The sequence below is a fragment of the Pholcus phalangioides genome, unplaced genomic scaffold (genome assembly GCF_987345545.1).
Source record: "Pholcus phalangioides strain wild (caught in Gottingen) unplaced genomic scaffold, Ppha-v1.0 ptg000008l_1, whole genome shotgun sequence".
NCBI lineage: Eukaryota > Metazoa > Arthropoda > Arachnida > Araneae > Pholcidae > Pholcus > Pholcus phalangioides.
In genome coordinates this window covers 4,118,629-4,262,807 of record NW_028301601.1, presented here as the reverse complement: position 1 = coordinate 4,262,807, position 144,179 = coordinate 4,118,629, and the positions used below count along the sequence as shown (strand labels likewise).

The window sequence follows — 144,179 nt, the reverse complement described above, 5'->3', positions numbered from 1 at the left end:
ATGGTAGGGTGCTCGCCAATTTTTGTCATTCAAATATGATTGATGTTCACGCACCGCAATCACTTACACATTACCTCTACAACCTACTGAATGAATGAATGAACGCCAGGGTCTCTGCCACCGGACTTATCCCGTTGCCGAGATCTCTTCCAGCCCAGCTTCGTGGCAGAGTCTGGAACAAAGTGAGTGTGTACACCTAACAGTCTGTAGCTAGTGTTGTGTATGATATTTCAGTGCTGCCATCTATACTTCAAATTGTGAGTGAAGTGTAATGATTGAATATTTGTTACGTTGTAGGCCTGTTGCTCTCTGTGGCAGAAACTTTTTAACGGGGAGATCGGCTCGCATTCACGCCTTGAAGTTGGGAACCACTGTGGGGTTCGAACCCGGATCCTCGCATCGCGAGTCCGTCACTATAACCACTCGACCACCACAGCGGCATTACCCCTACAACCATAGGCGTACGCAGAATTTTCTCGAGGGGGGGGGGGGTGTTTTCCGAATTTTTTTTCCTTCTGAGGGGGGTTTTACTTTCTTTACCTGCAAAATAACACTATAATCTTGGCTCAAAAGGAGGGGATTAGAACCCCCATGCGCGTACGCCAATGCCTACAACATTCAGCATAGGCCAGACGTACCCGACTTTAGCTTGACAAAAACCTACTACACAGAAACCTACTGACTGTGAGGAGATCCACGAGATTATTAAAAGGCCCCCCCGAGTATGATAATATCACAAACATGGCTTTGAAGATACTTCCATCTAATATTATCACCACATTGGCAAACAGCTTTAATGGTATGTTAAAAATTTGTCATTTCCCTTCTCTCTATCTGGAAACATGCCATTATTAAAGTCATTCCAAAAACTAGGGAGATAAGTCTATTTGTGTGTGCGAATGATTTTCGCCCGATCAGCTTGCTCCCGGGATTGTCCAAGATTTTTTGAACGAGTCTTTAAGGCGAGATTATCTTTGCATCTCGAGGATAACAGCTTTATCCGAGATGAACAACATGCCTTTCGTAGCCGACATTCTTATGTAACACAACTGGTCCCGTGTTGTAGAATATATACAAGATGCTTTCATCCACAAGGACCATGTAGCATGTTTTGATTCAGACATATATATAGAAGGCCTTCGATAAGGTTAAGCACTCAACACTCATTGCCATTATGATACTTAGGAGGTTTCCGTACCACTTTATACATATGGTTCACAGCTACCTCGGAGATAGGACATTTCAGGTCCGTATCGAAAACGCCCTCTCTACTCGACGGTCCGAAGGGTCGAGATCTGGTGTCAGCTACATGCAGTGGTCTTAAATTAGAGCAAATGTAACTTTATATGCTTTGCAAGAAGGCAACTCCCGCCGAACACCACTATCACAGTGGGGGCACACAATATTACGACCCAAGTCCCAGGCCGGCATTACAATATAAAAGTTTGATAAAAGTACTTTTATACGAGTTGAAAAATGTAACCAATAAGAGCATTGATAACATTCTAGTTAATGCAATCGATCACCTCATTGGTTGTACTTTTCGAGTTTTATGAATGAACTTTTATGAAACTTTTATAGTCTAATCCCAGCTTTAGACAAAATATCTTGGTGTCATTTTGGATAAAAAGCTCACATTCATGAGGTGAAAGTTCGAGCCGCTAAGGCTGCAGGACGTCTAAACAGAGTCTGTTATACACGCTCTGCACTTAGCCTCAAAAACAAAACCATTATTTACAAATCAGTCATTAGACCAATTATGTGCACCATGCTTTCCGGCAGCGAAACCCTATGTTATCAAACAATTACACACGCGCACACACACGCACGCGCACACACACGCACACACACACACACACACACAAGTGCAACAAAATAAAATACTTCGGCGATATACCGTGGCACAATGGTATATCAGAAATCTTGACATAATGAAGGATTTGAACATCGAAACACCATACATGACTATTTAGTCAAACTATGCAGAGGATATTTCGATAGGGCTGAAACATCAGAACACATAAGAGACATCTCTTACGACTTATCCTGCGGGAGAGATGTTGAGGTTTCTTCGACTGATATGAGTCAGTGAATTGATTTAGTTTTGTAAAAATGTAAATAGTTCTAATTCTCTCTTCAATGATTGGAGGCATAGAGTTACATATATACTGAACGCTTACCCATATTTATCGTATTTAATCTTGTACCCACATGCAATCATAAATATCGTATTTAATTACGCAATTCATTAGAATGACCATATAGATATACTCTGTTGTAATCATTAGGTGCAGGATTCCACACTTATTTGTCAATCATTTGCTTAGATAATTGACAGTTGGATTTTTGTAATTCCATATGAAATGCGTTCTTGAATTTTAATACTTCACCTTCTTCGGACACATAGCTCTAAAACTATCACATACAGACAGACATGACCGTTGACCGTCCAGAAAGACCATCTTGCGCTGTTTACCAAAGGGATGGACGGTCTCGGAGAGACTATCACATACAAACAGTTTCTTAACTTCTCCACCTCATCCAACTCGTTCGGAGCAGCATCGAACAGGGAAGCTTATGGGAGTCTTAAAGACTCGGTACGCCCTGGGAAAATGTATCTACCTCAGTCAGTCAGTCATGGTATATAAGTATGGTCTTATTAATAAAATATAATAAAATACCGTAGTATAAGGTCGGATGTGTAGTCTATATCTACACGACCTGATTTTCTTACAGAGAAACGAGGGTAATAGCAATTGAAATTACACTGCAGCTACTTAACCGTACATGCACCTCATCCACAGTCATCCGCGGAATTTATAACCAATTGATAAATGCTGGAATGTATGGCCACTAAGTTATATTGTGAAAGTTGTGCTTGTTTTGTGTTCTTACTTTTGCTACCATGCTGTCTGATATACAGGGTGGGCAAAAAGTCCGCGTAAAAACTTTAAAAATTCATAAAAACCAGAAAAATAACCGAAATAAAAATCTATTTGCAGGGTTAGCATCACCAGGTCACGGGAACTTTTTCCTGGACAGGAAAAAAAAAAAACCCCCAAAAACAGTCGATAGGTGGTGCTGACGTACACAAGTCAAAGAAAAGATACGCAAATAACAAACAAGATGCCTCCAAATCGTTTATTACAGTAGCATGTGTGTTCCAGACCACCACCACAGATGATAAGTCATTGCAGGCTATTCAGTAATCCAGCAACGGCAGAGTGCAGCAGATCCATGAGCACTGATGGCACCATACTGGTCCCTGCAGCTGATTCGGAGCGCTAACGCTTCCATTTCGGCTGCAACACGCGGCGAACGTGCTTTCTTTAAACATGGTCGTCCGGCTCTCTTACACGATCCTCCAGCGTTCCAGTTTCCTCAAACAGCTGAACAAGCTTTATGAGGCCTGTCGCTGTTAAAGGCCCTTTTCCAGTCCTCACATTCTTCTGAGCTCGGAATTTGCGCAAGGCAATGGTCGCTGATTCCTACGTGGTTGACGTAAAACAACTTTATCAACAAAGCTGTATCCTTCGCACTCAGCATCCTTGTGCGCATGTACACGGTTTACAACGGTAGATGGTTTTGGATTATGACAGCACCTCCTAGAGATAGAAGGTCTCCGCACGCTGCTTGTGACGTCAGTAAGTAGTCCATTTTCCCTCAGCATATTCCGGGGAAAATTTCCCTGCTCGTGCCAGTATCATCGTTGTGCGGAAAAGAAATGATCGCGCTCAGAATGGGCGATTTCTGTGCCCCACATCCAATCATTATGCGGTATTTGTGAGCCAATAAGGGAGATTTTACGCCAAAATGAGAAGAAACGAAATAGGATGCTGTTTTTCAAAATGTGGCAAACTTGCCAGGTAGTCTGAATGACGTTTATGGCAAACAGTGAAGAGGTCTTCTATCTCTAGGAGGTGCTGATTAGGAGCGCAAGTTCTTATAGCCATGCATTTGCATATTTTCACCGAAGTCGCTCGTACCAGTGCCATCTAGCGACTGTTTTTGAGTTAATTTTTCCCTGTCTTAAAAAAATTCCAAACCTAGTGATGCTAACCCTGCAAACCGTTTTTCTTTCGGTTATTTTTTCCGTTTTTATTCATTTTGAAAGTTTCTACGGACTTTATTCCCGCCCTGTGGTAAGACTTTTTAAAGTGGGAGATCAACCCGCATTCACGCGTCGAAGGTGGAAACCACAGAAAACCAACTTCAGCCGACACCACTGTGGCAACGTTGAGGTACGAACCCGGCACCTCACTATGCGAGTCCGTCACTATGACCACTCGGCCACCGCAGCGGCTCGTCACTTCACTACTACTACTAAACCAGGCTTGCACCTCGTCCATATTCCTCTGCGGATCCTCTTACGAATTGGTACATGTTGGAATGTGCGTGTACGTATCGTGAACCTTCCGTGAAGTTTGTTTCTGTGTAATGCTTGACGTCACGAGCTTAGCGGTTAGGCCTTCCGCTGTAGGTTTATCAGTTTATGATTGTATGCGGATCGGTTTATCGTCTGCTAAATGCGCACGTGTCTGTGTGTTAATTTGACAAACGTTGTGTTGTTTAAAAGGTGAAATTTACGCAAGTGTATGGCGACGAAAGAAAAAATAAATTTGTAAAACATGATTATTAGGTTCATAATGTGTAAAATTATAACATAGTTTGGTAATTAATAGGCTTATTCTTAACCCCTCCCTGTTATCCGACATCTTCGCATATCCGACGTTCTGTCGGCCCGTTTATGTCGGATAAGCGGGACTCTACTGTATGTAAGTAAGGATCGGAAACTACGGTGGGTGTGTGCGCGGGGGGGGAGCCACCACGGGCGGCAAACTTTGGGAGGGATAATGTTCTCAAATGATTTGTTTCAGTTCAATTTTACTTTGATCTACGATATAATATTTCATTAGGCACAACATAAGGGGTCATTCAAATATTACGTCAGCATCGATGGGGGGGGGGGGGTTCGGATTTGTGGACTTCTGATGAAAGGGGGGGAGGGGGGTTTGAAGAATGCTTACGTCATCAACCACCCTTTTTGAAGATATGAAATGTTCTAAGCTGCTGACAAGGTGGAAGGGGGGGGGGTCAGTGTTTTGCTGACTTTTTCTGACAATGGGGGAGGGGTCAAAAATGGCTAAAAATCTGCTTACGTAATACTTGAATGGCCCCTGAGCAGTAAAAAACAAACGAAATTCAAAAATTACATGAAGTGTTCACACTTTATTACAAAACTATCTGCATTTTAAAGTTGCGGGGCAGCAAAATTCAGTTTCCACCCCCCCCCTCCCCCTTTCCCTTTTGAAAAGAAATACCCTAGTTTCGGTCCTGTAGAAGTGGTCGACTGATGTTGGTTATCCGTGGTTTTACAACTCTGACATGCGAATACTAAAAGTTTCTAACAGCTGGCTGATGCGAAGATATATTTTGGAAAGACAGAAAATTCAACCGTGTGCCCCTGCGGGGAATCGAACCCACGTCCTTTCACTTTCCGGGTCGCTGCCTGCCGGGTGGCATTGCCAGCAATTGTGAGCTTTTTCCCGAGTTAGGTCCGACCGTCCATGTACGGTCCCGTTCAGCACACGAGCTTCAAGGAAAGATTGAGAAATTCGTTGCATCTCTGTAGTCTAGTGGTCTAGGGCGTGGGTTCGATTCCTCGCAGGGGCGGTTGAATTTTCTCTCTTTCCAAAAAATATATTTTCGCATCAGCTAGCTGTTAGAAACCTTAGGATAGCGGAAAGTGGCGTCATCTTCGGATATGCGAATACTAGCTGGTCTTTCATTTGAAAAGGTCTTCCCGCAGAGAGCAGGCCGACCTACAATATGATACTTATATCACGGGCCGTAATTAGAGTAATTAGACATCAGGGTACAAAATTTATGAGACGGGAAAATTTTAAGCGGGAACAAAAAAAAAAACGCTATAAAATTATCGAATTGTGAAGTGTTAGGGGCGTCATGCGGTTAAATTTTTATTTTAATGAAATTTAATTTCCTGCAGATGAATTTTTCCCGCTTCTATGGATTTCCTTGTAGATTATTTTTCCTTCAATGAATTTTCCGGTTTTTGAATTTTTCGTCCAACGAATTTCTCTCTCAACAAATTTTTTGCTGCCGACTAATTTTTTCTTTAATGAATTTCCTTGTTGGTGAATTTTAATGTCGGTAAATTTTTTATTTCAGTGCATTTTCATTTAGCAAAAAAATTTTTCTTTTAATAAATTTTCCTGTCAGTAAACTTTTGTTTCTGTCGGTGAATTTTTATTTCAATAAATGTTCCAGCTGATGAATTCTTCCTTCGGTGAATTTTCCGGTCAGTGAATTTTTACTTCAATGAATTTTCCTGTCAGTGAATTTTTACTTCAATGAATTTTCCTGTCAGTGAATTTTTACTGCAATGAATATTCCGGTCAGTGAATTTTTAATTCAATAAATTTTCCGGTCAATGAATTTTTACTTCAATGAATTTTCCTGTCAGTGAATTTTTACTTCAATGAATTTTCCTGTCAGTGAATTTTTACTTCAATGAATTTTCCGGTCAGTAAATTTTTACTGCAATGAATATTCCGGTCAGTGAATTTTTAATTCAATAAATTTTCCGGTCAATGAATTTTTACTTCAATGAATTTTCCTGTCAGTGAATTTTTACTTCAATGAATTTTCCTGTCAGTGAATTTTTACTTCAATGAATTTTCCGGTCAGTAAATTTTTACTGCAATGAATATTCCGGTCAGTGAATTTTTAATTCAATAAATTTTCCGGTCAATGAATTTTTACTTCAATGAATTTTCCTGTCAGTGAATTTTTACTTCAATGAATTTTCCTGTCAGTGAATTTTTACTTCAATGAATTTTCCGGTCAGTAAATTTTTACTGCAATGAATATTCCGGTCAGTGAATTTTTAATTCAATAAATTTTCCGGTCAATGAATTTTTACTTCAATGAATTTTCCTGTCAGTGAATTTTTACTTCAATGAATATTCCGGCCAGTGAATTTTTAATTAAATAAATTTTCCGGTCAATGAATTTTTACTTCAATGAATTTTTACTTCAATGAATTTTCCGGTCAGTGAATTTTCCGGTCAGTGAATTTTCCGGTCAGTGAATTTTCCTTTCAATGAATTTTCCTGTCAGTGAATTTTTAATTAAATAAATTTTCCGGTCAATGAATTTTTACTTCAATGAATTTTCCGGTCAGTGAATTTTCCGGTCAGTGAATTTTCCGGTCAGTGAATTTTCCTTTCAATGAATTTTCCTGTCAGTGAATTTTTACTTCAATGAATTTTCCTTTCAATGAATTTTCCTGTCAGTGAATTTTTACTTCAATGAAAGTTCCGGTCAGTAAATTTTTACTGCAATGAATTTTCCTTTCAATAAATTTTTCTCTGAATTAATTTTCCTATCGGTCTTATTTCATGGACCACGAGTTGAGAAATATCGTCATAATCATTTTATAATAACGGTATCTACGAGAATAACGAAATCATCCAGGTTCGTATAAGATACTTAGAAGAATCCAGAGAGAAACTTTCAAATTATAAGTGATCGACACGGAGATTCCCGCGGTTTGGGAAGACTCGAGGAAAAATTTCGAAAATTTCCCCAGGCCGGTAAAAACTTCACTCCCGACTGCAATTCTCGTACCATATCAGCAGAGTCCATCAAGAATCTATATGATGGGTCCCGTGCGATCCCGGGACGCAACAAAAAGTCGCGTTCTTCCTCCGCGTTAAAACTAACCCAACGCCAACCGAAGCGGAAAGTAGACTGATTACAACGGCATTTGCCAACAACCTTTGAGTACAGAGTGCTCCAAAAAAATATAAGAAAGAAAGGAAAAAAAAATATTGTCTGAAAACACACGTAAGAGAGGAAAAATAAAATGGGGGGAAAAGCCATCTCTCTCTCGATCCGAAAACAGAGAAGCTTTTGTATGTGTTTGTTCCAAGATGGATTCGACTTGTAACAGTAGTAGCTTTGACAGACGGAAAGTGAATTAACTGTTGCTGGTGCATAAAGGGACGCTAATGGTAAGATAGCGTTGCTGCTTCATCATTTAGCACTAGCTGCTAATAGACTTGTATATAAGATTCTGAGCGTGATATACGTTTACGAGATGAAGAGTCCGCGATGATGTATTACGACTGTTATATTATTACTCGAGCACTGTCTCGGTGATTATGAGAAGTCATCATCGCCGTCATCCTTCTGGTTTGATTATAAAAATGGATTATATGACGCTGATGTGACTCGTATAATTTTTTTTTTAATATTATTATTATTATTAACCCTTTAAGTGTCGCAGCAGAAATGACAAATCCCCTCTTCAAAATGCCATGTTTTTTATGTTGAAGTAGGTTTTCAGCAGTTGAAAACCAAGAGGTATGGGGCCGTTCAAGTATTACGTCAGTAAATTTTTAGCCATTTTTGACCCCCTTTGTCAGCAAAACTCGGACTCCTCCTCCCCCCCCCCCCGTCAGCAAAATTTCGTCACCGCTGCCCCAACCTCCTAACGCATATTGGGGGATCAGAAACGTATGCGGGGGGGGGGGGGGAAGAAGGGCTCGTGCGTAAGAACTCAAAATTTTTCTTTAAGAAATTCATTGCGGCACACCCTTCAAGGCATATATGGTAAATCTTTGACCCGCAGACCAGATGTGGCCCTGAAGGTTATCTGATGTGGCTTGCCATCTCAAACCCAATTTTGTAAAAATGAACTATGCGGCATATTTAAAGATCGCTTAAATGACCTGTGCCACAATTCCAGAGCATTTAAGTGGCCCGTGGCACATTTTCAGATCATTTAAGTAACCAGCAACACAGTTCCAGAGCACTTAAACCGATCCGTGGCACATTTAGAGATCCCTTGAGTGACATGTGGCACAATTTTAGAGCACTCAAACGCCTCCCCCCCCCAGTGCGGTTCTATATCACTCACGTTACCCGCGGAACATTCCCAGATTACTACTGATCCCCGGCATAATTACGGATCACTTGAGTGATGCGTTGCACAGTTCCGGAGCACTTAAGCGGCCCGGAAACATTTCCACAGCACTTGAAGGATCCGTGAAACATTTAGAGATCGCTGAAGTGGCTCTATATGGGATTTATCATTAGGGAGAATGTTAGTTCAGGTGCTCACAAACTAGCGAAAGGTTTTTCTCGTTTTTTAGGCGCACAAAGATGCCATTAAAAATATTTCATATTTTCATAAAAGGTGGTTGATGACATAAGCATCAACTAAACCCCCCCCCCTCCCCTTGTCATCAAAAGTCAGCAAATCCGAACCCCCCCCCCAATCGATGCTTACGTAATAGTTGAATGATCCCTAATGGGGGGGGGGGAGGAGTGTTTCATTCTGAAATCAACTTCAGAAATTATCTGGTCATGTCAATGCTGCAATAAAAGGCTTTTAAGCACGCGAGATATTTCGTGAATGTCGCTTAAAGGGTTAAGAAAACAATTTTGATTTTTTTTTTTTTTAAGAATGAAACTTTTTCGTTGAAACATACGCTGAGTGGTCCTCTGAGTATTATGCTGAACTCTAATCGTAAGGGTTCAGCGCTACAAACCCCGTCAGCAGCACTATAGTAGTAGTAGGATGAAGTTAGTTTTCTATGGTTCCCAACTTCAAGGCATGAATTCGATCCGATCTTCCATTCGAAAAGTCTCTACTCAGGGAGCAGGCGGACCTTGAACACGATACTTGAGTCACGTAACATGAAAATTCAGGCACCATTTTCATCTCAAAATACGGAGACAAATGGCAGAATCGGTATAGCTACAGAGCTAATTTAGTGATCTCTAAATGTTTCACGGATCCTTCAAGTGCTCAGGAAATGTGCCCCGTATCACTCATGTGATCCGTAATTACGCCACGGATCACTTAAGTAATCTGGGAATGCTCCGCGGGTAACTTGAGTGATGTAGAACCACACTGGGGGGCCGCTTAAGTGCTCTTAAACAGTGCGACATGTCACTCAAGGGATCTCTAAATGTGCCACGGATCGTTTAAGTGTTCTGGAACTGTGTCGCGGGTTACTTGAACGCTCTGAAATTGTGGCACGGGTCATTTAAGCTATCTGTAAATGTGCGGCCCAGTTCATTTTTGCAAAATTGGGTTTGAGGGAGCAAGTCAAATCAGATGACCTTCGGGGCCACATTTGTCCGCGGGTCAAGGGTTTATCATATATGGCTTAAAGGGTGGGTCTCAATGAATTTCTTAAAGAGAAATTTTGAGTTTTTACCTTTCAAATAGCATTGAAATTAACAGAAACATATTATAATAATATGTAAAGGTATTTTCATTCGAAATTTTAATTTATTTTTTCGTTTGGGGAGGGAGAGGCGCACGAGCCTCTTATGCCTCCTCCCTCCCGCGTACGTTTCTGATCCCACCAACATGCGTTAGGAGGTGGGAACAGTGCTGACGAAATTTTGCTGACAAGGAAGATGAAAAATTGCTAAAAATTTGCTGGCATAATACTTTAACGGTCCCTTATAGGTGACTGTGGTGTCACAGTGTGGTTTTTTTCTTCTAATAGGGCTGCGAATAAATGGAATAGCTTACCTCCGGAGTTCGTGAATTCTAACAAAATTGACAAGTTTGGAAAGAAATACGATAGACATTGAGTGCTATCGTAGTGGGTTGGTAAGATGCCGAGTTGAAGATGGGAAGAGGTGAGGGGCCATGAGTTCAAACCTACCCGCCTGCAGAAAAATACACTTTTATTTCTTCTTCTGAAAGGGCTCCATCTATCGTCCAAAATTTGAAGTATTTAAATATATCACATTCACGATATAGATCTATTTATCTCTGACTATGCCTTTTTTAGCCATAACGATATCGTGGCCCGATATAGATCTATATTAAAAACTGAAATTTTGCGATATAGATCTATATCTTTGTGCTACTTGGGGTGGACTCCCGTTTTCAACGAATTCAAATTGCCGCTGTGGTGGTCGAGTGGTTATAGTGACGGACTCGCGATGCGAGGATCCAGGTTCGAACCCCACAGTGGTGGTCGGCTGAAGTTGGTTTTCTGTGGTTCCCATCTTCAAGGCGCAAATGCGAGCCGATCTCCCCGTTAAAAAGTCTCGCCACAGAGAGCAACAGTCCTACAACGATAAATCATTCAATCATAACACTTCGCTCATAGTTAGAAAAACTGGTGGCAGATGGCAGCACTACGCATTACAGAGAAACAAAAAAAACCTTCACGTCAGGTTTCACTACACGTACACGCACATTCCCGCATGTACCGATTCGTTGGGGGCTCCGCGGGGGGGGGGGGGGGTGTAGCAGTAGTAGGTAGGGCCTCCAAAAAATAGCTCGGGAATCCGTGATGTTCTTAAGTCAGCCACCTCGTTGGGCAATTTGCCTGTTGTGGCGTTGTATTTGTATTTGTATAAATCGAGGAGCTATCCATGCGTAGAATAAGACAACCATAATCTCCCTCTTTTGTAATGGGCAGGGTATTATTAAGTTGTTGTTTTTTTGGTGATGTACGCTTTTATATCAGTTTGCTGCATTTTGGTTATATTTGGCATCCACATTTTTTATGGGTATAATTTTTTCAGCCACATTGTTGAGCAATTTTCCTCTTATGGCCTTTGTATTTACATTTCTCTTTCTCACAAATTTAATACCCCTAAATTAATTGTTTATCTTTAATTAATACCGATTACACTGAGCAGGTCTGGGTTCGAATTCCGGTTCGGGCATGGATGTCTACTAACACTAACAAATTCCCTGGACGGATCATGCTGATCCCTTGGGAGTACGTGAAGTTCTTTATTATTATTATCTTTAGGTGTTAATTGTTTATAATTTTCAATTAATTGCATACAGTGTATCTTGTAAGTGCAAATGCGGACTTTGTCTCATCAACCGTCCGTCGTAGAGGTATAGTTTCAATTTTAAAAAGTGCTCAAAAATTACCCTGTACCAGTTTTGAGAATGAAAATACAGTGTGTTACAAAATAAGAATAAAAAAATCTAAATTATTATACGCCCCCCCCCCCCCCCCCGTCCTCTAGCGTCCAATTAGAAAGTTGTTGTCCTATCTTTCCTGAAGCCAACAAGGAAAATTCAAGTTTCCAAGCGCAATATTCGCTGATATATTCCATTTCCAAAATCGGCGAAAAGTTGGGAAAGGACAGCATAAACGAGGAAAAGGAGCAGCATTGCGTGTCCGTTAGTTTTTGCTGTTGTTTCATAACTTTCTCCGACTTTTGGATTCAAATATCTTAGCGAATATGCACTTGGAAACGTGATTTTTTTTTTTTTTTTTTTGCTTCAGGCGAGACAGGGCAGCAACTTTCTGATCGGAAGTTAGAGGTAGAAGACAGGGAGGCTCATATAATAACTTTGATTTTTATTTTATTTTGTAACGCACTGTATTTTCACTCGTAAAACTGGTAAAGGGTAGTTTTTGAAGGCTTTTTTTTTTGAGCATTTCTCAAATAATAGTTTCATTTTCATTTAATAGAGTTCGACGACGGATTGTTGATGAGATAAATAAATACGTAGATAAACAAATTTGTAGTTAAACAAATATATAGATAAACAAAGATGTAGGTAAACAAATATGTATTTAGATAAACAAATGTGTAGATAAATAAATAATTAAATAAATATATATATATATATATATAGATCAACAAAGATGTAGGTAAACAAATATATATTTAGATAAACAAATGTGTAGATAAATAAATAAATATATATATATATATATATACAGATAGATAGATAGATAAACAAAGATGTATGTAAACAAATATGCATTTAGATAAACAAAGATGTAGATAAACAAAGATGTAGGTAAACAAATATGTATTTAGATAAACAAATGTGTAGATAAATAAATAATTAAATAAATATATATATATATATATAGATCAACAAAGATGTAGGTAAACAAATATATATTTAGATAAACAAATGTGTAGATAAATAAATAAATATATATATATATATATATACAGATAGATAGATAGATAAGCAAAGATGTATGTAAACAAATATGCATTTAGATAAACAAAGATGTAGATAAACAAAGATGTAGGTAAACAAATATGTATTTAGATAAACAAATGTGTAGATAAATAAATATGTAGATTAATAAATATGTAAATAAATAAATAAATATATAATAGATCCATGTATTAATCCATTAATGCGTGTCTAAAAAATCCCGCATACAAACATACACAATTTAAAACCATTTCCTATTATGATTCCCAAATGGGGCTGCAACTGAGGCCCGACGAACCCTTGCGCATGAGGCATGGTATATTTTTTCAAAGACATTTACCGAGAATGGTATCACTGGTATATGTGATGGGACCATAACCATAAAAAAATGGTACAAAAACACCTGCCATCTCGGCCATGAAAAATGGGACAAATATTTAGCTTTCAAGTGCCGCTAAAATGTCAGGATGTTTGAGGGGACAAATAATAATAATAAAAAAAATGGCTTTATAGTATTAATTTTCCGTATTCGCGTGAAAAAACCATAAGCATTCCCCCCTCCCCCCCACCGAAAAAAAAGGGCACGGGGCACTTTATAACGCCAACAATCAACATCCTATACTGTACACGGAAGGAGATATGGCGCTCTCTCTCTTGTACAAAAAAAAAAAAATTGTATGGGGTGAAGGGAGGGGCCCCTTGTAATGGAACCTTCGGGCCCCCCTCTCCAAACTCTTCTGAGTTCCAGGCCCCCGTAAGAACAGAGGAGAAGCCGACAAGGACCAATTAAAAAGACTACTTGGCTTTGATGATTGCCGCTGTATGAGCGGGGTTTATAATATTCGAGTAGACAGTCTCGGGTCGTCACTCTGATGACCCGTTCTGTGCAGTGACCCTGGACATATGAACATCTCTGTACGGCCCTTTAAAAAAAGGGACTCTTTCTGTTTATGGTTTTTTTAACCGCGTACCATGGTAATACGTGTAATATGACTAATATGACTTATTTGCTCGGGAATAATTTTCTTTTTCTTTTGTGGTAAATGATGATGGATTCGTGCACGAGTCGGTGGAAAACACAAAAAATTTACGGTCTCTCTCAGTCACGGTTATTCCAGTATCCGTCCAGAAGTACTGGCCCGGTGAGGTCCGCCCTTACGCGTTCTCCGGTGCGAAAATAAAACGAGACCGGAGCTATACATTTCGGGGCCTCTTAGCCCCGATTTTACGTATTCACTGGGAGCCGCAAGGCCACTCTCTCACTCTTACCAGACCCGGCCCGGTGAGAAAATAATAGCGGGGGCCCTTAACCCCGATTTTGTATTGTATATTCTGTGAGAAAGGGGGGATCGGCACATTCAAAAATTCATACATTGTCACAAAATATTCAGGAATGCGAAAATTTTCTGTACAAAAAATATAGGCTGAATTAAACTTGAATTTTAAAAAATTTAGTGAATACTTTTCTTACGCAAATTTTTTTAATTGATGTAAGAAATAATTTCAAAACCAATTAAAATTGGAAATTAATGAAAAAAAAAAAACTTCTGAGAAATATCGTAGATTCAGAATCGATGAATCGAAAATGAGGAAAATAATTAACAGAAATAATACCCCAGCACCGGTGAAAATTCAGAATAAATGGAAGATATAATTTCAGACCCCGTATAATGAAAATTCAGAATAAGCCGAAAGAAATACTTACAAAATTGATGAAAATCATGATTTCGGGAATGGATAAAAATTCAGAATTGATAAAAATTCAGAAATACAGAATTGGGGCCGTTCAAGTATTACGTAAGGACCATTTTAGCCATTTTTGACCCCCCCCCCCCTCCCCTTGTCAGCAAAAGTAAGCAAAACTCTGACCCGCTCCCCCCTCCGGTCAGCAAAATTTCGTCAGCCCTGCTTCCTACCTCCTAACATATATTGGTGGGATCAGAAACGTACGCGGGAGGAGGGGGCATAGGAGGCTCGCGTGCGTCTCCCCCCCCCCCCCCACGAAAAAAAAAATTTTTTTAACGTAAAATTTTTTTTTTTAAACTAAAATTTCGAAAGTAATACCTTTATATGTTATTATAATCGATTTCTGTTAATTTCAATGCTATTTGAAGGGTAAGAACTCAAAATTTCTCTTTAAAAAATTCATTCTGACCACCCTTATACATGGTAAACTCTTGACCCGCGGACCAAATGTGGTCCTGAAGGTTATGTGATGTGGCTTGCCCCTCAAACCTAGTTTTTTTAAATGAACCAAGTGGCACATTTACAAATCGCTTAAATGACCAGTGGCACAATTCCAGAGCATTTAAAAGTGGCCCGTGGCACATTCAAAGATCGCTCAAGTAATCCGCGACACAGTTCCAGAACACTTCAACTATCCGCGGCACATTTAGAGGTCCCTTGAGGGACATGTGGCACAATTTTAGAGCACTTAAGCGGTTCCCCGGTGCGGTTCTACATACATCACTCAAGTTTTACCCGCGGAACATACCCAGATTACTACTGATCCTCGGCTTAGGATGATGCGTTGCTCAGTTCCAGAGCACTTAAGCGGCCCTGAAACATTTCCAGAGCACTTGAAGGATCCGTGAAACATTTCCAGAGCACTTGAAGGATCCGTGAAACATTTCCAGAGCACTTGAAGGATCCGTGAAACATTTCCAGAGCACTTGAAGGATCCGTGAAACATTTAGAGATCGCTGAAGAGGCTCTATATGGGATTTATCATTAGGAACAATGTTAGTTCAAGTGCCCAATAACTATCGAAAGATTTTTCTCGTATTTGTCTCCCCCCTTTGTCATCATAAGTCAGCAAATCGGAAATCCCCCATCGATGCTGACGTAATACTTGAATGACCCTTAATGCATAATACCCAAGCGTCGTCCATGACATGATGAATCGTACTAAATTCACCATATTTGCCGGTTATTATGTATAATCGCCAATTCGTATTGGTAAGTAGGATAAATCGGTCTCATTTCCGTGATGTGAGTCAGAATCTGAATCAGATATAATGAACTCTGATTTAGCGAATTTTTCCGAACATCGACGAAGTAACTCCCATAATTAGCTCATATTTGACGAATTCTGAAACCTGACCTCGATATAACAAACTCCTATTTGACAAATTTTACGATTTACGTGCAATAAATCTTTTTTCCCAACGTTAGGTATAAATGCAAGAAACAGACGAACATTCCGTAGATGTAATCAGCTCTAATCTCAACAATTTCTTGAGAAAACGTTATCAGCATGGAAACAAAAGTGGCGAAAAATTCGTCGTTGTATCCGAGGTGGTTGCATTTTATCGATGCTATAAGCAATGTTCATCAACATTATTCTTTATGGGAATGAGTACGAAGCGTCAATTATAGGCATTACAGCCGAAGTCGTAATGACCGAGTTTGACCGCATGTGCGGTTAAGTATTACGGTAAAATCCTCTTAACGGACACTACACTGATGGAGTCATCCCTCTTTTACGGCCAAATAATATTTTCCCCCGGTTTAATAAAAGTATGCCATTGAAACCCTTAATAAACGGTCACCAATTTTTTACGGACGAATTTTTTTTTTTCGTCCTACAGGTGACCGCAAAAGAGAGGTTTCGCTGTACTTAATTATCTCATTAATTGCACTGGTAAAAAAATTAATACTTTCTAAATCTCTTAAGCTAAGCAAACGGGTGGCTTTACTTAATGGGCGGCTTTCCTTGGTCACTTCGGTTATAACTGGAGAAACTGCGAGACACCCAGACTGACGCAAAAATCAACGTAAGCACTTCAGCTCCCCCCCCCCCCCTCTGTGGGAGGGGAAACCAGGTATTTCAGGTAAAACCAGAATTTATTGATATGCCAAAGATACAGTTCAAACGGTACTAGTGTCCTCTTGTCGAAGCAGTCGATTGACGGTATATTAATAACTCATGTGGTCAATCCTATCTCCATCCCGATGAAAATTTTACGGGAGCCACAGAAAACAAACTTCACCACCACTGTGGTGACGGTAGAGTTCGAACCCGGGTTCTCGCATTCGACCACCACAGTGGTTTAGTGTACATACCTACATTTGACTGCAGTAGTCTTGAATGAAACGGTTTCCGCTCAGCTCTGTGAACCCTTAGCCCACCACCTCAAAACCCGGCACCATTGGCACAGTGACTCGAAACAACGAGCCAGTGATACCATTGCCACGACGATGTTGAGTGTAAGTGGCTGAGCAACTGACCTCCAAATGCAGAGAGGACGAACGCAAAGGGTTCGCTCACTCAAACTGCCGGGGGCCACGATGCCCGGTACCTCTCTGGTCCACAGAGCTAAGCCAAACTAACAGGGGAGAAAGAACAACGAACCACAAAGACATCAAACGAGGACATTGGGAACCCTTCCCAGAGCTACCTAACCGTGTCAATGCCCACGACCCGAAGCCCTAAAAACTGTGATTCTTACCTAATTCTAGATTAGGCCTCATACAGAGGCCTTCCTTCCTTCGAGGCTAGACGCAAACGCGTCTTACCAGATTGGAATCTCCAACACGAATGATTTTCAACACGCGTTTCAACACTTACAAAATGTATTTTTAAGCATGCCATTGCTCAATAATGAGCGAGGAAGTAATTAATTTGTTGAAACACATTGTTGTTAACAATGGTAAGAGCGAATCGGCCAGCGCAGCGGTGCGCAAAACGGGGGTTTCGTCAATGAACTGGAGGGGTCGTGAGAGATTCTCCAAAATAAAAACTTCCAAATAAGAAATTCATTTTTATTTAAAAATGTGTCAAAACTAAAGAATGCCTTTATTCAGCTGAGCTAATTACCCTGTATCGTACAATGCAATTTTTTTCAAATTCTACTTGTACAATAACCAACATATCGACTTCGTCATGCCAGAATGTGCAATGTCCTTGCAAAAAAAAAGAACGTGAGAAATGACATTTTGAATGGTTACTATACCCATGTTACTCTATGGAAGCTATTTTCCAGAATTGAAGAAAATTCAGAAATCTAGAATTGAAGAAAATTTAGAAATCTAGAATTGAAGAAAATTCAGAAATCTAGAATTGAAGAAAATTTAGAAATCTAGAATTGAAGAAAATTCAGAAATCTAGAATTGAAGAAAATTTAGAAATCTAGAATTGAAGAAAATTCAGAAATCTAGAATTGAAGAAAATTCAGAAATCCAGAATTTTGAAGAAAATTCTAAATTTCAGAGCTGATGAAGATTCTGAATTGAAGAAAATTCAAATTTCCAAAAGTGATGAAGATTCTGAATTGAAGAAAATTCAAATTTCCAAAAGTGATGAAGATTCTGAATTGAAGAAAATTCAAATTTCCAAAAGTGATGAAGATTCTGAATTGAAGAAAATTCAAAATTCCAAAAGTGATGAAGATTCTGAATTGAAGAAAATTCAAATTTCCAAAAGTGATGAAGATTCTGAATTGAAGAAAATTCAAATTTCCAAAAGTGATGAAGATTCTGAATTGAAAAAAATTCAAATTTCCAAAAGTGATGAAGATTCTGAATTGAAAAAAATTCAAATTTCCAAAAGTGATGAAGATTCTGAATTGAAGAAAATTCAAATTTCCAAAAGTGATGAAGATTCTGAATTGAAGAAAATTCAAATTTCCAAAAGTGATGAAGATTCTGAATTCTTTTTCGCGTCGGTTTTTAATGGAGATAATGATATTCGATATACGGGTGTTGCATGGGGTAATAAAACGCTCAACGATATTCAAGTGGAAGACGTGGAGGTCCTAAATCTTCTAAGAAATGTATGTGCAAGCAAAGCACCAGGACCAGATGATATCTATCCCAGGGTTCTCAGGGAAGGTGCTAATGAATTGTTGGGGCCAGTCGCACAGATATACAGGAGTAGTGTTGCTGAGGGTATCGTCCCGAGAGATTGGAAACTGGCTAACGTTGTTCCGATATTTAAGAAGGGTAGTAGAGAAGTGGTGTCTAATTATCGTCCAGTGAGTTTGACGAGCTCCCTCTCGAAAATTTTGGAAATTATCATCAAAAGGCAGTTTGTGAAGTGGATAGACGAGAATAATGTATTGTCGGATAATCAGCATGGGTTCAGGAAGGGGAAGTCATGTGTAACTAACCTCCTTTGCTTCTATGATTACGTGACTAAGGCTTTGGGTAAGAGCAAAAATGTCGACGTTGTTTACCTTGATTTCCAGAAGGCATTCGATCGGGTCCAACATGGCAAACTCTTGAAGCGTTTACACGAGATTGGAATAGGGGGCAACTTGCTGAATTGGATAGAATCGTGGTTAAGAGATAGGTCGCAACGAGTTATGGTGAACGGGGAATTCTCTGGTTGGACAGACGTCACAAGTGGAGTTCCTCAGGGAAGTGTCCTTGGCCCCATACTTTTTTCACTTTTTATCGACAAACTCGATCAGGGTATCGATGGAATTACTAGCAAATTCGCAGATGATGTGAAGCTAATGGGGGTAATCGGAAATGAAAGCGATAGGGAGTTGCTCCAGACCAACTTAAACAAGATTGCAGCATGGGCAAATGAATGGAGCATGACGTTTAGCGTAGATAAGTGCATGGTCGCTCATTTTGGTTCGAACAACCCACGGTTCTCTTACGAGTTGAATGGTGTCACTATCCCGGATGCAACTAGAGTCACCGATTTGGGAATTCTCATTGACGAGCGACTTAAGTTTTCTGAACATTGTTCAGCGGTTGTCAAAAAATCGAATAGAATGCTTGGTCTCATTTTCAAAAAGGTCTCTTCGCGTTCTCCTAAAGTCATTCTTCCGCTTTTTCGAGGCTTAGTTCGTCCTGGACTGGAGTATGCTGTAAGGTTTTGGAGACCATACCTACAGAGGGACATAGACTTGGTTGAAGGGGTGCAGAGAAGAGCTACGCGTGTCCTTATTGGCACACAGGGCTTGAGTTATGAAGAAAGACTTCATTTTTTGAATATGTTTACATTGGATGAACGCAGGTGTCGAGGAGATATGATCGAAGTGTTCAAAATTTTCAATGGGATGGATAGGATGGACCATGAACTTTTAGTACACCGCCAATCGACTGCTTTTACAAGGGGACACCAGTATCGATTGGTGAGGGACAATGCAAGGTTATGGTGTCGCAGGGAATTTTTCTCCAATAGGGTTGTTAATAAATGGAATAGCTTACCCCCGGAGGTAGTAAATTGTAACACAATTGACACGTTTAAAAAGAAATACGATAAGCATGTTGGGGTAAATCGAGAAGTTATCCATTCTTAGAATAAGACAACCATAAGTATTCTTTATGGGCATTGTATAATATTTTATCATGTGTATATATTGTTTGTAATTTGTGTTAATTGCATTTTTAATTGGGTTGCTGTATTTTTGAAACATATGACAACCATATTTTTATGGGCATCTTTTTATCAGCCACCTCGTTGGGCATTTTGCCTGTTGTGGCGTTGTATTTGTATTTGTATTTGAATTGAAGAAAATTCAAATTTCCAAAAGTGATGAAGATTCGGAATTGAAGAAAATTCAAATTTCCAAAAGTGATGAAGATTCTGAATTGAAGAAAATTCAAATTTCCAAAAGTGATGAAGATTCTGAATTGAAGAAAATTCAAATTTCCAAAAGTGATGAAGATTCTGAATTGAAGAAAATTCAAATTTCCAAAAGTGATGAAGATTCTGAATTGAAGTAGCTTCGGAATCGATGAAAATTCAGAATATATAGAATAAATGAAAGAAATACTTCTAGAATTGACGAAAATTTCTGAAGAAAAATGAAAGAAACTATTGGGAACGAGCCGCAACACAAACGAAATGTGATCTGGAAATGTACTATGGACCCCTTAATTGCTCTGGAACTGTGCCGTGAATCACTCAAGTGACCTGGAAACATACCGCTTTGTTCATTTCTACAAAATTAAGTATGAGGTCGCGAGGCCACACAAGGGCCATATTTGGCCCGCGGGTTGAGCATTATGTCCTAGAATATAGAAACCAATCCAGAAGGCCTTATATGCGAGCTTTGATTCAAGGAATGCCTATGATGTGGCTCAAAGGTATCTCACAACATGTAGATCGCTTGAAGCGTTCCTTAGATTAGGATTGTGATTTGAGCTTTGAGACGGTGTGAGATTTGGCTTTGAGATATGAGATCGAAAACTTCAAGAGCTTCTCGTGGCAGGGCCCACGGAACCAAAGAAATGTGATATTCTGGGGGGGCCCCCAAATAGATGAAAATATCTATCACTTTTATGTACATCGATGGAGTGGGGGGGGGGGCGTTTCGGATTTGCTGACTTATGTTGACGGGGGTGGGATGGAATGATGTTTGTGTAATCAACCAACCTTTGGGGTCATTCAAGTATTACGTAAGCAGATTTTCAGCCACTTTTGACCCCCCCTTCCCCCCCCCCCCGTCAGCAAAATTTCGTCAGCAGCTTAGAATATTTCATATCTTCAAAAAGGGGTGGTTGATGACGTAAGCAACCTTCAAACCCCCCTCCCCCTTTGTCATCAAAAGTCAGCAAATCCCCCTCGATGCTGGCGTAATACTTTAATGACCCCTTTATAAAAATATGAAATATTCTCCGTGACATCTTCACTGGGAATACCGAAAATGAGAAAATTTGCCCAAGTTTGTGGGCACGTCCTGTCTCACTTATGGGGGAAGGAGGAGGGGTGGGGAGGTGCACAGCTGAATGGTTTCGTTTCCCCCTCAGCGCGTCACATGCGTTGTTTTTGAATGATTTGCTGGACAACCCGTAAGAGGAAACATGCTCTTCAACCGGGGGGGGGGGGGGTTTCACCGAGGCTGTGCATGGTATCTGGGGAATTGTCTGCTTTCACCCTTCCGCCTGTGCTAATGATACAGTGAATGGCGAATCTCCCCTCCCCCCCACCTGTACCGTCTATGCTCCTACATGATGCGAACGAGAAAACAACCTACGATGATTTCCGGGACAAGCAAAGAAACTATAGTGTGACTGCGGAAAGATATCCTCTGATGGCCTCCATCACGAAAAGGGAGAGTTCATTCTCCAGAAGAAGAAATAGGGGGTGGGGACTCCAACAGTAACCCTTGAGGATGTTTATTCCCCCCCCCCCCATTTCTCCCTACTGAAGGATGAACCCTCTCTGTTCGTCATGATGGGCATACAAGGTCAGAGGCTATCTTTCCGTGGTCACACTTTACTACTCGTGAAAACAATTATCTTGTAAGATAGAAAGCTGTGACCGCAACTGGTTTGAGCGCAGGGTGGGATATTAAAAAAGAAGCAAACGTTTGGTGTAATTATTTACTATTCCCCAGAAATACCTGATCACGTGTGGTGTGGGCCCATCTTGCACTCGGAAGATAACTGTCAATCATTGGCTAGCCAAGACCAGATAAATTCACAATAATTCCATTTGTCCCACCGATAGCTAAATTAAAAGGAGTTGAACCAAATTACTCAAATGGACTGTTTTTTAAGCAAAACTGGTTAAAGGTAACACCTTTGGAATTCAGACAAATCACGATGAAGAAGACGAATGTGCTCAATGTTCGGTACTTCGCACCAACTAAAAACGGCAGTCTATACCAGTGGTTCTCAACCTTGGCAAGCCCGCGGCCCGGTTTCATTCATTTTTGTGAGTGGAAGGCCCGGTCAAACACGGGACCAACGGAAAATGAATGAGGAGAAAGGAAACCGCTGATCACTCGCGGCTCGGTATAAATGATGTCAGGGCCCAGTACCCGGCCGCGGTCCGGCGGTTGAGAAGCACTGGTCTATACCATTCGTTTAATTGACGCTTAACTTAAACCAGTAATTAATATACCTAAAACACAAAAGCTAAAAGTGTTCGGTCTGTAATCATGTGAAAAATAATCCCCGTGCACACATAGCACAGCTCACTACAGCAATATCAGACGTTGGTGATCAGACCAAACCTCCCCCAGATCAGTGGTTCTCAACCTTTGGAAGACCGTGGTCCGGTCGATTTCTTTTATGTGAGTAGAAGGCCAGGTAATACGTTGGGGGGAGCAAGAACTTACGAAATTTTGCTGACGGAGAAGGCAGGTCAAAATGGCAAAAAAAAAATCAGTTGAAGTAATACTTGAATGGCCCCGTACTCCTAGAAATCTTTAAAGCCCATTATCACGGGGCCTCCGATGCACTTGAGAGGTCGAGGCCGGGTGAGATTTGAGGCAAGACATCCTGACCTGATTGCACGGATCAGGAAACACTTTTTAGGGCTAAAACGCGGTCGTCCAAGTTATTATTACCCTTTACATTCTTCATGAACTGCCTTATGCTACTAGGCCCTATTGTATAGGGACCAGAGTCTGGACAACGGTGCCAAGTCAAGATCCAGATTTCAACAGTACAGGCTTCGTTTCATCGTGGAAGACTGCATCATCATCAGTGTCCCGTGGATCATCTTAACACATGGACTTCATAAATACCCGGTGCATTATTAGATGCTATTTTAGGCCCTATAGATGCATTGGGTTCTAATGAATATCCAATCGCATCGGCTACTTGTACCTTTGAAAGATGTGAAAATTAGAGCGGGGGGGGGGGCTGGTGCTCCAGCCTTGCAAGGAGTAGTGATGTCTTAACGGATGAGCCCATATATCCAGGGATGACCCGCGCGTGCATCAAATTCATAGAAGGGCATCATCAAGGTACGAGGCCCGACGTGATTCTCGAGTCGGCACCAAATTCCCGTTTAAACTGCTCCTTCTACACTGCACGGGTGCAACGAAATACGTGCTTGCCCCTGTATCCCTAAGCACCAGACAATTTCACCATGGGAAATACCCTGTGCTATACTACGTATCTCTACGGACACGCACAGCTTCCTCAAAAAGTTTTAAGCATATGGTAGTTTCTGGGCTCTAAAAACATTATTTTGATGTAAACATATAAAGTTCATTTTAGACTCCATTAACTTAAAAGAAAAATTATTTCAAAGTAACTTATCAATTTTTTTTATAATTAACAATAAGATAATTTCTAAAACGCTACTAAAGGTATTTGCTTAGAGCCGAGTTTTTTGATAAATAATAGAGATTACAATTATTGTCAGTAGATGGGGTAACACTTCATCAATTTCTTCAATTTTGTATAAAAACAAATTTATTTTATAGCCAGTTTTATTATCCTTCGAGATCGAAATGTCCGGCTAATAGATTAAAATGAATGATAATAATTAATTGCAATAAAAACCAATTAATAATAATGAATAAAACTGAAAACGCAGATTTGAACAACTACCTCCTTTTGTAAGACTATTGATAGGACTTTTGACTTTCAAGGACGTATTATTACGTCCAAACACCAGTGGAATAAATTCAAGCAAGTTCTCCGTGTTTTCTTTCCTCTCTCTCTTCAACATCGCGAAGCTTTACAGCAACCCTATTATCTAAGGAAGTTGCTTTTTCTTTCCCCTCCTTTCTTTGTAATGTATCTTTCTACTATATACGTGTAAGAGAGCGGAAGAGAACGCTAAAAAGAAACTCTTATCTACCTTATTTTCGTGCTCCCAACTCCAACTTATTCTCATTAAGGATTCCCGTTTGAAGTTATTTCCTACTTACAATGCTTTTCCTATGGCGGTTTTTTAAAAACAACTTTATCTGAATGAAAATATCACAAAAATTCAATTGTTTTAATTACATGTTAAACTTTGTGATATAAAAAACGATTACAGGAGAAAAAAAAATACCCACCACCCATTTAGTATAACTCTTTTTATAGCTCATTTATTATTTTTATAAAACTACGTTGCTGTATAACTTAAGAAACTGTAATTGGCATAACTTTACTTGTTTCAATCTCAAGTAGTCGTATGTCATTCCTTTCAATTTAACAGGAAAAAAATGGAACTCAAACCATATTCAAGGTGGCCTTGCCGTCGTTCGGTTTGCTGATTGGTTTCTATGTCTAATGAAAGCAGATAGTGCATTGAGACTTACTTGCTATATGATTCACCCAACCAGCCAGACCATAACTAGGATATTTGAATTATTTTGCCGCCTGAGTCAAACGTGATTTCGCTGCCTCCCACCACTTCAAAAATCGACAATTTCATAGAGGTATTTTTGTTCCCACCTAAAATTTGCTGCCCCCCTAAATTTTTCCGTTGGGATAGTTGAAACTTCTGCCCCCCCCCCCCCCCCTCTATTTCTGGCCCTGCAACCGGCAAATATTTAGAGGTTTGTTAACTGATATTGTACATGTTTCCTATTAACAGGTTTTCAGCATCTTGAGTAATTACAATGCAGTTTTCTTACATTGCAAGAACAATGCTGTGGATATTAGAAGAAAAAAAAATCTTAATGGGTATGTGTGGCCACATTTCAAACAATTTAAATCCGTTTATTTGAGACTCGCGGTGTCTGCCGATTTCTTAGAAAAGTCCAACAAATTCTCACGCAAGTGATCACTTTGAAATGTTCATCACCGGCTCAAATGCGTCTCTTCGTTAAAGTCAACCTAAGTTAACCTATGTCTACCCAAAGTTTATGGTTTTTGCGTTGGAAAAACAAGTTCAGCGTCGCGTCTTCTCAATCTGCGAAAATTATGCGGATTCGATAGTTGGAAAAGTTGTCCAAAGATTTGGAATTCTCGAGTCGAAGCGAAAATGTCAAATAATTGAAATTGTGCGTCACATAAATGAAATAATGTGAATGAAAGACATGCAACTGAGAGACTTACAAACGGATTCTCACTGAGGCAAGGATCCCCTTGAGCACAAGTGCATAAATGTAGAGTCATTTACACACCTTCCTAAAGTTTCACTCACAAGAAACAGTGTTTACATTAAATTGATAAAGTTAAACTACTTGAGAGCAAACATATGTCCATTTTTTGTATTTTCGAAATATTTCATCTCAAACTCTTGTTTTATGTGTGTACAGGGTGAGCAAAAAGGCCGTAGCAACTTTAAAAATAAATAAAAATCGGAAAAACAACCGAAATTAAAAACGGTTTGCGAGGCTAGCATCGCTAGGTTACGGGAAAAATAACTCAAAAATAGCTGTTAGGTGGCGCTGGTAAGAGCGACTTCGGTGGAAATACGTAAATGATACGCTTATGAGAACTTGCACTCCTAATCCACAACCAATTAGTTCATCGTTGTAAACCGTGTATGTGGACCTGCTGCACTCTGCCGTTGCTGGATTTGTGACTCGCCTGCAATGTGTTATCCCCGGTGTAGGTGATCATGTGGAACACATACTGCTGCAATAAACGATTTGGAGGCATTCTGTTCGTTATTTGCGTATCTTTTCTTTGATTTGTGTACGTCAGCGCCACCTATTGGCTGTTTTGTGAGTTATTTTTTTTCCTGTTAAAAAAAATTCTAAAACCTAACCCTGCAAACCGTTTTTTATTTCTGTTTTTTTCCGGTTTTTATGAATTTTTAAAAACAAAGGTTGAGAACCACTGATCTAGAGCAGTGTTTTTCTCAACCGCTGGGTCCCTGTACCGGTCAAACCGGGCCGTGAATGGTTCACCGTTTCATTTTTGCCCATTTATTTTCTATTAATTTTGTGTATGACCGGGACCACTTATCTAGAGCGTGTACAAACTGTGAATGACCAAAACAGTGATCTAGAGTGCGTGCAAGCATGTGAATGACCAAAAGAATGACCTATACCGTGTGTACGTGTGTAAATGATCCAAATAGTGGCCCATGAAGCAAGGAACCAGGTCAGTGAGCAAACAAAGAGTGATCTAGAGCAGTGGTTCCCAACAGTGGAAAGCCCGCGGCCCAGTTTAATTTATTTTTGTAAGTGGAAAGCTCAGTCAAACACACGAATAATGGAAAATGAATGGGGGGGGGGAAGAAACGGACAGCCACTCGCCGTCCGGTATGAATGATGTCAAGGCCCGGTACTTGGGCCTCGGAACGGCGGTTGAGAAACACTGATCTAGGGCTTGCGCAAGTATGAGTGACCAAAAACAGTGTGCAAGCATGCGAGTGACCAAAAAAATGTGCAAGAATGTGTCACTAAAGCAGCGTGCAAGCACGTGAATAACAAAAGAGTGACTTGAAGAGTGTGTGAGCCAGGGCCGTCTTAAGAGCATCGTGGGGCCTCCCGGACCAAGTGATTTTCCTGAGGCCCTACATTGCAAAATCTTAAAAAATTCAACTGCTTCTCATTTTCCTGAGGCCCCTCTTCTCTGGGGGCCCCCATGGGCCGCGCCCGGGTAGGCCCATCACTGGTGTGAGCATGGGAATGAACAAAACTGTGATTTAGAGACACGGGTGTACTTGCGGTATTGGGGGAGACCAAGCGGGTTATAGCACAGGATGGCGAATTCGAGGAAAAAGTAGCCAAGAAAATTAGATAAGAATGGGATTAGAAGGGCGGCGAAATTCGTGTAGCCCACAGGCGGCAAAGCAATAAATGTGCCTCTGCCTTATTATTATGACAGTCCTTCCATCAGATCTGGATGAGACACGTGATTTGGAGCTAAGGGTGCGAACATGGTGCACACTGGTATCCTATTCTCCAAGTCCGCGTCATTAAGGATTGGTTAATAGTAGGCTGACCATATTTCCTCGAGAGAAATACGGGACATTGCGTTTCCAAATACGGGCCATCGCCAATTATCGCCAAAAACAACGCCAAAACCAAACAAAGTTGCCAAATATTGTTGAAATTACGGAAAAATCCCAATGGCGGGAAATGATGCAAATTGCAGTGGATTACAATGTATTCCACGAAAGACAAACGTTCAATCAAATGTGGGAGATTAATATTCTCATATATAGTTGTAATTATCGTAAAATAATTTATGAGTTGGAAAATAATGTCAATCTTTGACTTCAATAAAGAATAAAAATTCAAGTTGGCTTCGTGTAAAATACGGGAAAAACCGGGACACTTTTGCCAAAAAGTCGGGACGGCCAAAAAAACAGAAAATACCGGGACTGTCCCGGGAAATACGGGACGTATGCTCACCCTAGTTAATAGACATGAAATCAAAGTTATTAACCAATCCGTCGCGACGCGGATCTGCAGAATCTGAAACCAACGTGCACTATGTTCACACCCTTACAATGCAACCGCGTACGACATTTTTTCTGCCATTCAATTAATTTTAAAACACTTCGATTTGCAGTCTCGCTTCATTTCCTCGAACTGGTGATTTTACAGTAATTTTAGTTTTAAATGGCAACTTTTTTTTCTTTCTTTTTTTTGGCATCGATTTCGACGATATTTAGCAATGTCCCGTATTTGGGATTTCAATTCCCCCATATTTTTTTTCACATAAAAATATGGTCAGCCTATTGCTTTAATAAACTCTATAATACTGTATAATACTATCTTGTGCTGCCATCTCTTAGGTATTTATTCAACTTCAAACAATTTCAAACGCCTACGTAAATTTTTTTCCCTTTTTTTCGCCGATTACAGTACTTCATTTTAGTTTTCTTTAAATAGCAAGGTCCTCAATTTTCTAGACGTCAATGATACCGTCTGAAACCATGTACAGTTGAATCCCGCTTTAACGAATATAGCGAAAATCCCGTTTTAACGAACACTACTCCAATCCCCCCTAGATAAACTTACATAGGAACACAATGCAAAAAAACTGGAATTCCTTTATGAGGAAATTCCGTTGTAACGAAGTGATTTCTCCGGTCTCTTGGAGTTCGTTATAACGGGATTCGACTGTGTAACTAACGGCACCATGTCAAATCTCGAGTTGATTCTATGGCCTACCTAAGACCTTTGGGTCCACAATGGTCGGGATGACAGGGCCCCGGCCCGGGATGATTCTCGTTACTTTCTGTGTTTTTAATGTGGGGTATAAATTCTCTAATGTTGAAGTCGCCGCCCTCCAGCTTGGGAGGGCAGCGAAATATCCACCACAGGACCCTGCCGCGGGATGTGGGGGTCATGAGGACAGGCTTTTGTTATCATCTTCAGGAACTTCGTATGTTCAAAATGTTTGTGGATCATCATGACTCAAGGACTTGACCCGTTGACCGGGGGCTCTGTAAAATATATGGCGAATTGTTACATTCATCACGCATCGTATTATGTTACTACGGCCTACTGGGCAGAGCCCTAAAGTTTAGCGTTGGATTCAAGAGTTTGGGGAAAAGATGCCGAAGTCAAGATTCAGCCTTTAGCAGTAGGGGCCTCCATTCATCTCTGGGAAATCTGCATGTTTAATGTCCTGTGGATCATCTTGACGCATGGGCTCACCCAGGGGCAGAGCTGCACTCAGAGTACTAACTTTCAAGCAGCTTTGCTCGGGTGGCTCTATAAAAAAAATCGGGTGCATAAATAATTCTATTTAGGCCCTATAGATACTATGTTTTATAAATTGCATGGAGACCTAATGTGTGTAGTGTGAATATCCGATCACAACTGTGACATGTACTTTCAAAAGATATGAAAACTGGAGCAGGCTGGCGAGACTTGGCCTTGCAGGAAGGCCCCTGTCTTAACGGATGAGCCCATTCAGGTATGTGCTTATGAATCATAAGTTAGCAAGTTATGAATCATTGTTCATTCCTCCTAGGCATCATAAGTTATGATGCCTAGGAGGAACTCATTGTTATGAATTTCCTCATGAATTTCTCCATTTCCCTGCAAGGGAACCGAATTAATGTTGTTTCAGCTATTTTCTCGTATGTCATCATGAGTTGCTTGCATCACCACATAAGCTCTAGAAGTACTAGCGCCAAGATTCACTGGGGGGGGTTCTTCAGTGTCTTAAGTTCTCTTATTTAACTGTTTACATGATAATGTACTAGAAATTTCTGTGTTAATTAATTTTTGTTGTTGTTGTATCTCTGTTTTGTTTGTGATATCTGTGTTATTATTTTTAGTTTCAGTATAAGTGTATGTTTCCAGGGGGCTAGACACTGATGATATCTGGTGGGGGGCTTCTAGGCCAATCCCTCTAATTGTGTGGAATAGTTGTCTGTCTCCTTTTCAGAGCTATTCATGCTCGCTCCCTCTGATGATGTTGTGTTATCACTGCTACTTGTGATTTGTGTGTGCTCGACTGTATTTGATTTCTTGACTCCGAAAAAGTTTCTTGTTGAGTTTTAGATATTTTTAATGCCTATTAGCGCAGGCATTGAAAAGGCTGTCAAAGCCATGAGTTGTTGGCGCGAAGCACGTTTTTTAGAATTATCCTATTCTCTCGTGATTTCTCCCCTGGATTCTTCTTAATATACTGAATCAATACCGATTACAAACAAAAAGATTGTAATCTTTTCTGGTAGTTTCTTCGAAACCGCGGCCATTCAGCGAAATTCACGCCTTCAGTCTGGAAAGATTAATCCATCAAACCCCCCACGTAAGTTTCTGATTCGAATCATTTGGTGTCCATTGACGTTCCATTGTGGTATCCTCACAAGCGGATTGAGCAATCTTATAAATTCGTCAATTTTGTTCAATCATGTCAACTCAAAACCGACGTCCGTCAACTACTTCAGTGGCACCGCCGCCTCCTCCGCCACCGACGACGACGACGACGATGGCACCACGTTCGAACTATTTCGTCCGCTCGGAGGAGAATTGCGAGGGGCGTGCCTGCAGACCCCAGAGTGTTCGAGGACCGGCAGCCGAGAAGCCCGCTCAAGACCGTCGGGTTTCATCCGCGACAGCCAGACTAGTAGCATCCAATAACGAATCAGAAGAGACTGTTCAGAATAACAATTCCAGGATGAGTTTCACTCTCAGGAATTTCGAAGGTGCGAGTCCATTGCCGTATGGGCCGATCAACGGGAACAGGTCACCAGCCCGCGGTGGAGCCCCACTTCATAAGTCAGTCGACCCCGTCGTCGACAACAGATACGTAGACAGCGTCGGGGACTTCTACTGCAGCGCCAACGAGTCACCGTACAGCAGATCGGCCAGCGGCAGTCCGGTGCAACCTGTGGATAATACGGACTCTGACAACCCTGATAGCATGGTCGCGAATCCTGCCGTTTCATCGTCCGGCGAAAAAGGTGATCCTGGTGCCGTAAAATATATGCTTTCGCAGAGTACTCTGAGGTGTCTCAGTCCAGTGCCGTCGGTTATCGACTCCTGTACGAGTTTGTCGTCGATAAAGAGTTTCCCGCCATACCAAACGCTTCCCAACGCACGCCTGGATGATATACGCGATTGTCTCAGTCAGCACGTCACGAAGCGATTCAGGAGTGTCCTCAAAGGATGCAAGAACTTTGATCCAAAATCGACCGGGAAGATGACGCACACTCAGCTGAAGAACCTATTGAGGACCTTCTGCCTGCCAATGACGGGAGCCCAGTACAAGCAGCTCACCGGACATTTGCCGAGGGATGAGAGGGGGAAAGTGAACTACCTCAATTTTTTCCGATCTTTCTCAAACACCCCCCTCCAGATCGATGAAGACGAGCCCATCAGGGATTTCGGGGATACGGAGAACATGGACGAACTAACTCTCCGGCTTCACAATCAGATCCACCCGAGCCTGCACGACGTGGTTAGGTCTTTCTGGCTGTTTGACTACAACAAGGACGGTAAGGTCAATGTCCCGGAGTTTAGGAGGGTCATCGAAAACTACTGTTTCGAAATGAACGAGAAGCAGTTCGAGGAGTTGCGCAAGAGGTACGACACCGATAGAACCGGGCTACTGGATTACGAGGAGTTCCTGAAGAAGATCGGTATACACTCCGACAGAATAAAAGCTATGCTACCGAAAATGGCCGAGAACAAGATGCTGCTATGGGAGGAGCCGTGCCCGAAGTTCAAGAACAGCCGGCCGAACTACAGAAACAGCCGTAAGCAGGCCATACTGAATAAGATGGAGGACCCTTCGATACAAGGCCTTCCCATACAGGACGTGAAGGACTTTTTCCTGTACAAGCTCAGCAATTGCGGAGCTATAATTGAAAAAGCTATGAGTATGATAGACCATCTCGGCACCGGTCAGATTAACGTGAACGACCTGCACAATGTGCTGAACTGCTACGCGATGCCGATGACGTCAAGCCTGTTCCACACCCTGCTGTCGAAACTGAGGGTCGAGGTGACGCCGATATTGCGGTCGGTAGACATCAAGCAATTCCTCGATAAGTTCTGCAGACCCGACGCGAGGCTGAGGCAGAATCAGAGAACGACAATACCCCAGGTATGCAAGAGGTTCATCGACGAGGTCCTCAACACCGTCGACAATCCGAGGAGCACCATAGAACGCTGCTTGTTGGACATGGGTAAGAAGTATCAGGACTGCATGACCAGGAACGACTTCAGGAGGTTGCTGACGAAGTTTCTGAGGGGTCGGGCAAGAGACGAGGTTGTGAGAGAAATCATGGCGTACCTCGATCCCGAACACGAGAACAAGATACAGTGCGGGAAGTTCTTGTCGCTCTTCGCGGTGGATAAATACGAGTCCGGGACGATTCGAGATGGAGGATGTTACAGAGTAAACTCGGAGGACTTGGGACTTGTATCCGAATCTCTAAAAGATCGGTACAAAAACCTAATGGGAGACAAACTCATGTCGAAACTCAAGTATCACATCAACAAGAACTCCAGAACCATAGACCACGCTCTGATAGTTTGCGACCCCAACAGCTGCCACCTGATACACCCGCAGCAGATGAAGATCATCCTCGACAACTTCTGCTTCCCGCTGACGCTCGAGCAGTTCGACTACTTGTCAAACATGTTCGAGTACTATGGCGACAGGATCGACTACACCAAATTCATGAAGAACTTCGAAAGGCACTTCGACGAGAAGACTTCTAAATGGTGCGAATCCATTGACAAGATCAACCGTCACAAGACTGCTAGTGTGCCCTTGGAAGAGCTCGAGGAAATGCTCGCAGATGCCATCAGGACGAAACGCATTAAGATGGAGAGGGACTTCAGGGCCTTGGACCCTTGCAAGTGCGGCTTCGTCTACGAGGGTGACACCAGGGATGTGCTGTGCAAGTACGTCATGAGGTTCACCGACGAACAGTTCAAGTACCTGTGGGACCGATTTCCGCTCAACGAGCACAACTGCCTCCTGTACAACGAGCTGATCGAACGTTACAGCGGCGATAGCGGAAGCTACTACTACCAACACCAGCCGAGGAGCGTCGAAAAGCCGGAAGAGAGCACAGTCGAAGAACCCCAGGACCAGAACACGCAGCAGACTCTGACATTCAAGAAAGTCAGAGAGCCGGGTGAAATAATAAAAGACAGGATCGAAAAACTTGAGAAAGCGGCAAAAATCCGAGTCGACGACAGAGTCGTTCCCAAGTCCCAGCAGGGAAAGTTCCGACCCAAGGAGAACCCCATGGACCTGGAAATCGCCGTGGAAGAGTTCCCGCACCTCTGGAAGCCGTTCACCGTCATCAAAAACGCCCTGAATAAGAGCCGCTCCAAAATGAGCCAAGAACTGCGGCGATACGACCTCGGGCACGACGGGCACATCCACTTCGCGACCCTTAAGCGGGTCATGGAAATGTGCGGCATACATCTGTCCGACGAAGACCAGTACTTTCTGCAAGAGTTCTTCAACGTAGACGGAAATTCCGGTATGATCAATTACCACGACTTCATGCGCATGTTCATGTGGTACGGATGACGGTCGTGCGGTCGTTGACATGAAGCACGACTTTGAAGGGGGGGCAAAAAGAACCAAACAACACACACCTCGCCAATTCATCTGTTCAATTGAAATAAATTTGATTTTTGTATGAATTCCATTCTCGGTGTCACCGTGTTTTCCAGCCTAATAAGTTAATTCGTAAGTACCACGGTGTTCGTAATTGTGAAGCCGAAATATTTTTCTTGGGCAGTGTTTCCCAAAGTGGGCAATATCGCCCCCTGATGGGCAATGGAGTGATTCAGTGGGACAACTGACGTAATACTTGAATGACCCCTTATGCCCGTAGCTTCTATTGTCCCACTGGATCACTCCAAATTTTAATTTCGGATTTGCTGAATTTTGATGACAAGGGGGAGGGGGGGGGGGTTTGAAGGTTGCTTACGTCAGCAACCACCCTTTTTGAAGATATGAAATATTCTAAGCTGCTGACGAAGTTTTGCTGACGAGGGGGGGAGGGGGGGGGGGGTCAGTGTTTTGCTGACTTTTGCTGACAAGGGGGGGGGGGTTTGGAAATGGCTAAAAATCTGCTTACGTAATACTTGAATGGCCCCTACGGGTTCACTGGGTGCTACGGGTGATAAAAGAAAAATGTTTTTGAAGAAGGGGGCGATAGAACACACACACAAAACGTTTGGGAAACTATGATCTAACTATCGCATATACCAGGGCCGGAACTAAAGGGGGGCGGGGGAGAAGCAACTGTGTGTCCCGGGCGGAAAAATTCACGTGGCGACAGTTTTAGGTCGGAACAAAGAGCACCATTGTGAAATCATCGAATTTATCAAATTTTAAAGTTGTAGGGGTGCCAAAGTCGTGTTTGCTTTGGGCGGCAGAAATCCTAGTTACAGCTCTGGCATATACTCACACCAATATCTGCCAATGTATGTGTGTTGAAACTATCAAACGTCTGAGCAGTGTTTTTCAAAGTGTGCGTCGCGAATCATAGGGGCGTTGTCACCCTTCGTCAGGGGCGTCGGGTGAGCTGGAGATATTCATTTGAATGCTTATTTATACAAGCACAAACACATGGCCAAAATAGTCAAAACGGCCAACGAGGTGGCTGAAAAAAAAGATGCCCATAACCAAGATGGATATCATATGCGTCTAAAATACAGCAACACAAAAATAAAATAAGAATGCCAATTATGCTTTTCGAAGCATTTTTTTAATAAGTGAAAATAATCACTATTAGCCCATATTTCAGGTAGGAGCCGCAAATGATCCATGAACTTGGCAAGGGAGCCGCAGGTGACAAAAGTTTGAGAACCACTGATCTAGCGCATAGGTATAGGTCCTCCTGTAGCACTGTGGAGTCTAACTCTACACTGTACACTTCTTTTTATTACGAGTTACAAAAATAAAATGTAATACAATATACAAATACAAACATAAATTACACAAAGACACTAAATACACACATACATTACATGCACTATGTAGCCCCAAGGGACGGGAAGGTCCTTCCAGCGGGCTGTATATTTTTATTATCATATTTGCGTGTGTGTGCGCGTGGGTGCGTGCTATATATTTTTCAGCATTCCCGTATTACTCGTCAATGCCGTGTAAAGGGTTAAGCAGTGGCCTATTTACTGCGGGAGTGGGGGGGGGGGGGGTTAGCGAGCTATAGCCCAGGGCGGAAAGTTCAGATGGGGCGGCCAAATTTGAGGAATGAGTGGGTAAGAAAAATTAGTGGAATGGGAAAAGGTCGGCAAAATTTGTATAATCCTCAATAAATCCTCTTCTGCCCAGAGCGAGGGACCAGACCAGTCAGTGACATAGAGTGTGTGCTCGCTTGTAAAGGGCTAAAAGAATGACCTGGAGCAGTAGTTCTCAACCTTTGAAAGCACGCGGCCCGGTTGATTACTTTTTTGTGAGTGGGAGGCCCGATCACATCACACACACGACTAATAGGAAATAAAGACGGAAAAATGAAACGGTGAATCACTCACGGCCCGGTTTGACTGATATCAGGGCCCAGTATCGGGCCGCGGCCCGGCGGTCGAGAGACACTGACCTAGAGCACGTGTAAATAATCAGAACAGTGACCTAGAGCGTGTGGAAGTATGTGAGCAATTAAAAACAGCGTGCAAGCGTGTGAGTAACCGAATGAGTGATTGTGTGGGTGGCCGTATGAATAACCGGTCGAGTAAGTTAGTAAACGTATGAGTAACCGAGTGAGTGACCGTGTAAGTGAGGAGTGAGGGAGTGATTGAATGCGTGAGCAAATAACATTATTTGGCCGAGTGAGTGACTGTAGTAATAACCGGGTAAACAAGTGAGTGACTGTATGAGTAACCGGGTGAATAAGTGAGTGACTGTATGAATAACCGGGTGAGCAAGTTAACAAACGTATGAGCAGGACCGTCTTGAGAGTATCATGGGCCCCCGGGCCAATTGATTTTTCTGAGGCCCTACCAAACAAACTTCTCGAAAACTTCAACCAGATCTCCTTTTTGCGAGGCCCCTCTTCGCTTGAGATCCCCGGGCCGTGCCGGAGTGGGCCCATGCCTTAAGACGGCACTGCGTATGAATGACCGAGTGAATAACCATATGCATAACAGAGTGGATGACCGTGTGGGTTATCAAGGGAGCGAGCGAATAACTTTGAGTGATCGAGTGAGTAAATGTATGAATAGCTGATTGAGTGGCAGTAGAAAGGAGTGATCAAGAGAGTGAGCGACCACCTTTATGAGTGACCTTATGAGTAAGTAACCAAGTGAGTGAAATAAACCCCACAGTTAATTGAATAACAGTAAAACCAGATTTAACGGATTTTTTACTGAAGTCTCTACGTACAATGTACGGTCAGCGCTGTTTTTTAACGCATCGGCCCACCCGGGAATAGTCCCGGGGCCTCAGGGTCAGGGGGCATGACAGTGAGATCAGATTTTCGAGATTAGCATTGGTTAGTGGGTATTTCTAGACAAGTGAGGGGGGGGGTGGGGGACATGATGCACTTGAGACGGACCTGCACACAGGGTTGATTATAATCTCGATCCTCATTTAACAATTTGTTCGATTTAATGCCCGATTAAATCGAAAATCCGAAAATTAAAAGTCCGATCTGGTCACTAAGCCAATGATTTACGGGAAATTCACCGTTTTATCCGTTTTTGAAACATTCCGTCGATATTTGGCGACTGGTGATCAACAACGTGGAAGCTCGTTTCAAACCAATGGACAGAGTTGCCAGATTGGCGGTTTTTTGCCAAATTGAACTAGTTTGAAAAAGTTTCGGCGGGAAATTTTTAGCTTTGGCCGATCGGCGGTTTTTGCCAATAGTGTGTTGTTCGTGATGAATTTCTCTCCTTTCTTTGAGAGCAAAGCGTAGTCGGAGATAGACTTGGAACTCTTGGGGGGGGGGGGGGCACGATGATGATGATGATGATGATGTCAATTCGTATATGCATATATACATTAGATCAGTCGACTTCTCCTTTGATGCTGGATTGCCCCCCCCCCCCCGTCGCCGCCCATGGAGCAAATAATTTTTTCTTTTCCGTCACTTCAAACCGCCACCCCCTCCATTTCCTATAATGTTTTCCTCCTGACAAGGGGGACGGGACCTGTGAATGGAACCATGCCCCTGAGGCTGACAGTACTCCAGCCCGGGCTCCCAAGACAATTTCTGATTTTTTTTTTCAGACTACATAAATTCATTATAGAGAGGCCCGTGATTAATCTGATCTAGGTATTGCCGTCATAACGCATGGGGCCAACCCTAGCACGGCCTGGAGGCCCCGAGTTTTAGAAGGGGGTTCTCGTGATAATAAGAGACATTTCTATCCTAGTAGGGGGGCCCTCAGAAACATCTCTTTGCCCATGACGCTCTTAGGACGGCTCTGGGTCCCCATCAAAGATTCCAAACTAGGGCCCACAGGTGGAGATACGGGAGGGGGGGGGGGCGTCAAAGGTGAACCCAATTGATTTAATGTATATGCGTACATATGAACTGACATCATCATCACCATGCCCCTTCAAAGACTTTCAAGTCTATAGTCCAGCTATGCTAGGGGCCCTACTGCAAGAAGGGCTAAAAGAAAAATTATTAGCCACTGCCTTCGTAGGCTATATTATTGTTAAACTGTAGCTCGTGTGTTGATTCCCAGATGGCAGCATAAGTTAAAATATATTTTGAGCTACTTTTTGGCTACTTTCGAGGATGATTTTGGCTGGGAATTTGTTAAGGATATGGCAACTCTGCCAGTGGGAGGGAATTTGCAATCTTTTCAACCGAATAGTTGTTCAATTCCGGTTCTTGAGTTCGACGTTATCCGATCGCCTCTGGACGGCATGGAACACCCGTGAAGTCCCGTTTCTCTTTGATTTCGAGTGAGTTTATCCGTGATGACATCTATATCATGATGACTGTGATTTCATGCCCAAGACGATGCAGTCGATTGATCACCGCGGCGATCTTCCTGTCGGCCGGGATCGTACAACTGATCGCTGGACTAGTGTTCCTGAGATCCGATCACGTCTCGCTTCTGTCTGTGCCAGATTTCTGGACATCCATTTCGGTACGTGATTGCTGTCTCCTAGTTAATTAACAACAATGTTTGTGTCGTCGACGATGTACAGCAATGTTTCCCAAACTGGACAATATCGCTCCCTGGAGGGCAACTGAATGATCCAAGGAGGACGGTAGAAGCTATGGATTTAGTATAGGATCCTATGGGTTGGCATGAATTGGGTGGTGATGAGAACAAAAAAAATGTTGAAGGGAGCGCAGGGCCGTCTTAAGAGTATCGTGGGCCCCCGGGTCAATCGATTTTTCAGAGGCCTTACTAAACAAATTCTCGAAAATTTCAACCAGATCTAATTTTTGTGGGGCCCCCTCTTCGCTTGAGGCCCACGGGCCGTGCCCGGGTGGGGTCCATGCCTTAAGACGGCACTGAGGGAGCGATGGGACAAAAAGTCTGGGGAACTGGCGTATAGAGTCAAGCCGAAACACTGAAGCCACCTGCTTGCAAATGTAACATGTAATTTAGACCTGTATGCGAGTGCTCTTTCAGTAAGTGCAGCTTTTGCAACAATATGGCGTCTGCGAGTTGTCCAAATTCGCAGGAGGGATAGTGCGCGGCTTATCGCAAATAAATTCAGGGGAATTTGATCGCGACTATTCATTCACACACATGCTGCTGAAATTCAGTGGCGGCAGCACGGGACGCCGCTGTAGAAAAGATTTCAAATCCGAAGGACCAAATTGAAATGGCAATAAAAGCTTTGTCGATCGGAAATACGTAACCATGGGGCACCAAATACAAGTTCAAAGCGGGCAGAGATCCCCCCCCCCTCCCCGTTCTTTTTATCCTGGACTACTCTACTGGAGGAGGGGGTACAGAGAGACTCAAGTCGAAGAGGTTCAGTGAAAGAGAAGTCATCAATTGTTGGGGGGAGAGGGGCCCAGAAAGCTGTGAAAAATAATTTAGATGAATTGTTACTAAGCTGTTTCAAATTTAATAGTACGACCCCCTCCCCCTAGAACATCATTCTGCCCTGGAGCCCATAATGTTAAGACGGCCCTGCATGTAATCGGGTTTAGACTAGGGCTCATTGAAGTTTAGCCCAGGAGTCCGGAGACCGACCTTACTTGTTAAATTTTTGTTTACTATGAATTTCGTGAAAAAATGCGCAGAAATCGTCTCGTTCCTGGATAAGACGGGGACAATATATACACATGATACAATGCCCATAAAGAATACTTATGGTTGTCTTATTCTAAGTATGGACAGAGATTTACACCAACATGTTTATCGCATTTCTTTTTAAACGTGTCAATTGTGTTACAATATACTACCTCCGGGGGTAAGCTATTCCATTTATTAACAACCCTATTAGAGAAAAATTCCCTGCGACACCATAGCCTTGCATTGTCCCTCACCAATCGATACTGGTGTCCCATTGTAAAAGCACTCGATTGGCGGTGTACTAAAAGTTCATGGTCCATCCTATCCATCCCATTGAAAATTTTGAACACTTCGATCATATCTCCCCGACACCTTCGTTCATCCAATGTAAACATATTCAAAAAATGAAGTCTCTCTTCATAACTCAAGCCCTGTGTGCCAATAAGGACACGCGTAGCTCTTCTCTGCACCCCTTCAACCAAGTCTATGTCCCTCTGTAGGTATGGTCTCCAAAACCTTACAGCATACTCCAGTCCAGGACGAACTAATCCTCGAAAAAGCGGAAGAATGACTTTAGGAGAACGCGAAGAGACCTTTTTGAAAATGAGACCAAGCATTCTATTCGCTTTTTTGACCACCGCTGAACAATGTTCAGAAAACCTAAGTCGCTCGTCAATGAGAATTCCCAAATCGGTGACCCTAGTTGCATCCGGGATAGTGACACCAGGATGCCTAAGATGTGTTTCTTCCCTTGTTTTATTATTTATTACACTATGAATTTACTATAAAACGTCACGTGAAAATCTTAGTGGAGGGAGACTGAAAACCTTGCCCTTCTAGCCCCTCAATAGCAGGGCGCAGTAGCCCAGGTCGATAAGATACTCGCCTAAAGTGCCAATGGATGTTTAGAGGTGTCACGAGTTCGATATTCGGTTCGTCCTTGTCAGAAAACTTTCCTGACACAGGGATACAACAGAAACGGCGACATGACCGCAGAAAAATATTGCTACTACAAGGAGTCTCCCCCCCCCCCCCCCATCGAGGGGTTAGCGCGCCAACCTCTCGATGACTATAAAAACAAGCCTGCCGTTCGGAATCGGCAATAAATTGTAGGTCCCGGTCTGATTAGCACTGGTGTGCAGAAAATGACCGTCGTGCGACAAAAATCGAATGATCCCTCAATAGCATGTTGTTGGGGGGGGGGGCCCTACCTACCTACCTACCTACCTACCTATTTCCTCACGAGTACATAAACCAAAGTTGAAAAACACTAGTTTGAAAAATTGAAATAAAACAATCTAATCTTCATAAATGTGGAACACAAATTTGGATAAGGGGTCACTCAAGTATTACCTCAGCATCGATGGGGTGAGTGGGGGGTTTCCCCGATTTGCTCACTTTTGATGACAAGGGAGGGGGTAGTTTGGATGATTCTTACGTCATCAGCCAACGTTTATAAAACAACGAGAAAAACCTTTCGATATTTTGTGGGCTCCTGAACTAACATTCTCTCTAATGATAAATTCCCTACAGAGTCACTTTAGTGATATCTAAATGTTTCGCGGATCATTCAAGTAATCTGGAAATGTGTCGCGGGTAACTTGAGTGATGTAGAACCGCAACTGGGGCCCGCTTAAGTGCTCTGAAACTGTCACATTTCACTCAAAGAATCTCTGAATGTGCCACGGATCGCTTAAGTGCTCTGGAACTGCTTCGCGGGGTCACTTAAGTGATCTGTGAATGTGCAACGGGCCTACCTGAGTAATCTGAAAATGTGCTACGGGCCGCTTAAATGCTCTGGAATCGTGCCAGGGGTCGCTTAAGCGATCTGTAAAAATGTGCCGCTTAGTTCATTTTTACAAAATTAGGTTTCAGGGGGCAGGCCACATCACATGACCCCCAGACTAACATTTGGTCCGCGGGCCAAGGGTTCAGCATATACGGCTTAGAGGGTGGGTCGAAATTAATTTCTTAGAGTTCATAGCCTTCATTGAAATTAATATAAATTGATTATAATAAGGAAATAGTTCCTCCATGCCTCCCTCATATGTTTCTGATCCCACCAATATGCGTTATGGGGGGGGGGGGGGCGCGCAGAGCTAATTTTGTTGACCATGGGGGGGGGGGTGGTCAGTAATGGATAGAAATTTGCTGACGTAATACTTGAACGGGCCCTAATTTCTAAGTTTTTGCCAAATTTTAACTGAATTACGTTCGAATCTTATCTTCAACAAAATTGGTGGTGTTTTATTTTCTTTGATTCTTAGAATATAGGTGTTGGCTGCTTGATAGGACTGTTGGCGAGCGTATGGAAGCATGATCGGAGGAGCAGGACCGTCAATACAGCACGGGTAAGTGTTTAACAATGCACCTACTTCAAATATATACAGGGTGTTCCCGTAATAAGTTAACATTTTGAAAATTGAATTGGAAAATTGCAATGTGGTTTACAAAAATTCACGAAAGGGGACTTTTTTTGGGGGGGGGGGGTGCAGGAAAAATTTTAGTTTAAATTTTTATCGATAGAAGGCGCTGAACAAAAGCAAATCACTGGAAGAATGCAAATCAGTCCTATAAAATGCAGGTTGTACCATTAACAGCTCATTTCTGAATTTTCCTGTTAGACACTTGATGAATTTTTCATTGTGATGTGGACATTAGATTGAATAAAGCAATATTGGTGAAGTTGTTTTACCTCAGCCACGAATTCGCTTCACGAACGTTTCGAACACAGAAGAGACTGGAGAAAGTTCAGGTCCAAACACTGGCGATTTGCTTCCGTGAAGCGGCCTCAATCGACAAAAATTTGAGCTAGATCTTTTCCGTATAAAAAAAATGTACCAATTCCTTCAATATTCATGAATTTTTTAAACTATTTAAGAATTTATGCGACACTTGTAAAGAAAGGGGTCTTCAACCTTTCTCGTGTCGCGAGCACTATCTGTGTCAGTCATCAAACGAAGAGCACTCCCTTACGGTAACTTTGGTATAAGTAGCCTATGCCTCAAATCTGGATAATTGTAATCCTTGGATGAAATTTTCACAGGATGGTTAATTGATCAAAAGTGCTCTCGAGCACGACATCTTACACTAGCATTGAGCACTCTTAACGCTTCCGGGAGAACCATGGTGCTCGCGAGCAACAGGTTGAAGATGACTGCTGTCAAAGTACTGATCTGTGGGATGATGTGTGAAATGTTATGGGTTCATTCAGGCCCGTAGATAGAAATTTCGTTCGTGGGGGGGGGGGGGGCGATAGAACAATAGATTTAGCCATCTTTCCCTCTTTTCGGACATTTTTTCACATTTCGGGGAGGAGGGGAAACCGGACCCCCAAAGTCCCCCCCCCCCTCCCCCGTTACGGCCTTGGGTTCATAGCACCCATATGGGAAGAGGGCCCAGACAGCTTATTCCGGTTCAAGATACAAATTTGGTTTTTTTCTTTTTCCTCAAATCTTCCATGGAGGGAAGTGCAGGTGCGGATTCTGGACGTTGTGTAGGTTCGTCGGATTCTCCCGTATTTTACGGGACAGACTGAATTCTCCTATATTTATTCGGCTCTTGGGAAGGGTGACAGCCCCCGGAACAGGACGTTTGGACGCCGGCTGTTTGGAGCCCCGTCTCGTGACTGCTGCCAATCAGCCGGATCATTAAATATTCTTCATAACATCTTATTTATTTAACCCAGTGTTTCCCGAAGTGGGCAATATCACCCCGTGGTGGACGACAGAATTGTCCAGGGGGGTCAATAGAAGCTACAGGTATAACGTAGGATCCTACGGGTGCGCTTGAGTTGGGGGGGGGGGGGAGAGATGAGATAAAAAAAAATTCTGAAGAAGGTGGGGGGGGGCATGGAACATAGTTTAGGAAACTATGATTTAACCTTTATTTTCACACACGTCAATATCTTGCATTATTACATATCATAATTGTATCATTAAGTTATTGCATAAAGGTAGAACTGCTGCTTCGAAACGGCGGCGTCCAATCAGCCGATGTCCGAATGGCACGGGTCCAAGTGTCCGTCCAAACGTAATGTACCGGACAGCCCCCATCACACTCTTCTGCATCTGGTCCTGGAGGACGACTCGTGAAAAATCCAGGCCTGGTGATCAATCGAAAATCTCGTGACCATGATATGGAGGGCCTTGGATCGATCAAAAATCCCTTTTTTAACCCTTCCAGCGGCAATCCCGAGATATCTCGTCAAACCTGATCTGCTTTATTTCAGTTATTCCGAAATATCTCGTCTTCTAAAAACGCGTTGAAGTTGTTTTTGCTGCAAGATATGTTTTCCATTTACCCCCCCCCCCCCCAACTGCAATCAATTAACTGCCAGTGGGTGGAGTCGGCTCTTGGTCAAGGTTAGATAAGAGAAGGAGAAAGAAAAAGATGTGGGTTTTCCCTCTTTCTTTCAGCACAGTAAGGAAATATACGCTCAGTATAAGTAATAAAAAAATATTTTTTTCCCAAAAAGTATCCTTTCCTAGAAAGCCACACACTTCATGGCAGGTGTTTTTGTATCAGTCGGGGAAATTAAAGCGATGGGGGAGTAAATTTTCTTGTTCGTGGGAGGAGCCAGGGCCTCAAATTGGGGGAGCAGGCGGATCTGATGCCCCGGGCCCCAAACCAGAAGGAGCGCCGAATTCACCCTTTAACTGCTTCCTCTACATGCAAGGGGCGCCGAAATTTTGGCTTGCCCTGGGGGGACAAAGTATCTAGTTTCGGCCCTGAGAGGAGCAATTATCAGTTCGAAATCGAGAAAAATAATTCTTCTAGAAAATGGGTCGCAATTTCAAATGTGGCGGTTATAATGTGGATCAAGAAAATTTTAAAAACCGCTTAAAGGATTAAAAAACAAGGGTCATTTCTCTAGATGTTCATTTTCTTTTTACTGTTGCAGCGTCACCTGGTGAGAGCGCTGTACATCACGTCACTGATGGTCAACGTGACGACGTCGGTCATCTTGATACTCGGAGAAGGTAACGCTTTGCTGTCCGTACTGGAAGTCGAGGAATCGGATCTCGGCCCGGAGTTAACACTAGCCAGTGAAATACTAGCCTACGGTGAGCATTTGTCTAAGATTTGAGCGAATACGAATCTTCCTGTGCATTATTTCATTTATTTTGGCAACCACATGCTTGAGAAATTCAATAATCTGGGTTTCATTATTTCAACTTAAAAATTGGTTTTTCTGACTAAAGTGGCATCCTCTAAAGCCGAGGTCACAACCGTGTCCAGCCTGGTCCAATACGTTACGGGGTTGGTCATGGATGAGTAGCGGGGGGGGGGGGTCACCACAAAGTGCCGCCTTCTTTCCTTTCACATCTCCCAATCCTTCTGGCCACAGTCGCATCATGGAGCATGGAGTGTGCTGGAAGCGTACATTCGCCAAGGAACATCGGGCCTGGCTGAACCATTGTGTAACTAGCTTTAAGCTAGGGGGCCACACTCATGTCGACTCTGACCAAATAGTCATTCGCAAATATTTTCCTCCTGATACAAAGAAGCAGCCGTGGCACAGGCTGGCTGCACACTGGTCCAGCTTGGTGCAATATTCCTTTGGTGAATATTTGCTTCCGTAACACTCTCTCCGTGTTGTGGCTGTTGGCGTTCTTCGTTATATGGTGTGGCCAAGCGGATTGAAAGATCGGGAAGGAAGGCGGCACACCTTTGACTTCGGTTAGAAGCTGGAAGGTACTGGTCGTTCTGTTCAACCAGTCTTCCAGCTTCCAAATGGTGGAGTGGCCACACTGCTTGCCCATGAGCAATCTTGAAACGTATTGGGCCAGCCTTGATACGAGGGTGGCCCTGGCTCAACGGGTGCTTCCGAATCAATCAGAGGCCCTGAATTATTCAATATTTTTATTCCCTGCTTTATTTTTTTGTGTTGATGCAAATTAAATAACAGCACGGAATCTGACATGTATTTCATCCCATTAATAGCATACGCAGCGTCTATCATATCGCCGATTGTTTGCTCAGTCGTGTCATTTGTATGCTTGCTGTTCAGTTGCTGCCCTGAACCGTCTGCCTCTGATAAGAGACTGATCAAGAAGAGATTCAGAAAGGTATTTGCATTAAAAATGTCACCTAAAACTAAAAGTATGTTCGTATTTGATTTAACACTGAATTTCGTACTGATCGACTCTTCACTCTTGTGATGAAAAATGTGATTAGTACTTTCAGAACACAGCAGAGTTGCCCATAGAACCTGGAACGGATTTGTCCATCCGAGCATGACACAGGGAAGCCTCATTTCCATACGAAGCCTCCATGATGAGATTTGTTTTCATGATCTTCCCGAGTGAATAATCAAATATTCAAACGTCTGCTTCAATCTAAGTATGGGTTCTCAGAGAACATCACTTTGCCCGGAGACCCATGTTGTTCACTCAGATTGACTGGATGCTAAGTCCCGGCATGGACGGGACTGTGTAGGAACCTCACAAGGTGGAAGTTTACAGCCATGCCCCGGGTAGGCGCGGATCCAGGGTGATATTGCAGTACGGACGATGCATGACTAAATTCAACTCAATGCGTAGAAAGGGTATCGCTCCTGGATGAGGGTTGGGGCCCCTGGCCATGACGGGAGGGAGGCACGAGAAGAAAGTATTTTGCAAGGGAGGGGTCATAGAATAGAAAAGGTTGAGAGACACTGACTGGTATAAACGACTGGATTCAATGCAGAGCGTTTTTGATTATTTGAGAGATACAACGCACAATTTCCTGCGGGCAAACTTCTACAGGGCTCTGCGAGGAAACCGCGGTCTCCGGTCACAATCCAGGAGAGTGCACTAGACTAGTAGAAACAAATTACCTTTTAGATGAGATACTAGACATAAGAAAAACGTACTAAGGTTGTTTTTCTTATGTCTATCACCAATGTTCTTCAAATTGTTTACAGCTGTGGAGGATCGGTGAAAGTACTTGAACAGTTTTGCGGGCCTGCAGAAATTGGAAAAATAATTTGCTAAGAGGCAAAAAATACATACAGTCGAAATTGGTTAATTCGAAGTCCAAAAACGCATTGAAAAAAAGTTATAGGATCAGTTTAGGATCGTCCTAAATTTGAATTATCCAATTAATCCACCTGTGATTTATTGATCAACACTCACATTGGATAATGTATATCGATGATTAGAATTTTGTGATGGATTACGAAACTGTTTCCCAATTTTTAATAATTTATGATTATAATAATTGATCTCTCAACTGCTACATTATTCCACTGTTCTGGAATCGGCATCACTGCAGAGTTGCTTGAGCATGTTCAAATCCTCATTCGCGGAAACAGTTCATGATGTATCCGTTATGAAACCTTTTGCCAAATTTTGCTTTCCTACGCTATCAAGGAAATACACCTTCACTAACGTATTACAACATGTACATTCCGATACTTTCCATACTCTTAGGCAGATGCGTACGCACGGAGGTGAGGGTGTATAGGGAGCCGGTGCACCCACTCAAGCCGCCAAAATTTAGGAAAAGATATTTCGGTAAAAAAAATTATAAAATATCGAAAGAAAATACCCTTTATATGCTATGGAAAAATCTGCTATAACAGCCAAGTTCTGTTAATTTGAATGCTTTTTTTGAAGAGCGGTAATTTAAAATTTCTTGGAGAAGAAAATTCTCGTGCTTCCCAAGACTTTTGTGCTACGCATTATTGCTTCGCTCCAGCTGAACAATGTTAAAACGGGCATTAAATTACCAAAAATAAAGTAAAAACAGAATTTTCAAACTTTTATTAGTCTTTAAAAATTTTGTTTGATAATTTGATCTAGAAAAGCAATGTCTGGCCTTTTGTAGAATTTTTTCCAAACTAAATTTGCTGATGCAAAAAACGCGATTTTTTTTTTTCTCTCTCTCCAACTCCAAATTATCCAAAAAATTCGAAAAAGTTCGAATTAAAGAAGATATTTTAACATTAGATGCGGCATAAAACCCATGGGAGTTGGTAAAAATTTCGAATTATCCACAACTCGGATGAGTCAAGTTCTACTGTAAATAGGAGAAACAATTCGAGGACAGGCGAGAAACGAATAAACAGGAGAAATTTTTGGGCCGACAAAAATGGGAGAAATGATTTGCGGACCGGTAAAGGATGAATAAACACAAATAATATTTATGGGCAGACAAAAACAATTTGAAATAATTTGCGGACCGGTAAAAAATAAATGGTAGAAATTATTGGCAGATCTGAAAACCGCTGAGACAAATAAAAAGCAATATATCGATTCTAATAAATCTAAAATTATGCATTAATTGGCTTAATTAGCTGAAGAAAATTATTCTGAACATAGAATTTATGCTGCCATCTATTAGCGGAAAATGCTACTGTGAAGTTATTTGTTGATTGTACCATTAAGAGATGGCAGCAGTTGTATTGTATCCGATCACAATGATAAAATTAAAGCGCCAAATTCAACTTGAGAAAGTAAGCCACAGCCCATGGCCCCCACGTCCTAGAGCAGGGCCCCTAGGCTGGGATCTTTTGCGGGGCCCCAACCACATTTTCACGGGCCCCTTTATGATGAATTTATACCGTGAAAAAGCAAAAAAATGGTGAAAATCGTCCCGGGCCCCAGGGCTGGAGCCTTGTCGGCCCGCCCCTTGTGGGGGCCATGCCACAGCCACTACATAAAATTTTATATTTATTAGACAGCACATTAGCTATAATTTGTTCCTAATTCTGTCTCAGCCGTAAGCATATCTGATAGTACTATCTAATGCAGCGGTTCTCAACCGGGGCTCCGTGCGCACTTCCCAGGGGCTCCACGGCCACTCGATAATAATAAAATAAATAAATTTGATAAACAAACAGAGACCTAAAGGGTGCCGCCATATAAATAATATACTAAAAAGGGCTCCTCGAGTTAAACAGGACTCCGCGAGTCAGAAAAGGTTGAGAACCGCTGATCTAATGAATCTAAAATTATGTAGTGCAAGGGGACAAACTGAAGTTTCCGAAGCCTGCAGGGCCCCCAACTCGTGCAGTTCAATGGTATCTTAATTGGAAGAGCCAATGGGCCCCCCTCCCCGACTTAAATAGGGATAAAAATAATTGAAAACTTTTATTTATTCTGAAATTATTTCTCTTATTGATTATCAATTTTGTTTAGTTCTGATAAAAAGTAACGTAAATAAAATGCTTAGTAAATAATTCACTATTTTTAAAATTATTAGTTAAATAATTTTTTTTCACCAATTATCAAAAAGTTTTTTGGTTATTTAGTGATTAAAACTAATTGAGACTAATTTTAATCTGAAATCACTTTAAATGAAATCTTGAAATTATTTTTCTTCGCAATATATTGTATGCCCGTACTGAGTTGGCCTCTGACCTTGACGAGCGAAGAGACAGTTCATTTTCCAAGGAGGGGGAAGGGGAGAGAAAAACTCGTTAAAAAATGGCGCAAACGCCGCCAACGGGAAATGCCAACCTGCTCCTCTTTTCTGCTACCTCTTTACCGAAAGAAGATAAATGGGATCGCCCATTGTGACGTTTTCTGACGTGGCCAACTCAGCGTGGGTGAACAATACCTTGAAATTATTTCTTTCAATAATTTTAACGATTGTGAAATACTTTTTCGGAAATTGTTTCTCTCATTGATTTGATAGTTATATTTTCACTAACGTGAAATAATTTTAAAACTTTTGAAAAGAAATTATTATTTTCAGTAATTCTGAATTTTCATTAATTCTGTAATTATTTCTTTCATTAATTGTGAGTTTTCATCAATTTGTTCCGAAATTGTTTCATTTTTTTATAAATTATTTCTTGCATTTCTAGAATTATTTGTTTCTTTTAGAATTATTTGTTTCATTTCTTTTAGAATTTCTTTCATTTTTTCTAGAATTTCTTTCATTTTTTCTAGAATTTCTTTCATTTTTTCTAGAATTTCTTTCATTTATTACTTTCATTTATTCTATGATTTCTTTGATCGCTTCCGGAAATTATTTCTTAGCTAAAACAGAAATGAATCAAATCTTAACTAAAGAAAATCAATCATTGCCGCTGTGGTGGTCGAGTGATTATAGTGACGGACTCGCGATGCGAGGATCCGGGTTCGAACCCCACAGTGGTGGTCGGCTGAAGTTGGTTTTCTGTGGCTCCCAACTTCAAGGCGCAAATGCGAGCCGATCTCCCCGTTAAAAAGTCTCGCCACAGAGGGCAACAGTCCTACAACGATAAATCATTCAATCATAACGCTTCACTCATAGTTAGAATGGCAGATGGCAGCACTACACATAACAAGCATTACAGAGAAACAAAAACTTCACGTCAGGTTTCACTACACGTACACGCACATTTCCGCATGTACCGATTCGTTGGGGGTTCCGCGGGGGGGGGGTTACATGTGTGGTGTAGCAGTAGTAGGTAGGGACTCCAAAAAATGGCTCGTGGATCCATGATGTTCTTAAGTCAGCCACCTCGTTGGGCAATTTGCCTGTTGTGGCGTTGTATTTGTATAAAACACCCACAAGTGATGCTGCCATCTGTTGCAAACTAAAATTGCTGTGAAGTTATTTATTTGCCTCTATCATTAACAGATAGCAGTACTGTATCTGATCATAATGTTTAAATTGAAGCGCCAAATTCAATTAAAGAAGCAGCTAAACCAGCCACTGGCATGTCCACGATATTTTTGCACTTTTTAAATTTTTTGGCAATGGGAAATTGAAAAAATTAAATGAATACTGATTGCATTGAGCACTTATGAAAGAATATGCTTGAACCTCTTGAAAAATAAAAGGGTTTTTTTTATCTTCCTAACCTTCATACACAGGATTTTTTCCGATGCGTTTCATTTTTCCGTTTTTTTACTGAAAAAACCCTATTCCCCACCTCCACATCTGGCAATAGGGCCCTCCTGTCAGATTTTTCACGCGCGCCTCAATAGTGAATTTCTTGTGGGAAAAGAAATAACAGTCGTCCCAGGGCCCCTAAGACGGAGCCTTGTCGGCCCCGCCATTGTGAGGAAGGGGGGGGGGCATAACGTCAGTGTTCTTTAGCGATTCAGGAATTATATACAGAAAATTATATCGTAAAATTTATATCATCGGAAATTGTTATTTTTGACGAAATATAAACGAGAGAAAAATTAAAACTTAAGAAAAAAATTTATATTTTGAAAGAAATTGTGCGTATGATTTTGGTGCTGTTCAAAACGTTTACTTTCGACATTCGAACACAACCGCTTTTTCAAAAGAACTTTGTTTTACTATTTTGATGGCTTTTTTTCCAATTTTAGGGCATTTTTAAAAGTATTTTTTTTTAGGGCAACAACATAAGGGCCTTGGTTGTAGGTATGCACGTGTTGCGTTGGCGTAGGCAAAGTGGCAGGGGGGGGGGGAAATTGGGGTTCTAACAGGAAAGCCGAGATTATAGTGATATTTTTCATAAAAAAACGTAAAACCCCCCTCTAAAGGGAAAAAAAAATTGGACCTCCCATCAGTGCCGTCTTAACGCACGGGCCCACCCGGGCACGGCCCGGGGGCCTCAGGAGAAGAGAGGCCTGACAAAAATGAGATCCGGTTGAAATTTTCTAGGATTTAACAGGTAGGGCCTCCGAAAAACTACTTGGCCCGGGGGGCCCATGATACTCTTAAGACGGCCCTGCCTCCTATATCTCCCGAGAAAATTCGGCATATGCCTATGACTCAATGTATTTTTATAATCTCTAAGCTAAGAAATAGATCAATTTTGAGTCTTTTGATATTAGCATTCAAAATAATATCTTCAAATATGAGGATTTTTCATCTGCTTTTCATGTTTTTATGTTGCAGTTTCAGTGGTAATAACGAAGTTTAAGGTTCCTAAAACCTACACCCAATTCAAATGTAAACACAAAAGATAATCGAAAATTATAGAAAGTTCGAACGATAATTGTAATTATCAGTCTCGAGTTGGCTTTCAATCAATCCAATGAAAAATTAACTGAAGTACGTGATCGTGGAAGTTACCTCGTAAGCAAATGCAAAATTTCTTATTTTAAAATGTTCAAATGAAGCAAGCCAATAAATATATTAATGACACTAATCGAAAAGATAATTCTTAAAATAATCCTTTACAACGGGCAGTACAGCGATTACAAGCTGTCGTAATCAACAGGGTAGCAAAGCGGGTGTACTCCAGTGTCAACCTTTCAGACACGGTGGGCCAAATTCGTGTGATTTAGTGACATCGTAATAGAAGGGGCCAATGGGGGCCCGAGTTACGGATCAGAAATTATTAAAGATTTTTAGTCATTCTGAAATAATTTTTCATTACCAGTTTTGATTTGTTCTGAAATTTTTTTCACAAATTCTAAAAAGAGTTTGATTAATTACTGTGATATTAATTAAATTAATAAATCCCTGAGATTAATTTTAACCTGGAATCACTTTAAATGATTCTTTAGTTGTTTATTCCGATAATTCTGAAATTATTTTCCTTCTCAAATGTATCTTGAAATCCTTTCTTTTAAGAATTATTCAAGTATTCTTTTAAGAATTATTCAAGTATTCTTTTATTATTATTAAATAATTTCGTAAATTTCTGATATAGAAATTATTTCTCATTGATACAAATAACTCTGCGAGAGATATGTTGAAGACCCCCCCCCCCCCTTCTGATCATAGATCCCTGGGATAATATACACACAAATCACATTTGCACTCTATTTTCCAGCTCCCGCGTGGCTACCACCGTGAAGGTTTGCTGTCAGAGTCCCAGGTTCAAACTCTATATCCAAGGGAGGATATAGGCGCAATGCAAGCCGATCCGCCCGTTAAAAAGTTTCGCCACAGAGAGCAACAGGCCTACAAATAGTAAAAGCATTCAGTCATTACACTTCACTTCTGAAATATAGATGGCACTCAGACTCAATTTCTTGCTTTTTTTTTTCCGATTAGAAACCTGGGAATGCGGAAACTTACAGCTGGGTCTACACACCAGAGATTGGCAGATCGACTAAATCCTTCGAGAGGAAATCGCTCTTCCGATCCTCATGCGGAGGATACAGCAATCGATCATCAATGACACTTTCGAGTAGCTTCAGTGGTTTCGCATCTGGTTTAGGAAGTCCCGTCCCGAAAATACATGGATATTCGAATCGTTCCAAGATTGGCACGATACGAGCTATCGACGATAGAAAACAGCCGATGACTCCTCCTCCTCCACCGCCGCCACAAACCTCACCAACCGATACCGATGGTTCATTCGACGAGAGTGGATCGACGCCACCGATCGCGCAGCTGGTTCCGATCCATTTAGGGATGAGATCCTCAAAGCGACCATTATCAGGTACGCAGCAGTTACTTTCATTACAGTTATCGCAGATGACGTGAAGCTAATCGGGGTATTCGGGAATCCAAAAGATAGGGAGATTCTCCAGACGAACTTGAATATGATTGCAGCATGGGCTAATGAATGGGAGCATGACCATTAGTATTATTATGGTATGGTTATATTATTATTAGTATGGCCGCTGTGGTGGTCGAGTGGTTATAGTGACGGACTCGCGACCGGGTTCGAACCCCACAGTGATGGTCAGCTGAAGTTGGTTTTCTGTGGTTCCAACTTCAAGGCGCAAATGCGAGCCGATCTCCCCGTTAAAAAGTCTCGCCACAGAGAGCAACAGTCCTACAACGATAAATCATTCAATCATAACACTTCACTCATAGTTTGAAAAACTGGTGGCAGATGGCAGCACTACACATAACAAGCATTACAGAGAAACAAAAAAAACTTCGTCAGGTTTCACTACACGTACACGCACATTCCAGCATTTACCGATTCGTTGGGGGTTCCGCGGGGGGGGGGGTGCATGTGTGGTGTAGCAGTAGTAGGTAGGGCCTCCAAAAAATGGCTCGGGGATCCTGATGTTCTTAAGTCAGCCACCTCGTTGGGCAATTTGCCTGTTGTGACGTTGTATTTGTATTAATAAGTGCATGGTCGCTCATTTTGGTTTAAACAACCCACGCTTCACTGAAAAGTTGAATGGTATTACTAGCCCGGATGGAACTAGTCACAGATTTTGGATTCTCATTGACGAGCGGCTTAGGTTTTCTGAACATTGTTCAGCGGTGGTAAAAAAAACGAATTGGATGCTCGGTTTTATTTTCAAAAAGGTCTCTTCGCGTTCTCCTAAAGTCATTTTACCCCTTTTTTGAGGCTTAGTTCGTCCTGAACTGGAGCATGCTGTAAGGTTTTGGTGACCATACCTACACAGGAACATAGACTTCGTTGAACGGGTGCAGAGAAGAGCTACATGTGTTCGTTCTTGTTTGCGCACGGGGGTGAAGACAGACATAATTTTTTTAAGATGTTTATATTGGAGGAACGAGGAACGCAGGTGTCGGGGGATGTGATCAAAGAGTTCAAAATTTTCAACGGGATGGATATGATGGACCATGATTTATTAATACACCGTCAATCGACTGCTGTGACAAGGGGGCACTAGTATCGATTCGTAAGGAACAATTCTAGGTAATAGTGTCGAAGGGAATTTTTCTCTAATAGGGTTGTTAATAAATGGAACAGCTTACCCCCGGAGGTAGTAAATTGTAACACAATTGATACGTTTAAAAATAAATACGATAAAAATGTTGGGGTAAATCGAGAAGCTATCCATTCTTAGAATAAGACAATCATAAGTATTCTTTATAGGCATTGTGTGATATTTATCACGTGTATATATTTTTTATAATTTTTATTAATTGCATTTTTAATTGCTGTATTTTTGAAATATATGACATCAATATCTTTTTCCGAGTCACCTCGTTGAGCATTTCGCTTCTTGTGACGTTGTATTTGTATAATAAAAATATCTTACAATATTGTTATCAAAGTAATCTTTAGAAGAATGACAGTACTGGTGACTTGTGAATTTTATTACTCATAAACTTAAATATCCATGTGTCTAAAAAGCTTAGGCTGCCGCCCGGTGCATCGCACCCCTTTCACCCTTGCACAAGCCGCAGAGTCCACTCTACACGATAAGCATCTTAGGCCACGTGAAACTCTAGTCTACTTAGGAGCTAATATTTTAGTCCTCATCTGACGTCTAGGAACTGGATGCAGGTTTTTTAAATGCTGCCCCTCTTGAGCAAACCAGGAATCACCAGCAAGTGCTTTGATGGTGCCTGAGTAGCGTCATAATAAGATGCTCGTCTACTTCCGCGAAAATATCCGTCAGGTCCGCGGGTTCGATCCTGGCGAAAGAACGTAGCAAGTTCTTTCCCGACGAACCTGAGGTAACCACCGATAGATGGTGCCTTCGTTTCCGACACGACTCTATCGTTAGTAAATTTCTGTATGGTGATATGATTGGGGTTGGTGTGTGATACAGTAGCAGCCAGTGCTTTGTTCTCGGTGGCTCAACTCGGCTTGTTTCAAAGTGTTGATCAAATAATTCTCGTCTCAGGTCTCACAGGCTTCATTAAACCTAATATAAATAGGCTTATGTTAACTCTGCTTGCTTTCTTTTTCCTTTGCGTATTCAACGCCGTATTTAGTTCGGCACTTTGAACAGATAATCCTTGTCATAAGCCTGCATAAGTAGGGTCACAGAACGAAGGAGATACTGGAGGAATTGGCTTTTTGTTCTTCAACAATTACCAATTGTAACGGTAATTTGCACCACTGATGTCACTGTTTTGTGCTTTCATGTCTGGGGCTCTGGGTGCCGGAGATGGACACAAATTTCACTCTGGTCTTTGATTGATCGATCGCTTAGCATCACTTGGAAGGGGTGCCGAAATGAATGTTTGCGTCGTGTCTGAGTATCTTTTCTTATTGCAACCCGGATTTAGGAAATCCCTTCAGTTCCAAATTCTTCGCCGCTGTGAGGTCGTGTGAGCTTCGTGTTGGACTCTCGTCCTGAGGATCGAAGTTCGAACCCCGTTGACGGTGCAGTGGTGGTCGGCTGAAGCTGATTTTCTGCGGTTTTCCAGCTTCGAGGTGCGAATGCGAGCCGTCTCCCATTTGAAAAAGTCCCTCCGCAGACAGCAGGCAGGCCTACAACACGATACTGACAAAACATGAAAATTCAAGCATTTCCATCTTTACTTCAGAAAATGGAAGACAGATAGTAACATGAACACGAAACAAGTGCAACTCGACAACATTAATACGTTAGGGCCAAGCATACACTCAGTCTGAGTGACTCGGAACACATATTCCGACGTGCCGATTCGTTAGAAATTCCGTAGAGGAATGTGTACGAGGTGCATGTTCGGTTAAGTAGTAGTTACAAATTCTTCAGCCCATTCTGTTTCTTTGACTAACTTTAGTGGCAACGTGCATCGTCTCTTACTTTCTCAGAGGAAGGAAATCTCACTAACATTATATAGAGCTATATAGTTCTTGCTGATGGTGCACATAATGAAATGTTTGAATATCGTTTTTCCCAGTGAGTTTGAATTTGCAGTGTAATCATTTCATCTCTACCAGTTTCAGCTATCCCGGTCGAAGTTCCCATCGCTCCAGAAAGAGATTGGTCGAACCGCTCTTGGACGGCATCACCGAGTGTCCCATCTGACTGCACCGACCCATCGACCAAACCAAAAACAGTTACGAATTTTAGGAATACCTCCTGCGATTCTAGCGGCGAAGACGACGCGTCACCGAAATCATCGCATGATGTGATAGTCATCTGCTCGCCCCCTAAGAGCAAGCGAATGTTAAGGAAGGAATGCAAACAGGTAAATTAAGATTATTCCTCAAAGTCAAACTCGAGTACTATTGATCAGTATTCTTCTCTAAGTGGCTAACTCCACTCATTCCTCATTTCCAGATGGACAGTAGACGCAGTCATCTGAAGAGACCGGATCTCACTCGACTTAAACTCATGGAATCCATCAACGAGTGCCCTGTCGATTACAGTGATGATGACGACAGTCTTTGTCGGATTTCTCCGACCGCCTCGTCGGGTTACGGGTCTACTCTCGACCATGCGATCAACTGTTCGAGTTTTTATGCTGAACGTGAAGCCACATCGATGGATGAAATACACTGTGGCAAAGGGCGACCATCAAGCGTCGATTTGAACGAAGAGCGAACTATACAGGACAGATTGAACGCGTTCAGGGAAGCATAAGAGCCAAAACCTTAGCTTCACTGTTCTACGTCCATGTATATGGGAGAACACCATAATGCAAACGTCATGACATACGTAACTAAAAACCCAAACATGAGATGCATATTTCATCCATCCCCATGAACTTTGATTGGAAGACCTTCTATAACCGCAGACCGGTCAATGTGCGGAGCGTACAGAAGGCGTCCTATCGATTCAGAAATCTGTTCCTCATAGGAATAAGTGATTGTCGCTAGTCTTTTTATTACTTTGAGCTGAATCCATGCAGATATTCGGCTCCCAAGTGATAAATTTCTATAATGTGTCCTAGTCCCCCATTTTGACCGCCGGACCATTGGAAGAACTTGCACTTGCTGAACAACTGCAATTTTTGTCATTTTTATTAATTTATGTTTTGATAACCCTCGATTGTACATTAATTTTGATTAAAATTGTAAATATTTTTAAATCTTTGGTAATTAATAAAAAATATACGAGTATGAAAGGCAGTGTTGGTTAAAAAAGAATTTTATTAAACTTTGATGAAACAAACAAAAAAAAACATGATTACATGTCCCAGATACATGTCTGATATTCTTCGGAAAATATAAAGTCCTCCGCGCACTTTTTGATAAGCGGTACAAAATTAACGCAATGGATGAAAAGATTCTTGCAGCGGGGATGAGGGAATTTGAGGTCTGGCTTTGGACAAGTGAACCATCGCGAGACGTCTCTGGAATCTGGTATGACGCATTCGGGACTCATTGTTGGTTCCTCGGTGGTGCTCGTCGTCGTGGTGGTGGTATCCGCCTTGGTTGAGATGGTTATCTTGCCGTCTTTCCCGCCTGGAGTGAAGATGAATGTCGAGTAGTCTTCTTTCTGAGTGGTTATCGCCTCCCCAGTAGAAACTTTTGGTTTTGTCGTGGTCTCTTCTGCAGTGGACACCTCTGGTTCCGTGGTGGTCTCTTCTGCAGTGGACACCTCTGCTTCCGTCGTTGTCTCTTCTGCAGTGGACACCTCTGGTTCCGTCGTTGAGACTTCTGCAGTGGACACCTCTGGTTCCGTCGTTGAGACTTCTGCAGTGGACACCTCTGGTTCCGTGGTGGTCTCTTCTGCAGTGGACACCTCTGGTTCCGTGGTGGTCTCTTCTGCAGTGGACACCTCTGCTTCCGTCGTTGTCTCTTCTGCAGTGGACACCTCTGGTTCCGTCGTTGAGACTTCTGCAGTGGACACCTCTGGTTCCGTCGTTGAGACTTCTGCAGTGGACACCTCTGGTTCCGTCGTTGAGACTTCTGCAGTGGACACCTCTGGTTCCGCCGTTGAGACTTCTGCAGTGGACACTTCTGGTTCCGTCGTGGTCTCTCCTGCAGTGGTCACCTCTGCTTCCGTCGTGGTCGCTTCTGCAGTGGACACCTCTGGTTCCGTCGTTGAGACTTCTGCAGTGGACGTCTCTGGTTCCGTCGTTGAGACTTCTGCAGTGGACGTCTCTGGTTCCGTCGTTGAGACTTCTGCAGTGGACGTCTCTGGTTCCGTCGTTGAGACTTCTGCAGTGGACACCTCTGGTTCTGTCGTTGAGACTTCTGCAGTGGACACTTCTGGTTCCGTCGTGGTCTCTCCTGCAGTGGACACCTCTGGTTCCGTCGTTGAGACTTCTGCAGTGGACACTTCTGGTTCCGTGGTGGTCTCTCCTGCAGTGGTCACCTCTGCTTCCGTCGTGGTCTCTCCTGCAGTGGTCACCTCTGCTTCCGTCGTTGAGACTTCTGCAGTGGACACCTCTGGTTCCGTCGTGGTATCTTCTGCAGTGGAGACTTCCGGTTTCGTCGTGGTCTCTTCTGCAGTAGACACTTCTTGTTCCGTCGTTGTCTCTTCTGCAGTAGACACCTCTGGTTCCGTCGTGGTCTCTTCTGCAGTGGAAACTTCCGGTTTGTTTTCTGTGGTTATCTCACGAGTGGAAATATCTGGGTCATTCTCTGTCGTTATCTTATCACGATCAGTTGAACTTCTTACTGGTAATATAGTTGTGAGTTTTCCTGGCTGAGTATAATCGGTATATGCCGTTGTTGACTTTGTTTTTGGTCTCCGTAAAGTTGTTTTAAATGTGGTTGGTGTTCGTGCTGATTTGGTCGTCAACATACCTGCAAAATAAGTTATCTTAATGATACGAATATGGTATTTTTTTCCACTGTATTCAAACAATAGGCATCTGTCTGAATCTCGAACCCAATTCAAAACCTTTACCTAATTTCACCTAGATAATAAACTAATCCTCCAATACGGAACAAATTAGCCTATTTCACTGGTTTTCAATTTAGAATTGTCCGTTAGTTCGGATATCCTCTAAATCGAAGGTACTAACCACTGTAGGATATCCAAATCTTCGAAGGACAAGTTTAAATGACATGGTGAAAAGATAGATTCTTTATGAATATCGAAATAAAACCTTTCGCCTCACTTACCATAAGGGTTGTCACGATGTCCGCAATCGACGAAATGTCTATTTCTGCATGTCTTGGCTCTGGTGTCAAACAGATAAAGATGTGGACATTTCTTTTCGGTGTGCCCACCGAATACGCAGAGATAGAACTTGGAACAGTCTCCGGGATGAGGGTAAGCTCCGTATGGATATGGACACTTGAATTTGTGTGTGTTTCCTGAAAATTAATATTAGGAAAGGGTATTACGTTTCTCTAACCAACCACGGATTGATAGATATATATAGCGTCCCTTAAATTCGTAAATAGCTAAAAAATTCATTTTAAAAATGAATTTACATATGAATTAAAAATAGAATTTACTTAAGTGAGAAAAATTGGTATTTATATATTATACTGAACGGAAGACCTGAATTAATATTCTGATAGAGTTTATACCTGGAGCGTATTTTCGATTGACATTCTAGGTTCATACGCTGACGATGTTATATTAATTTCAATCGACAGGAAGCCCTTGAAGGCACTAACGGCCGCATTCACCAACACAGTTTAAACTACAATCGGAGGTTAAACTATTAGCGATCGACACGGATTGGTTAAAATCCTCAATTTAACCAATCCTTTCACCTGCTATTGCAGTTTAAATTGCGTCGGTGATATAATACGGCCGTAAGTAATCTTCAGGAGCTGATCACAAATGTCGAAAGATGGAATGCAATGCCAAAATGAATGTGAACAAATGTGTGATGATATGGCCCACAAACCGAGATATGGGATCATTCGCCCATTGTTAACGTATGGTGCCCCAGCTTGGGCTTCCGCATCCAAGAGCAACGTGTACAAATTGCAATGATTCCAGAATCGCGTCCTCAGACGCTTCACTGGAGAAACCGCGAGACACCCAGGCTCTGTCGCGAGAACCAACGTAATCACTTCGGCCCACGGGGAGACCAGGGCATCTCCTGCAAAACCAAAATTTATTGGAACGTCAAAGATTACATACAGTGCATCATAATTAAAATTATGTAAATCGGAGAACCAAATCAATCAAGTTTAAGTCAAAACGCTACGGGCACTGATAATTGTTTATTATCGGTGGCCGTTTTCACCGGGACGCTTCACTCTCTGGAGCACCAAAATTCTTCAGCCTCACCGATCTGCACAAAGATTTGAAGAAGGCTTGATAAAGAAAACGTTCTCACTTCAATGGGGAAACCGGTCGTAAGTATGCGCCAAAGTGGACGGGGTTAGAACTACTATAAGACGCACTGCGCATGCGCATCTGCTGATTTAAAAACAAAATGTGGATCCTCCATTACTTTTTTTACCCATTCCACGTGCTCTTGTTGGTGCTTTTGTTTCGTCTCATTTCCACTTAAATTTTACCGTTTTTTTTAACGAATTTGTCAAAAGACCCTTACCAGGGTCAATTTTTTTTTCTTTTCTCATCGATTTCTCTGTTCTCTAGCTTTTATTATTTTCCTTTTCATATACCGTATATACTCGTGTATAAGCCGAGTTTTTTTGTGGAAAAATTCGTTCCCCAAGTGGGGGGGACGGCTTATACTCGGGTCAGTTTTTGATGAGAAAATATCGACCCCCGCAATCAGTAGTCATTTCTGTAGCATTATTGGTATAGGATATGTTCAAACCCCACAGAACTGATAATGTCTAAGCCGAGGCAAAGAAATCGAAAACATCATTGGCTGGTGGTGTCTAACGTTGATTGTACAGCCTTTAGATTCCTTTAGGCCATCAACAAGCCTCTCAAAGACTATTTGAGGAATTTGTGGATAAAATGGATGAGTTCCAATGATAAAGAAACTACAAAGAGTGGTGCCTTGAAGAAACCTTACATTGATTTAGGGAGCCATCTAGAGGCGTAGTGTTTCCGCCGTAATTATCATCCGATCCTTCAAAAAGTGTTACATCAGCAATGCGATGGACGGAACTGAAGATATCCTCTTTGAAAGTGACAATGGCAATGACAGCCCAGATGAAGATAAAAACGAAGATGCCGTAACCCCTATGATGATCTGATGGATTACCATGCAGTGCCGTCTTAACGCATGGGCTCAACCGGGCATGGCCCGTGTGCCTTAAGAAAAGAGGGGCCTCAGAAAAACAAGAAGTATTTGAATTTTTTGGGAATTTTCCATGTAGGACCTCAGAAAAATCACTTGGCCCGGGGCCCCCATGATGCTCTTAAGACGGCCCTGTTACCATGACCTTGGAGACTTGAAAGAAACGGATTAAAAAGTTTGAATCATTTTCTATTGTAAATTTCCGCAAGCTATTCATTTTTTACATGAAAATATAGTAATTTTTTCTCTAAAATGCAAGGAATTTTTTGGGGTCGGCTTATACACGGGTTTTCAATTTATTGCTGTTTTGGTGGTCCTGAAGTGTGGGGGTCGGCTTATATACGAGTCGGCTTATATACGAGTCGGCTTATACACGAGTATATACGGTATTTGTTTTTTCTCCCATATTTCATCGTACTTCGAAATGTCGAATCGCTGCAGCTTCCTAGGATGCGAGAGGAATTCGAAGTCCGAAGGAGTTCATACGTTTCGCTTTCCGAAAGACAAGATCAGGTTGGTAATGAATTTATTCTGTTTTACAATTCTGTTAATCAGAGACGTATGCAGGGTCTTTGGGAGGAGGGGCGGGGTCAAATGTGCGGAAAATGCCTAAAAAAAAAGGTGGAACCTGGATCCCAGTACCCCGGTTATTGGCAAGATCGATGTACTTTTTGAGTGAAAGTGGGTCCCTCTCGAAAAAATTAAAGTACTGTTCCCTGCCTCCATTCACTGGTAACCCTGCGAATCAAATAATTCATTTTTAAAAACATGTTCAAACCAAAGGTTCATTGAAAAAAGGATCAATTTATCAGCTTATAACTAGAGTCATTTAATTTTGTCTACTACTAGGTAACACGTGAATAAAATGTTTAGTATGTAGTAGCCTTTTAGCTGACCAGGGTCTCAAAGCACACAGCGATATTAATGTTCAGTTAAAATAATCTGTCTTAAATCTTATAAGACTTAGATCCCCCACTCATGCTGGTAGATACACTCAGGGGCAGTCTTAGGGCGGTGCAATTGCACGAGGCGTCAAATGATAAGGGGCGTCGAAACATATTAGGTATACATTGCTAGAAAAATATCTTAAATACTTATTTAAAAAAATAATTGTATAAAATATACACGAAAAATGATCAAGACGAAAAAAAAATTGAAGGTTTGAGTGTATATAATACAGTCGAATATAGCGAAAATCTCGTTTTAACGAACACTTTTCTGACCCCCAAATAAGTTTACATAGGAACAATGCTAGGTAACCTAGAATTGCTTTATAACGAAATTTCGTTTTAACGAAGTGATTCTTTCTGTCTCTTGGCGTTTGTAATAACAGGATTCGACTGTATAACGAACTGCTATTTTCGAAAAGAGAATGCATGGGCAGTGCACCTATACATGAACAGTACATAGCGATTTTGTTCGTTTTTTCAAGGATTTATAGACAGGATAGGACGCTTATTGTCTCACGCACATTGTTTCTTGTGATTTTTTCTGTTTTAACTAAGATGCATTTTCCATTACATTGAACATTTTCTTTCATTTTGTTTATAGATGCCGAGCATGTGTAGATGCCTGTAGAAATTCGAAATTAGTTGGGGTTCCTGAAGCGAAGCTGAATACAAACGCCCGTGTTTGTGACCATCATTTCCAAGAATGGTGCTTCATGAATATCAGCCAGAAAGATCGTTTGGTCCAATGCCATTCCAAATGCTCCTAAGCCTCCTCGTAATGTCCACCCAGACACGTATGTATCTGATGACTGTGATAAGGGTACAATACATCCAGTAACCATGGTCAGCAACCATCGAGGTGTGCTTTCTGGGTCTACGCTTACACCTTCCTTTACTCTCTTCAAGCGCTTTGGTGTAGTTCATTGTATTCCCACATCAAGAAACTAACTCGAAACTACTTTGAAAAACAAGAAATGTCGCGTCACCAATATCCTGAGAAAGATATTCAATTACGATGCTCGTGAGTTTCTGAGGAAACATCCAATTCTTAAAAACATACTCCATACAAACTGTGTTTCCGAATTTTGAAAAATGTGTGCGTGCTTGTGGACATATATGCATATTTATATTTTTTATATAGTTATTCAAACACTCAATTATATTCAAACACTCAATTATATTCAAACACTCAATTATATTCAAACACTCAATTATATTCAAACACTCAATTATATTCAAACACTCAATTATATTCAAACACTCAATTAGTTCATCTTCCAAGACAATGTTTAAGACAGTCTCACGTATGAAGACATCGTATATGTGACTAACTGGTGGATAAGACAATTTTCGTAACAAAATGTGTTATTTTATTTTTTCCTTCAAATATTATCATTTTATGCCATACTAGCCATAATACCCGGCGCTGCCCGGGTTTTCTTCAATGAGGCTTCTCTGGATCACGTGATATCTCCCTCTCTTTTTCTTGAGGGACATACAAACCGTGTCCAAGTTAACCAATATGGCGACCTGCGCGAAATAAACAAATATAGATTTACACAGAAACGTAGAAATGAATATATATTTTTCTTTTTTTAAGGGGTGCTAGGTATTTCGATCCTCCCCCCCCCCCCCTGAACTTCAAGTTATCCATCTGTCTGTTCCAGCTTCCAAAAATCGTTAGTTAAAGCTGTGGAATTTTTTCGATGCACTTTTCACGGGCTCATAACTAATTTTAAAATATCCTAACCCACATGAATTTATGCAAATAAATATCAAAAGAGACAATATGGAGACATTAATTTTCATACTTGAGAAGATATAAATGAAGTCAATGATATTGCTCGAATATCCAACTCAAAAGTATAGGTTTGGCTAATTACTTCATATTTAATCTCCTGGGCTTCGTATATCTCTAAGCGAACTGAATATTTCAAAAATCGAGAATTCAATACAATTTTTAAAATTATTGATGTGACAGAAAATCCCACTAATTTCCGCATTTCTACAGTAAAATCGACAATTTTAGCACTGATTTCTATGAGGATCACCCTTTTCCTGACTCTCAAAGCGATGCTGATGATGATTATGACGGCTATTCAAAAAGCCTCATTACTGAGAGTATATTGAAAAAGTGGCAAACCATTATAAAGGCATAAACTATTATACATATACTAACAGGATTAAAGAAGTGACAAACCGTTGTAAAGGCATATACACGTCTGAAACGCATTGCTAGGGAACCACGGTAACCAAAGTAAACGTTCCGAAAGTGATTGTTGAGGCCCAAAAACCATTGTTGCCGGACAGTTTTTTGCCCATTTGGGGCATTTGCCTTGGGTTGACGAAATTTTAAAGTAGCATATCGTTCAAGTCAGGTCCCATTTGGTATATATGCAAAATTTGGCGACGATCGATCTAAAATTGTAGATTTGTATAGAGAACATATACACACACACAGACACACACAGAAAATCAATTTTATATATATAGATTTTATGTGACTGTAATATTGTGTTACTCCAAGAAAGAAGGGGAATGGGGCTTTTTGCGCTCGGGGTCTCTTATTATATTTAGAATTTTCTCTTATTACAGTATGTTAGACATAATTATATAAGTACGATTATGCACATGCAGAGCAGCATCGAACAGGGGAGCTTATGGAAGCTAATAGAGCTCGGTATGACTTGAGAAAATACATCTACTTCACTCAGTGAGTCTCTTAGAGATAAGTTGCTCACGTATAGCAGTATGTAGCAGGAAAGCCTAAAGAGGTAATAAGTTCGGCACTACCTGGGATAATGTTTCAGTCTCAGAGTCAAGTCCTAAGAAAGGTTTAGACACTCTAAACTGCTAAGAATGTTTTCACGTAATCGCTGACTATAACTCACCGTTTTTGCAATCCACTTTGTGCTCGGGTTGGCATTTCCCTTTATGGGCGTCAAAGAGTTTCTTCTTCTCACATTGTCTGTGCCTTGGAACCCAGAAGTGGCATTCGTAGTATTTACTGCAGTCTTTCGGATCGGCATGCTTTCCATTGCTCTTCTTGCATACGGGATAAGCGTTCGGGTATCTTATATTATATTCTTCCGCTGAAAAGAACATTTTCAAAGACAATGACGTGTATATACGAATCATTCCATGTTTGAGCGGAAGTAGGTTTGTGAACCAGAAAAAATCCTTTGGTTCTTATACTTACGTTTTGAATTAGGTTGTTCTACTCGATATATTTCGAAATCGGTCAGTTCCATAGAAGTATCTTGAGGTTCAGTTGCATTTACACTGATCAAGGCCATCAGAGCCACGAGCACTAAAGAATCAAAAGGTTAAAATGCTTGTAACTAAACATACAAACGAAAGAAAGCATTAAAAATATAAACAATGTATATGTCAGGGGGTGGCCAACTTCTTTCTGTTCGAGGGCCAACATAACAGTCAGCTGCAGCGTTTCGGGTCGCATTAGACGAATGACTCCCGAGTATAAGCCACAAATGACACGGAAAAATCGCAGGTTTGTCTCCGCCATTAAGTAGTTTGGTGAACACGGGAGATTCGATTTTGTAGGGGAAGGGGGGGGGGCGCCTGGGCTTTGTATTCCTTCACAAACTGACAGTTAAAGGTAACTGTGTCCGCAACGGGCAATTGCGTGATGGTACTAAAATAATATTGACCAAGTAGACTACTGTATATGTGAAAGAACGCAGGCGTACTATTACCTAGTTCTTTTGTACGTCCATAAAATTACAAGAACCAGTTTTCTAATACATGTTTCATTACGTGAGCTACCTCCTTTAACCAGAATTTCGGTAGTTTGGTTTGGGGAGTTGGTGTAGTATCAATTAGTTATTCATGAACTGAATTCTGAACTTTAAAAAATAGAATTTTAATCATACATCAAATATTTTCAACCGGTATGCCATGTGAGAATTGTAGGTGTGTTGTAAAAAATTTTAAGGAAATATCAGATTAGTTTTTAGAAGAAATCTGAAGCCCCAGATATTGGTTATGAGTATTTACACTTGATATAATATTTCGGGATTATGCGAGAATTTTTTTTTAATTGGGTGCATGTGTGTAAATAGCTAATTGAAATCAAATTCATTGACATGAAGAAAATGTTGATGGGGGCTGAAAATCACAAACAAACCTACAAACAATACAAATGTAATTCAATCATAACACATCACTCACTCCACTTCTGAAATATAGATGGCGGCACTGAAATATCAAACACAACACTACATACGCATTCAGACTGTGTTAGGTACACACACAGTTACACTTCCGGCACAACTCACTAGGCAGTAAAAATTGCCCATAGATGGTGTAGACCTGAGTTGTGCTCGGTTTGAAAGAAAAAGAAAAGTAAAACCTCTCGAGATAAGTCGTCATCTCATGTTATCCAAATATTATGACGGCAAAAGCGGAGTGGCGACTTAACCGAGGTATCGTCAGTTTAATGTGCAATGCGGTGAAAAAATCGTATAAATTTCAAAGTAATATAACATTTTTAAAATGGATCGCAAAAATTTATGGATTGCAAAAGAAAAAAAATAGACATTTTTACCTTTTTTGAGCTCTTATTACTTAACTTATTATGGTAAAATAAACGGGTACATTTTCATTTATACTCGTAATTTTTAATTTATAGACTAATCCCACTTTTCACTTGAAGGGGCCTTGGGTAGGGAAAAGCATACATTAGAAGACCAACTTTGGAAAAAAAATGTCTGGTTTCTCAACAAAGATATTTTGTTTAAATTTGAAGCCCTAAATCAGCGGGGGGGGGATGCAGGAATCCGGTCTAGCTCGAGCAGTTTCCCCTAACGTATCAAAAACTTTTGAGTCGGCCCCAACTAACTTTCGTTCTTTAAACTGTTTCGTTTTTGGTACATAAGGCTTTTATTGTGACTTTTATGCATATGGCAATGCTGTTAACAAACCTTTTTTTTTTAAAGAAAACCATAAAATTAATCTGTTCTACTCTGTCAAACTTTTTCATAGTGACGTGTTAATTGAAATTTGCGACGAGTAAACGAGGGTTTAATAACATTGCCGTGTATGAAAGCTAGACGGGCCTGGAGAAAACGACGACTTGACGAGGTTTTACTGTATTTGAGTGGTTGCTCGTTCACCGTCTTGGTACATATCGGTTTTCCTCGCCAAGTTGTTCCTGCTGTGTTCTACCTAGACACGGCAAGCCTAAATTTTAGGACGCCAAAATAGTGCTGTGGATCGATTTACAGGGCCGCAACTAGATTCTTGGTCAGCCGGAGCCAGGACACATTTTAGCGTCCCCTTGCAATGTTAAAGGGGGAGTTCAAAGTGAAATGTCCACCCTCTCCTCGCCCGGGGCACCAGACCCCGCTAGATCCCCTCTAGTTGCGGCCCTGTCGATTAATCAATTATAATGTCAGTATCAATATAATCATACATTCTAATATTATCATACATTCTACACTGCTCAAAACAATTAGGGGATCACATGGTTTTAACAAAATTACGCAAAGATGTGTACCGATAAGTAACATAAAATGAATCATCCATAATATAAAGCCTTGCAGGAAACAGAAGAAGAAAACTTCATATGCAAATCAAAGTTCATGACGTCAAAAACCAGAAAAAGGAGATAAGGGCAGAAATCGGGATGTTGCAGAAACGTCTGTTTTACTGCCGTAACTGTGAAATTCGATTGCGCAGTATTTTTTTTTGAGACAAGGTGACTTGAGGATGTCTCAACAACGTGATTTACGGGAATCCATGGCATGGCGTGTTATAGGCAGACTGGAATCCGGGCAAACACAACGTAGTGTCGCGGACGCTGTTGGAGTCGCCAGAAGTGTTGTTGCAAGGCTGTGGAATCGATTCCAAGAAACAGGAAATGTTAGACGTCGACCAGGGCAAGGTCGGCCACGCGCCACTACAGCAACTGATGACCGGTATGTACGGTCAACAGCCCGTCGAAACAGAACAGAGAATGCTACGCAGCTGCAAAGACGGTTGCTCTTGGCAACAGGACGAAGGGTGTCCAGCGAAACAGTACGTAATCGGCTTCATGAGGAAGGGCTCTATGCACGTAGGCCAATGCTGAACATCGAGATTGGGAGCAACATGATTGGAGCCAAGTGCTGTTTACAGACGAGTCCCGATTCAGTGTGGAGTGTGACACCCGACGTGTTCTGCTATGGAGGGACAGGGGCACTCGAAATAACCCCGCATTCGTTCGTGAAAGGTCACAATACAGACGAGCTGGTTGGATGGTATGGGGTGGAATCAGCATAGGCGGACGTGCGGACCTGCATATCATTCGGAATGGCACTTTGACGGCCCGAAGGTATGCAGACGAGATACTGCGACCTCATGTCATCCCTTACGCTGGAGCCATTGGAGATTCCTTTGTTTTCCAGGATGATAATGCCCGACCGCATAGAGCTCGTCTGGTGGAGAACATGCTTGAAGCTGAAACAATACAGCGTATGGAATGGCCAGCGTGCTCTCCTGACCTGCATGTTCCAAACATGCTCGGACGACGCATTGCTGCGCGACCAAGGCCGCCTGTTACTGTCCGAGACTTGCAGATTGCACTTCTTGAGGAGTGGAACAGTATTCCCCAAAGTCTGATCGATAACCTCATCGCATCCATGGCAAACAGGTGTGCAGCAGTCTTAGCTGTTCGAGGAGACCACACGCCCTATTAAAACTCATGCATCATGTCTAAACAATACTTTTTTTTATCGTTTACATGTAACCAAATTGTTGCCCTAAATCATCTTTTCATGTTTTTTCCATATTTTCAAAGAATTAAAGCTTAATTCCAAATTTTTTTACGTCTTTTTTCTGTATTGCGCATTGATACGCGTATACTATCCATTGTATGCCAATACGTGGCTGTCTCGCACGGTTTTCTTCACTTTTTTGCTTGCTCCCCTATTTGTTTTGAGCAGTGTAATATAATAAATTATATAATTATCGTAATCCATTTTACAGAACGGATTATCATTTTAATATTAGTAGTTTTTTTTCTTCAGAAATAAAACGGCCATTCCCCAATAGCGGCCAAATTTCACGGTCCCGTGAGTGGCCATTGTTGTGAGGTTCTACTGCATATTTTAGAAGGGTCCTCCAATGAATGTATTAACTGGAAAAAAACTATCTCTAGTCCCTTGAGAAACCCAATTCTGAATACGGATACCCATTTACTATGTTAATTTATTAATTTAAAACCCTTTACACCCTGACGATACTTTAAATTACTAGGTTAGATAATTTGTTTTTGAATAACTAATTGTTTCAAAACCATTGTTTTTTAAGTAGAACTAAAACGACCTACCAAATAATTTACATAATAACTATTTATTATACTCATTACATTTATATACTTTTATTTTAATTTATTATAATTTCTTCTCCTTATACTTTTCACAATGTCGGAAATAAAGAGTTAAAACAGAAATGCAAATGCTTTTCCTATCAAAAATCCGGAGAATTCCCATATTGCATGATATCAGATAAACTTACCTAGGAATGTCACTTTCCCCATCGTATCCTTAACCTTTTATTGTTTAAATTGCAATTAATAGTTTAGAGATATTGTTTTTATAAAACAACGAGAAAAGGAGCGACGTATCACAAGCGTGAGCCTTTTATTGCTTTAATGCTCTGATTTGTCATTTGTTCTTTCGTGATTCGAAATTGTCCGATAACCTAATCAATAAACGAAGAAAAAAAGAAGATCTGTGTGACACCGCAGCGATTTCCGACAGATAAATCGATGTAAATTTTCTTTGGGAAACCCCCATGAGAATCTATGCTATTTTTCGTCGTTATCGCAGAGGAGGGATAACGTCGTGGCACACTCCCGTGTGGATCACATTGCGTCAAGAAATAATAGATATGGTGAAATTTTTCGAAATTTAATCGGTAAATTACGATGAAGATCGAACGAGCAAACGGAGACGCTGTGTAATCAATAAAGCGCCAACGTGGAGACGTATTTACGGGAGATACTTAGTGCGGGCACAGTCCGCTAATCGGCTAAGTGGCAAGTCGGAGGAATGAGTGGTCAGCAAAATTAGAGTAGAATACAAGAAGGGTAACAAAACTATAAATCGAGAGACTAAGTCAGTAAGTGACCTAGAGATTGCCAAAGAAAGCACGAAGACACGTCACTGAGTGGCGAAAAGAGTAGTGTGGTAGCATGTGAGTGATCAGAACTGTATGCAAGCATGAGAGTGACCAAAAGAGAGACCAGGTCGATGAGTGACCTTAAGAATAGTCTATGGAGTGTGGAAGCATTTGAGTGACCAAAAAATTCCCATAGAAAGCGAGGGATCAGTGAACGACCAAAAGAGTATCATACAAGATGTGAGATCGGAACAGTGTACAAACATGTGAGTAACCAAAAGAATGTCCTAGTGAGAGTGTGCAAGCACGTGAGGGACCAAAAGAAATTTGTAGAGCCCACAGGCGGCAAAACCACAAGTCCACCTCTGGTGCCACTTGGAATATTGCCCGTTTTTGATGAGGGATTTGACTCTGATTGCATGGAAAAATCGAATAATAAAGAGTTTGAATTCAGCAATGTTTCCCCCAAGGTGTGCGTCGCGACTGCCAGGATCATCACCAAACTTAATTAAAGGTGTCTCACCTAGGACCTAGGCGAAAGAGGATGTTGATATGTTTTTACATGTCAATTAATAGCAATTATACTTCACTCGATTATTCCCACACTGTTTCGGCCACGAGTTGCTGCCGAACATATAACTAATGAAAAGTGTCACGAGTATAGGAAGGTTAGAGCAATGAAAGGCTGGTTCTATGTTTGAGAGCCTGAAGTGCGGGGTGAGGAAACTAAATTTCCAAACTTCATGTCATTCACATACTTGAACACTGATGCTAAGGGCGGACCTCCTCAGGAAGTGGCAAACTAGATGGGACAACCCGGAGGCCAACGGTCGCTCCACCCACGAGGTGCTGAAAACTGTGGGTCTGAAAAATAGCAATTGGAAAAGGGAAGTGACAATGTTTATCACAGGGCACGGGCCATTTTCGGCATATTTGAGGAGGTTCAAACTGATCCCGAATGACAAGTGCAGTTGTGGGTCGACGGGCTCTAAATGGCGTTACGCTACAACCTGCGAACAAACAAGGATTTTTCACTTCCGGGCTCCAGATTAACAATACGAGACCGCCTGGATCAAAGCAATCCTTGACAGACCTGAATCTACAAGGAAGCTGGTGGAAATGGTCAGATTCCTGAAAAATCACCCAGAAAAAGCCAAACTGGATGAAGATAACAGCCCAGATGAAGAGACGACACCAGCAAACAGGGGCCAACTCAGGCGATCTGTCAGACTGGTCAACAGACGAGTCGATTATGCAGAACCAGATCTCACAGACGAAGATGATGATGCGGAGAACCCGTAAGAGTCAAAGTTCACAGCACTTCACGGAATACCTCTCTCGGCAATGGCTGCAGAGGACCAATTTAATATATCTGTATTATTATTATTTTTTTTTTTTTTGATGATGTGGCACATGTTTTTTTTTGGCAAACTGCGGCTTTGACTGTCGCGCTCGCATGTGGCTCCTCGGGTGGGGAGGTTGCAGGGAGGGCGGGAATGGGTGTCGGCGGTCGGGTGGCTTCGTGCGTGGTCGGAAGTGGCGCGTTGGTTGGGGCCCTTGTTGCGAGTCGTCCGTGTATTTCTTGGTGGGGGTGGTGTCCCCGTCCTGTGGAGGGTTCTCTCTCGTGTCAGCGGTGGAGGTTCGTCAGGATGATCGGGAGTTTCCTTTCGCGGGGCGTGTTGGGGCGTTGTAGGCCGCGTCGGCGGGGCTGGGGGGATTGCGCCCGCGGTCCTGTTCTGGCTTGTCGAGCGGTGATGTGCCCTGGGATTGGAGGTTCGGGTGTGGATGTTGGTCCCGGCCGGCTTGAGTTTTTTTCCGGCACGCCCACGATCTCACGATCAATGAGCTTATATCGCAAACGCGACAGAGCCTGGGCGTGCTCGGTTCTATACTATACTATACTTGAACACTGTTTCGAACACTTACATACTTGCACAGGCTCTTAGTCACTGGTTTCATCACTCGCACAGTTGCAAACTCTCTAGGCCAATTCGATATGGTCCCTCACTCTGTAGATCACTCTTTTGATTTTAAACTCTCACATGTTTGCACACTACTTTGATCTCTCACCTGCTTGCACACTATTTTTATCACTCACTTGCCCACACTCTTGGTCACTCATTTAGTCACCCACATGCTTTCGCATTCTTTTGGTCACTCACGGTCTCGACTCAAGATTCACTCACATATTTGCAAACTCTCTATGTGACTCTTTTGGTCATTCACAGACTCTTTGGTCCTTCGCTTTGTAGCTCACTGTTGTGATCACTCAAATTCTTCTAAATTCTCTAGATTAATCTTTTAGTCACTGGCTCACTGATCTAGTTCCTTGCTGTCTACGCAGATGTGAATTCACGATTTTACCGCCAGGGTACGAATTTTACCGACTTTTCCCATCATACTAATTGACCAATCATTCCTTAAATTTGCTGCCCCTCCAAATTTGCCGCCCTGCGCCCGCTAAGCCGCCTTCTTGTAAATACTCTTCTTGCAGAAACATGTTGTGTGTGTGTGTGGTGTGCGCATGCTCCTAAAATTGCAGATACTGTCATCACTGCAGAATAGTATCACTAACTCGCTGCTTCCAGTGGTGGAAAACATGTCTGGCAAACAGAGGATATTATTGAAAATCAAGATAAGTTACATATTTGTAGAGTGATTCCCATTAACTGCAGGGACACCTAACAGTGAATTCAATCGAGACAATCTTACAACTGCATTTATTTATGCTAATATAAGACCAAGGATACTCAATAAACAAGTAGAAGCCGTTTCAAAGCCCGCTAGTTTGATCGGAAGACAGAAACGTTCACCAGTTTGCAGTACGCTTCGTAGTTTGTTATTTATAGTTCAACGCAAATTTTGTTCCTGAAAAGCAGTCTCCCGACCAGTTGGCAATCCGATTGCAGTCCCCAAACGAAACTCGATGGCTCCGAAGAAGAAAGGCAAGGGGAAGAAAATGGCGGTTGGTTCTTACCCCGTTGAAGAGATGACGGCACCGGAGCTCCAGCAATACGCCCTAAAACTCGAGGAAGAACGGGACAGAACGATGAAGGAGACGGAGAACACCCAGAATGACGTCAGCCAACTGCAGGGGCTCTGGGACCAGACCATCCATGATATTAATCTCGAGGAAAACAAGCTCCAATCCAAGAAAAGCGAGCTGGAGGAGAAAGAGATCCTCTGCGACAAACTCGTGAGGGAGAGAGATCTCAAGATGCACAACATCACGGATGAGAATGGCCGTACGGTGATGGACAGGATGGTTTTGAAGGACTTGGAGTTCATCGATCACGAGAAGGACAACCTGGGCAAGAAGAGGCTCGCGAGGGACAGGGTGAACAGAAAAGAAGACGAGATACGAAACATGATGGCGAATTACTCCGACCTCCAGCAAGAAGTTTGGAAGACCCGCTGCAAGGACGTCGGTGAGCTCGTGCCTTTCTGCGAGAGGAGGCTCGAGCAACTCTTCCAGAAGTACGAGAAGCTCTTCAGCGACCAGTGGGACGCCATCAACTCCGAAAGGATCAGGCTCCTCACCGAGGCCGACGAGTCCAAGAAGAAGTGGATCGAGGAAGTCGCGGACATCCGTGACAAGGAGTTCAAGGACATAAGGGAGTATTTCAACCGCACCACTTTCGACTGCCTAGCTCTGATCTCGGACCTGAAAGACGAACTCGAGGCACTCAAGAAGAGCGACATGAAGCTCAAAATCGAGCTGAACCAGGGCAAGAAGGCCAACAGGAACATGAAGAAGCTCCAGGAGGAAGTCGAGGCCGAGAAAGACGCACTGGAGCATTACGAGAGGGACAAGATAATTTTCGCCCAGGGTAGGATTGAAATGCAGGACCTCATGCGCAAGATTCGTGACCGAGAGTTCGAAAACTACATGATGTCGCTGAAGCTCGAGAGCGCCCTCGCGGAAAAGAAACGCCTCGAAAAGAGCTTCTTCGCTGCTGCGATGAAGCTTCAGTGCAGCATAAGCCTGAAGAAAGTTTACCTCGAGAGGAAAGTCAAGGCCCTGATGGTCATGACCAAGAAAGAAAGGGCCGAAATAATCGGTGCGCACCACATTCGGGTTGCAGCGGCTAGAAGGATGCGCGTGAAGGAGACTCCCACCGTGTTTGATAGAGGGCCGGTACCGAAGAAGGCAACAACTCGGGCCAGTAAGGTGGTTCATACACCTAACATTGTAAATCTGAATCACCCTTGCGTCAGCCAGCCATTCTTTCCGTTGAAAGGGCCCGAAACGTGAGCCTGAGCTGCTAACAAAGACCATGGTACCTACCGATATAGGTCCTTTGTGAAACTATTGATTGCGTATTCTCTTCCTATACATCTTTTCATTCCTTCGAAGCCTGTTGGAAATAACTGATAAGTAACGTAAAGGAAATTGTTTCATTAAATAAATGATTGAACCATTTTTTTTCCTTCTCAGAGTTATATTATAATGCTATCAGGTTGGTGTCAAACCGATCAGCAATCTTGAATCCATACTTTGACAGTATTGTCTCTATCCGAGACCCACACTCGTGTCCAGTCTGGTCCAATACGTTCCAAGATTGGTCATTCCATTCGCGAGAAGGATTCGGGGTTAGGGTTACATCAGAATACATTTGTGCAAATTCAACAGCACAACAGGCAAAATGCCCAACGAGGTGGCGAAGAAAAACTTACCCATAACAAATATGGATGTCATATATTTCAAAAATACAGCAACCCAATTAAAAACATACATCACAAAAATTATAAACATACATCACAAAAATTATAAACAATATATACACACATGATAAAATATTACACAATGCCTATAAAAAAATACTTATGGTTGTCTTGCACTAAGTATGGATAGCTTCTCGTTTACCCCAACACGTTTATCGTATTTCTTTTTAAACGTGTCAATTGTGTTACAATTTACTACCTCCGGGGGTAAGCTATTCCATTTATTAACAACCCTATTAGAGAAAAATTCCTTGTGACACCATAACCTATAATTGTTCCTTACCAATCGATACTGGTGTCCCCTTGTAAAAGCAGCCGATTCACGGTGTACTGGTAGTTAATGGTCCATTCTATCCATCCCGTTGAAAATTTTGAACACTTCGATCATATCTCCCCGACACCTGCGTTCAGCCAATGTAAACATATTCAAAAAATGAAGTCTCTCTTCTGTGCCAATAAGGGACAGAGCGGGGGCCATGTTTGGTGTTGGTGTTGTGCCAATAAGGACACGCGTATCTCTTCTCTGCACCCCTTCAACCAAGTCTATGACACTCTGTAGGAATGTCTCCAAAACCTTAGCGCATACTCTAGTCCAGGATGAACTAATCCTCGAAAAAGGGGAAGAATGACTTTAGGAGAACGCGAAGAGACCTTTTTGAAAATGAAACCGAACATTCTATTCGATTTTTTTACCACCGCTGAACAATGTCCAGAAAACCTAAGCCATGGACACTTCCTTGAGGAACTCCACTTGTGACGCCTGTCCAACCAGAGAATTCCCCGTTCACCATAACTCGTTGCGAGCTATCTCTTAACCACGATTCTATCCAATTCAGCAAGTTGCCCCCAATTCGAATCTCGTGTAAACGCTTCAAGAGTTTGCCATGTTGGACCCGATCGAATGACTTCTAGATATCAAGGTAAACAACATCTACATTTTCGCCCTTACCCAAAGCCTTAGTCACGTGATCATAGAAGCAAAGGAGGTTAGTCACATGACTTCACCTTCCTGAACTCATGCATCCGAAAATACATTATTTTCGTCTATCCACTTCACAAACTGCCTTTAGATGATAATTTTCCAGAGGGAGCTCGTCAAACTCACTGGACGATAATTAGACACCACTTCTCTACTACCCTTCTTAAATATCGGAACAACATTAGAAAGTTTCCAATCTCTTAGGTTCGATACCCTCAGCAACACTATTCCTGTATATCTGTGCGACTGGCCCCAACAATTCATTAGCACATTCCGATTCCCTGAGGACCCTGGGATAGATATCATCTGGTCCTGCTGCTTTGCTTGCATATAAATTTTTTAGAAGATTCAGGACCTCCACGTCTTCCACTTGAATATCGTTGAGAATTATTATTATTATTATTATTACCTCATGCAACACCCGTGTATTGAATATCATTATCTCCATTAAAAACCGATGCGAAAAAGTCAATGAAAGCACTACATCCCTACATTGCTCTCTAACCTAAACCCTCATGCCAACTGTCCCTTACATCCATTATTTACCTATCGAAAAAATGATTTTGGGTCAGAGCCAATGTTATCTGCCAACCTAGATTCAACTTCCTTTTTACTATCCCTTATCGCTTTCTTCAACAGTCTTCTTTTATCAGTAAACAATGATAGGTCACCTCGTCCACTTTTATACTCACTGAATGCTATATTCTTTTGAAGATAGAGGTTACGCACGCTATCCGTGAACCATAGAGGGTGCGATGAACAAACACGCTTTTTTCGAACGAAGGGTATGACGTCGTGCAAAACGGAGTACAGCTTCGTACTAAATTATACCCATTGACTTACCACCCCTACTGATTCCAACCGGTCTTTGAAAACTTCCGCTAACCTTCCTCTCGAAACATCAAAATTAGTTCTTCGAAAACAAGGAACCAGTCTTTTGTTATCAACCTTACTCGAAGAAAAGTTACAGTGAAAACTGACGATACGATGATCAGTGGAAGAAGACATGCCCCCCCCCCCCCTCCCGAAACATGTTCAACAAGATCCTCAAGTTACATATAATAAAACTGTTTATCTTGTTACAAAATTCAGCATCGCGCGGGCACCCCCTTGTATAATCTTCACCAAAGAAAATATGTATAAAGGAATATTCCAAGAATCGCGTTACTTTTGTTGCGTTCGACTAGCATGCAATGTCGCCAGTGACTCCGTTGCGTAGGATATTTAACTGCCAATATCCTCCTGTGAGGAGCTCCAGAAATATGCCAAAGTCTCCTATAAGCCGTAAAACTACAGTATTCCCGTGTGAGACGCCCCAGTTCTCTGGAAATGTGGCGCAGGTCACTCAAGTGATCTGTAAATATGCCGTTTGAGTCATGAAAGTTGTTAAAGTCATGATACCGAATGAAATCGTTAGAGTTGCCATATAGATCAATAGCCGCGGCACAAACTATGAGATGACATAGGGTTACCAAACTAACAACACATAACCAGGCCATAATTGTCGCCGAGTTAGCGTACAGCAAAAATGCGATAGCGCCTGTTTTGGTGAAAAATCTCTGTGCTTGGCTCAGGTTCCGTATAATACGTAAGTACCACCGTGCGTCAATGTAGTGATCTGGAAATGTACAATGTTAATTCAAAAAAAATAATTAAGTTTGTGGTCGCCGCATTAGATGACTTCGAGGGTCACATTCGAGCCCGCGGGTCATGAATCTACGGCATAAGTGGTATGATACTCAAGTCACTCAAAACATCGAAAGTAGTGGTGAAAAGATTATCCGAAAAGAGATAATCCGATCATTGCCCGCGATTTTCGGAATTCGCCGAATATTATTGCGTGAGGATCGCGTGACGTTCCAGTTTCACTGCAACTGTTTGTGTGTTAGATGCTGCTATTCGACACCCCTACTGATCGACACACGACTGATATAAGGTTCTTTTCTCCTCCTTGTTGAACGAAAACAATCGATTTTTATCAATTTCAGTTTTGCTGATAAATGAGGTCGTCCTATGCCACGTGTTTCTAGTTCTTTGATTTCCTGGAAATATCCCGTTACGTTACGAATGATGTGTGAAATAGATGACATCTACACGCGCACACCTTTTTATGAGCATGCGTGCAAGTGTGATTGGTGATCTAAGAAAAGTGATATGAAGTGGATTTAAGAGAAAAAACTATGCTCTAGTATAGAAATATCATTAAAAATACTTCTTAACCATTGATTTATTTCATATTTTTTTCACATATTTTTGATTGTACAGGGTGATTCAGAAAAGATGGGAAAAACTTTCAGAGGCGATAGTACAGACCAATACAAACAATTATCATCAGAGAATGCATGGTCTAACGAAACGCGCTGGCAAACGCGCGTTTCGAAATGGTCGCTCCACAAACGTGAAACGGCATTCCTGTTGAAATTTATCGGGAAAAAAGAACACCACTCATGCAAATGGAGAAGAAGAAACCGTATGCAAATCTGCGCCACAGTGAATAAAAGGCGCGGACGGCAGCCCCTGTGAAGTTATTCCACCGTGCAATCGTTCTAACAGTTGTCAAGTACAGGATAATGGCACACTTTAGTAATACTGAGTCCGCGCAGATTTGCGAATGGTTTCTTCTTCCTCCCCAGGTTACATTTGCAAGCATGGCGTTCTTTTTCTCCCGATAAATTTCAACAGGAATGCCGTTTTACATAAAGTTTCACATATCTCTCTAATACTTAATTTTTTTTGCAAAATTTTCAAAAAATGCATTAAGACCAACTTATATCTTACCGCGCGTGGTAAAATATCACGACATCAATGTTAATTGAACAAAAATTGATTCAGAATGAGAAGAACTCATTGTTCTTCGTGAAGTGAAGCAAAATATTGAGATTTCGTTGACTCAATCTTATATAAAACTAAATTTGAAATTTAACTTTTTTTGAATTTCAAAATTTGAAATTTGAATTTTTGATAAAATTGAATCAATGAAATCTCAATCTTTTGCTTCATTTGACGAACTAAACAATTCCCTTAATTTTGAATCAATTTTTATTCAGTTACATTGAATGCCATGCTATTTTATCATGCATGCAAGATGGTCTTAATTTTTCAACAAGTTTTCAAAATAACACGCTGAGGTGTTAGAGATATGTAAAACTTTATACGAGGCGCATTTACTGGTCACTTAATTAACCTGAAGTGCTGTTCCAGATCATTTTTTTAAGTGGCCCGCGACACGTTTGGAAATCAATGAAGTGGCCCACACTCTCTGAAAGATTGAAAACCCTTGGTCTAGTCCATTGTTTTTCATCGTATGAAATATCGCCCCCCGGGGTGGTGAGACCATGGAACGACCCGGGGGACAGTTGAAGCTGGGGGTTTAGCATAGGATCTTATTGGTTGGCTCTTTAGTTGGGGCGATATAAGAACAAAAACTTTTTGAAAAGGGGCGATGAAACAAAGAGTTTGGGCAACTATGGTCTAGTCTAAGAGTGCATAATGTTTTCGGTCAGCGGGCCGGATATGCTTTCTTTCTTTTAAACCGAGCACAACTTGGGTCTACCACCATCTATGGGCGATTTACCACCTAGTGAGTAGTGCTGGAAGTGTAAGTATGTGTACCTAACAGTCTGATTGCGTATCTAGTGTTGTGTATGATTTTTAGTGCTGCCATCTATATCTCAGAAGTGAAGTGAGTGAAGTGTAATGACTGAATATTTGTACTGCTTGTAGACCTGTTGCTCTCTGTGGCGAGACTTTTTAACGGGGAGATCGGCTCGAATTTGCGCCTCGAAGTTGGGTTTTGGTGAGGAAACATTTCTTTAGAATATGCAAGTCGAGAGAGAGAGAGAGCTGTCCGGAACACCCATCCCTCGACCCCTAACCTCGACCGACGAAAATATGAAGAATTATTTCAGAGTCGCGCTACTGATGTGGCGTGCGAGGTAGCGTTCTAGCACGCCAAGTCCCCAGTGACCTTGTTGCGTAGGAGATGTCTCGTTGCCAATACGCCAATGTCTGGGTGCTCTCCCCAGACATTGGCGTGCTGGCGACGAGAAATCCTACGTGAAAATGGCACTGACGACTTGATGTGCTTGCACGCTAGCTCTCACGCGTCATTAGTAGTCACCATAGAAGCACATGTATTGGATCGCTTGGATATAGTGTTCCATTATCTATGTGACTTCAGTATCCCCATGTGAGGACAGGCTGAGAGAGAGAGAGAAAAAAAGGGAGATGGGGTGTATTTTTGGGATAAGTATAGTCCTCCGACCACGAGATGAATTTTCGCTGCGTCATGTCACGTCACGTCGGGTGATTTTATTCAATTTTTTTTTTTTGGTAAAACGATTGCACATCGAGAAAAGTTCATCAGTGACTGAGCTTTCACGTTTGGCATGTCCTTCTAGGATAAAATAGAATCGTTTGACGTGACATGACGTGCCGTAGCCAAATCTCGTCTCGTGGTAGGAGGACTATACCGTCCCTAATATTAGTCGTCTGCGTAATTGCTATCTCTCGTAATTCCCCGTGACTGGACGGAAGAAATTTCCTTGTCACTCCTCGTGATGTGTGCAAAGTTGCAATACTTTGGCGACTTCTGATATGAAGTGATACACGCATATCCTGAATAAGTGGTTTGCGATCCAGGGATCAATCGGAGAAATTGTGTGTCGTGACGTGTACGATCAACTCTTCTCATTTCAGCTGTGGAGTTCTGGAACGCCCCGTATATCGATCAGTAATTGGCATCTACAAAAGATTACAGCTTGCTACAAGGAACTTCGTTGAACAACTTTCGCATTTTAATGAATGTCTAATTCTTCCGTTCATATTCAAACAAGTTTATTAAGCAGTTAATGAAACACAAAACATGAATGAGAATGACATCGACCATTCTTCTTGATGTTAACAGAAAAATAACGCTACATGTGATGAAAGGAAAAAAAACACATAGTAAATGCATATTAAATACACGTTTTCAATCGAATCCACAATCGAAAAAAAAAGTACAAATAAATACTTGTTGAGCGCACAAAGTACAATAAGCTTATGGGAAAAATCGGTACGTTGCATATTCGACGTGATGAATTGAGTCAAAAGAAAATGATGCACGATATTTTCATGTTGATGTTTGGAGCAATACCCTGGTTATTTTCGTTTTTTTTACACTTTTGCACATGTGTAATATAACAAATTAATGGTACATCAATAGTGGAGTCAATAGAAAGCAATGCATTCGGTTTGTACTGTCAATACGTTATTGGAGTGTGTTATTCGGGGTATTCTTAAACGGCGCAATTGTTTGTAGTGACCAGTCCTCGCACTGACCAGTGAATAATGCAAATTTGGTGGGTATTGTGATTTAAATGCATTCAAATTTAAAGGAGTGAAATGGAGGAAGAACAAAAGTTCTTCCTCCATTCTTAACAAAGGTCTAATAAAATTTAAATGAAGGTTCTACCAGGGTGTATATGTTGTCATAGTTCGGAGATGATGATCTAGGCTATATGTTAGGGTAAATGTGCTAAATCGGTTACTACGCAATAATTACCAATCGTCTTGGTAAGTTTGATAAATTTATCACTTTTACCGGCGATTATGCTTAATACCCAAGCGTCGTTGGTAAATTTGATAAATACTGAAAACATTGACTTTTACAGAAGATTATGCATAATAACCAAGCGTGATCGGTAAATTCGATTCGTTATGAGAATGAAACTAGATTCTTTATGAGAATGTCATCATCGTATAATCTTGTTTATGATTTTGATTGCCTATCGGCGTTTGTTGTTTTGATTTTAATTATCTATTATATGATCTCAGATTGACGATCGTTTTTATAAATATTTTATTTTTGTTGCCATTGTCCGAGGCGACAATGTTTTGTTGTTTACGATAAAACTTTCCGGATACACCCATCTTTCGGGAACGCTTCGATATCTCTCTGAGATGGGAAGCGGGGGTGTGTCCGGTCTTCAAAGGTAAATTCGATGAAACTCAGAATTTATTGCCTTTATTTCTGATTATGCTTAATACTCTAGCGTAATTTGTGAATTGGATAAATGTGAAAAAAATTCCAAATGAGTCTAGTAAGTGCTACGAATATAGTGTGGTGTATGCACATGCAAATGAGATGACAACACGTAGATGGCACTGCAAGTGCAGAAAATTATCATAGAGAGCCGCCGATAAAAGGACTGTGCTTTTGCATTCACACGCTCACATTTCACTTAACGTTCTACATGAAATATTTGATGTTTTATTACCATGTACGCATATCAAATATCGTGTATCATATAGTACGATTTATCATGTTTACCAACGACATGACGCTTGGATACTATGCATCATTATTCTTGCATAGGCCTCTAGGCCAACAATACTGTATAAATAAAATAAATAAATAAATAAATTACCTGTAAAAGTAATAATATTTTTAGTGCTCATTAAATTTACCAACGATGCTTGGGTGCTACGCATAATCGCCGGTAAAGTGATAAATTTAGGGAAAGTTATTAAACTTACCAAAATGTTCGATGGTTATGAATAATAACTGAATTTATTGCATTTACTGAGCAACATATGTTCATCTCATCAGAAGAAATTTCAATTATAATTTTAGAAGTGTTGTCCCCTTCCCCTCAGTAAAATTCAATAAATATTCGATTCCAAAAGAAATACGAGATTCGCCAGTGCCATCTACTGGTCGGGACCAGGATTCACGCTTTGGTTCCAGAACCAACCTCAGTCTTGGTCGGTTTGGTGTTCTGTTTCTCGGGTTTCGCCGCCGACCTTCCGAAAATGATGGTATCCAAAGCGTTTACTGGTTGCTCAACCGCTACGTGGAACAGCAACGCCATCATGTAGGTAATAACCACGTTACCGATGAAGTAATAAATCTGAAAAGGAATAGAAATTTTTCATATAAGATTTGATGTGAACAAACCACTATCAAATGTACCAAATGGTTCTCTTCCAGAACCTTCAAGACTCACCATATCGATGTGGTCACTATTCATGACTTCACGTATCCTCGCTTGATGGTAGTACATGACTAGAGGATGTAAGAGGTAGGCCAGGAATGTCAGGCGGTCTAGGTAGATCAATGGTGCCCATGATAGAATCGAATTCACCAGACCTACAATTGTTTTGAATAGAAATTGTGAGGTAAGTTCCTGTTGTTTATCCAGATTATATATAAGTTAAGGTAAATGTGATAAGTCCGGTTATTAATCATAATTTCCATTTTGTATTGGTAAATATGATAAATCTGGTTATTATGCATAATTTCCATTTTCTATTGGTAAGTATGATAAATCGGTCCCATTGCCGTGATAAGATTTTTTATGTAGGCTATATGACTGAACTTGTGAGTCTGGATCGGATACAATGATTTCTGATTTAACGAATTCTCCCGAAAATCCCCGAAATACCTCCCATAATTAACACCTGTTTGACGAATTGTTAAATCAGACCCCGATATAAGGAACTCATTAAACAAATGTTACAATCACACACCCCGATGTAATTAACTCTCATTAAATAAACCTTGCTATCGTACCCCGATATTATTAACTCCCAATCAACAAATTGTTCGATTTAAAGAATTTTTCATCATTGAATCACGATTTTAATCGTTAAATCATGAAATTAATTAAATGGGAATCCGTTATATCGGGGTCCGACGCCATTTATCAAACATACCAGACTCATTTGGAAATATTTTCATGTCTATCACATTCCCCCAATTACACTACCGTATACACACTACGCATAATCACCGGTAAAAGCGATAAATTTCAAGTATTTATAGTATTTATCAAATTTTCCCGGTACGCTTGAGTATATAACCCACTAATAAAAGTGATAATAGCATTTATCAAATTTACCAACGACACTCGAGTATTATGTATAATCGCCAGTAAAAGTGATAAGTTTATCAAACTTACGAGACGATTGGCAATTATTCATAATAACCGATTCTTCAAATTACCGTAACATACACCACAAATGGATAGCAAAACGTTAAGGCCAGTTGAAAATCGTGAATAAAAAATGAGAAAGTAAAGTCCAGAATTCATCAATTTCTTTTTTTCAGAGATAGTAAATTTTCTCTAATTATTTTTAAAATATTTCTTATATTTTTATATATTTTTAAATTACAGTCAAACCTCGTTACTGCGTCACCCGGTTAACACGTCACTCCACTTACCGGGTCACTTTTTGGAACTCCCAATTGGAATTGGCACAGCTATGGCTTACTCCGCTTAACGAGTCACTCCGCTTACTAAGTAATATTTTTGCTCTCCCAAGAGTGACTCATTAACGAGGTTTGACTGTATATGTCTTATATTTTTAAAATATTTATTATTAAAATTTATCAGCATTTTTATTAAACAATTTTTTCCCCAATTAAAAGTGAAACTTCCAGGTGGCAAATTCAATGTTATTAATTCATTATTCAATTATTTATTATCTTTAATTTGCCAAATATAATTGATTCTGGATTTTGCTCCAATTTTGTGAAGATATTCTTTTTCATTCAATCAGAAATTATTTTTTGCACTAATTCTAAAATTGCTCTCTGTGGCGAAAAAGAGCCCCCCCCCCCCCATCCCCAATCGGGGTGCGTCCGGTCCTTCAACTTTCAATATTCAGTACCATGGCAGAGGCACCGACATAAAGAAAACATTTGGGGGGGAGCTGAAAGTTTCTGGTCGTCCCGTATATACGGGACTCAAACAAATACGCATGAGAGGGAAGTTGCGGTGCATTGTTTTTTTTTTTCCAGGAGGGGGTTCAAATGGCCTCAGCCCCTAGGTTCCTGCGCCTATGTCCCATGGGTGTCCGTTATCGAGAGTTTGGTGGCAAATGTATAATGAGACGAGTTGTTTACTTGGGAAAAAAGCGGGGGGGAGGGGTTGCCATATGTGGAAAAACCATACTACAGACATAAGTACGGGACCATATGTCCCGTATTTCCCGGGACAGTCCCGGTATTTCCTCTTTTTTTGGCCGTCCCGACTTTTTGGCAAAAGTGTCCCGGTTTTTCCCGTATTTCACACGAAGCCTACTTGAATTTTTATTCTTTACTGAAGTCGAATATTGAAATTATTTTTCAACTCAAATTATTTTATGATAGTTACAACTATATATGGGATATGAATCTCCCACATTTGCCTTGGTAAACGTTTTTTTTTTCGTGGAATACATTTTAATCCACTGCAATTCGCAGTAATGCAACAATTCCCGCCATTGTTGTTGCCAACAATATTTGGCAACTTTGTTTGGTTTTGGCGTCGTTTTTGGTGATAATTGGCGATTGTCCCGTATTTTCCCGTATTTGGAAACATGATGTCCCGTATTTCTCTCAAGAAAATATGGTCAGCCTAGATATAAGAAAATATTTTAGAATTGCGGTACTGTAGTAGTAGAGAACCAGCATGCAGTCGCCATTCAACCGGTTGCGTAAGATTTTCTCGTCGCCGATACTCCAATATTCTCGTTTGGGTCACGCTATAGACGTGTTGCTTCGCGCCTAATTGCCGTACGATGCTCCATTTATCATAGCATAACTCATCGCATCTTACCATGGATACAAGTAAACCTCAGTTTACATTGCATTATCGAATCTGACAGATCACTAGATGACAGCACCACGTAGCTGAGCAAGATTTCCTCGTAAATATACTTGTATATTTCCTCGAAAACAATACGGGAATAATGTTGCCAAAAATAATGTGAAGTGGCAACTTCAGTTACCACACTATTGCAGGAAAATGAAGCGCAACTGCTGCAAATTGCTGTGAATTAAAATGAAAAAAAAAGTTTCATATGGGAAATATTTGAACTGAATATTAAGTCATTATTGCGGTGAAACCTCGCTACAACGATGCTCGATATAACAACAATTGCCCCAACAACGATATTTTTTTCAAGTCTTGTTTGGAAATATCTAAAACTCTAATGTTGAACTTCTGCCTCTCGATATAGCGATAATCCCTCTAGAACGATATTTTTTTCTTGGTCCACAGAGTATCGAGGTTTCACAGTATATGTTGGGAAAGTAATTTCAATCTCTTCTGAAAAAAATTTGCCAAATACAAATACAAATCCCGCAACAGGCAAATTGCCCATTGAGGGGGCTGGAAAAAAGATTCCCACGTAAAAAAATATGGATGTATCAATAGCAATGTAACGCATTTTTGGCCAGAACAGAACGTTCACGAATCATGAATGACCATATTACCCGTATTTTATGTGACATTTTTTGGCTGACCATATTTGCTCGAGAAAAATACGTGAAATTATGCTTCGAAATACGGGAAACTACGGGACACAGCCAATAATCGCTAAAAAGGATGCCAAAAGTTAGCAAAGTCACCAACTAAAATCACAAAAAAGTCGCCAATCGAGGAAAATGACGCATCACTTCGAATTGCAGCGAATTAAAAAACCACACAAATATATGAAATAAATGTTCTTATTTGTAGTCGTAATTATCTTGATTTAATTTCTGGGTTGGGAAGATAATTTTAATCGTTGGCTTGAAGAATAAGTTAGCTTCGTTGAAAATACGTGAAAAACCTGGAAATTTTTGCACAAAAGTCGGGACAGCCAGAAAAACAGAAAAAACCAGGACTGTTCCGACAAATACGGGACGTATGGGGGGGGGGGGTTACGCTAGACATTTCCATATTTTTTTCTCCTAATTTTTGTTTTTTTCCCCTGTTTTTTTCAGAGATCGCAAAAGTGTTCGGGCAAAAGGCCACATTGCATAGGCTGAGATAGACATAAAAGGTTATCGGGGGAGGAGGGAGCACAATATGATTGATGATGCAAATTTGTATGTATGCATATACATTAGATCAATTGGCTCCGTCACTGACACTGGGAGAAGGGGAGCATTGCATCCCTCCGTATCTCCGTCCACTGGCCATCGTTGGTATGAGTTCATTTTTTCGCAACACCAGCGTTTCGCCCCATCAGAAGCAGGGGCGCACGCAGGATTTACGTTCGAAAGGGTCGGATTTAATTAGCACACCGGATTTAGGTGACACAAGGAATTAAATTAAATTAATTAATTAAGGAATTTATACAAAAATTGACACGTTTTCAAGACAAATAAATTCAATTGGTCGACGAGTTTCGGCTCCTCAATGGAGAGCCGTCATCAGGACCTCGTGGTCAGAATTCACACGAATGAGTCGTGGAGGGGTGATGTTTACGCGCGTCTGGTCGTCCGAAGAGTTCGCCTTTGTATTTGCTGCGTCCGAGTGGTCTTTGGATGCGAATTGGGGAGCCATCTGTTGCAAAGTGTTGAAAGTTTTGTCACGACTGAGGTTAATAAAGCCTGTCCAAGCTGACGAAATAGGTGGCGTGTTTCTTCCATCATTAACGAGGAAATTCTGGCATGTTCTGATGAAGTATCACTCGAGAAAATTCAATTCAGAATTGTGTGTTGCTTTTTTAAAAACAAACGCTTTATCAAAATCAAAATAATGTGAACGTTGCCAACAGTGTTGGGCAATAGCCGAATTATCCGTCTGTCCCTTCTCAACATGCTTTCTGTGTTCGAGAACTCAAATATTTAGATATTTCTCCTAGTTTGGCATTTCAATCATTTCCCATTTTCGCAATTCTTGCATGGGATGAAGTAGATACCAGATTCTTTGGAGGGTGAGATAGGATCTTTCAGATTGGAAAAGGTGAGTATATATATTTATACATTACTAGCTGACCCGTCGCGCGTTGCTGTGATCTCAGAAATTCAAGGAAACTCTCGTTATGATAACATTCAATTTACATTGCGTCATTTTTATTGAAACTTATTCATTTTCATATGGAAAACATTTCAAAGCGTCGTTTTAATTCTATTTATTTATTAGAGTGCTTGTGGATATACGATATTTTTTGTTTTTCCGTGGCGTGCGTAATAATAAATCAGAAGGTTAATCATCACGAATAAATCAGAAGGTTTTTCGACGCGTGAGCTGGCCACATACAGTTGTCCATGTGAGAAGCACGATTCTTCAAATCTAGCCCACACACTTGCAGTGATTGTCCTTGTGCTTTGTTGATAGTCATTGCAAAAGGCGAGTCGCACCGGAAACTGTAAACGTTTAAATTCAAATGGCGTATCTGTTGGGATCATTGGAATACGTGGCAACAAAAAATACATCTTCCTCCTTGAATTTCCCATTCAAAATTGTAGTTTCGATGACATTGTTCATCATCTTTTTCCTCGAAAGTCTTGTACCGTTGCAAAATCGTGGTGGATTGATGTTTCGGAGAAGAATGACGCCAATTTTCAATGTTAAAATGTGCGGTGGCATACCTGGCAAATCGAGTGAATTCAAGAATTCCGTTGGGTAATTGACAACTTCGTCTTGATTAATCACAGTATCGATGGACTTGTACGTTGTCGCTTCGCCTGGTATTCCGTTTTGAATGCTGAAATTGATGGCATTGACATCGTTGTTCATAGCTGCTAATATAGCACGTGCACTGAGCCACAGATGATTTTTGTAATTCCGTGCGATATTTGGGAAAACCTTTTGAATCAATTCGTCTTTGGTTGATGTCGTCTTACAAAAGTTTGTTGGCAATGTGATACATTGTGTAGATCTGCCGATTGCCATCTTCCCATTCCCAATATCCAGCAATTGTTTTGCGAAACGTTCGGCGGATGCATCATTTTGTAGTTGAACACGCATATTGGTTTTCAAAGTCAATTTCTTTACATGTCGCCATAGAACTGATGATTTGAGACATGCATTAAGTTCATCAGCGGTTGTTGAACGTGGTATGACTTGCAGAGTTTGTCGAAAATCCCCAGACAGTAAAATGAGTGCACCGAAGGGCTGTCCATTTCCCCTCAAATCTTGTAGTGTACGATCAAGCGCTTCCAATGCTTTTTTGTGAGCCATTGTGCATTCGTCCCACATGATAAGTTCACATGTTCGGAGAACTTTGACCATTCCGGAATTTTTGGGGATATTACACGTTGGCGTCTAAGTGGTTTGCAAATTCAACTGCAATTTCATTGCTGAATGCGCTGTCCGACCACCATCCAAAAGTGATGCAATTGCCAGTATAAAACACAATCGCCGTTGTCTAGCACCCGCTACACAACAACTATGCCAGAAACCTTCGACACGCGCGCCACCTAGGACAGATGCACTATGCCAGAAACCTTCGCAGGAGTGTACTCAACAACTTCCCGAAGTTTCATGGCGATCAGATGAATGGTGTAGTAATGCATAAAGGACAAACAGACAGACATAAATTCGTTTTTATATATATAGATTATATATATATATTGGCCAAACTAGGAGAAATCTAAATATTCGAGTTCTCGAACACCGAAAGCATGTTGAGAAAAGACAGACGGACAGTTCGGCTATTGCCCAACACTGTTGGCAACATTCACATTATTTTGATTTTGATAAAGCGTTTGTTTTTAAAAAAGCAACACACAATTCCGAATTGAATTTTCTCGAGAGATACTTCATCAGAACATGCCAGAATTTCCTCGTTAATGATGGAAGAAACACGCCGCCTATTTCGTCAGCTTGGACAGGCTTTATTAAACTCAGTCGTGACAAAACTTTCAACACTTTGCAACAGATGGCTCCCCAATTCGCATCCAAAGACCACTCGGACGCAGCAAATACAAAGGCGAACTCTTCGGACGACCAGACGTAAACATCACTCTTCCACGACTCATTCGTGTGAATTCTGACCACGAGGTCCTGATGACGGCTCTCCATTGAAGAGCCGAAACGCGTCGACCATTCGACCAATTGAATTTATTTGTCTTAAAAAAGTGTCAATTTTTGTATAAATTAAAACCAGGCAAAGTTTCTAATTTTTGTGATAATTAAGGAATTATTACTTACTAAGAATTTTCAGCTAATAGCCTTCAAAAAGCCTTTTATATAAATACAACGGCCACAATAGACAAAATGCCCAACGGGCTGAAAAAAAAGATGCTCGGACATCACCTTGTCTCTTAAAAACTGACGAGAAAAAGTCATTGGACTATGTAGGCCTACATAGTCCAATGACTTTTTCTCTCTACTCCGAGACCCTACTATTGAGAACGGACCAACTGTCCCCTTACATCCATTATAGACGTATCTGAAAAATGATTTTGAAACAGAGCTCATGTCGTCTGCCAACCTTGATTCAACTTTCATTTTACTATCCCTTATAGCTTTCTTCAACGCCCTTCTTTTTCAGTAAATGATGACAGATCGCTTCCTCCACTTTTGTATCTCTTCAATGCCCTTCTCTTTTCAAGATAAAGATTACGCAGGTTATCCGTGAGCCAGAGGGGGGTGCGACGAACGACCCCGCTTTTTACGAACAAAGGGTATGACACGCAAAACAGAGGAGAGTTTTGTTCTGAATTCTCCCCACTGACTTATCACGTCCACTGATACCAACCGGTCTTTGAAAATTAACCCTAGCCTTTCCGTCAAAAAAGTTGGTTCGAAAACAAGGGATCATTACTTTATGTTCGGTTTCTCCGCGAAGAAGCTACGAAAAAGAAGCTGGCAACCCGATGATCACTGGAAGTAGAAGAAAAGTTGTTTCCAACCGAAACATGGTCAACAAGATCCTCGGAACTGGTGAGAATCAAGTCCAAAATAAATGTACCTCTAGTAGCTTCTGATAGTTGCTGATGCAAGTAATTATCGAGCACCAACTTAAGAAAATCTCTCTCATATTGATAGTCAAAAGGTTCACCCGATTGATACCCGGATAATTACAATCTCCTAATATTACTACTCTCTTATGTTTACACATGTACGGAATTTTTTCATGAAGCTTGAATGTGTAGTTTGGATCCCGATTCGGTGGGTTATAGTAAACTCCTACAATAAGCTTATGGTGCTTTTTTAGTTTGCGAGCCCAACCCAAATAGTTTCGATATCAGTTCCGTACGTTACACTCTCCACCCTTCAAACATGATTTCACGTAAATCAAGACACTCCACCCCTTTTTCTATCCTTTTCCCTCTTTTTCTAATTTCTAAATTATAATTTATTTTCTAAATTAGATCTATTTTTTAAAGTATCGTATCCTGAGATGTATAAGAAAGATTAATCCCCCATCGTTTGGCCAAGATTCTGTAATGGATACAAGGTCTAGGCCCTCTCTATCATTTGCCCAAGATTCTGTAGTGGCTACAAGATCGAGGCCTTCTCTATCGTTTGTCCAAGATTCTGTAATGGCTACAAGGTCTAGACCCACCGCAGCTATCATCGTTTCTAAAAAATCTTTCTTATCACCCAAGCTCCTGGCATTTATTAGCACACATTTTAATTTTTCCCTGTGAACAAGTGCTAATCGAGAAGCTATCCAATTCAAGTGATTTTCAAATTAAAAATTTTGAATTTATCCACCACGTATTAGAGTACTGTACATAGGTGAAAGTTGTAGAATTCAAGTGCTCCGCAAAACTACTGCCTATTTTCGCCTCAAAAAGTGTGAATTATCAAGATTTCACGGTAAAGTGGTATAAATCAAATTTTCGCAATTATTTTCATCAATAATGCCAAATTTTGCATGCCACACCTATTTCGTGAATACGAAATTACATATTGCATCAAATACCTTTAGGGTGACCAACACAATCGAAGATGACCCAAGCGACGCATAATCCCCACGTCGTACGGTGTATTCCGGCGTATAACAGACGAGCTAGGGGATCCTCCTTGGGCCATCGGTGTCCAGCAAAAGCGTACAGACCATAAACCGAAGATATCGCCACTGCCGTCGCCAATGTCCACAACAGGAATCTCCACCTCTAGACAACAAAAACAGACACCGAGTCATTACATAAATTAGAAATCAACTTTTTAAAAATGATTTTTCTTCTCTTGGGTTAGATCTTTGCAGAGGAAGAACCATGCATTGTTCACTATTACGTATCTAAATGCGTGATTCACGCGCAAAATTCAATTTTCACTCCTTCAAATTTCGTTGAGGAGTGAAAATACTCCTTCAAATTTTAGGGTATTTTTTTAGAGTTATCCCCACTCACAAACAAATGCACCTCTATTTTCATGAAAATACCCTGAAATTTTTTGAGGGGATAAAATTGGAACCATGAATATTTACCATTAGGTCAATCTTCTTGTTCGGGAACCGATTGATGAAGAATCCAAGTAGGACACCAATGCAGTATGGACCGAGATGGCTGTACACTTGATTGTAGACGTTGTTGTAAAATTTGAGGAACATCCTATGATGGAGATAAACAATGTAATTGTTGAGATGATTTGAGATTTTCTTTCAGCCCAATGTATGAAGGAAAGACATTTTTCTGGATATTGTGCAGAGTTGAACTCGGAAAGAAAAGTCTACAAGTCAATGCCTGGAATCGAACCCAAGTCGCCTTGCAAACTGGTCAAGCGCGCTATCCATATGCACCAACGGAGACACGACCATTACTTTCTGATTTACTCGCTGAAGTTGAAGGAAACTAGTGAGCCTACATTCTACTACATCATTCTCAACTTCAGTCGACAACAATTGCTTGTACTTTTACACATATTTCTATACTACCCCCAAAGGAAAGGGAAAAAAACCTTTTTCTCCTCTGCTTCTGTTATCAAACATTGAACAAAAGCTGACTACACCCACTGGCAGTTGATCTGACTGGTTAGAGCAGCGGTTCCCAACCGAGGGTACGCGAAAAGAAGATGGTAATGGCGGCCATCCATCTAAAAAAAGAACAACATAATTGAAAACATTAAAATGAATTTTTTAAAAGTAGGTAGAGGTTTTTACTGATATTGTCAGTTGTAATATATTGGCCTTCCCTATCAATAAAATCTTCTATAACAGAGGGGTTGTGTCCGCTGGAAGAGTCGGCCTCCCGCCCCAATTTATGATCGGGATTCGTGAACTCCTTCCTCTCGGCTCACTTTACTTCTGTGTTTTAGATTTGATTGTTGACACTTGCGGGGCTGTGCATTAAAGCGAAGAATTAATTCGTGTTGTGGGCGTTTGTATTGAGGCGTGTGCGTATTATTCCCACAATTTTCTGCGTCAACTTTTACCTACTACTCGCGATTTGCGCTATGGATCAGTGGCTAAAAGCTAGATCTGTGCGGAAGCGGACTGAAACACCGAAATGAAATACCGTGCACCTGTAAACGTGAAAACATATTTTGAATCTTCCAAAAGCGATTCTAGTACCAAAGCTACCGAGACCTCCTACTACATTAGCTATCGTATTGCGACACGAGGAAAAAATCACACCATTGGTGAAAATATGCTGTCAGATGCATGGTTTGAAGAGGGTAGTGCTCTTATAATGAGTTCAATATCTCTGTCAAATAATAAACGGTGTCTCGAAGAATAGAGGACATGTCAGGCGATGTTGAGAGCACAATCATAAGTCATGTCAAATGTGAATTTTTTTCTGTCTAATCGACGAAAGTACCGACGTTTTACGCAATATTCTGTGCTACTTGTAATTGCTAAGTACTTGAAAGAGAACTCGAAGTAAAGCTTTTTATTTGTCACCCATTGGAGGGGTCGTACGACTGCTTAAAACTTAATTGAAGCAATTGATCATTATCTCGTTGAAAAAGAATTCAATGGTCAAAATGCACTGGGCTCACAAGACATGCAAGAAAATCCACGGAAGGTTGCTACTCAGGCCGTCGTGCACGCGTGCAGAAGTCTCTCCCAAATGAAATGGACTCATTGCTATATTCACAGACAGATCCCTGCATCGAAACCGTTGCCTCCAAATTTGCGAAACGTTCTTGATGAAGCGATCAAGGATTTCAACTTTGTCAAGGTGATTCCTAGCAACTACAGGTTGTTTAAATTGTTGTGGGCAGTGCCGTCTTAACGCATGGGCCCACCCGGGCACGGCCCGGGGGCCTCAAGAGAAGAGGGGGCTTAACAAAAATGAGATCCGGTTGAAATTTTCTAGAATGTACCTGATAGAGCCTCAGAAAAACCACTTGGCCCGGGGGCCCATGATGCTCTTAAGACGGCCCTGGTTGTGGGAAGATATGGACATCCTTCACAACGCTTTGCTTTAGTACACCGAAGTTAGGTGGTTGTCCCGGGGTTAAGTCCTGACGTTGCTGTTCGAACTTCGGAACGAGGTAGCCCTTTTTTTAGGAAGTGTTCGAAACACTTCACGATTTCTTGTCACAAGCCGAGCTAAATTTAACAGTCGGCCACTTGGAAGGATTAAAATCCTCGTTTGAAAAATATTTTTCAGAGCCGGAAATGGGTGTGATCGGTGGACATCTAATCCTTTCAAAGAAGACCATTTTCAACCGGCTTGATTGTCGATTCCAGAAAAAGATGAATCGCTGGAGCTCTTATCAGATACCCCTCTGAACATCCTCTTCAATGACGGGATGGTGAACCTAGTTAGTTTTTGGGCTCGCCGCGGTGACGAATACGTTGAACTTTCTAGAAAAGCCATAATATTTTTGTTGCCGTTTGTTAGCACTGAGCTTGTTGAACGGGCGTTTTCTTCGTATACTTGCATGAAAAATAAAATAATTTAAATTTAAATTAAATTAATAAATTTAAAAATAAATATAGAAGCAAATTGGACGCGCTCCAGATTTGAGTTTGTATTTATCTTCTTTTGAGCCTAATTTTTTAAAAAACTGTGATTCAATACAGTCCCAAACATCACATTAATTTTTTTCACCCAAACTTTGTGTTAATTTGTTTGCTTACTTGGAAAATAAAACAAGCTAAATAATGAAAAAATAGGCCATTTAATTGAATATTCAACATGTACCTTTTTTTTTAAGTTTTCCGAAAACTGTAATGGGTGAAAGAGATTGGGGGGAGGGGGGGATTTCAAGGAGGCAAGACACCTCATAATTTCCGAAATGCATGGCATCAAGTTAGGCGAGATATATCGTCAATGACGCTGTAAGGGTTGTATCATTCGCTGAATTTCGAAGAAGTTTTTTCCGCCGGGATGGTGAGTACCCAAAAGCAGCATTGAAAAAAAAAATAGGGATAGCTTTCCGAAGAGACCTGTTGAGATAATTGTGACATGTGAGACAGACATTTATAGACTGATTAATTCAACTTACGGAAAAGACCTGACGTCCGAGTCGAAAGACGCCGGGTAGTTCTTGTAAAGCGTCACCAATGATACGCCGACTCCACCAGCAACGATCAGCGCGAAGTTCGTCAACAAACCTAGTATAGGTTTCCTGTTATGCAATTGAAAATACATATTTTGAATGCATATTGAAAAACCTGTATTGACAGATCTAACGACTGCACCATCAACGCATTGGGTCACATATATATATATGATTAGATTTCAAAGCTGGACTCACCTGTACATAAGAATCAACAAGAAGAACGTGATGACATGCAGTTGCATCGAGACGGCAAGAAACCATGTATGAAAAAGACACTGGAAATGTCAAAAAGAAAGTTTCACACTCAAATCTCATCGATTCTATATTCATTAAATAGGAACAAATTGGCGCACATATCGATGATGTTTAAAACACCACACTTTTCTGTTCAAGCTCTTCCACTTACCATGTCTTCCATTCCCCAATAGTTCTGCACGGACAAAACGTTCGTCCACCAGCGATTCTCACAGTTCTCTATTGGAGTCTTCCAAGTGCTCTTCCATATCGGTCCACTACCGAACAAGGGTAGGATCATAAGGATCCCGATCGCTAGGAACTGCGCTGGTAGCAACCTGTCATGTAATACAAATAGTCTTGTTAGTGTTAACCCTTGAGTCGTTCGAGCTGCCAAGATGGGTCGATCTAATTCCCCCCAACAGCCAGGAGCTCTTGAGTTGTGGCTCTCGCCCTTTCTGATTTGCAGGGGCTCATATGAATCTACTTACAGCCAGGGTTTCTTGAGCTATGGGTCCCGACGCAAACTTGATTCGCAGGAGCTTCAAAGAAGGGTCGTATGAATCTGGTTACAGCCAAGGGTTTTTGAGCTATGGGTCACGGCCGAAACTTTATTCGCAAGGGCTTCCGAGAAGGGTTGTACGAATCTACTTACAGCCAGGGTTTTTTGAGCTATGGGTCCCAACACAAACTTGAATCGCAGAAGCTTTAAAGAGAGAAGGGTCGTACGAATCTACTTACAGGAAAGATTTTTTTGAGATATTGGTCATGGTCAAAATTTTATTCGCAAGGGTTTCTGAGAAGGGTCGTATGAATTCACAGCCAGGGTTTCTTGAGATATGAGTCCTAACGCAAATTTGATTCGCAGGAGCTTCCGAGATGGGTAGTACAAATCCACAAACATCCAGGGGTTCTGAACTATGAATTGACCAAAACTTGATTCGCAGGGGCTTCCAAAAAATATCGTACGAATCTACTTACAGCCAAGGGTTTTTTGAGCTATGGGTCGGGACCAAAACTTTATTCGCAAGGGAGGGGAGCTTCTGGGAAGAGCCGTAATTCAATAATTTCAAAGAAAACAGTCCCATAAGTCGAAAAGCTGATCTTCTTGATTTCGGGTCACGGCTGAAAAAGGTTAGGAACCCCTGCCCTAAGATGCGTGAGGTTACATGTGCAGTGGAGAGTATTTTACGCTTTTTTATATCATTAGAAGGATCTTGATTCACTATTCATGAGTTATGGGTCATGCGATCATTTTGGATGCCAAATTCTACATTGTTTAAATGGTTATTTTTACCTCATTATTCTCTTCACAAAGAAAGTCGTTGCGAGTAACTTGCCGTTCTGGCGCTTCATTCTCTTCCATGCGGCGTATGTTGTCAGGAAACCCCTAAAAAACATCAAGTGAATGACATATGAATGAGATTGTCTTTATTTATATCTGCGATAATTTACCCCCACGGTTCAATCTTTTGCTAAGGTAAATTTCAACAAAAATTTTTATTGGATGTCTAGGTATTGTACGTGTCGTTGCTGTCAACCATCGTCAATGATCACTCTGAGAAACCAGTACCATAAATGCGGGCTACTTTGGCCCTGAGGTTTTACTTAGTCTCAAAATGGAAAAAAAAATTATTGAAGCATGCGTGCTACAAGCTCATTGCTTCAGGTTATATAGTAGAAGGTGATTCCTACATGCCATATCACTAGTTAGGCAAGCCCATCTTCAATAGCGTTATAGTATTCGCCTCTAGGTTGCAGCAGTGCTGTTTTCATAACCCTGTTAAATACACGTGTTTTGTTGTTGTCAAATTTTCGTTTGCGCAAGTAATCCAGAATATGTTTTAGTTTAGGTAAGTAACAAATTTAAAAGCTAATACCATTCTGATTAAAAATATATATTCAATTTTTTTGTTGAACTATCTCAAGGTCTTTTAATAAAACGCATAGATCAAAAAATAGTATTAATTCAAAAAAACAGGTTATTTTGTCCCAAAAGTGAGACAAACTAGCGGAAAATGATTGAGCCAAGGTCGGGAGCTGGTAGTGCTAAAACTAACAACACGTCTTGTGAGGAAAACGAGTCATTGAAATCAACTCCGCCAAAGACTGTGGAAACTCAGTCTCTCTAAAGGACACTGTTAGAAGAAGATATTGTAGTAGTTGCTTTTTTGGGAAGAAAAAATATTTTCCCGGACTGGTTTATGAGTGTAGCAAAAAACTGGCGCTATTATTGTATGGAGCCTACACACAAAAAAAGGCTTTGAAGTGACCAACAGAAAAGTTATACAATTTTGTACAAATTGTCTGATATTGCACAAGGGATCAAGCCTCCTATTGGTATACCCAAGAATTGAAAGTTGTTTTTGACCAAAGGATCATACTGAGATACTGTATTTCTCTAAGAACAGTGATGTTGTTAAGGCTGTGATTACGTTATAAAAGCTTGATATAAGATCCTTTACAAAACTTGAAAAAAAACAAAAACAACCAATTATCGTATCTTACCAGCTATCACTTATTGGTTGCATTTTGAAGCTTTATAAAAGAACTTTTTTAAAACTTTTATAGTGTAATCCCGGCCTTAATCCCTCTTTTCCCTTTATTGATTTGTAAACATTGGAACTAAGAGTGTTAGTGTAAACTAAGAATAAATAAAGTGTATTTTTGTATTGATATGCAAGAATAAATTTTCTTCAAAATCCGTAGGTTCAATCGCTGTTATTAAATGTTTTTCTTTTTGGTAGTTTTTTGTGAGAAATATATAATTGTGAGAAAATCATTTTTACAATTTACCTCACGTTTCCGTTCGGAGACTTCTATTATTTCCGAAAAGCACAAGGTTTCTACATGCTTTGTTTTTTATCAGTATTGCAAAACATGCAAAAATGTCTTTCTCCTGGTATTAGATAAGGGAAGAAATTTTTAAAAAATTCAATTTTTTTTCCCCTTGGATGTAATAACATCAAGCCGCAGTAATGTTTCATCTATAGACTTTGCGTTGAGAATGTAACTCTAGCAACACAGAGACAAATTAGAAATTTGCTCTCACCATAAAAATTGATGAAACAAAAACCGATAAACACAAATAAAAATGCAACGGCAAAGAAATTATTCATAGTATCAGTGTTTGTCCAAGATGGAAATAAACTAACAAAATGTACTTGGAACATGTTGCTGAAATAAGCAAAGTTAAGCGCTGAAATAGGCAAAATGCCACGTCGGATTTGTTTATTTTTTATGTACCATGTTGAAACTTAAATGACTTTTTTTCACCATTAAATTTTGACTATCTTTTATTTATTAACGGGCAAAAAATTTTCCCTAAGAATTTTTTTGGATTTTTTGGGTTTTTTTTCTCCAATTTTGTGAAAATGACCCTGTTGTAAGATTTTTTTGAGACTGCCATCTATATGCGTTTATTTTTCATAAGGTGATTATGGCTTTAAAAAGATTTAAATATATGAAGCTAGTGAGAAAGTATTCTACTGGTGAGTTTCCGTACATATAATAATACAATAAAAATTAAAATAAAATTTCACGAGCTCATTAAACACATTTCATTAAAATAATTTTTTACATCAAGCAGGGGGGAATGGTTTAAATCGAAAAACATTTTATGTGAATCGAAAAACATATTACAGGATGAAGGTGTCGTCGGAAAATATTCGTCGCCGTGGGTTGCTGTGAGGAGTGAGTCTTCTGATTATGCTGATTTCATTTTTGTTGGGCAGTCAGTGCGCTTGAAAATGGGAAGTAAGAGTATGTCGAAACTGTGTTTTTTGCATGGGATTTCTTTTGCCAGCCATCGTGCAGCATGGGACAAGGTATCTAATGCTTATATTTCATTACTTGAATATGATATGAACGCACGTAGTGACGACGACGAGGCCCCTAACGAAACTAGTGTTAGACACGACCTAATAGTCGCCATACTAAAAACTCTCGACATGCATTCGTCCCGTACGAGACATGCAGAGATTAAATCGTCTTCAAGAGGCGCGTGCAGTGGTAACAATTCTTTCTGTGAACTTATTGAACTGGGCTTTAGGCTCGTAAACTGTGAAGTTGATTATGACAAATACGAAATTGAGGATGCTATGATATGGAAACTGGGTGAAGTGCTCGATGCCGAGGCATCATCTTGCGGTATATTTCGCAAAACAGCCCTTCTCCCCGTCAATCATCTGATGACGATGCAAATAGCGTCAATGGAAAGGGAGGTCAGAAGAAAAAGAGAAATAAGAAGAAAAAGAAGAGAGATAATGGCCCGAAGGACATTATTTGTGAACCCATTATTGTAGAAAGGTGTGAGGTGCCCCAGGGTACCCTGTGTAATGATGGTTCAAACGAATCCCCACTTGTTAGTGCCTACGCTGTGGCCAGCGCATCAAAGGTCGATTTGGCTAATGCTGTAACAGCCAGTAATGACGTGGTCGCTCCAGCCAATGGGCAAACAGCTACTTGTGACGTCATTGCTACAGCCAATCAGGACTCAACCAGCAATAAGACGCGCAGGAGCGATGTCACTAAAGCTATACTATCAACAAGTACCGTAGGAAATGCGGGAAATACAGGACAAAATATCGGAAACTCTGGAAATAATTCAAAAAATGAAGAAATTGAGGATCCAGACCCTGATAATCCTAATCAATGGAGAGAAGTCTCTCATAAGAAAGTTCGCATTCCCCCATTGACTCTTACCAAGTATGGGAACTGGATGGAATTGCTGCAAAAAATTAAAAGCACCTGCCAAGAGACTTTTTCGGCAAAAACAGCCGGTAAAAATATGATGTTGTTTTTGAACTGTGAAAATTACCACCGTGCGATTACAAAAATGTTCGATGCGAATAACATAAAGTATAGCACATACATGCTCCATTCAGATAAGACAATAAAAGTGGTTATCAAGGACTTAGAAAGAAACACCCCCTGTGAAGTGATCAAAGAGTCGCTGGAAGCCGAGGGCTTCGAAATCATAAATGTTGCTCAGTTAAAAAGCCATAGAGGACAGGGCCCTGACAGAATAGTAGTACCAATTCCGATTTGGCTAGTGGAAATGCCCCGAAAAAATCGGAGTAAGGAAATTTATAAGTTGACTTCTTTGAACTACATCAGAATTCGAGTTGAGATGTATAGAAAACGCCAGGGTGTGGTCCAGTGTTTCAATTGTCAGGCCTGGCGACATACATCGAAGTCATGTCATAATGATCCACGCTGTGTCAAGTGTCCAGGGGAACATCACTCCTCTGAATGCAGTCTGAAGCGGGGTGAGCAAGACCCGATATGCACCAACTGTGGAGGAAAACACAGTGCAAATTATAGAGGCTGTTTATCGTGCCCCACTAGCAAAGGCAGAATGGCCAGAAATGAAAACATGACAAGACGTCCAGATATACCAACAAACAGACCAAATATTGGTATGCATAATCGTGAAAATGATAGACAATCCGACAAGTTGAGACCAAGTCACAAATCTCAATATAAATCTCAAGATGACCATGATGATGACTGCTCAAGCGTCAGTTCAGCTAGAGGCTGGCCCAAAGGATGGAAGGGAAGGTTCAACGAACCTGAAAGGACTTCTACTGTACCAACGGCCGAGGCAGTGCCAACTCATGATGACGAGAGTGCCGTGGTTCAGCGGGCTACCGACGAGATGGTGCCTTTTGCCAAAATAATGAGGTCCCCTCCTCGAAGAAGTGAATCACCGGCAACAGCTGTTAGAGACGTGCGGGTCTCCAAAGCAGCTTCCAATAGCAGTAAAGTAAACTGCAATGTGGTGAAACCAACAGCTTCGAATCAACGATCTGACATGTGTGGGTGGCAACCGTGTGGAAAAAGAACCCACGAAAATAGCAAATAACGATATCAATATGAACTCTAATAGCATAATTTTCCCGATTCAACAACTAATATCTATTACGAAGGACTGCTTTCTGAAAATCCTCAGAGCTACTTCAAACGAGGAGAAAATAGAAATCTTCTTCAACTGTTTTCTAACTGCAGCTGAACACTTATTTGCTTCAACACTCACAAATGTCTAGTACACCAAATGTGGTGTTGCATAACATAAAGATCACGGCTTGGAATGCCCAAAGCTTGGTCTCTAGCATGACTGAGTTCAGGGACATCCTTGACACTGAGGGTGTTCATTTGGCACTGGTGGGGGAAACTTGTCTTCGTCCTTATCACACTGCCAAAGTAGCAAATTATGACTGTATCAGACAGGATAGAAGCTTTGGTCCAGGAGGAGGAGTAGCTATATATGTAAAGCGACACATTAATTATGATATTATTCAGCTACCTCCCTCGACACAATGTGAGGTAATAGCAATAGAGATCTACGTAAACAATCAAAAAATTAGGATAGGAGTGTGCTATAAACCTCCGAGAAATACTATAGACATTCCACTTTTTAACGAATTTTTCAATTGTCAGTACCCAGTGATAATATGTGGCGACATGAATGCTAAATCCTTTCTGTGGAACTCGTACTCTACAAACACCCAAGGCAGGGTGCTCGAAAATTTTTGTATCAGAAAGAGCATTCAACCTTATGCGCCATACACTCCAACTCATTTTCCTGACCAGGCTGGCCAGTCACCAGATATTCTTGACATAGCGCTTGCTAAGAACCTTACATTTGCTATGTCGGTTCACGTTCAACCTGTCACGGATTCTGATCACAACCCTATATTTCTGGTAGCGGATTTCAATATTCCTTTTATATGTAAACCAAAGAAAATAGTGATATGGCCATTATTTAAGCGAAAGCTGGCCAGAATCACCTTGCCTTCCTTCACGGGTGGCAATATTGATCAAATTGAATCTGACTTATTGTTTCTCACAGAAACCATCACTAACACTGCTAAGGAATCCACCCGAGATGCTCCCACTAATAATCCACTGGGTATTCCCCGCTGGATTAAGGAACGCATCAAATTAAAAAACAAATTTAGGAGGAAATGGCAAAGAACGTTAAATCCGTACTACCAAGATAGATACAGATCTATAAAAAGAGAAGTATCTAGAGAAATCAAAGAATTTATGAGTGAGCGTTACTTCAGCTTTTTACGTGAGGCAAATTGTGCTGATGGCACGTTAAACAAAGTGTATAAAACATGTAAGCCCACTTATTCGAGGATTCCTCCTATTGTCGGCATAAACAGAACAGTATATAGTGACAGTGATAAAGCGGAAGTATTTGCTGACACATATGAGAGACAGTTCTCTCCATGTGATAACACTCCTCCTCAGCTTATTGCCAGTGTTGACAGAGAAGTTCAAGTATTCTTTAGGGATATTCCCCCAGAACAACCCTCTGCTTTATTTCCTACGAACACTGAAGAAGTAACAAACATTATCAAAAACCTCAAAAAGAAAAAAGCACCTGGTCAGGACACCATCACCAACAACACTATCAAGAATCTCCCCGAAAATATGGTTCGCCAGCTGGTCAACATATTCAACGAATTACTTCGTACAAACCACTTTCCAGCAGAATGGAAACTCGCTAAAGTTAAGGTTATCCCCAAAGCTGGACATGACCTACACTATCCACAGAATTGGCGCCCAAAAAACTTTTTGAGAGAGTGGTAGCCATCAGACTACACAAATTTGTAGAGGACAATAATATTATCGGTCCAGAGCAGCACGGTTTCCGCAGCAAGCACTCGACCACCACTCAATTATTGCGGTTCGTAGAACGAATTCAAGAAGCCAAAATTTATAAAGACACTGCAGCAGTAGCCTTTTTCGATTTAAAGAAATCTTTTGATAAAGTTTGGCACAATGGGCTGCTGTTTAAGATGATTCGCATGGGAATGCCGTATAACATCATCAAATTTGTGAGCAATTATCTCGACTCGCGCTCTTTCCGAGTACAGATAAATGACTCAATATCTAATTCTAGACAGATTCGTTCATCAATAGCTCAGGGAAGTGTGTTAGGTCCTATCCTACACAATTTTCATATGAATGATTTCCCAGTTGCCCCTAAGGGTTTCACCGCTCTTTATGCCGACGATAGTGCCCTTTGTTGCACAGATAGGGACCCTGGCAAGGCCCTTTCAAACTTGCAAGAAATGGTAAGATTGGTCGAGCGCTGGTGTGTGCGAACCCGTGTTGAACTGAATGCAGATAAAACCAAATTCATGTGGTTCACTAACAAGTCCTCATTACCACAACAAGCACACATAGAGGTACAAGGAGTTATAATCAACCCAGTCATTCACAATAAATATTTGGGGGTGATAATGGACAAGAGATTCAGTTTCTCCCGGCAGTGTGTTGATGCCATCCGTAGGGCGACCGTGGCCTCGGTCATGCTCAACAGACTAAGCCACAGGCACTCAAGTCTTTCAATTCGAAATAAAATTATTCTGTATAAGATGGCAATTAGACCGATTCTTCTGTTTGCTGCGCCTGTCTGGTTGTTCTCGAAGAAAATGAATATCATCGCTCTGGAGAGATTTCAGAACAAGACTCTGAGGAGATACACCGGACTACCTTGGTACGTTAGAAACGTTAATATCAGACGTGATTCCGGAGTGGCTGATGTAACGTCATATGCAAAGAAACTGGCAAAGAACTTATTTGATAAATTGAACGATTCTGAATTTCCACACCTTGCGGAGATTTCATCATACGACAGTAGACACAAAGCACGATTAAAAAGACCAAAAAATTTTCTACACATGCCTCGACCTGTGTTGCCAGGTCTATGAAGATTTGAAAACTTTTGAAAAAAAAAAAAACCCTTGGGTCTCAGGTGAACCTACGTCTTCACCCACCTTATTAGAATCTAACTATCATTGCAAAGCGCACTACTGCACAGGAATTGGCAGAGTCATGGTGAAGGGGGTTTGATGGATTATAACTATCCATTGGAACCCCGTTTCACCAATTACGGTTTTTCGGTTTTTCGGTTAAATCGAGAAACATATACAACCATGGCAAAAATCGCACTACTAGTTCAGGATGGCTAAGAAATGACTCAGGTGTATGCACTGTTTGCCAATTTCAGTCGGAACCCACAGGCCACTATGTCATATTTAGGATTTAGAATTAAATCGAGAAGCTATCCATACTTAGAATAGGACAACCATAAATACATTTTGGGCATTGTATAGTATTTTATTATGTGTATATATTGTTTATAATTTTAGTTTTTAATTGGGTTGCTGTACTTTTGAAATATATGACATCCATATTTGTTATGGTCAAGTTTTTCTTCGCCACCTCGTTGGACATTTTACCTGTTGTGGCGTTGTATTTGTATTTGTATAACACTAATTCATTATGTTAATAACAGGTAATACGGTTGCAAGTTATATGAGAATGAGGGGTGTGGGGACATGTCCCATACACCCTTTACTATTAGAACCGTTGTTGAGAGAAACATACTTTCCATTAGAAAAAGTTTCCAAATACAATTGGGCCTCTCTGCGGATTTCATGTTCACGGTCACCCAATTTTTTTCACAGTCACCCAATTTTTTTCACAGTCACCCAATTTTTTTCACAGTCACCCAATTTCTTTTTGTTTTGGAAAGCATTGTTGAGGTGATAATTCTCCTGTTGGAACGAAATACACTATCTACCAATAAGTATTTGGACACCTATGCAAATGACGATATCTGCGGTCCTGAGATACGTCACGCCCTCCGCCGGTATATATCGTGTAGGAAACAACATCGGCATTAGTCGCATGCAAGATGCCACGCAGTTCGGAGCTCTCTGATTTCGAGAAAGGTATAATTATCGGGTATCACAAAAATGACCGATCCTTAAGGGACATATCTAGCGAGCTGAAGTACCCAAAATCGACAGTGACCTATGTGATTAAGAAGTGGAAGGTGAGCTGTGATTGTCGGAATTTGCCCCGAGTCGGCAGACCAACGAAACTGGGAGATAGAGACCGACGGGTGCTGTCCAGAGAAATTCGGAAGAACCGCACCCAACCGATGGCCCTCATCTGCGAGGAGTTTCAACAGGCATCCGGGAGTATTGTTTCAATGAATACCATCCGTAAGGAAGCACATCTGATTGGTTTTCATGGTCGTGCTGCTGCCCATAAAAGCCTTTGATCACAAAGTCCAACCGCGTTGCTCGGTTAATGTGGTGCAAAGCACATCGAAATTGGACCGTAGATCAGTGGAAACGGGTTCTTTGGAGCAACGAATCAAGGTTCACCCTCTACCGTTCGGATGGCAGGGTCTGCCTGGAGAACGTCTCCTGCCAGAATGCATTGTGCCAACAGTCAAGTTCGGCGGAGGTGGAATTATGGTCTGGGGTTGTTTCTTCTGGTATGGACTGGGACCCTTGGTCCCCATTCATGGTAAGCTCAACGCCGATGCCTACTGCACTATTTTGGATGACAATGTGCTTCCTACGTTGTGGCAGTTTTACGGGGTGGACCCCTGTTATTTCCAGGACGACAATGCCAGCTGTCATACTGCGAGGTTAACCAAGGCTTGGTATGGTGCCAATGGGGTTCATCGAATGGACTGGCCTGCCCAGAGCCCAGACCTGAACCCTATCGAGAACCTCTGGGACGAGTTGGATCGCCGAATTAAGGGGTGCCCTACCCGTCCAAAATCGGTGAAGGAACTGACATGTCTTCTCCAAGCCGAGTGGAAGAAAATACCACTAGCCGTCACACAAGGACTTGTGGAAAGTATGCCCCAGAGGGTTCACGCTGTAATTGCCTCTCGTGGAGGCTCTACCAACTATTGATTTTCAATAAAGTTAGTTTTTCTTTTCTATCACAGGTGTCCAAATACTTATTGGTAGATAGTGTATAAGTTGTACGTGTATAATTACGCACATACATTTGCCCTGTACTTAATTCGAACATATTGAGGTTTAAGGAAAAAAAAGTTCTGACATTCAAACACCAATAAATCTTTGGTGGAGCAAAGTTAGGGAACCACTTCATTAAAATAGCATAATATTTGAAGTCCCACACCACTGTTGGTACATATGCAGCACAAAAATTGATTGCGTTGCCGATTTCTGACTTTCCGCGCGATTGAAGGATTTCACCACCTATTAAACACTAAATACGCATGTGTTGTAAATAAAAGTGCAGTAAATTGTCTTTTATCGATATAACTAGCATTTTCGACCGTGTGGAAAAAGTTGAGCGAACTTGAAAAAAAACATCGTATATTTATTTCTAGAAATATTCGGAATGAATGAAACACCAGAAACTTACGTAACGAGGAAGAAAGTGTCGACGCCCATAGACGTATTCAGTACTACCATGAAAGTAGCTTCGTACTGGGTGTCTAAGATTGTGAACATGTCCTCTGTAAAAATACCATTGACTTCATTTAGTTGAAATTATAAAAGAGAGTAATGCTAATGCTGTAATAAAACGTTTAAACAGAAAAATAGTTTTACTCAATCCACAAGAAGACAGTTTTTTGACAAATGTTTTTAAAATTGACAAACTACGATCGTGTGAGATCCGTGCGTTACCCACATGTTTATAGATATTGATGTTTGGTTGTTTAGATGAAGATATCACGTCTACTTGCCAAGGACATCCATAACGTCCATTGAATTCGTAAATAGTTTAAAAATTCGTAAAAATTAAAGAAATTGGTAAATCTGAATGCGATCACGGGAAAAAATTTTAGATACAATTTTCAGATGGTGGGTGTTTTTTTTTCAAATTTTCAGATAGTTAAAATTTTTTGATAGAGGGCACTGCATGAAAGTGAATAACATAATTCTGAACTTGAACTTTTTTTTTCGATCTCTCCTGTGTCCGAAACGTTCATAAAGCTTCAGCCAGTAATTCGGGCAGAGGTAAAACAACCTTACAAACAGTGTTTTATCCAAATATGTCAACATCACAATGAAAACCTTATGCAAGCGCCAGCTACACGAAATTCGGAAATGAACTGTTATTATTCGTACATCCTGCATTTTATACTCTGTTATTTGCATACTAACACTGATTTGCTTCCGCGCAGCGTCCTCTTTCGACACAAATTTGAACTAATTTTTCTTCTGTACCAAAAATCTTTTGTTCTCGTACTAATTTTTCTTCTGAATCTCTCTTCGTGAGAACAATTTTTTGGCAACTTCCTCAAAATGTACTAAAATTCCTTCAATGCTGAAGGATTTTTAAACTATTTACGGGCTGTATAATGAAACTCCCCCTCTAAATTATTGTTTACAATAATGCTTACTGAGTTTGGCGAAATGCAGATCCTCGGGGAAATAGTAGCTATGTCCGAGTATTATCCACGTGATGGAGAAGAACCTTATTCCAGACAGCATGTCCATTCTTCCGCTACCCGTCGGTGGCTTTTCCAGAAATTTCTCAACATTCGAATACAACGAGAAGACCTTGAAAGTGTTGACGACATTCTCTGTAAGTGGAAAAATACGAGTAAGCATTTGATTTTTCTATTTTTCTTGTTTATTCATGGTAAATACTCAATTCTGTCTATTAGGAATAATCCTAATTGTAATCTATATGTTAGGAATAATCCTAATAACAATAAAAAAATTAATAATAATCCCTAAGAGAAAGTAGGGTTAATATTATAATATTTTTATAGTGCTAGACTAAATCGGAATGCGATAATGGTGACGTCTCTTATATTTTCCACACTAATAAACCATACAGGGTAGATACTATCAACCACTCAATAATTACATACTGTATTCCTTGTGAAAAAAACAATATGTGGCCGTTCAAGTATTACGTCAGCAAATTTTTAGCCATTTTAGATTCCCCCCCCCCCCCACGTCAGCAAAATTTCGCCAGCACTGCCCCCTACCTCCTAACGCATATTGGTGGGATCAGAAACGTACGCCAGAGGAGGGGGGAGCCTAGGGGTTCGTGTGCCTCCCGCTCCCAGACGAAAAAACGTATTTTTTTAATGCCAAAATTTTTTTACAAAAATTTAAATCAAATTTTCTTCTATCAATTTCTGTTAATTTCAATGCTATTTGAAGAGTAAGAAATTCATCGCGACCCACCCTTTAAGCCATTTTATATGAGAAACCCTTGACTCGCGGACCAAATGTGGCCCTGAAGGTTATCTGATGTGGCTTTCCCCTTCAGACCTAATTTTGTAAAAATGAACTAAGCAGCGCATTTACAAATCACTGAAATGACCGGTGGCACAATTCCACAGCATTTAAGTGACACATTTTCAGATCACTGATGTAGGCCTCAAAGATCACTTTCACATTCAAAGATCACTTAAGTAACCCGACACAGAGTTTCAGAACACTCAAACGATTCCTGGCACATTTAGAGCTCGCTTGAGTGACATGTGGCACAGTTTTAGAGCACTTAAGTGGGCCCCAGTGTGCTTTTACATCACTCAAGTTACCCGCGGAACATTCCCAGATTACTAAAGCGATCCGTGGCATAATTACGGATCACTTGAGTGATACGGGGCACATTTCCAGAGCATTTGAGTGACCCGGAGACACATTTCCAGAGCACTTGAAGGATCCGTGGAACATTTAGAGATCACTAAAGTGGCTCTGTAGGGCACTTATCAATAGGGGGAATGTAAGTTCAGGTGCCCAATAACTATCGAAATGTTTTTTTTCCGTTTCTGGCGCACCTAATAAGATGCCATTCAGAATATTTCATATCTTCATAAAGGATGGTTGATGACGTAAGCATCATCAAAACTCCCTCCCCCCTCGTCATCAAAATTCAGCCAATCGGAACCTCCCTCCCCTATCGGTTCTGCCGTAATACTTTAATGACCCCTATTGAAAACAGTTTCCCGTTTCGAATATTAAGGGAGTTATAACGTTTTGAAATTCTGTTACGTGACAGTTTTGTAACGGTCGGTTATGCGCCAAAACAGCCAAAGAAGGTAAAAACTTTCCCCATGCAGTGGGTCGCCCCTAATTGAAAATAGACTGGAATATTCAATAACGCGTTAGAGAGAGAGAGAAGCCCAGTTTCAGTTATTTCCTTTCAGGATTGATGCTTTTTCCTCTTTGTGTGGAGTTGTGTTAACCTTGTTATTACGTGTTACCTTCGCCCCACTACATTAGCAAATTTATCACCGCATTTGTAAAGTTTTAGCCAAACGAAGTCTATTTGAGAGAAAAATTGTTTTCTCAAAAAATCAACACTTTTTTGCCAAAATATAGTAATTTTCTTTCCTTCAATATTAAGTCAAATTTCTTGAGGGAAAGGTCAAGGAAAAAACTGGTTTGCACAGCTTTAGCTTTCTTTATCACCTACGTTTGGTGCACGTTCGGTGAATTTGGCAGGATTCGGAAGTGACATTATCAATTTTTAATTCGTTATAACTCCATAATTATTGGTCAAATCAAAAAACTGAAAACACTTTTCCCCTATTAGGTTTTCCTCAAGGAATCCTGTGTGCAATTATTGAGCGGTCGAGATAATTTCCACCCTGTACATGTAGTATCGTGCCATCAACAAAAAGTACCGAACATCAACAAGGTGACCAGATAAAGAAATGAGTAAAGGCAGCTACACGCGTAATTTCACGCTTGACAAGTACGCATGTTTAATCTTTTTGTACAAGAATACTTGAGTGCGTGTATGAGAATTTTGCGCAATTATTTTGACTACAAGCGGTTTGAAGATCGAATGAATTTTGCTCGTGCAAGCAAACCTGTATGTATACACTAAACGGGCAGCTTCCAAAAGCTTGCACCAATCTTTATTTTTCGGTGAGCTCTGATTAGTGCCATTAGCATATTTTTAATTACACAAATATAAAGGCCACAACAAGCAAAAATGACAGTGAGCTGGCTGAAAAAAGTAACAATATGCACATCAACACAGAATTTTAATTCATTACAGTGGATTTTTTGATTAGCTAAAATGGTTAATTAAGGATAAAGTGTACAGTTTGCCTTGATTTTATTGCATCTATAAACAGATCAAATCTTCCTTAGCAAAATTGAATAGTGTTTCAACCTTAAATTGTATTTCTAAGGCCGGGATTACACAGTAAAAGTGCTTTTATAAAACTTGAAAAATGCAACCAATAAACTGATCGGTTGCTTCAGCTCGAATTTAATCGATCAGCTTATTCGTTGTATTTTTCAAGCTTTATGCAAGCACTTTTACAAAACTTTCATAGTGTAATCCCGGCGTAATTCGCTCAATTTGTGTACCATGTAATAAATCTTTAAACGAATGAAATTTCAGCAGCTTCCAAAAAAGACAATGAATCGAATAAAGTACTTAGGGGCCGTTCAAGTATTACGTCATCATCGTTATGTAGTGATTAAAATTAATTAATTCTGAGATTAAAATTAATCTGAAATCACTTTAAATGATGAAATCTTGAAATTATTTTCCTTCTCGATATATATATCTTGAAATTATTTCTTTCAATAATTTTACTGATTGTGAAATGCTCTTTGGGTCCATTCAAGTATTATGTCAGCATCGATGGGGGAAAGGGGGTTTCCGATTTGCTGGCTTTTGATGACAAGGGGGAGGGGGGTTTGGATAATGCTTACGTCATCGACCACCCTTTATGAAAATATGAGTTGCATTCAGAGGGGCAGAGCTGATGACGAAATTTTGCTGACAAGTGGGGGGGGGTCAAAAATAGCTACAAATTTTGCTTACGTAATACTTGAACGGCCCCTTACATATCTGTATTTTGCACTGAAATGACACTGAAAGAGACTCTAAAAAAGCAAAATAAAAAAATTTAGGGAAGAAATTGGTATAATTTATTTTTTGGCCATGTATGTCATCTATATTCAAATGTACACGGGACCATATAGAGGGTAAAAGAACTTTAATTCTCTTCTAATGTCAAACCGGCCGCAAATCATGTCCACATGGTTAAAATCTTACGACATCAACAACAATTGCAGCTTTCTAAATGCAATAGCCACCAATTATAATACGATATATGCACACATCAAGGTAAGCATATTGCTTCACGGCTCAAGTATGTATCCAATCCACCGTAATAATTATATTCATCGTAAAAAAAAAGTCATCATGAATGACATTCGATTTGTAATCACTCGTGGCAAGGACTGAAAGTCGTAAATTATCGGTGAGCGACGGGAAAACGAACGAGTCACTCGATCGTAACTCACGTGTACAATACATGCAGGTGCACGCAGCGGTATGTTGATTGATAATAAAACAATCCCGTTTTTAAAAATGGCGGGTTTTTTTCCACTAACCTTGGGAATTAACAATAAAAAAAAAAATTGTACGCTCTCTTTCTTCGCATGAAACGTATCTAAAGAGAACAATCTAGAAGATGTGACTTGAAGCGATGGGCGTACGAAACACTAACCTCATCTGCTCTCGGGTCACGTACATTTCACGGCGTATTCATTGCCAGCGGGCAACGATCTCAACTATGTCTTTTTTTTTTGTTCCCCTTCAATCATGTTAATAAGGTTATGAATGGCCCTAAATGATTCTCTAATACTTTCTCTCTCGAACAAAATAAACACATGGATTACGATTCGTCTTTTGTGAGTAGGTAGGTAGGTCAGTAGTAATCGATGGTCACACCGGCAAAGTCAGGCTCCTTGAAAACGCTCGTAAATACGGGAGGGATTTGTTTGTGCGTGACCAGCAGCACGGATAAGTTGCTATTATAGTGCGTGATTCAGTTCCGTGGGATCGTCTCTAAATTTTATGATCAGATAAGATTGAGGAGACATTCGTTGTGCTCAAGGACGTTTTTTGGGAATACCGAGATCCGTCCGGATACGTCATCGCGTTTGTGTTTGTTATCTATCTCATGTCGTCTAAATTTAGCCTTCGAATATTTTGTACATCTTTAAAGAAGGCGTGAGGAATTCCGGCGACTGCCTGCCTTCGGGGTGCTTTTTTTTAAGTCATTTTTGGTAAAACGAACGTGTTTTTTGGTTCGGATGTGGTAAAAAAATTAAGAAAATAAATGTTATTTTATGTTAGGGCTGGGAATTAAAATGGAAAATCAGAAATTTTAATCGATTGATAAACCGATTAATCGAATTTTAATCCAAATGCTATTCATTGACAGCAAACGTAATGTTGGTAACTATAAATAATATTAATTGTGGGATGCTGTGAAAACATATTCTATTCATTTCACGCATCTATCCACAGAATGAATGTAAATAAATAAAGTAGTATATTATATATGTAACAAATAAAAGCCACATGCTTTTAAAGCTGTTTAATATCGTTCCCCTTTTGCCAGAAACATGAATGCGCAAATTTCTAGAACTTGGAAAACGACTTTTGAATGTTACTCTATGGAAGAAGTTGTCCTAAAACGTTTTGTGAAACGCGTTTCAATAGGGGATACGATTTGCGTTTCTGACAAAACTCGACAAAATAAGTGATCCAAAAAAACTGATGTACCCAAAAGTGAAAATTTGCACATGCGTCTGGTATAAGGGATGGGCCGATATGCTGAACATGTTTGTCATATCCTGCAGTTTCTTAACTTGGATCTTGTTTTTCTTTGTAAAATCGGTAATTTTAGAAACTATTACTAGTTTACGTTGAATCTCGACTTGTGTTTACTCATGTCGAAAAATTTGAACAAAATACTGATTCAAATATTTTTAAATACGATCACTTATCTGCAATATTATGTATAGGAATATAATTTAAGGCCGGTATTACACTATAAAAGTTTTCTAAAAGTCATTTTATAAAACATGTAAAAATACAACCAATAAGCTTATCGGTTGCATTTCCTCGAATGTAACCTATGGTTGGACTTTTTAAGTTTGATAAAATTTTCTGGAATGTAACCAATAATTTTATTGTCCTATCAATTGAACACCTTGTACTTATTGCATTCAAGGACTGTACATTCGTACGCCAAACTTGCCGTAAGAGTGCTCTTCTTCTGATGATGAACAGGCAGTGCTCGCGTGACTGGAAAAAGGTTGAAGAGATCTCTGATTTACAAGGTCTATTTTTCTAGGATTAAGTGCTCAAGATGTTGATTTTAATGTGAAATTCTTCTCGAAACATATCTGACGTATTATTGTTTTTAAGTCATAGAATTCCATGGCAACAGCAGTATACAGCAATAAAATTGCAGTACCGTGAACGAGGTCCGCAAAAGTCACAGTCGCCAAAACTATGAATCCTCCTCTGACTAGGGGTCAGATTCAACGCTTTTCGGGGCCGCGTGCTAGCCAATATCTTGTAAGAGAGAATATTAACGCCTCTGGATGTCTTGATTAAGTACTTAGGGGCCGTTCAAGTATTGCGTCGCAGATTTTGAGCCATTTTTGACTCCCTTGACAGCAAAAGTCAGACCCACTTTTTCAGCAAAATTTAGTCTGCGTTACCAACTACCTCCTAACCTATATTCAGATTCAAACGTAAGAAGGAGGGGGGTGCTCGTGCCCTTCCCCTCCCTCTCTGATGATCAAAAATGTATTTTGTTTTATGCAAAATGTATTTAAAAACATTTTCGGGAAAAAAAAAAACCTTTATATGTTATTGCAATGAATTTCCGTTAATTTCAATGCTATTTGAAGGCTAAGAACTCGAAATGTCTTTTCAAGAAATTCATTGCGATCATCACCCTCTAAGCCAGAGGTCTTCAACCTTTTTCCAGTCGCGAGCACTGCCTGTACCCATCATCTTAAGAAGAGCACCCTTACGGCAAGTTTGGCATGCGAATACGTGAAATCAGGATGATTTCAATCCTTGAATGCAATTTGTACAAGGTAAAAAATTTAATTGGAACGTTGGCCGAGTAGTGCACGCAAGCGCAAAATCGGACACGAGCATCGAGCACTATGGGTGCTTTCGAGAGCACCATGGTGCTCGCGAGCAACGAGTTGAAGATGCCTGCTCTAAGCCATATATGTTAAACCCATGGCCCACGGACCAAATGCGGCCCTCTGCGGTTATCTTATGTGACTCCGCCACCTCGAACCTAATTTTGTAATAATAAACAAAGCAGCACATTTACAGATCACTTAAGTGACCCGTGGCAACATTCCAGAGCATTCAAGTAGCCAGTCGCATACTTTCGGATCACTCGAGTAGGCCCATGGCATTAACAGATCACTTAAATGACCGGCGAAACAGTTCCAGAACACTTATGCCGTCCGCGACAGATTTCTAGAGCACTTGAGCGGCTCAAACACATTTCCAGATAACTTGAAGGATCCGCGGAACATTTATAGCAGTGCTTCCCAACGTGGGCGTTAACGCCTCCTGGAAGAAGATGGAATGTTCCAAGGGGGCGGTAGGAACTATGGGCATAGCATAGGATTCCATGTATTAAATTGCGTTGGTGGGGCGATGGGACAAACTGATTTAGAGCAGCAGTTCTCAACATTTTTTGACTCGCGGAGCCCTTTTTAGTAAAAAAATTCTATGGCGGGGGCCCCGTAGGACCACTTTTAATTATTCATTAAAGCTACTGATTTATTTTTACTATTTAAAAATATTTATAATTATTTTTTTTTAATTTTATTTTAATGTTTCTTTTATTTTCCTAGATCGGCCGCGGAGCCCCGGGAGAGTAGACAAGGAGCTCCGCGGAGCACTGGTTGAGTACCGCTGATTTAGAGGATCACTAAAGTAGCTCTATAAAATTATCAATAGCTGGAACGTTAGTTCAGGTGCCCACAAACTAGGGGAAAGTTTTTTTTCGATTTTGGCGCATCCAATAAAAGATACCAATAAGAATATTTCATATTTTTATAAAGGGTGGGCGATGACATAAGCATCGACTGTGACGTTATACTTGCATGACCCCTTAGACATGATGCTTATAACAGGAGCGCTGGTACAAGTGACTTCGGTGGAAATATGCAAATGAGACGGTTATAAGAACTTGCGCTGCTAACTCGCAACCAGTTCATCGTTATAAGCCGTGTACATGGATTGAACTGCTGCACTTTGCCGTTGCTGGATTTGTGACTCGCCTGCAACGTGTTGTCCCCATCGAGCTTATATTACTGGAGAGAGCATGACGTCAGCGGTCTCCGCCTTGGCAGTGCTGAGAACGGTGTCCCCACCAACAACTCCGTCGGGAGATCACGTGACTCGGTGCAAACAAACACAACACGATCCCCCATAGAGATCAATGTTAAAATTGCCGATTTTAGCATAGAAATGCGGAAATTTTAGTCAAGTTTTCCGCCGCATCAATAACTTATAAAAATTGTATTTAATTCTCGTTTTGAAACATTGAGTTCGCTTAGAGATACGAAGCCCAGAAAATTAAATATAAAATAATGAGAAAGACCCACTTTCGAGGTGGATATCCATGCAATAACATTAATTTCAGCTTTTTATTTATATCTTCTCAAGCACGAAAATGAGAATTAATGTCTTCCGTATTGTCTTATATTATCCAGTTGCATCAATCCATATCGTTTAGGGTGTTTTGAAATTAATTATGGGGCCCATATAAATTACATTGAAGAAATTCCGCAGCTTTAATCAAGCATTTTTTGAAGCAAAAAGAGGCAGATTAATAACTTGAACTTAAAAAAAATTTCCAAATATCTAGCTCCCATAAAAAAAAAAAAAAAGTATAAAATTAATGGAAGAAATAATTCCAAAATCAATGAAAGAAATAATTTCAGCATTGATGAAAAAATGATAATTCCAAAATTAATGAGACAGATTAATGAGACAATTAATAAATCCAGAATTAATGAGATATAACTTCAGAATTAATGAAAGAAATAATTTCAGCATTAATGCAAGAATAATTCCAGCATTAAAGAAAATGATAATTCCAGCATTAAAGAAAATGATAATTCCAGCATTAAAGAAAATGATAATTCCAGCATTAAAGAAAATGATAATTCCAAAATTAATGTAAGGGATAATTCCAAAATTAATGTAAGGGATAATTCCAAAATTAATGTAAAGGTTAATTCCAAAATTAATGAGATATAATTTCAGAATCAATGAGATATAATTTCAGAATCAATGAGATATAATTTCAGAATCAATGAGATATAATTTCAGAATCAATGAGATATAATTTCAGAATCAATGAGATATAATTTCAGAATCAATGAAAGAAATGATTTCAGTATTAATGCAAAAAAATAATTCCAGCATAAAAGAAAATGATAATTCCAAAATTAATGTAAGGGATAATTCCAAAATTAATGAGATATAATTTCAGAATCAATGAGATATAATTTCAGAATCAATGAGATATAATTTCAGAATCAATGAGATATAATTCCAAAATTAATGAGATATAATTTCAGAGAATAATGAAAGAAATAAATTCAGCATTAATGAAAGAAACAAATCCAGAATTGATGAAAGCAATTATTCCAGAAGTAATGAAAGAAATAATAATTAATAAAGGAAATAACTCTAGAATTAATGAAGGAAAATTCAAGAATTGATGAAATTATTCCAGTTTAAATGAAAGAAATGATTCCACTATTAATAAAATAAATAATTTAATCTTTTTCATCTTTAGATGAGTTCTCTATCCTTTCTTTTAATCTTTAAAACGCAATATTTAGAGATCTCCAGACCAACCATGGCCCCCGACCCAATATTTAGAGACCGAACCGTACATTTCTATGGGCAATACGAGCTTTGTTTTCACCGAGTCACGTGGTTTCCTTGCATTAGATGTAGCCGCCGTCGCGGCGGCTGGATGCTCCCTCCAGTCATATAAGCTCGATGGTTATCCCCCTGTGGTGGTCATGTGGAACATGTAATGCTGCAATAAACGATTTGGAGGCATTCTGTTCGTTATTTTCGTATCTTTTCTTTGACTTGTGTACGTCAGCGCTACCTATCGGCTGTTTTTGACGTTTTTTCCCCGTCTTAAAAAATTCCCGATTAGCGACGCTAACCCTGCAAACCGTTTTTTATTTCGGTTAATTTTCCGGTTTTTAATCATTTTTAAAGTTTCTACGGACTTTTTGCCCACCCTTTATACTACTTTACCACACACCAACTCCGGTCATATATCGATATACGGCAATTTCCAACCAGTGGAGTTGGGTGGGAAATGAAGGCTCAATCCATCGGTGGTCGCCCTAGGCTAGGTACTAGGACTCGCTTCTGACATCTATGCCCGGATTCGAACCCATGGACCTTGATGGTAACCTTGATAGTGGAAGACGAGCATCTTACAACTGCGCCACTCGAGCGGGGCAGTAATATACTGGGCTCCAAAATGTAAGGAAACGATTTATTAGCGTAATTACGCAATAAAACAAATAAATTGAAGTGTCAGGATGTCCCATAAATTCGTAAGTAGTTCAAAAATTCATAAAAATCGAAGGAATTGGTACATTTGAATGCGGTTTACGTAAAAGATAGTCTCAGGAAGGGAATTCTTTTAGGAACATGGAAGGGAAATTTTTTCGTTTTAAATTTTTCGTCGATAGAGGGTGCTGCACGAAAGTAACTCACCGGAAATATGCAGTCCTATGAAAGGAAGGATGTGCGATCTCATTTCTGATTTCTTCGAGTACTGGTGCTTACATAAGGTTATCGTGGTGATGTTGGCATTGGTAGATAAAGCTCCATTGGTGAAGTTGTTTCACTTCAGCCATGAATTACCGGCTGAAGCTTTGCGAACGTTTCGGACACAGGTGAGATCGAAGAAAAGTTCAGGTTCCATTGCTCCAGTCGGAATGTTTTCCCCTGGCCCTCTACCAACAAAAATTTGAGCTAATTTTTTTTCTGTACCAAAAAAAAGCCCTTCCTGAGAATAAATTTTTTGCAAACCGCATTCAAATAAACCGATTCCTTCAATTTTTATAAAAAAAAAATTTCAAACTATTTACGAATTTATGGGACACCCTGTACAATACATAAGAGGTTGGTGTACTTACTCCGACAGCTGTTATCCTCAAGCGATTTAGAATTCAACAGAGATCTAGATGCGATGTCCACGATGGTTCCGATCAACAGAAATGCAACCAACGGTAACAAGACGCAGCTGTGACAAGCACGGAATAATGTGTTATTATGAGAAACTGATACTATATATATTATAAATTCAATTTTTTTGGCCATTAAAAAATTTAGAATAAATTTCAAGACGGTGGAAATAACGTGATCTTTTCTATCAAGTTGGTACGATCTATCTGCACAAAAATTAGTGAAAACTGTGGTACCTTGAGCAAAGTAAACCTTGAAACGCTTGAAATAGTTTCAACAGTATTGCATTCCAGCTGATACAGTCGAATCCCGTTTTAACGAACTCCAAGAGACCGGAGAAATCACTTCGTCATAACGAAATTTCGTTATAAAGGAATTCCAGGTTTTTGCTTTGTTCCGACATAAACTTATCTGAGGGATTAGAAAAGTGTTCGTTAAAACGAGATTTTTCGCTATAACGGTATTCCTTATAACGGGATTCGGTTGTATTTCTAAAGAGAAAAACATGAGTTTCCAACTGATCATCACCCAGCAACTAAATGTTTCAGCTTTTTCTCTGTGACCTTGACTGATGTTTCGCAAGTAGGCACATTGTAGTTGCAAAATTTGCTCTTATTTTTGTGATGTTTCTTCTTAACATTGCTAACTCAGTGTACTATAGACAGGCAGACAGACATGACTAATGACCGTCCAGAGAGACCATCTTAGGATGGTTTGTGCTCACTGATGGTATTCAGTGGACTACAGTATAACTTGTCCAAATCGAACCTGATTGATTCGAATTTGGATAATACGAACACTTACGAACTCCCATTGAGTTTTTATCTGAATTCTATTTTTCCCTACTCTTTTTTTGATAAGTTAATGCCCATTTTAATTTTTTTTCAGCTGGAGTGCATCGAGAATGTGTACAACTCGATACCGATTATGTTGTTCAACCGGAGGACAGTGCAGTCTTAACGCATGGGTCCACCCAGCACCTCCAAGGGCCCGTTTACATGAGCAATATTGCGGTAGCATACCCGCTTGACGACTTTTTTTCCTTCTTAAGAAAATGAATGCAGGTAGAAAACCCATGTTGTTCCTTTGAGAACACATTTTTGCCCTCTCTAAAAACCCTTATCTCATGGCTATCGTGTAACAGAAATGGGATTTAATCTTTATGCAGTGTCATGTTTCGTAGAGGATACACGTGCTTAAAATTAATAAAGTGGATTTCTATGGCAAAAACTGAATAAGTTAGAAAAGTTTGAAAAATAATATTCCAAAAAAAGGTACAATATCAGTCTTCCCCCACACTATGTGAAAAATCAAATAATTGAAACTGGAGCACTTACAATACTATCAATTGATTCCTATTCATTTCAGGTGGAGTTTTGACTTCACAATTCTGCACGGTTGCGGTCAATCCAACGCTGCGTACAACTGAATTGAAAAAAAAGTCAATTAGTTATCAAATAATGAAATTATTAGAATCAAAATCCATTCACAATTCGGTTTTAACCCAGTAAGGACCTATCGCTAAATTAAGCCCCGTTTACATGTGCAATAAAATATCCCTGGAAGTTACCCGTAACAGGGATTTTCGCTAGAACCCGTTTACATGGCGTTTAGTTTATGCCGGTATTCCCCCCTCTTCTTTCCGGAAGTCGTCACTGGTTACGTGGGTTGAACGGAAGTGGGTGGTTCAAAGTGACTGACGAAGGAGCCTACAGTGGTTTTCGCGGCACAAAAGATTATGGGACAGGATTTCGGAGTCAACCACCATTATTCCGTGACAAAGATGGGGACTCTTTTTGACGGATCTTCGTCCCTCCTTTTTTCCCCTATTAGGAGGGAAAAAAGTTGTCATGCATGTAATAATCACCAAAGCGACCCCCCAATCTTTCACGTGTAAACGGGACTTTACAGTATCTTGGCGATGTGATTTGTATCCAGCATGTCTAAATATTTTCCGTCTGCTTTGGCTGACCGATGGCAGTACTATGGGACAAGCATAACTCTGACAACATAGGTAAGCTTCGTCCTCACATACACTGTATTGCCAAAAGTCTGTGTCCGCTGTTGGCGGACAAAAATTTGGCGCTGTGCGTGAGGCACTCTGCGTAGGAAACTTATAATATGGCAATTCATTACTTGATGAGCTATGGGTATTTTTAGTGAATAATTTTTAATTGCGCATGCGCAAAAAATATCTGTTTTATTTTTCCCATAATTTGGTTGCCAGATAAACAGTGCAACTTATATGAAAATTCCAATAGAATGTTGTGGAAATTCAGAAAAATATACGCGATTATCGTAAGCTGTAGTTTAAGTTACTGACTGAAAGTATATACGTACCTGGATAACAAGAGACTTTCCACAAATTTGTGGAATGTATCCTGAAAATTCAGAAAGATATGGTCGACATCGTGAGCTGTACAAATACAAATACAACGCCACAACAGGCAAATTGCCCAACGAGGTGGCTGACTTAAGAACATCATGGATCCCCGAGCCATTTTTTGGAGGCCCTACCTACTACTGCTACACCACACATGCACCCCCCCCCCCCGCGGAACCCCCAACGAATTGGTACATGCGAGAATGTGCGTGTATGTGTAGTGAAACCTGACGTGAAGTTTTTTTTTGTTTCTCTGTAATGCTTGTTATGTGCAGTGTTGCCATCTGCCAGAAGTTTTTCTAACTATGAGTGAAGTGTTATGATTGAATGATTTATCGTTGTAGGCCTGTTGCTCTCTGTGGCGAGACTTTTCAACGGGGAGATCGGCTCGCATTTGCGCCTTGAAGTTGGGAACCACAAAAAACCAACTTCAGCCGACCACCACTGTGGGGTTCGAACCCGGATCCTCACATCGCGAGTCCGTCATTCAAAGATTTTCCCCAAATTCATACATCGATTGTTTTATGTTATGGGGCCATTCAAGTATTACGTAAGCAGATTTTCAGCCATTTTTGACCCCCCCCCCCTGTCAGCAAAAGTCAGCAAAACACTGACCCCCCCCCCCCCCCCGCCAGCAAAATTTCGTCAGCAGCTTAGAATACTTCATATCTTCAAAAATGGATGGTTGATGACGTAAGCAACCTTCAAACCCCCTCCTCCCTTGTCATCAAAAGTCAGCAAATCCGAAACCTCCCCCCTCGATCTGACGTAATACTTGAATGACCCCTATTTGATTATTTCGAAAACAAGCCCACAGACTAATGCGAATGAGCGAAGACATGTGTCTGATGCCATATAAGAAGAAAATGCTTGAACATAACAAGAGCATAACAACGAAATAATCAAATGACACAAAATAATCGAAATACCGATTTAAGGGGAAAAAATCCCTAACCATTCAGTGCTATTCAGCCAATAACTTAAATTACAGCTCACGATATCGCGTATATCTTTCTGAATTTTCACAACATTCGATTGGAGGGGAATTTTCAAATAACTGTTGCACTATATATCTGTCAGCCCAGAAAGGGCGCCGCTGTGGTGGTCGAGTGGTTATAGTGACGGACTCGCGATGCGAGGATCCGGGTTCGAACCCCACAGTGGTGGTCGGCTGAAATTGGTTTTCTGTAGGTTCCCAATCGCGAGCCGATCTCCCCGTTAAAAACAGTCTCGCCACTGAGAGCAACAGGCCTACAACGTTACAAATATTCAATCATTACACTTCACTCACAATTTGAAGTATAGATGGCAGCACTGAAATATCATACACAACACTAGCTACACACTCAGACTGTTAGGTGTACACACTCACTTCGTTCCAGACTCTGCCACGAAGCTAGGCTGGAAGAGATCTCGGCAACGGGATAAGTCCGGTGGCAGAGACCCTGGTGCTCATTCATTCATTCAGCCCAGAAAGGGCCCGGGCTCTGTCCCTTCCGGGATATAGGCCCTTCACCCGTGTGGGTTGCATTATATATCTGGCAACCAAATTATGAAAATATAAAATAGGTATTTCCTGCATCTGCGTAATTAAACATTATCCACTAGAAAAATTCCCGTCTTTCATTAAACAATAAATTGTCACATTCTAAATTTCTAAACATAGTATGTCACGTATAATGACAGATTTTCTGGGGATTTCATAAAAATTGCACTTCATGTTACTATACAGGGTGTCCCGTAAGTTCTAATGCGGCCTTTATCTCACCAACCGTCCGTCATAGAGGTACGATTTCAATATAAAAAATACTCGCAAGACGTTCAAAACTTATCCTGTACCAGTTTCGAGAGTGAAAATACAGTGTTTCACAAAATAAAAAAAAAAATCTAAATTTTTATACGGTTCCCTTGTCTTCCAATTTCAGATTAGAAAGTTGTTGCCCTGTATCTCCTGAGGCCAACAGAAAAAAAAATTCCATACTTCCAAGTGCAATATTCGCTGAGATACTTGAATTCAAAAATCGGAGAAAAGTTATGAGACAACAGCAAAAAACTAACGGACAACGTTCCTTTCCCTCAGTTATCCTGCTCTTCTCCAACTTTTCACCGATTTTTGAATTTTAATGATTTAGCCAATATTGCACTTAGAAACTTGGATTTTTTTTTTTTTTTTTTTTTTGTTGACCTCACGAGAGACAGGACAACAATTTTCTATAGTTGGAAGTTAGAAGACACACTTTTTCTACACACTGTATCTTCACTCTCAAAACTGGTACAGGATAATTTGTGAACGAATTTTGAGAATTTATCAAATTGGAATAATACCTCTACGATGGACGGTCGAAATACGCCTCTGTCTCTGAGTCACTCTTTTTGTCTCTCACATGCTTGAGTACTCTTTTGGTCGCTCCCATGCTCACATACTCTTTAGATCACTTTGTTGGTCACTTCCATGCTCTCACGCTCTCTAGGTCAGCGCCCGAGTGGCACAGTAGTAGTATGCTCATCTTCCACTATGGAGGTTACAGTCCAGGTCCACGGGTTCCAATCCGCGCGCAAAGAACATCAGAAGTTCTTTACTTACCGAGCCTGGGCAACCACCGATAGATGGTGCCTTCATCTCCCACCCACTTCACTGGTTGGAAATTTCCGAATGGTCATATATGACCGGAGTTGGTATGGGTAAATTAGTAACTCTTTAGGTATTACTAGGCTGACCATATTTCCTCGAGATAAATACGGGACATTGGGATTCCAAATACGGGAAAATACGGGACATTAAATACGGCTAATTATCGCCAAAAACAACGCCAAAACCAAACAAAGTTGCCAAATATTGTTGAAATTACGGAAAAATCACAATGGCGGGAAATGATGCATCGCTGCAAATTGCAGTGGATTAAAATGTATTCTACGAAAAACAAACGTTCAAGACAAATGTGGGAGTTTAATATTTTCATATATAGTTGTAATTATCGTAAAATAATTCATGAGTTGAAAAATAATGTCAATCTTTGACTTCAATAAAGAATAAAAATTCAAGTAGGCTTAGGGTGACCATATTTCCTCGAGAGAAATACGGGAAATTGTGATTCCAAATACGGGAAAATACGGGACATCGCCAATTATTGCCAAAAATGACGCCAAAACCGAACAAAGTTGCCAAATATTGTTGAAATAACAAAAAAAATCACAATGGCGGGAAATATAGCATTACTTCTAATTATTAAAATGAATTCCACGAATAAAAACATTCACTAAGACAAATGTGGCAGATTATCATTCTCATTTATAGTTGTAATTATCATAATATAATTTATGAGTTGAAAAATAATTTTAATCTTTGACTTCAATAAGGAATAAAAATTCGAGTAAGCTTCTCTGCAAAATACGGGAAAAACCGGGACACTTTTGCCAAAAAGTCGGGACAGCCAAAAAAACAGAAAATACCGGGACTGTCCCGGGAAATACGTGAGGTATTACTCACTGACTTGGTCCCTCGTCCCCTGATTATTCATTTTTATTTGTGCTGCCCTCTTGTGGTGATTACGTCTGTTGAGATCACGAAAATCAACAAATCCCACAACATTCCAACTAGCTCACAAGTTTTGATAGTGAAATTTTTTTTATAAAAATCCAAAATTCTGATGGTGAAAAATTATTTAAAATTAATATAATATCAAGTTAATGTTAAAAATATAATTGTTTTTTCGGTTTTTTACGTAATATTATTTCTAAAGTAAAATTTTTTCTATAAGGATAGTGTGTGATTAATCGATTAGATGTATCTGTAACGGAACGCTGTTAAAGTTCCCTCTTTCCCAAACCGAAGCGGTTTTGCCACCTGTCGGAAACATGAATTTTTGCCGTATTTTTTCCCATTCTGGTCTAACTTGGCTCCTGTGAATACATACCTGTACCCAATACCGTCTTATCTCATGGGCCCAAGCTGGCACGGCCTTGAACCACGGAAGGAATGAGATCTGGTTGATATTTTCTACAATTTACCGGATAAAAGCTCAGAAAAACAGCTTGGCCCGGGGGCCCATGATGCTATTAAGAGGGCCCCCACCTGTGTCTCCAAGTAACTCTTTTGGTAATTTTCATGATTGCACATTGTTTTGGTCGCTAACATGATTACACACTGTTTTAGCTTCTAAAATGCTTGCACACTATTTTGCCACTCGCCCGCCCGTACACGCTCCAGGCCACTCTTTCTGTCGCTCACATTCTTTCGTGCTCTTTTTGATCACTCCCATACTGATACACTCTATAGGTTATTCTCATGGTTGCACACTATTTTGGTCACTGACATGCTTGTACACGCTCTAGTTCTCTCATTTGGTTATTTTCACATGCGCTCGTGTGGTCACTCTTTTATTCATTCACATGCTTGTACACTCCCTAGGTCACGCTTTTGATCATCCACTGACTGGGTCTCTCACTCTTTTGGTCATTCACATTCTTGCATAGGCTGTAGGTCACTCTTTTTTGGTCATTCACATGCTTGCATAGGCTGTAGGTCAATCTTTTGCTCGAAGGCGTGCTTACACAATCTTTTGTACACTTATATGCTTGCGAACTCTCTAAGTGGCTAGTTTGTCCACTCACTGACCTGTCTACTCTCTAGGAAGAGGTTGATTTATTGTTTTAGCACCCTTTATCCCATTCTACTAGCGACCACTCATTTATGAAGTCTTCCGAATTTGCCAACCTGGCCTTAGCTCACTATGCCCCCTGTAAATACGGCACTGTCCCAAGCTGATCAAACTTACTTTTAATTGCAATCAAAGTAATTAAGGGGTACCTCGTGAACCAAAGTACTTTGTGGTAGGTCGAATTTTTCACATACGGGCTTTCGGTAGTCTTTTCATTGCATGTGTATTTTTGAGAAAGAAATATTTAGGCCCTGCAATTTATATCTGCTCTCGAATATAGGCCAGGATTACACTATAAAAGTTTAATGAAACATATTTTACAAAACTTGAAAGAAAAACTATTGATAAGCGTATCGGTTACATTCGAGCTGATGCAACCGATGCGTTTATCGGTTGCATTTTTCAAGTTTTATAAATGCACTTTCACAAAACTTGAAAAAAAACAACTAATAAGCCTGTTGGTTAAACTCAATCGAATGTATCCGATACGCTTATTGGTTTCATTTTTAAAGTTTTGTAAAATAACTTTTATAAAACTTTTAAAGTGTAATGTTGGACTAATGGGGGGAGAGGCTTTGAATCATGGAAAGTTTTTCATTCATGCTGAATTTTTTTGTTATTCTTGCTTCAATATTGTATTTTGTTGTTATCAATTTCATTGTATTTATACTCTACTAAGGAGATATTACAATGGTTTTCAACAGCTGGCTGATGAGAAGATATATTTTGGAAAGAGAGAAAATTCAACTGCCCATGCGGGGATCAAACCCACGTCCTTTCACTTTGAAAAGTCGTTTTTTCAAAAGTGAAAGGACGTGGGTCCGGTTCCCCACAGGGTCAGTGGAATTTTCTCTCCTTCCAAAATATATCTTCGCATCAGCCAGCTGTTAGAAACCTTTGTATGGATAGCGGGGAGTGACGTCATCCTCGGATAAGGAGATATTATCTATAAGAAGTTAAAAAATTTTCTGCGAAACTAACAGAGAATTCCACCATTTTAGGCCACCTTTAATGATGGTTTAAGAAACTGAAGATGGCCTTTTGTAAAGCGGAATCACTAGATCCTTGAATTCTTGTCTAACAAATAATGTAAATTTTCATCACTTCGCTAATGGGAACAATCACCGGTCCCGAATAGTCCGGGTTACTGGTGTTCTACTGTGGCCCATCTATAAAGCCGGATCTACACCCGTAGCATTACTCAGCTTCAACCCTAAGAAAAACTAATTTTGAGATGTCGCTAGCACAACACGGGCTGTTTCAATGGTCGATTTTGCGTAGCTACGCCACCAAAAAACCTGTTTTTTGTAGCTCAGAATCGCGTAGCGTGGTGGGTGGGGCGGGCTTAATATGAACTAATTAATCATATTAAAGGAAATTGTGCTCGTATGTGCGTGTGTGTGAATGTGTACAGAATCTAATTTACAACAAGATACAATTGAGAATATACTTACGTTTCCCAACCAATCTTTGCACGTCATCAGCTGAGCAAGTCGAAGGAACGCACAGAGCAGTCGCCAGTTTCACCCTTTTCCCGAAACCTTGCTTTTCTGGGAACACCTTCAAGAACTGGACAGAAATATTTCAATGAGCTCATATAAATGTGACCAAGATTAACGTTATACAGTCGAGGCTCGTTCTAATGACTCTCGATATAGCGACCATTCCATTGCAACGACCGGTAGGATAGGTCCCAAATATTTTCGTAGAACTACTATCAGAAATGTTTTACTTTCGATGTAACGATCCTCCCAATATAACGTCCGTTTTCGAAGGGACGAAGGGAGTCGTCATATCTAGCGACTAGTCGACTAATTCAGACTTATTATAATAAGTGATAATGAGCAAATAGTTATTTGTTCATTATCACTGGGTGGCCAATGGGGTGAGATCAATGTCTCGGTTATCGGTTCCAACAGCGTTAATACTTATGTATGGATCCACTTACCGTTTCGTTGAAATTCCTTATACCCGAGACGTTGGACACTACGTCAAGAGGCTCGAGCATGGATTTTGGGGCCCACAAATCTAGCAGACAATACTGGCCCTTGAATTTTTCTTCGTTCGGTATCTTTTCGTTGGGTACGATGACGTCGACGCATTCGTCGTAGGAACCTAGTGCCATGGTCGTTCCGGTCAGCACTCCAGTTGGGAACTTCGAACTCGAGTCAAACACTACAAGGACAAGTTAATAAGATCAATAAAAGGAATTTTATTTGGTTGTCACTAAAAAAATCACAAACTACATACAGTAGAACCTTGATTATCCGTGCACGGATTAACCGTGCTACGAAAATTGTTTAACTCTTCCCTATCCGTGTTGTTGTTGTCTTTTCATTGGTTATGTAAGATTTTCTGAAGGTTTGCGATGGGAACAAACATTTACATTTCGTAGAACTGCATTTCTTCATTATTTTTCAGAATTCTCCCCCCCCCCCTTTACTTATACCACCGATACGTACTAAAATTCTAGTATAACTGGTCATTGACTGAACGCTTTTCTTGTCCAATCTTACGATTGAGCATCGTAAAATACTGCTATAATGAGTCCAATTTGCGTCCACGTTAATATTGATTCTCACTCAATCAGTAATAAATGATAAATAAAAGTTCCAGAATAATTAGCGGTTTCATCATTTACGCAAACATGAAACATTTAAATAATGGTTCATTATAAAATTTCAAATACTTGTCAGTACTTACTTCTTCCAGCCCAGTCCTTCATCTTCTTGAGTCCGACAGTGAAATGCATCAAACTCTGAACGCAACCCGGTGAAATATCACTGGTAGCGCTCATCATGGTCGGTAGGAGAGTCTTGATGAGGACATTGACATTCTCTTTGGTCCTCTTGACAGTCTCGGCCGCCGTCCAGTACAACGGGTCATCCGGATCGACAGCAACTCCATCATTTGGTGGCGAAGGGTCCGTCGCTGCAGTTATCACAAGCGATCCGGCATCATCATCGATGCCTTCGGGCGACGAAGAAACTAAACCGCACAAAACCATCAGGATCAATATCTTCATCATGTTATTTGGACTCGGTCTCAGTGTCTGCAGTCCTCTCTTCCATTAAGGATATTACTGACGGTGCTCATTTGATAGTCTAAGATGATATTGCTCTCTTTTTTACCTTTTGAAAACTTCGTTCCGGTTTTGGAACTTCGTGTCATAGTTGAAATGGACACCAGCCAAGGACGTTCAGGGGGGTTTTTTCTCTGCCTCAGCAAGGCAAGGTCATCTTAAGACAAGGAAGAAAATTAGAAGACAGGAAGGATTAATATACCGTATGCTTACTTCTCTTTCTCACTTGATATCTGTTTTATTCAAGGTGTCAGTGATAAAGGTCAATGTGACACATGGACTAGAATAGCCCCGAGGGATTATACGAAGGATAAAAGAATAAAAAGATCGTTCAATCATTGATTACGTGCGGAGATTTTACTCTTTTGCTCATGGGAGATAATCATATCCATGGGTCTGCTATGTTAATGACCAAAATCTGTCACTTTTTTTTTGTCTGCATGCCTACTAACACAAAGATTAGATTGAAAAAACCTGTGGATGAAGTTGGTTTTCTGACTGCTATTTAATTTTGTCCTTCTTGTTAATTGATCATTATCTATGATCAATTAATTAAATATCTATAATTGATTAAATATTCAGTATTCAATGTTTTAGAGGTAAAAACGTATCTATTATTAACATCGTAAATTGTGATTTGTTACTTCTTTGCATCTTATACTATTATCGAAATCATTATTTTCTGTGTCTACCACAGCAGCTCTTAAATAGAGGTGCGAGATGGAGTAAAAAATAATTGTACTTGCCGACTGATTATTCAAGAAAGTTTAAATGATCAGAATCTAATTTATTTCGTCGTAAATGGGGCTGTCTGACGACTTACAAATTATTGCATGATTTGCATAAAGCATGATTGCGTGCTTGCGTAAACAAAAATCCAGTCCAACATCATGTCGAAAGTACAAATGTATTATGCGCTCCAAAAGGTCACAATAAGGGGGAAAAAATTTAAATATTCAATATTTAAAAAAATCGTTGGTAGGAAAAAATCCATATAACGCATACAATACATATAAGATATAGAGATAACACTTACGGTTACAAGAATGCATACAATATACCAAGTGGGATATAATAGGATGACTTATACAGAACAATAAGAATAGAAAAATGCACAGTATATATCTATCTATCTCCTCTTTTTTCTAATTCAATTCAATTTTTTTTTCTCGAAAACCTTTATAACACAAAAATAATAATAGAAAACATAATTTTCTTTATCAGTAGAGTGTCCAGTCAGTGTGCAATACCATTTTTGGCCTATGGTATATTGTTCTCTGTAATGGGTCGTAATCCACTATCTCATCGAGATGGCCATATTCAGAGTTCTCTAGTTTGTCAAAGTGCGTTGTAGATAGCTCCTTAGGTCCTTCCTGATGTCAGCCCCCCGTATAAATTTAGGTGCCCTCGCAAGAGACCTTAGGATCTTGTTTTGCTGAGATTGTAGTTTTTGCATGTTGCTATGACTTGCGTAGGCCCAGACAAGGGCTGCATATGTCATAATTGGTCGAAGTAGAGATTTATATAGTACGACTTTATTCTTTAAGGAGAGAGACGAGCTTGAGGAAATGTCATTTTGGAGAGTATGCCTAAGGCTTGGGTGGCCTTGTTTCTGACATAGTCAATCTGCGGACCAAAAGTCATTGGCCGGTCCAGAATACAGCCTAGGTATTTTACTTTCCACACTGGTTCCACGGCCACTCCGCCAATATAGATGGGAGCGTTTCCTGGGTCCGTTTGTCTTGTGAACCAAATAAATTGGCACTTGCTGTGGTTCAGCTCAATGGCGTTGATGCCACACCAATTCTCAGTGGCCTCGACGATTTCTTGAAGATTTTCATGGCATTGGTGATTGGTGAGTATGATGGCATCGTCAGCAAAAGTGCTATGATTCCTACCAGAGGTGCAGGAATGTCATTAATATAACATAAGAAGAGCCGCGATCTTAATACAAATACAAATACAAATACAAATACAAATACAACGCCACAACAGGCAAAATGCCCAACGAGGTGGCTGATAAAAAGATGCCCATAAAAATATGGTTGTCATATGTTTCAAAAATACAGCAACCCAATTAAAAATGCAATTAACACAAATTACAAACAATATATACACATGATAAAATATTATACGATGCCCATAAAGATTACTTATGGTTGTCTTATTCTAAGAATGGATAGCTTCTCGATTTACCCCCAACATGTTTATCGTATTTCTTTTTAAACGTGTCAATTGTGTTACAATTTACTACCTCCGGGGGTAAGCTATTCCATTTATTAACAACCCTATTGGAGAAAAATTCCCTGCGACACCATAACCTTGCATTGTCCCTCACCAATCGATACTGGTGTCCCCTTGTAAAAGCAGTCGATTGGCGGTGTACTAAAAGTTCATGGTCCATCCTATCCATCCCATTGAAAATTTTGAACACTTCGATCATATCTCCTCGACACCTGCGTTCATCCAATGTAAACATATTCAAAAAATGAAGTCTTTCTTCATAACTCAAGCCCTGTGTGCCAATAAGGACACGCGTAGCTCTTCTCTGCACCCCTTCAACCAAGTCTATGTCCCTCTGTAGGTATGGTCTCCAAAACCTTACAGCATACTCCAGTCCAGGACGAACTAAGCCTCGAAAAAGAGGAAGAATGACTTTAGGAGAACGCGAAGAGACCTTTTTGAAAATGAGACCAAGCATTCTATTCGATTTTTTGACAACCGCTGAACAATGTTCAGAAAACTTAAGTCGCTCGTCAATGAGAATTCCCAAATCGGTGACTCTAGTTGCATCCGGGATAGTGACACCATTCAACTCGTAAGAGAACCGTTGGTTGTTCGAACCAAAATGAGCGACCATGCACTTATCTACGCTAAACGTCATGCTCCATTCATTTGCCCATGCTGCAATCTTGTTTAAGTTGGTCTGGAGCAACTCCCTATTTCTTTCATTCCCGATTACCCCCATTAGCTTCACATCATCTGCGAATTTGCTAGTAATCCCATCGATACCCTGATCGAGTTTGTCGATAAAAAGTGAAAAAAGTATGGGCCCAAGGACACTTCCCTGAGGAACTCCACTTGTGACGTCTGTCCAACCAGAGAATTCCCCGTTCACCATAACTCGTTGCGACCTATCTCTTAACCACGATTCTATCCAATTCAGCAAGTTGCCCCCTATTCCAATCTCGTGTAAACGCTTCAAGAGTTTGCCATGTTGGACCCGATCGAATGCCTTCTGGAAATCAAGGTAAACAACGTCGACATTTTTGCTCTTACCCAAAGCCTTAGTCACGTAATCATAGAAGCAAAGGAGGTTAGTTACACATGACTTCCCCTTCCTGAACCCATGCTGATTATCCGACAATACATTATTCTCGTCTATCCACTTCACAAACTGCCTTTTGATGATAATTTCCAAAATTTTCGAGAGGGAGCTCGTCAAACTCACTGGACGATAATTAGACACCACTTCTCTACTACCCTTCTTAAATATCGGAACAACGTTAGCCAGTTTCCAATCTCTCGGGACGATACCCTCAGCAACACTACTCCTGTATATCTGTGCGACTGGCCCCAACAATTCATTAGCACCTTCCCTGAGAACCCTGGGATAGATATCATCTGGTCCTGGTGCTTTGCTTGCACATACATTTCTTAGAAGATTTAGGACCTCCACGTCTTCCACTTGAATATCGTTGAGCGTTTTATTACCCCATGCAACACCCGTATATCGAATATCATTATCTCCATTAAAAACCGACGCGAAAAAGTCATTGAAAGCACTACACATGCCTACATTGCTCTCTACTTTTGAGCCTCCTATCGAGAGGGGGCCAACTGTCCCCTTACATCCATTATTGACGTATCGAAAAAATGATTTTGGGTCAGAGCCAATGTTATCTGCCAACCTAGATTCAACTTGCTTTTTACTATCCCTTATCGCTTTCTTCAACAGTCTTCTTTTATCAGTAAACAATGATAGGTCACCTCGTCCACTTTTATACTCTCTGAATGCTCTTTTCTTTTCAAGATAAAGGTTCCGCACGCTATCCGTGAACCATAGAGGGTGTGATGTACAAACACGCTTTTTTCGAACAAAGGGTATGACGTCGTGCAAAACAGAGGACAGCTTCGTACTAAATTCTTCCCATTGACTTACCACCCCTACTGATTCCAACCGGTCTTTGAAAACTTCCGCTAACCTTCTTCGCAAAACATCAAAGTTAGTTCTCCGTTAAACAGGATCCTTGCGGAACTGAGGCTCTCACTGGGTGCACGTTTGATAATGTTTTTCCATTTTTGACTCTGAAAGTTATTCCTGAAAGACAGTTAGGAACAATAATATAAAATGCTTCGGGAAGCCCATGTCAATAAGTTTGACCAGTAGTGTATCATGTTTAGTCTTGTCAAACGCCTCACTTATGTCAAGACATGCTGCACAGACGTAATCTTTGTAGTTAAACGAGACAATAATGAATTCTGTCGTTCTGTGCAGTTGGGTTACACAGGAGTGCCATCGGCGGAAGCCATGTTGCGCAGGTCGGATGCTATTATGTTGATTGAGATAGTTATCAAGTCGTACGTTCAAATGATTTAGAGATGCTAGAGAGAAGGCTGATGGGTCTATGACTTTTTGCAATGAGAGGATCAGTACCCATTTTATGAATTGGTTTTATAATAGAAAGCTTCCGGATGCGAGGAAAATGGCTGATTCGGAGCATGCTGTTGAAGAGATTTGTGAGAGTAGAGATAATCGGAGGAGGTAAGTTTTTAATAGCATAATTGGAGATTTCGTCATGGCCAGGGGCTTTCTTAGTTTTGAGTTTATTAATAAGTGTCTTAACCTCGTCCGATGTGGTTAGCTCGGCTTCAATAAATCCACATAATGATAATTTAAATGATGCGAAATATGAATTTCTTTAATTCAAGAAAATCTTACGAACATTTTGGCAATTCATTTTATAGCTTTTGCTCGTAGAAATTTGTTGTACGAAATTTAAATGTTGCAGCTTGAGGATACACACTTAACCCTCAAGTGTACGGGGTTGGGTATGTGAGGCCCATGCACATGTGTTTCTATCATTTACCGAGAGGTGGCGGAAACAATGTTCTCGACATGCACCCGAATTTCCTATTTAAACTCGTTCATCTTCTGTGCCAACTTTGGACTCAGTGGCTATTTTTTATCCGGAACTGTTGAAAGATTTATCTGCATCTGGGTCTGTTTTATCCATCCCATATAGTCAAGCAACATTTTTTTTCAATTTTCAACGTTAATTGATAGGGTTATTTCAAAATGAGGGTAAAAATGAAATATTAATGTTTATACTTTAATATTATAAGGCTTACTTCACGTACATTAAAAAAATACTCAATTTTATTGTTTTTATCACTAAGTGTCTGCTTCAGCATGATGTTATTAGTAATGCGGAACTGCTAATTAGAAATTTACTTTAAAATTGTAAACCAATAGTAGATCACATTCATTTTATGTTCATATTGTAGCTGAAATAATGTAACAATAAATGTATCAAAATACACTGAAAAAGTGTGATAAACACTCAAGTTTTATAAGAGAAATCCAATTGAAGCAGCGTTTCTCAATCCATTGTCCGTGGACTAAAAGTGGCATAATTGGTCCTCAGACAGATTAGAAAATTTAATCATAATTAAAATGCAAATTATTCACCAATGTCACAATAATACATATTTAATTATATTAATTTAATCAATTATTTAATTTAATTAATTATTTAATTCATTTTAATCATATAAATATTTTATGTAATATAAAACTACGTATCGTTCTGTGAGACCCCAAGCTATGCACTCACGTAGCATTTTCTCACCCATGCACGGGAGAGTTGATGCAGTTTTCTTTTTTGCAGGGCTTTTGCAAAATTTCTTTTTTCTGTAAGCGAAACTAGATCTATTTCTTTTCGATCTTGATCTTATGAACGATGGGTTTCCAATAAAATATTACCTTATTTTGAAAGAAATGTGAGCAAGGCGCATTTATTCAAATGGAATTTCAAAACTCTGATTTAAAGCAATTCTGTGGTGTGTACTCAGTTGATACTATTTCCAAAACTAGCGAACACAGCTTTGCAAATACGCCCACCGTCTACTACCACCTATCTTTGCGAAATGAAGTTTTCATCATTTTTGTTGATGGAAACAAAAGCTAGAAACCACTTGAATGTAAGTGATAATGGGGTCCCTTTCACACACAAAGGAATAACCTCAATTTCGATATATTATTATGAAAAAAAAGACGGCAGTCACTTAAAATCGACATGTACAGTAAATTTTAATTTTGCTGCATTGACACCTCTGTGTGCGTGCGTGCGCAAGTTTTTCTTCAGTAAATAAATTTTGCAATTATCTTTCAAGTTTAGAATTTTTACTAGAATTAATAAGTGATTAATTAATTTAATTTATTTGCTAAAAAAACTGAATTGTCAACGAATAGACAACACATTATGCGAGGCGGTTGCGGGAAGGTAAATCGAATCGCACTAGAGTTGCTAGATGGAAAAAAATATTAAGAGCCATTGGTATTATAACACAACGATGACAGTGAGAAAAAAAAAAGGTATATGAAGTTGGTTTGTCAGTTTCATGTTCTTAACTAATTGATTTTATTATCAGTAATTAATTAATGAAACATCTATAACTGATTGAATATATAGAATTCAATGACAATCAACAAGTTCTAACGTTATAAATATATATTCATATTAGCATCACGTTTTGTCTTAAATGTTCTAGGTTTGAATGAAAACTCTTCTTCAAAGAGGAGGCGGTGACGGAGAATATAAGCCCCGCATGCTCAACTCATGGCCCGCAGGGGAAAATGGGGCCCGTTAGAGTTCATATGTAGGAAATTTCCTCATAAAGTTTGGCGATGTAGTTCGGGTCCTTGTTCGGTGGATTATAACAAACTTCCCACCATAACCTTACGACGCTTTTTGCTTTCAAGCTGAGCTGAACCCATGTAGTTTCAATATCCCCACTGCCCACCATGCTTACACTATCGAGCCTGCAAACATGATTTCGTGTAAATCAAGACTTCACCACTCTTTCCTGCCAGATCTATTATTGAAAAACGTATCGTATCCAGAAATGTGTGAGAGTGATTCATCCCCAGCTTTTGCCCAAGTTTATGTAATGACTAAAAAAGGTCTAGGCCCTCCACAGCCATCATATCATAGTTTCTGAAAAATCTTTATGATTACCCAAGCCCCTGGCATTAAGTAGCACACATTCTAGTTTGCCCAGGGATTTAGTATCAAACGAGAAGCCATCCAAATCAGAGGTGGTTAGATTAAAATACCTGACCTAAGCCTATCGCAAACCTCCCAGACTCCCCCCCCCCTCCCCCTTTTATTCATATGGAAGGAAGCTAGAACATTACAACTACGCCTTCAAGTATAGATAGATAGATAGAACCGCTCACAACCCCGGACTGATGCAAAGCACCTTACTTCCGTTACTTCAAAAGAGGCAGAGTTGTGTCGGAAAAGTTTGCAAACATTTATAGTGGTGGCTCCCCTTGCCCCGTGCTCGCAAGTTTCGAATTACTCGCGTCGTTGTCCTCATGAAGACAGCCATCAACCAATGCAACATGCAAGCCATTTGACAAAAATGGGTAACTGAATCCAATGACTAGGGAGAAAAATTGCACGTGCGCCCAGTGGCACATAAGGGCCGGGGACCGCAGTCTGGGATTCCGAAAGAAATGTGGAAAAGACTTGTGGGCAAGAAAGAAGAAGCTGGCATGTTGAAGTGGGAGAGATTTGAGAATGGTCAAAATACACAATATATACAAATTACATATATACAGCTCCTCGACTGTGACGGGAGACGAAGAAACAAAGCCTCCGTCCACAGTGCTGAGCAGTTTTGTTTGCCTTTCCTATTACAGAATATGCAATACAGTTAAACCTCGTTAGTGCGTCACCCGGTTAATACGTCACTCCGCTTATCGGGTCACTTTTTGGAAGTCTCAATTGTCCTCAGGCAGGAATTGGCACAGCTATGGCTTACTCCGTTTAACGAGTCACTCCGCTTACTAAGTCATATTTTTGCTCTCCCAAGAGTGACTCATTAATGAGGTTTGACTGTATACACACACACAGAATGCACACAGAGCCTGCACTGCAACGGGAATAATCAAACAGAGCCTCCGTTGACAGTGCTGGGCATTCACATTTGAATTACATGCATATATTATTTACTTAATAAAATTTTCCCTTTTTTATACTATTGGGAATGCACATAAACATTACTCTATGAAGGTATTATTGGGTACAAATATCACCATGAGCTCATACAAATATATATTCAAGTTTACAAAATTACTATCATACTATAAAAGTGTGGCGGGAACAATCAAACACAGCCCCCGTTCACAGTGCTGGGTGGCAGCGATCACATTTGAATTACCCACACATATTTCCATAATATACTTATATAATATACGCTATTTACATAATATAAATTTCCCTTTTTATAAAAATTGTTGATACACATAAACATTACTATGTACGTTACATATTCACAACAAATGCCATAATGAGCTCATACAAATATTCAAGGTTACTAAACCACGCCTTCAAGTATACCTTCTCTCCACTTGTTGATACAAGATATACTGATAAACTGGTTAATTGTGTAGATGTACTGTTTTTTAGGAAAAATTTCATGTCTGCCGCTACCGGGACTCGAACCCGGGTCCCTCGATTGCCGGTTCGAATGCTCTACTAGGGTAGCGGCAGAGAGGAAATTTTCCTCTCTGCTAATTAAATCTCTATATAAATAGCCAGTTTTTCTTTCAGTATGTCTTTTATGATCGAGTGGTCATAGTGACGGACTCGCATCGCGGAGTCCCCGTTGGCGCCACAGGGGTGGTCGGTTGAAGTTGGGTTTCCTGTGGTTCTCAACTTCGAGGCGCAAACGTGAGCCAATCTTCTCGTTAAAAAGTCCCGCCACTGAGAGCAACAGGCCTAAATATTCATTCTTTATGCTTCACTCACATCACTTCTGATATATACATGGCGGCACTGAAAAATCAGACGCAACACTATGTAAATTTGGAAGAGTTGATCAACTTTACCCAAGAATATTAAGAAGACACCAACGGATAAGGCAAATACACGAAAACACAAAAATCTTGATGCATTTCGACAACTTTGACCTTTGAAGACTGGACACGCCCTGCTTCCCATCTCAGAGAGATATCGAAGAGTTCCCGAAGGATGGGTGTATCCGGAAAGTTTTATTAAGAACAACGTAACATGACCACCTCAGACAAAGCCAGCAAAATAAAATAATTTACATAAAAATTGATCGTCAGCCCCTGAAGTCATATAACAAATAAATAAAATCTAAACAATCAACGCCAATGGGCAATCAAAATTATAATAAACGGGATTATAAGATGGCGGTGTATAGCCGTCCATCCCATAAGAATATAGTAATCGTCAATTGATCGAATGATTGCCGATAATCTTGGTATATAAAATTTCGAATCACGGTGAATTAATCGCAGATCATCATCGTCTAGGCCGCAAGTCGTTACAGGAATCGTCACCGGGTGAACTCAGATCAGCACAATTCACTATATAGCCGAGTAAATAACACTTAATTCGTCCTTGCCATCAGTGACTTGATTTATCTCCTCATTGCAGGTGAACTTGCTTCTGTTTTCCATTTATCGGTTACTTTTGTTGACGCCGACGTGGTCGAAGATCATATTTCCTCTTAAGATCAATCGCTGGGGCTCTTGCCGGTTTGAACTCGTCATCGCTCCCACCGCTTCGACACCCATGGGTGTCGTCTTCAGAGGAAAAATATTTCACCCCTAGTCACGCTGACCGAGTTTCCCACTTGGGTTAAATACCAAATCTTAACGCTCGGTTGCTCAGCGGAAAAAGGAGGTCTGTTCTCTTCAAACCTCGTGGTCAGAATGAAGCTGTGGGTTCTGCGCGAGATACTAATGCAGCGTCCTGATTGGACGCTTGTGAAATAGTGCAACCCGACTGGTCTATTCGAATTTTGTTAGCATCGTAGGGTACGACTTCACGTGCTGTTTGTACGTGTAGTCATACCCTACGATCCAATACTTTCACTGAAGATCAAACCGATTCTTAAAAAGTTTAACCTAACAAACCATAGATGTTCCCACTAAAAACATTGGTTTCATGTCCCCTAAAGATGCTGTACCACAGAATAAACAATGGGGAATTTATTACATTCCATGTGGTGATTGCTCTCTTGGTTATATAGGACAGCCATGGAGACCCATAACAGCAAGATTAAATGAACACGCTCGCTTTGTGTTAAGAATCAGGAATGTGAAAAATCGACCATCGCCGCTCACTGCTGGCAAGAGGACCATAGATTCAAATTTCAAGAAGCGAGAGTTTTTCGCGAAGTCAAGTCCACAGTTCATTTAGATTTCTACGAAGGCACATATATTCGGGCCTTCAAAAATTCTCCCACAGACCTATATACAAACAGTACAAATGTAATTCAATCATAACACATCACTCACTTCGGATAAATGGCGGCACTGAAAAATCAAGCACAATACTACATACGCACTCAGACTGTTAGGTGCACACACAGTTACACTTCCGCCAAAACTCACTAGGTGGTAAATCACCCACAGATGGGGATAGACCTGAGTTGTGCTCGGTTAGAAAGAAAGGGCCTTCAAAAATATACTAGTAAACGATAATAAATCTATCCCCCCCCCCCCGATCGCAACACCGTGGATTAAATTCATTTCGAGCGGGAATTCTAAGAAAATTCGAATAGACCAATCGGGTAGCACTATTCCGCAAGCGTCCAATCAGGACGCTGCATTAGTATCTCACGCGGGCTCACAATCAGGACGCTGCATTAGTATTTCACGCGGGCTCACAGCTTCATTCTGATGACCAGGACGTTTGAAATGAACAGGCGTACTTGTTCCGTTGAGCTACAGAGCGTCAAGATTTGGTATTCAACCCAAGTGGGAAACTCGATCAGCGTGACTAGTTGTTAAATATTTTTCCTCTGAAGACGACACCCATTGGTGTCGAAATGAATTAGGATTTTGTTTTGTATTTTCGTGTATTTGCCATATTCGTTGGTGTCTTCTTAATACTATGTAAATTGCCCGTGGTGATAGAACTGAGTTGTGCTCGGTTTGAAAGAAAATATATTTTTTGTATTATAACAAGTGAAGAAGTGGATATTTCTCAATATATATATGTCGCCATCTAGTTTGGCCAGGTGTCTTTAATGAGCCGTTATTAGCCGATTGCTGTTACCGGCCATCGCATTCAGAATATATATATATATGTGCGCTCCAAAGGTGAAATATTCTATCTGTCACTATAAATCAGTTGGTCGTGCAATCGAGAAACCCGGGTTCTAGCAACACTGTTTGCCATAAACGTCATTCAGAATACCTAGCAAGTTTGCCACATTTTGAAACACAGCATCCTATTTCGTTTCTTTTTATTTTGGCGGAGAATCTTCCTGATCGGCTCACAAATACCGCATAGTGATTGGATGTGGAGCATAGAAATCGCCAATTCTGAGCCCGATCATTTCTTTTCCTCACAACGATGATACTGGCACAAGCAGGGAATTTTTTTCCCCTGAATATATATTCTGAAGGAAAACGGACTACTTACTGACGTCACAAGCAGACTGCAAAAACTATCTCTAGGAGGTGCTGGTTCTAGTCCCACTAGCGGCCGGGGTGAATTATTTCCAAAAATCAGTATCTGTATATATATTTATACAGCGTTAGAAATCACTGGTGGCCCGAGACTACTGATTAAACAATCGGACCACCGAGAAAAAAATCGTGGTGGTCCGCGGGACCATTAGAAAATCCTCCGCATTTTAACTCCCTTTCAACCCTTCTTCCGCGTCGATATATCAATTCCATGGGAGAATCATCGACACGCCGAACGATTGACACAGTTCTAATTGTTTTTTATCGCTTTGTTGCACCAATGATGGTACATCACACACGCATTCTTCTAAATAATCCGAGTAATACATTACTTGTACAATATTCAGTGGTTAAACTTGCGTGTATGATATATTTTAGAGAAAATTAATTATTATTCAGAGCAGATTTCGTTTAGCGGACCACTCATGCTGGTTGCGGACCAGTATGTTTTTGTAGGCTCTCTTGGGTCCCAGGGAACAGACACTTTTATGTATGTATATATAGACCTATATAATATGGATACACAGTTAGCCAGTATGTCTTGCACGCCTTAGGGTGTTTTTCTCATCGCTAATCGATGATATTATGTTATAAAAGAAACTAATGTTTAAAATACTCAAGAAAAGAACTTGTTGATGTGTTTTTAGAAAAAAATTACGCATTAAATTATACCTTCGCCTTGACGTTATTTACGAAATCTTAGGAAAAAAAAACAAAACAAAAATCGAACTTTCTGCGGTGAATTCGATTAGTAACTAACTGATAAACATAGATCTTAATCCTTAAAAAGGGAGGGGATACGCACGAAAGAGGCGCTTTTCTATCCGCCGCCGAAACTTCGAGAGACCCGATCGTAAAAATTGGCATTCATGGTCGTTTCACGTCAATTTTAATCCGATGTGGAAAAAAATATATACTCCATCCTAAACAAAAGAACCACCTGGAAATAGTATTCACGAAACAAATGCGTACGGAAAATACGCACACACACACGAAAAAACGTGACCGGCATCATTAAGGAACCAGATCAGAACCGTTTCGAGGTCAATAGAAAACACGAGACAGAGATCGAAATGCTTTTATACACAGAGTTGGAAATGCATGTCTTGTCTCTCTCTCTCACCCCCGATCCATATTGTTTGGCTTGCCTAATTAATTCTGAATGAGTGAATGTCACATTCATTAAGTCGTTTTTTTATTTTTTTGAAGGACCGGTTGTTGATGTTTATTCGCGTGGCATTGACTTGGAAATTGGAAATATTTTCACTGCTTGTTTCGAACGGAGGCGAGTTCAAGTTCATATCCATTAACCGGTCATTGGGAGAAATGTGGTTTTCTGCTCGTTATTGTACCTTACTTATGCACAGGTTGATTCAGGCAATAAGATATGACTATCTGAATCATGATAAAGACATCTTAATCCGTGTGTCTCCTTGAATTTTTTTTATTTTCTATTTTAAATCGATAAATCTGTCTTAATTCGATTGTCTTTTGAAGTTACAGCAATCGCCACTCAGTGACAAGTTATGATCGAAGTTAGTTTATCAGTAATACTAATTCGTTTGGAAATTGAGTTGTTTCAAAATGTTAACGACCCTCGGCAAGTGAAAAAGAAGGTTGCCTCGACTTATGAATCCAGGTACACGTTGGTACAAGCCGATAGCAAATGCGTACGCAGACAGGTGCTCAGGGGGCACGCACCCGTCAAGCCAACCGAAAATTAGAAGAAAAAAGATTAACATTTCGGTGAAAAGCTTAGATACCTCGGGAGAAAATACCCTTTATATGCTATACTAACCAATTTCTGTTAATTTAAATGCTTTTTTTGGAGGGTGGTAACTCAAAATTTCTCGGGAAGAAATTTTTGTGTTCCCCCCTCTCGAAAGGTCGATCCTGCCTGCGTACGCCCCTGGCCGATAGCAAAATACGAGTGGTACCGCCAAGCACATGCACAATCTACATTGTGGTCGTAAAATAACTTTGCCGATATACGAGCCCCTTGTGCCCGCAAAAAATCAACGAATTTGGATCGAATTCGAGGTACAGGTGTTTCAGGATATGCGCCCGAGAATGCGAAAGAACGAAACCGTGTTCTTGCGGTTACGGCCACAACGAAGAAATTTCGAAAAACTCTAATAGCAGAGCACCCACTTTTATATGCATTGCAAATTATCGGCGTATGAAAAGAACATAAATGGCGTTGGAACGGTACCTGTAGCACCGTAAATGCATGCATAGAACGCAGACAAGGGGGGTCCCACCAAGGGGTTGGTGCGCTACACGCTCGGTTGGGGAATTTCTTCAAATCTCGGACCTATTCCAGGCCAAAGCTCACAATTGATGACACCGCCACCAGATGGACACTTATCCATGCACGGGTCCCGTTCAGTGCACACGAGCTATAAGGAAAGATTGAGGTATTCGTTGCTTTTGTAGTCTAGTGAGCTAGGGCGCTCACCCGGCAAATGTGTGGGTGCGGTTCCCCGCAAGAGGGCAGTTGAATTTTCTCTCTTTCCTAAATACAGTACTACATCTTCGCATTATCAAGCTGTTAAAAACCGTCGTATAGGCAGCGGAGAGTGACATCTTTGAGCTTCCATAAACGCAAAAACTCGCTGCGCATTCATGCGCCATTTTAAAACAAAAAAATAAACTAGATGCGACTATCTTCAAGTTTATTCATTTTAACGTTTTATAAGTATTTTTACTTCAGTTTCTACAGGCTAATCGAAAGTCGAAATGTTGATTGGACATATTCGAATGCAATATCATAAAGACAAATATATTATTAATATAGTGTATTATTTGCCATTTTCCGCTTAATTTGTCCATCTTTCAGAAAACATCAAGTGAAGAACACTGGGTAAACTTTAACGCAAAAAAAAAAATAAGTAAATAATAAATCATAATAATACTGATTAAAAGAAGATATACAGTATAACCCCTGTTAAGGTCACCCCTCATATGCGGCCACTCCTGTGACCGTGACCGTTATAAAGTGATACAGAGCGCCAGATCAATTAATTAATTAATTAATTTCTAGATCTACATCTCCTTCATCTTGCAGTTCACTACTAACGTGGAAAGTTAATTATACATTATTTAAATTATTCAACACTACCCGTTTTTTTTTAATAAAACCCCCATTAATAGCCCTTAAAATCCCATTACCCTTCCATTTGTGCTTTTCAGCCATTACGCAGGATCGGTCAATCATCATTACTGTTCAATCTCGATGAATCATGATTTTTTTTTTTAAATTGTACTGTATTTTCAATCATTATTTTTCCTCTCCGGTCATTCTTTTGATACTTATTATTCCAAAAAGACATGTACTATACATATGTGAACAAAAAAGAATACTATGAATATTTTAAGTAATTAAATTTCTTACCATTACAAAAAAAAATTTGTCAAACTTAGAAATATATACATGCCTAATACTGCGTATGATTAAAACATTTACCTTACAACAATTCTATGTACGTTGGATTTCTTATAAAATCCTACATTTTAGATTAAAACAATATTCCAAAATTCTAAAAGGCTATTTACAAAATGTGATTAAATATTTAGATAATCTTCAACTAATATCTATATACTATATACAATCTGTCTGTGTGAATACTTACTTCAATTTAAGAAGCCATCAGAACTCCTTCCTATATTGAGTCATCAATATATTTTTAGGTCTAAAGATGACTGTCTTTCACATATTCGTCATACATTGCTATTTCTCTAAGATACAAATACAAATACAACGCCACAACAGGCAAAATGCCCAACGAGGTGGCTGATAAAAAGATGCCCATAAAAATATGGATGTCATATGTTTCAAAAATACAGCAACCCCATTAAAAATGCAATTAACACAAATTATAAACAATATATACACATGATAAAATATTATACAATGCCCATAAAGAATACTTATGGTTGTCTTATTCTAAGAATGGATAGCTTCTCGATTTACCCCAACATGTTTATCGTATTTCTTTTTAAACGTGTCAATTGTGTTACAATTTACTACCTCCGGGGGTAAGCTATTCCATTTATTAACAACCCTATTGGAGAAAAATTCCCTGCGACACCATAACCTTGCATTGTCCCTCACCAATCGATACTGGTGTCCCCTTGTAAAAGCAGTCGATTGGCGGTGTACTAAAAGTTCATGGTCCATCCTATCCATCCCATTGAAAATTTTGAACACTTCGATCATATCTCCTCGACACCTGCGTTCATCCAATGTAAACATATTCAAAAAATGAAGTCTCTCTTTATAACTCAAGCCCTGTGTGCCAATAAGGACACGCGTAGCTCTTCTCTGCACCCCTTCAATCAAGTCTATGTCCCTCTGTAGGTATGGTCTCCAAAACCTTACAGCATACTCCAGTCCAGGACGAACTAAGCCTCGAAAAAGCGGAAGAATGACTTTAGGAGAACGCGAAGAGACCTTTTTGAAAAAGAGACCAAGCATTCTATTCGCTTTTTTGACAACCGCTGAACAATGTTCAGA

The 144,179-nt window shown here is 40.5% G+C and overlaps 4 protein-coding genes across 5 annotated transcripts; 2 read left to right on the top strand and 2 right to left on the bottom strand.

Moving 5' to 3' along the window:
• Positions 1 to 44,075: 44,075 nt before the first annotated feature.
• Positions 44,076 to 56,760, top strand: LOC149083519 (uncharacterized). Its single transcript, XM_089234045.1, has 5 exons — positions 44,076 to 44,258; positions 45,139 to 45,263; positions 52,093 to 52,483; positions 55,634 to 55,884; positions 55,977 to 56,760. The coding sequence occupies exons 1-5, from the start codon at positions 44,132 to 44,134 to the stop codon at positions 56,277 to 56,279; spliced, it is 1,197 nt and encodes a 398-aa protein (XP_089090171.1). The 5' UTR covers positions 44,076 to 44,131; the 3' UTR covers positions 56,280 to 56,760.
• Positions 56,761 to 56,775: 15 nt separating this feature from the next.
• Positions 56,776 to 69,434, bottom strand: LOC149083518 (uncharacterized). 2 transcript variants are annotated; one of them, XM_089234037.1, is made up of 6 exons: positions 69,243 to 69,434; positions 64,924 to 65,034; positions 64,616 to 64,816; positions 58,715 to 58,909; positions 57,276 to 58,393; positions 56,776 to 57,239 (listed from the first exon to the last, which is right to left on the bottom strand). In XM_089234037.1, the coding sequence occupies exons 1-6, from the start codon at positions 69,262 to 69,264 to the stop codon at positions 56,826 to 56,828; spliced, it is 2,061 nt and encodes a 686-aa protein (XP_089090163.1). In that variant the 5' UTR covers positions 69,265 to 69,434; the 3' UTR covers positions 56,776 to 56,825. The 2 variants fall into 2 exon arrangements, with proteins under 2 accessions (XP_089090163.1, XP_089090162.1); XM_089234036.1 differs by having other exon boundaries at positions 56,776 to 58,393.
• A 3,403-nt stretch (positions 69,435 to 72,837) lies between these two features.
• On the top strand, positions 72,838 to 74,103 carry LOC149083517 (dynein regulatory complex subunit 4-like). Its single transcript, XM_089235200.1, has one exon. The coding sequence runs from the start codon at positions 72,838 to 72,840 to the stop codon at positions 74,101 to 74,103; it is 1,266 nt and encodes a 421-aa protein (XP_089091326.1).
• A 7,277-nt stretch (positions 74,104 to 81,380) lies between these two features.
• LOC149083516 (nose resistant to fluoxetine protein 6-like) lies at positions 81,381 to 127,977 on the bottom strand. Its single transcript, XM_089234034.1, has 15 exons — positions 127,545 to 127,977; positions 126,790 to 127,016; positions 126,296 to 126,410; positions 119,138 to 119,225; positions 117,752 to 117,858; positions 107,143 to 107,325; positions 106,158 to 106,251; positions 96,235 to 96,327; positions 95,110 to 95,275; positions 94,899 to 94,978; positions 94,647 to 94,769; positions 91,678 to 91,801; positions 91,171 to 91,363; positions 82,542 to 82,684; positions 81,381 to 82,445 (listed from the first exon to the last, which is right to left on the bottom strand). The coding sequence occupies exons 1-15, from the start codon at positions 127,867 to 127,869 to the stop codon at positions 82,266 to 82,268; spliced, it is 2,241 nt and encodes a 746-aa protein (XP_089090160.1). The 5' UTR covers positions 127,870 to 127,977; the 3' UTR covers positions 81,381 to 82,265.
• Between the last annotated feature and the right edge of the window lie 16,202 nt (positions 127,978 to 144,179).

What these genes read in the sequence shown, in the direction of transcription:
- LOC149083519 (XM_089234045.1), top strand. Translation starts at nt 44,132, where the DNA reads ATGGTCAACGTGACGACGTCGGTCATCTTGATACTCGGAGAAGGTAAC. An exon ending in CAGTGAAATACTAGCCTACG is followed by an intron (nt 44,259 to 45,138) that starts GTGAGCATTTGT and finishes TCCCATTAATAG; the next exon opens with CATACGCAGCGTCTATCATA. An exon ending in CTCAAAGCGACCATTATCAG is followed by an intron (nt 52,484 to 55,633) that starts GTACGCAGCAGT and finishes CATCTCTACCAG; the next exon opens with TTTCAGCTATCCCGGTCGAA.
- LOC149083518 (XM_089234036.1), bottom strand. Translation starts at nt 69,264, where the DNA reads ATGGGGAAAGTGACATTCCTAG. An exon ending in GGGGAAAGTGACATTCCTAG is followed by an intron (nt 65,035 to 69,242) that starts GTAAGTTTATCT and finishes TTGATTCTTTAG; the next exon opens with TGCTCGTGGCTCTGATGGCC. An exon ending in AGAACAACCTAATTCAAAAC is followed by an intron (nt 64,817 to 64,923) that starts GTAAGTATAAGA and finishes TGTTCTTTTCAG; the next exon opens with CGGAAGAATATAATATAAGA.
- LOC149083517 (XM_089235200.1), top strand. Translation starts at nt 72,838, where the DNA reads ATGACGGCACCGGAGCTCCAGCAATACGCCCTAAAACTCGAGGAAGAA.
- LOC149083516 (XM_089234034.1), bottom strand. Translation starts at nt 127,869, where the DNA reads ATGATGAAGATATTGATCCTGATGGTTTTGTGCGGTTTAGTTTCTTCG. An exon ending in GCAAAGATTGGTTGGGAAAC is followed by an intron (nt 119,226 to 126,295) that starts GTAAGTATATTC and finishes TTTTCAATTCAG; the next exon opens with TTGTACGCAGCGTTGGATTG. An exon ending in ATTGGGGAATGGAAGACATG is followed by an intron (nt 94,979 to 95,109) that starts GTAAGTGGAAGA and finishes TGACATTTCCAG; the next exon opens with TGTCTTTTTCATACATGGTT.